General features: G+C 44.6%; 4 protein-coding genes across 10 annotated transcripts; 3 read left to right on the forward strand and 1 right to left on the reverse strand.

Moving 5' to 3' along the window:
• Positions 1–37,669: 37,669 nt before the first annotated feature.
• Positions 37,670–108,386, reverse strand: E4F1 (E4F transcription factor 1). Of its 5 annotated transcripts, XR_003943255.1 has the most exons (16): positions 108,169–108,386; positions 98,531–98,682; positions 90,528–90,624; positions 89,682–89,872; positions 81,983–82,103; positions 80,882–81,034; positions 79,728–79,891; positions 78,654–78,863; positions 78,437–78,542; positions 77,422–77,639; positions 71,510–71,708; positions 67,206–67,366; positions 66,816–66,878; positions 63,567–64,377; positions 59,237–59,241; positions 37,670–38,124 (listed from the first exon to the last, which is right to left on the reverse strand). XR_003943255.1 is itself a non-coding variant. In XM_030213621.1 (14 exons), the coding sequence occupies exons 1-14, from the start codon at positions 108,293–108,295 to the stop codon at positions 64,027–64,029; spliced, it is 2,304 nt and encodes a 767-aa protein (XP_030069481.1). In that variant the 5' UTR covers positions 108,296–108,386; the 3' UTR covers positions 63,097–64,026. The 5 variants fall into 5 exon arrangements, 4 of the variants coding, with proteins under 4 accessions (XP_030069481.1, XP_030069480.1, XP_030069483.1 ...); XM_030213621.1 differs by lacking the exons at positions 37,670–38,124; positions 59,237–59,241 and having other exon boundaries at positions 63,097–64,377; positions 98,540–98,682; XM_030213620.1 differs by lacking the exons at positions 37,670–38,124; positions 59,237–59,241 and having other exon boundaries at positions 63,097–64,377.
• LOC115476991 (pre-mRNA-splicing factor CWC22 homolog) lies at positions 38,854–41,966 on the forward strand. Its single transcript, XM_030213624.1, has one exon. It carries the CDS (start codon positions 38,854–38,856, stop codon positions 41,143–41,145), a length of 2,292 nt encoding a protein of 763 aa, XP_030069484.1. The 3' UTR covers positions 41,146–41,966.
• Positions 52,811–61,492, forward strand: ZDHHC4 (zinc finger DHHC-type containing 4). Of its 3 annotated transcripts, none has more exons than XM_030213626.1 (6): positions 52,811–53,029; positions 55,218–55,291; positions 55,372–55,550; positions 60,360–60,485; positions 60,634–60,878; positions 61,139–61,492. In XM_030213626.1, exons 1-6 carry the CDS (start codon positions 52,928–52,930, stop codon positions 61,409–61,411), a joined length of 999 nt encoding a protein of 332 aa, XP_030069486.1. In that variant the 5' UTR covers positions 52,811–52,927; the 3' UTR covers positions 61,412–61,492. The 3 variants fall into 3 exon arrangements, with proteins under 3 accessions (XP_030069486.1, XP_030069487.1, XP_030069485.1); XM_030213627.1 differs by having other exon boundaries at positions 61,203–61,383; XM_030213625.1 differs by having other exon boundaries at positions 52,813–53,029; positions 61,136–61,492.
• A 5,002-nt stretch (positions 108,387–113,388) lies between the features above and the next one.
• On the forward strand, positions 113,389–121,207 carry PGP (phosphoglycolate phosphatase). Its single transcript, XM_030212104.1, has 2 exons — positions 113,389–114,002; positions 118,512–121,207. Exons 1-2 carry the CDS (start codon positions 113,405–113,407, stop codon positions 118,835–118,837), a joined length of 924 nt encoding a protein of 307 aa, XP_030067964.1. The 5' UTR covers positions 113,389–113,404; the 3' UTR covers positions 118,838–121,207.
• Positions 121,208–121,896: the final 689 nt, after the last annotated feature.

Consider the following 121,896-nt stretch of genomic DNA (forward strand, 5'->3'; position numbering starts at 1 on the left):
CAGATGCACCAAAGTCTCGGTAAAGCACCAATCGCTATTTCCACCTCAGTAAAAATTATCGAGTTGGAAATAGCGAGCGATGCTCAAAAGAAACGGGATGCAAATGAGCTGCTTGCAGAACAGCCAATCGCTAAGCGTGGCTGCTCTGTGCATGCTACAGACATCTTCTATACATGCATACAGGCTGCGTGTAAGAAAGCAGTGTGTAGCTTTTTTCTATTTTCAAACTTTTTTTTTTTAATCATCACTACAGCTGTCTCCTTTGGCGTAAGCAGTACTCACTTTCCTGGACGTACAGCCAAACCTGTCCGATCTGCCCCTCAGCAACAGTATAGACAGGGAGCCAGTGTCGACTCTGCAAGCAGGCAGGGAGGGAAGCAAAAGAATAGTGAGATGAAGGAGACAGCGAAGGGCTGCGTGCGTGCATGTGTGCATGGTTGGCGTGGGGGGGGGGGGTGGGCGTGGGCTCAGCCTCTAGAGATGCCACAGCTCTGCTCAGCCATCCAGGCAGCTGCAGCTGAGGGTAGAATTTCAGCAGTATTGGGAAGGAAACAGCAGTACCGACAGCTCTCGACCACCCATAAAAATTTCATCTTAAAAAAGTAGGCGGTCCTTTCTGTGCATCACTTGGAATGCATATTTGAATAGCAATTAGCTCATTCAAATAGCTTTCCATACAATTCTCATTAGATGCTACCGTGACAGGAAAGGAGCCCGCAGACGCCTTGGTGCGTGTCTCGCTGAACTCCGTGCTCGCTAAACCGGCTAGAACCAGTATAAAAAGCACATTGCCGGCTCTTTGTTTTATGCATCTGGGCCTGAGTCTGATTTTAAGTTTGAGGTCCTGTTTATGTCCGTTTATTCAGGGCTCAATATACCACCTTTCAGAAGACTGGCATAAATGACATTACAATAATCCATGTACTGTAGAAAATCTTTAGCATCATATCTATGTTAGTTGAATGTTCTAATGCTTGATAGTATTATATCTCTGGTATTTGAATTCCAGTGCTCTTAAATACACAACTCCTCCACATATATTCAGTATTGCCTTATAATATCTGCTTGTTATATTATTACCATGTTTTCTTACTATAATGCTACCCAAGATCCTTCTGCAACACTAAATGTCTATTTTGTAATCTATTTCTACCATTCATGACATATTGTAAGCCACATTGAGCCTGCAAAGAAGTGGGAAAACGTGGGATACAAATGCAATAAATAAATAAATGTGTATATTTTTGATACTGTTTCACGGTAGTTCTATTGTTAGGTTTAAATTTATTGTTTTCAAGTTTACCTCTTTTATTGTACTTATGTTTATTCTTGGTTATTTTACTATTGTTATGCTGTTAACAAATTGTTTTATGTTAAACTTGTACCTGCTGAACACGGCCTTGGGTGAATCTCTTCACTCATAGAGGCGGTTAATAAATCCCAATAAATAAATAAAATAAATTAATAAATAATCCATCTTGGATGACAGAAGATTATGGAGAACAGTGACACATGAGTCATCGTCTAAATAGGGGCGAAGTGAGCAGATGAGACGCAGAGAGGCAAAACAAGATTTGACCACTGAGGTCAACCAGTTGAGGGTTGAAAGCCAGTTGGGTAATTCATATGTCTTCATCTGATTCTGTCATTAAGATATTATGTTGCCTTTTTATAATCAAATATTACGCCTACTCTTGAAAGTCTCTCTCTTCTCCCACTCAAGAATAACCTCACTCATCATCTCATTCTCTCTAGTGGAGCAGAACCAATAGTTATTCAAGGATTTATATTTAGACTTTTAAATTACCTGCAGTAAAAACTCCTAGTGATTGACAGAAAGAAATAAACACTTTGTCAATTCTTATTATAAAATAACCATCCCATTTGGTTATTGCCAGACACATAAAATAGCCACTTCCAAAAATAAAAAATTAGTTACAGAGATGCTCCTAACTGCATGTACTGAGCATTTCTACACTTTGCCTGTCAAAACCCAATGCATTGTGGTCCTTGTGCTCATTTCACGGTGAAGGAGACCAGAGAATGTAGTGGTTTGTGTGTTCCTACAATGTGCTTGACGTACCTCACACAGGGAAACCACATGTCTAAACTGGTACACAGAGGGTTCCTCCAGAAACGTAACCAGGTTTTGATGTCAGGGGGAGAAGACCTTTTGTAAAACAGGCATCAGTTTGAAGCTCAAGGGCTGATCTGTATGGGGGAGTAGCCCCTGCCCCTGCACCCCACCTACCTACACCTCTGTTTCCTTCCTTTCAGGCTGTGTGGTGGTGCAGACAGTGGTACCAGGGAAGGTCAACCTGGGGAAGCCACCAGAAATAATTTGAAGCATGCTGGAGAGGACCTTCCACCTCAGCAAGTGAACTGGGCGCCAAGGTAAAGATAAAAGCACAGAAGTGTTGGTACATTGTGGCTGTTCTGTACTGTGTGAGGAGAAAGAGAAGATCCTCAAGTACCAAATGCAACCAGAAACCAAGAAGGTGTGATAGAAAGATACAGAAATTATCCAAATTAGATTGAGGGCCATCAACTTGCCTGTGCGGCCATTACACCGTACGAACTCTCTCTGGCATAATGCAAATATCGAGAATCAGATTAACAGCAAAAGTGATGAATCAAGATTGCACGCCACATACCCTCCCTCATTCTTGTCATGGTTCGTGCAAAACAAATCCATCGGGAGACATTACCCCGAGAGAGACTGAATGCATCCGAGCTATCAGCTGATGGAAAGCAAGAATAATCTGAAAGTTGAAAAGGTGGCTACAGAGAGTGAGGCAGGAAGTAACCTTTTCTGCTCATGATAATCATTCTTTTTGTGGAAATTTCATGTTGATTGTTCCCTTGGTTGTCCTACACAAATATGCAGGTATTATCTTGTCACTACTTTTAACCCCATCATTGGGATTCTCCAATCTGTGTTTACCACGTGGAAAACCTACCGACTTGCTCTCGTTCCTGGAAGCAGCTTCCAAGTGTCCTCATGAGGAACAAGCTACCACCCAACCCGGCAACAGGGTCAAGGAGTGCACTTTTGCAGGCTAAAAAAGAAATGCAAGGCCTGCAAACCTATATGATGGGATGACTTTGACTTGTCAGTGTTCGTCTCTATCCCCTGTGTCGCACACTCTCTCTCTCTCTGTCTTATTCTGATTTCCACTTTCCTATTCATTATGTAGCTAGTTTCTGTTTCAATTTTGAGTTTTAATTTCTAAACCACAGATTGTTTCAGAAAGGTGGTATATCAAGTCCATAATAAACAAACATATACACACAAAAGCACTACCCTAAGTACTACCCGAAGCCCCTGATGTGCAAGTGCTGCAGCGTGGTATGTCTCACTCATCTGCAAGTGTCACAGCGTGGTATGTCTCATTGATCTGCAAATGCAGCATTGTGGTATGTCTCACTGATCTGCAGGTGCCACAGCGTGGTATGTCTCATTGATCTGCAAATGCAGCATTGTGGTATGTCTCACTGATCTGCAGGTGCCGCAGCGTGGTATGTATGTCTCATTCAGTGCAACAAAGTATCTTAGCCCTCCAAATAAGGTGAACCATTACTGATACCCTAAATCCACCCTATGGAACAACTCGTGTCTCCATTGAGCACCTGGTCTCCAAATACCTGTATTTATTATTCTTAAAGGGGACTTTAAAGCAAACATCATGACAAGATGAAACATCCATTAGACTGAAAATAGTGAATCAAACCATGACACTGGAATCATGACTCAAGCTTCAAGTCACAGTTCTGATGAGCTGCAACCCTAACACCGTCAGCTGTTCACAATATTTTAACACCTCCAACGCTAAAGTAGCTAATCCAGTCATCTGACGGCACCTCCCAGCTTCTACTGTTCATTTCTGCTCCAAGGGAAGACACCTCTACCATCTCGAAAACACTTGTGTTTCCAGGTGTTTCTAAATTGTAAATGAACTGGTTTATTTTTCTTGATTGTATGAAAACAAAATCAGTGTTTATCTTCTTTTTGCTGCAAAGGTACATTTTTTAGTACTTTCTGTAGTTGAATAAATCAGGAGTTGCACAGAAAGGTCAAGAACAGAGCTAATTTCCCTTTGAAAAACTGGATAAAACCTACATGAACTGTTCCAAACTTCCCCTGTGCTATTCACAGAGGCAGAAAGACAAAAACACAAAATAGGCCACAGAGAATGAAAAAGTGTCGCTTTATACTTATACATGTTCCCAGTCGCACACACCAAATACCTATCTGTCGTAACGTTAAGCAGGAGAAGTTGAAAGGAGGCCGAGCCCAAGAGAAAAGACTGCTAAAAGATCCAGAAATAATGATTGCAGGCTGACCTAGTAAGATGTTCTGATGCTGAGAAGAAAGGCTTCTGTGAATTTTACTTTCAGCTCTGTGAGAGCTCAGGGCCCAGTTCACACATTTATTCTCAAGACTTAAATGAGGAAGCCACATGTGGTAAATTAGTAGACCAGATTCTGGTTGTTGGAACAGCTAATTAAAAGCACAGTATTTGCAGTTAGGTACTTTTCTGCTGTCACTTGCTATCTGGTTTGGTTCTCTGGCGCTGGGACACAAGAGCCTAATGGTAGAAGATTCTAGTAAGACGTCTACATATCACCGTACTCAATGCAGTACATACACACAATGAACTGTGACTATGCACAACCAACCAATACAACTGGTAACATGATTATAACATACACAAAACAAGCAAGGTGCTAAAACTTTGCTTCTTTCCTCTCTGGAACCGAGTCCAAGCATTATCCACTCTTGACAGATGGATTGCTAAAGTGGTAGCTATTTCACTTTAATTTTAGCCACCATATCAACAACCAATTGGAAAGTCTGACAACGTATGAGAACACAATGACGAAAAGAGGGTACAGTCTGGGATAAGCACCTCAGGTTCTAAAATACAAGGTTTAAAGGATTAAGTCTGGGATTAGCACCAAGATCCTGAGATACGAGGACGTGAGGGTGTGACAAAACAGTGGGTTTTTAAGCCTGCAAAACTGAATTATTTCTTAAAGTATATTTCTCTAGTTGAGTCAGCAGGTGGTGCTTGTTTATGTTTAAAGCTGTTACAAGAACTGTTGTTCCTTCTGTAGTTAACACAAGAGGTAACCTGCAGTAATTTGGCCAGCTACTTTTAAAACTTGTTCTGGGCTCTGATTGGCCCAGGAGCTCAAAATCCAGCTAGGATGTTCTGGTTTTTTCTCCAGTTTTAGCCAGGGAGGAAAGAAAAATCTCTGTTTGCTGAGGCCCTGTGAACAGTTATATTTGATGGTCTATGAGCAGCTATATGTCCTGATCTCCCCAGGTAGTATACAAATGTTTAGATAGTATTATAGTCGATCCATATTTCAGTTACTTGTTATTTGCACCTTTGCTGATTGCACCTTTTCTGTTCATGACAATAAACATTTTTAGTTTATTGCCTCTGCTTGTCTGGACTGACTAAGAATCCTGGTGGTTTGTGTGTTGGGTCTGTGAGTCCTTTCCAGGAACTGTAGGACCCTGGAAGTGTAGAACCAGCAACCTGGAAATCATTGGGGAAAAACTGAAAGTGGAAGACTCACCCAGAGGGGGTGGGACCCAGTCAGTGGAAGGAAGGTGCTAATGTAGAGCATAAGCGGCAGGTGCAGGGAGACCTGAGCTGTGCTGGGGATAGACCCTCTAAGTGGCCACAGGGTAGCCCCAGGCGGTTGGCTAGGCATTTTGTTACAGAGTGTAAAGCCTGGGATTAGCACCACAGATCCCGAGATAAAAGCATAAAGAACTTGTTCAAACCTTTTTTGAACCCAGATATGTTAACCGCTGTTACCACATTCTTTGGTAGCGAGTTCCACAGCTTAACTATTCTTTGAGTGAAAAATATTTGTTTTAAAGTATTTCCATGTAAGTTCACTGAGTGTCCCCTAGTCTTTGTACTTTTTGAAAGAGTAAACAAATCAATGCCTTTCTACTCATTCTACATCACTCAGGATTTTATAGAGAAGTTTGAAGGGTGAACCTGGCACAACTCCAGCCAGGTGGTCCAGATGAAAAAGAAAAGACCACTGCTCTGAAAGAGCAGATGCCTCTGGGCAAATCTTTTTAAACACTATTGTGACCCCTGAGGCAGGCATTTTGTGATGCCGAAACATGGACTGTGTTGGGTCCCTTTGTCCAAACAGCCAATAAAGCTTCTTTTAAGCACCATCTCCTGTGCTGGATTGTCCTTCGGCCAGCATCTACTCTTTTTTGATTGTACTGTTTGACGTAGAGGTTTTTTTTCTGTTTTATAGACCTCAGCCATCTCTTTTCCCAGCTGAAGAAGCCTAACCTCTTTAGCCTTTCCTCATATGGGAGGAGTTCACCCCCTTTATCATTTTGGTTGCTCTTCTTTGAAGCTTTTCTAATTCTGCTATATCTTTTTTTTAGAAACGATGACCAGAATTGAAAGCAACACTCAAGGTAAGAAGATCACACCACGGAGCGATACAGAGGCATTATAATATTCTTGGTCTTATTTACCATCCCTTTCCTAATAAAATTCCTATTTATTTATTTATTAGGATGTATCTACCGTCTTTTTGAAAGAATTCACTCAAAGCAGTGTACAGTAGGAATAAAAACATAAGCAATAGACAATTACAGCAGTAAAAATATTCAAACAACAATGCAAAGTATGGCATAGTTACTACTTACAATGTCAACACAATACGTAATAGAACATTTTAATAGACAGCGTAGGGTAAAGCAAAGATGTAACATATAGATAGGTAAGAGAGTAAGAGGAGTTAGAGAATAAGGTGACTAATTTAAAGAAAGTTGCACATGAGGTCAGAGAGATGATTAAATGTTATCTCAGATCAGGGCTTTTTTTGAAGGGGTACTGAGTACCGGCACCTTTTCCATTGTCTGCTAAAATTGACCCATGGTCCCCAAGTTTTAATGAAAGAGCTCAGGCTCTGTACAACAATTCTGCGACTGGTTGCAGGTGATCTGGCTATTATGGGGTGGGTCCCTCAGTGATCACCCCACACCTGAAGGGTGGCCTGCTATTTGAGTACTGGCACCTTTTTTGCTAGAAAAAATACACTGTCTCAGCTAGGGTAAGAGTGGATAAATATGTCCTGCTGCAGTGTGTGTAGCCTGTGTCACTCCCTGTGTGTGTGTCAGAGACTAAGAAGTTAGTTACACCTAGCATCCTGTTTTGTTTTTTTAGCTGCTGCCGCACACAGGACAGAAGATTTCAGCGTTTGAGAATGTGAATATAAAGTCCAGGATTAGCACCACAGATGTGGAGTAAATTAGGAATAAATAGCAAAAATCAGATCAGATTCACTATAAAATGTACAAGTGGCAACTTAGAAAACAACGGTGAACACGTATGTAAGAGCTCATTCGCGTGACAGCAGCGTTGGTATGGCCTGGGTCTCCAGAAGAAGCCCTTGCGAAATGAGTCACCGTCAGGACCGAAGCCGTCTTGTCTTGACTTTCATTGCGATGAGAGCTGTGGTATTGCTGCAACGCTCCAAAGATTTGGGTAATTATGACACGGTGAGAGTCGCTTGACTGCTACAACGCAGGGAAATCCACAACATGCGGTGGATAAACATTACTACTAAGCTATGTGTGTTTCTGTTTTCTCAACACATGACTGTGAATTTTTTTGATATGTGATATTTTTTTTGGTGATATGATTAAAACAATAAGTAAGATTTTGGAGGGGTGTTTTTTAAACTTATGATTAAATTTTTACTGGTTGCAGATTTAAAAAAAAATCTTTGCACTTAAGAACTACATTATCGTAGGATTTTCTGTACCAGGTTGATGAGGTCTTTTCCTCCTTTTTTTATTTAAATAGAGGAGTGTGGTAGCCTCCTCTATAAATTTTAAATTTAAATTTTAAATTTTAAATTTTAAAAGACTGCACAAAAAGGTGATATTAAAAAACAAGTTTTTTTCAATATTATACTACATTGCTTTCTAGGTACACTAGAAATAAACTGGGGCCATAATTCAGGTACCCAGATGCCACACTGAGCAGCTGGAGCTGTTTAGCAAGTTCGAATAAACTGAAAGCTATAACTTTAGAACAGAAACTGAGCGCCAAGATTGCATTTCAGAATACTAGCATACATCGAGATCAACTTGACATGATTCCCCCCCCCCCCTCCAAGGAATGGGGTTTTCCGAAACAGAAAGAAAAAATCTTTGGTTAAAATGATTTTGGAAAGCTAGAAGACTTTCTGGCTGAGGTAAACGTTCTGAGGGTAAATGAGAGCATCTGTGCTGCCTGTGGAAACGGTTAGATACATGAACAGCACAATCTGTAAATTGCTCACTGGGAGTAAAGGCAAGGTAATGATCCACATGTACAGACTGACGGGATGATTATCCATTACAGTTAATAAATAAAGTGTGGGTTAATAATGCACAGACACTAACTAAAGTTAACTGAAGCTGTTTAGGGGCTATTGCAACTTGCTTCTCACTGGTCTCCCACTTAGCCATCTCTCTCCTCTTCAATCTGTTCAAAATTCTGTTGCACGACTAATATTCCGCCAGTGTCGTTATGCTCATATTAGCCTTCTCTTCAAGTCACTTCACTGGCTTCCTATCCGTTTCCGCATACAGTTCAAACTCCTCTTATTGACTTACAAGTGCATTCACTCTGCAGCTCCTCAGTACCTCTCCACTCTCATCTCTCCCTACACTGCTCCCTGGGGAAATCTCTCTTATCTGCACCCTTCTCCTCCACCGCTAACTCCAGACTCCGTTCCTTTTATCTTGCTGCACCATATGCCTGGAATAGACTTCCTGAGCCGGTACGTCAAGCTCCATCTCTGGCCATCTTCAAATCTAAGCTAAAAGCCCACCTTTTTGATGCAGCTTTTAACTCCTAACCCTTGTTCACTTGTTCAGAACCCTTATTTTATCATCCTCACTTTAATATTCCCTTATCTCTTGTTTGTCCTAATTAGATTGTAAGCTCTGTCGAGCAGGGACCGTCTCTTCATGTTCAAGTGTACAGCACTGCCTACGTCTAGTAGCGCTACAGAAATGATAAGTAGTAGTAGTAGTAGGGGGTCAAGGAAAGTCCTCACCAGAATAGATTTTGGACAATCTAGCTCTGACCTCCCTGGAATTCAGACCGAGAATCAATTTATCCCGGCTTCTCTCTATTGAGGAAATCCTGGAACTACAGGCCACAGGCTCTCAAGAGTTAGGAGCTGTGCAACTGGTAGGGAAGGACCCCTGGAGGCTCCTCCTGAAGACAGCAGATAGCACCCCAGGAAGAAGAGGGGGCCCAGAAGCACAACAGCCTGTGGGAGCAGGCTCAGGGCAAGGAGGCCATTGGGAGCAGGCGCCAGGTAGGGAGACCTTTGGAAGCAAGCTCAGGGTGAGAAAAGAAGGCCTCTGAAGGTACAGTTGGTACCCAAAGCCCAGTAGCAGAAAGACTCCCGTGAGCGCAGTCGGCACTCATAGCCTGGAGAAGGCAGAGGCTCCTGGGAGCACAATCGGCACTCAGAGCTCAGCAGCAGAGACTAATTCAGCTCCTCATTGGTCGTCCAGCAGTCACCGATCCAGAATGCTCCAGCAGGAGGGTGAGATCTGGAGGACCTGGTAATATAGTAACATAGTAGATGACTGCAGATAAAGACCTGTATGGTCCATCCAGTCTGCCCAACAAGATAACTCATAGGTATGATGTGATATTGCATACATATATTGCACTGGCCTTGTTCTCCAGTTACTGAAACTAAATCTGTCCAGCCATGATCAGGGCACAGACCGTAGACGTCTGCCCAGCACTGGCTTTGCTTCCCAATTAACTGGTGTTGCCTTCTAATCACTGCTAAGCTTCTTTGGTTCCAGTCCTTCTATACAGGATTCCTTTGTGTTTATCCCGTGCATTTTTGAATTCCGTTACCGTTTTCATCACCTTCCACGTGAGGGCATTCTGGGTATCTACCACCCTTCTCCACGAAAAGTACATCCTGATATTATTCCTGAGGTGCCCCCCCTTCCTGCAACCTCAATTCATGTCCTCTAGTTCTACCACCTTCCCATCTCTGGAAAACGTTTGTTTGCAAATTAATACCTTTAATATATTTGAACATCTATCATATCGCCTCTGCCTCTCCTTTCCTCCAGGATATACATGTTCAGGTCTTCAAGTCTCTCCTCAAACGTCTTGCGACACAAACCACATACCATTTTTGTCGCTTTTCTCTGTACCGTTTCAAGTCTTTATGTCCTTAGCAAAATACGGCCTCCAGAATTGAACACAATACTCCGAGTGGGGCCTCACCAATGACTTGTACAGGGGCATCAAGAATGCCTTTCTTCTGCTGGTTCTACCTCCCACTATGCAGCCTAGCATCCTTCTGGCCATGGCCACTGCCTTGTCCCATTGTTTCGTCACCTTGAGATCCTCAAATACCAAGGTCCCTCTCTTGCTGTACTTATCAATCTCTCTCCTCCTATCTGGTACATCTCCTTTGGGTTTCTGCACCCCAAGTGCATCACTTTGCACTTCTTGGCGTTAAATATTTACCTGCCAGACTGATGGGGATGGAGAAGGAGAAAATCTCAGTGAAGGAGCAAGAGGAGCCTAGATGACACTGCCACTGTAATAAAAAGATTTAATAAAGGAACAAGGAGATGGGTTTAAATCTGCCAAACTGGGAAAGAGATGGTTCCAAGAACTAGAAAAAAACTATGGACTTTTTTCTTAAGTTTATTATGTATTTCCTGGTCATTCCCAGACTTCTTTGTTTGTAATCTGCTAGTAACTGGAAGGTTTTAATGGACTATAAGCTTGGATGTTGTGTTTATGTAAGAACACTGTTTAAAAGTTATTTAGTTTGCTTATTGAACACCAGAAGGCTTAATAAGTTGATTATCACAAATACGTCACATTAGCAAATGTTTTAATGCTTTCAAATAGTTCAATAAACGGTGACATTTCAGCCAGCTTTGCTCACAGCGGGGGTTTTGAATTTGCTGGAGGAAAGAAGAGAAATCCGACCCGCTAACACCTTTCTTGCCCAGGTGGAGGAACCTGGCGCTGATCATTCCAGGGTTCAATGCAGCCTGCCCGAGGGAGAGTCCAGCCAGGTCAGCCCCAGACTGAAATGCTGTGTGAAGTTGCCATCTTTTGGCTCAGGCGGGTTTTTACCAAGGAGTTGAAGTGGCTTGTATACACCGCTTGGCTACTTTAGCCCCTGACGCAGCCCTTGCGTGGGCCAAACATGGCCAGCGTCAGGCTTTTTTTTTTATAGACCTCACGTGAATAAAGTATTTCTCAAAGGACCTTTTCCTGTCTGATCTGCTCCTTTCACACCACTGTTTTGGTTCCTGTAGATTTCTTGCCCTGTTGTTTCCTTGGCATAACTGTAGATGTCATGTTATAGAATGAGGGTGACAAGGTCCTGATATATGAGGATGTGAGGGTAAATCCAGTGATAAGCACGGAGAATCCACAGACAAGAGAATGTGAGGGTAAAGCCCAGGAAAAACACAGAACAGAGGACGTGAGAATAAAATGTGGGATAAGCACAGAAAATCCTGAGATAGGAGAATGAGGTAAAGACTGATGTAAATGCAGAAGATCTGAGACAGGAGGATATGAGGGTAAGGCCTAGAATAAGCCCAGAAGATCTTTAGACAGGAGAACGAGGTCAAGCCTGGAGTAAGCCCAGAGAATCTTTTTGAGGTCAAGCCTGGAGTAAGCCCAGAGAATCTTTTTGAGGTCAAGCCTGGAGTAAGCCCAGAGAATCTTTGGACAGGAGAATGAGATCGAGCCTGGAATAAGCCCAGAGAATCTTTAGACAGGAGAACGAGGTCAAGCCTGGAGTAAGCCCAGAGAATCTTTTGAGGTCAAGCCTGGAGTAAGCCCAGAGAATCTTTGGACAGGAGAATGAGATTGAGCCTGGAATAAGCCCAGAGAATCTTTAGACAGGAGAACGAGGTCAAGCCTGGAGTAAGCCCAGAGAATCTTTTTGAGGTCAAGCCTGGAGTAAGCCCAGAGAATCTTTAGACAGGAGAATAAGGTAAAACCTGGAGTAAGTACAGAGGATCTTAAATAACTCTAGGCCTTACCTCATTCTCCTGTCTAAAGACTGAGAATGAGGTAAGGCCTAGAGTAAGCACAGATGATCTTTAGACAGGGGGATATGAGGTAAAACTAGAGATCAAGGAAGCTCTGTGGTACTCTAGGAGAATCGGGAAGAATAAATGAGCCTCATGTTCTTATCTATCGTTGGTTTTCCTGAAATAAACATGCTATAAAAAAACAAGTATGAAAACACAGGCTGCAGGGGCTCAATCTCCTGAGAGGGAGTGCTACAGGAATAATTTCTTACCTCTAACACCAGCAAAGACAGTGTTATATAACTCTCCCTCCTTAATAGGAAGAAACTCATCGAATACATTAGGGAGCAAGTGCAATCATACCTCACACCCACACACACATTTTAATCACAGTACTGTGCTATTTCTATAATTTCAAATGAAATGTAGAGCAGCTCACAGAAATTCCTGGGACCAAAGCCTCTGAAGAGCTGTTCTGCCCCCAGGTAAGTACAAGTCCTCAGGTACGTGAAGCATTAAATACCTCTACACAAACGGGAAAAGGGGCAACATCTGGAAAGCAGTATATACTAATGCCCCAAGTATGGGAAATAAGGTTTTAGATCTTCAGGCTGTGATCAGTGGCGTAGCGAGGGCAGCTGACACCCGGGGCGGGTCGCCGCTGCGCACCCCCCCCTCCCCCGGTGCAGCACGGTGCACCCCCCCTTGGCGCACGCACCCCCTCGGAGAGCATTCTTACCACTGGTGCTCCGCCCCGAGTGCACGTCGTTGCTGGGAGCTACGTCGGCTCCGCTGGTTCCCTGCTCTCTCTGCCCCGGAACAGGAAGTAACCTGTTCCGGGGCAGAGAGAGCAGTGAACCAGCGGAGCCGACACCCTCCCAGCGGCATGCACCCGGGGCGGACCGCCCCCCCTCCTTCCTACGCCACTGGCTGTGATAGGCTGATCTGGATTTAGTGGCGATCACAGAGATGTGACTATTCAGGAAAGACAGGGTAGGAAGAAGGGGAGGGGGAGTGGCATTATAGGTTAAAGATAATATTAAAGCCACACAATTGCAGGGCCTACAGGGTAAGGAAGAGGCACTTGGGGTCAATTTAGAAAGAGAGAATGGCAAATGTATTTACATTGGTGTGATATCTACCCTTCCGGAAATCACTAAAAACCCATCTGTTCAAACAAGCCTACCCTAATGACCCAACTAATCCTATGAACGCTACTACCCAACACAAATCCAGGAGACAACGACAATGACCTAGACCACTTCTCCCACCAAAATTCCCTTGTTCATCCTGTAACCCACCCCCCACCCGCCTCCTCCACCCTTCTTCCAATGTTCACCTACCCGTGCTCACTCCTCTCCAACTCCCTTCACCATGTCCTTCTCTACCTATCTATTCTCTTTTATTATTCCGCTATACTTAACTTTATTGTCTTTATCAATATTCTGTAATCCCTATTACTACGTAAGCCGCATTGAACCTGCTTTTAGTGGGAAAGCGCGGGGTACAAGTGTAATAAATAAATAAAATATACAGGCCACCTTCACAGACAGAGGAAGTGGACAGACATTTGACTGAAGACATTCGAAATACAGCTGTGAAAGGGGATGTATTACTAATAGGTGATTTTACTATACCAGATGTTGATTGGGGTATCCCTATTGTGGGGTCTTTTAGAAGCAGGAAAATTCCTGATTCTCTAAGGGGAAACTATTCCAGAGGTTGGTAATGGAACCCACATGGGATGGGGCCATACTGGATTTAGTGCTTCCTAATGTGGGGGGGGGGAGTGTTTCTGATGTTACAGTAGGTGATTATCTGGCATCCCGTGATCACGGGATGCTGTGGTTTAATATTGATGGGTGTGGAGAGGGTTCATTCAGCAGTGAAGGTTCTAGACTTAAAAAACAGATGGGGGATTACCTCAAGGAATTGTCTGGATGGGAACATCTGTAAGAAGTTGGAAATCAGTGAACAAAACTGAAAAGGAGCTATTGAAAGGGCAACAAATCTTTCTGTAAGAGAAGTAAACGTTATGTTGTTATATCAAGTTTTCTATTCCGCCACAACCTTTTCAGTTCAGGGGAGATAACTGAACCAATAAGTTCAGGAATTACATTGTGTTGAAACTGCAAAACCACAAAACCTAATACACAAATAATAAACTGCTTACAGATATAAATATGATGGAGTCAATCCAAAGAGCAGCTATCAAAATAGTCAGTGGTAAATATGTATATTTTAGAAGAAATTCAGGAGAGGGGAGAAATAATCGAGATTTTTTAAATAGCTATGCGGTATAAATGCACAGGAGGTGAGTTTCTTTCAACTGAAAGGAAGCTCTAGAACGAGGGGGCAAAGGATGAAGGTGAAACGGAAAAGACTCAGAAGTAACCTAAGGATCTACTTCACAAAAAGCGTGGTGAATTTGTGGAACGGCCTCCTGGTGGAAATCTGAATTCAAGAGAGCTTGGGACAAGTCCATAGGATCTCTAAGGGAGAGTAGATGGCAGGAATGGCCAAATGGTCTTTATCTGCCTACAGTTTTCTAAGTTGAGCTATAAATGCATCTAGCCACTGATTCAGATGCCACAAATTGCTTGGATACAGTTCGTACATAGACTTTAATTGTATTAATACAGAAAACAAATCAAGCTCCTGCACATGGACCCAGAGCTGGGAGTTTGTGCCATTGAGAGACACAGTAAAATTACAGTTAAGCATCTCTTCAGACTCCCACGCTGCAGGTGTAGGAGAAACTGAAACTAAAGCAAAATACATATTCCATCCACCCCACAACGAAACAAGTTGTCAGTATGATTTACAATGTTTAGAGAAACAAGTGGGGAAAGCATGCGAAGCAGAGCTCATGGAATTATTTCCAACCTCTCTGTGTGTATCAGTGTCTCTGACTTGGAAGGGGAGGGGTGAACGATTTGAATGGGGTAGATCTTAATCATTATGTTGGTTTGGAAAGAACAACAACATGAAAGCAGGTGTGTCTGTTGGTGTACTTTTGTCTGTTTGTATCTGCATATGTGTGTGTATTTCTATGGCTGTATCTTCATGTATGATTGTGTGTGTGTGTACACGTATCTGTGTAACAGCGTTTACATTCCATCACTTAAAGAAACCTAAAGAAATGGGAAAAGGGTGAAAGCAGAGACCAGAACCCAAAAATCAGCTCCAGATCCCATTAGGGGAGTTGCAAAACCAGGTTTTCACCATGAAACACAAAATCAGTCTCTGTGGTGGAGGAAAGTAGGTCTTTTAACCCCTCTAAACAGGCACCAGTGCAGAGTTTAGGGGAACAGGCCACTACTCTCGCATTAATGAGGGAATGCATGCCACAGTCTCTGGTCTTTCCTCCTGAACCACCATCAATTCCACAGGGGTCCCCACTGCACAGTGGCAAGAGCCTTAATCTTACAAGCCCGGGTGGGGGTGGAGGAACTCAATTTACAAATCTGGACTTAACAGATGTGGCTACTGAAAAATGATGCTGGATCACCCAACAACAATCCAGTGTCTATTTGAGGGCTCAGCCTATGCAGGAGTCCATAGGCCCCTGAGGAAACACGGGCTGGATTCAGCGGGAAAAGCCCTCATAGATCCAATGAAGAAAGCAGGGTCTGAGCATTGGGGAACTGCAGCTGCATCTCATTCCCCCACTATGCACAGGAGGAAATGCATGTAGAGTCGGGCTTCTTGGGGTTTCAGTTCATTTTTGTCAACATATTTCTACTTTTAGTTTGTAGACCCTTATCCTGTAATTGCAGAGAGTATATCTATGTTCTGCTTGTGTGACAGAGGCCAGGTATTCTGTTAGCATTGAGTGTCTGTAGGGACCGGTGTAAAACCCAGCTTGGTCAATTTTCCCCAATAACTGTATTGATGTTCTGGGCTCACTGCAATATTTACAATGCTGCCTTTTCCTAGAAAGGTCCTTGTTGCTATTATGCAATGGTAGATTTGTACTATAGGTCCTGAGTGATTTTTGGAGTATTTTTTTGTTATTAATTCATAATATGCCTGCTACTGGAGAGGGGTTATTGTTATTGTTACTGTCACTGAGATGAAATAAGAATCAGATGTCTTTGTGTGTGAATTCTATAGGGAAATTATTATTCATTTCTTTATACTGACTGCAAGCCCTGTACATTCGGTACAGTAGGTAATTTTCAGTCCCTGGAGGGCTCACAATCAGTTTGTTCTTGAGGCAACAGTGGGTTAAGTGACTTGTCCAAGATCACAAAGATGAGTGGAGTGGAACAGGTAGATGTGAACCAACCGCTTGTTTAACTCTTTCCAAAAATACTAGGACTAGGGGGCATGCAATGAAGCTACAAAGTAGTAAATTTAAAACAAATTGGAGAAAATATTTCTTCACTCAATTTGTAATTAAACTCTGGAATTTGTGCCAGAGAATGTGGTAAAAGCAGTTAGCTTAGCGCAGTTTAAAAAAGGTTTGGCTAACTTCCTAAAAGAAAAGTCCATAAGCCATTATTAAGATGGACTTGGGGAAAATCCACTGCTTATTTCTAAGATTAACAGCATAAAATCTGTTTTATTGTTTTGGGATCTTGCCAGGTATTTGTGACCTGGATTGGCCACTGTTGGAAACAGGATTCTGGGCTTGATGGACCTTTGGTCTGTCCCAGTGTGGCAATACTTATGTACTTGGGATTCTGAATGGAATCTTGCTACTCTTTGGGGTTCTAAATGGAATGTTGCTACTCTTTGAAATTCTGCATGGAATCTTGTTATTCTTTAGAATTCTAGAATCTTGCTACTCTCTGAGGTTCTACATGGAATGTTGCCACTATTTGGGATCTTGCCAGGTATTTGTGACCTGGATTGGCCACTGTTGGAAACAGGATGCTGGGCTTGATGGACCTTCGTCTGTCCCAGTATGGCAACACTTATGTTCTTAAGAGCTGCTGTCAGATATGTTGCTTCTTGTTCCAGTGACAAAAAATTGTATCTATACCATCCAGTGGCGTAGGAAGGGGGGCGGTGGGGCGGTCCGCCCCGGGTGCATGGCACTGGGGGGGTGTCGTCTCCGTTGGTTCCTTGCTCCCTCTGCCCCGGAACAGGTTACTTCCTCGGGGGCGGATCGGCCCTCCCGCCCGCCCCTCGCTTCTAAACGAAGTAAGAATGCGCTCTGGGGGAGGGTGCGTGCCGAGGGGGGGCGCCGTGCTGCACCTGGGGGGGGTGCGCAGCGGTGACCCGCCCCGGGTGTCAGCCGCCCTCGCTACGGCACTGATACCATCACCTCGGTTAATGATTATATTAACAAAGTAGAGGTGGTGTAAAATTCATGGATTAAGCCTGAATGCTAGTGAAACTAACTATTATGGTTACAGGTTCTTTGTATAATTCAATTCCAGATTTAATCCAATTGCCAGATGGCCTTTCGTTTCCTCCTCTTAGATATTGGGTTTTATCTTGGACACAACTCTTTCTTTTGAGCCTCAAGTCCATAAGCCAAGACGTATGAGGAGAGACTTGCTGACCTGGACATGTATACCCTGGAGGAAAGGAGAAACAGGGGTGATATGATACAGACGTTCAAATATTTGAAAGGTATTAATCCGCAAATGAACCTTTTCCAGAGATGGGAAGGCGGTAGAACGAGAGGGCATGAAATGAGATTGAAGGGGGGCAGACTCAAGAAAAATGTCAGGAAGTATTTCTTCACAGAGAGAGTGGTGGATGCTTGGAATGCCCTCCCACGGGAGGTGGTGGAGAGGAAAACGGTAACGGAATTCAAACATGCGTGGGATAAACATAAAGGAATCCTGTTCAGAAGGAAGGGATCATCAGGAGCTTAGCCTTGAATGGGTGGCAGAGACGGTTGGGAGGCGGGGCTAGTGCTGGGCAGACTTATACGGTCTGTGCCAGGGCTGGTGGTTGGGAGGCGGGGATAGTGCTGGGTAGACTTATACGGTCTGTGCCAGAGCCGGTGGTGGGAGGCGGGGCTGGTGGTTGGGAGGTGGGGATAGTGCTGGGCAGACTTATATGGTCTGTGCCAGAGCCGGTGGTGGGAGGCGGGGCTGGTGGTTGGGAGGCGGGGATAGTACTGGGCGGACTTATACGGTCTGTGCCCTGAAAAAGACAGGTACAAATTAAGGTAAGGTATACACAAAAAACTAGCACATATGAGTTTATCTTGTTGGGCAGACTGGATGGACCGTGCAGGTCTTTTTCTGCCGTCATCTACTATGTTACTATGTAATTCAATTGTTGGCAAAAAAATTTTCAAACTACATCAACAATTGACTACTCTAATTCCTCTGGTATGTCAGTTAGATTAAGATCTACACTTGAATCAATGATATCGATTATACTCTTTTCAATGTTTATGCTCCAAATAAAGATACTCTGCCTTTTTTCAAATCCTGGCTTTAGAAATTAATAACTCTCACAGCACAAATGTAATCTTAGGAGGGGACTTTAATCAAATCCTGGATCCACGTTTAGATAGGAAATCAAAATGCACATATCACCAGACGAAGTCTAATCGAGCTCTTCTTTCTTTAAAAGATACTCTTGGAATGGTTGACATCTGGAGGCTATTTCACCCAACAGTTTTCCTCCTACCTCACAGCCCCACACCCCTGTGGCCTCTCACACTGCCTTCATGTGCTGGACAGGGCTACATTTACATTCGCACACTCAAGCAAGGCGCAGTGCCCCCACGGGTGAACGGAGCCGCCCATAATATGGCGCCATGCCCCGACGGGCATGCGCCCCGGGCCAGCGGGTGGAAGCGAGGCGTGATGGGCATGTTCCCGCCACCAAAGGGCACCCTGCTGAAAAGGGGGAAGAGCCACAAAGGGGTTTAAAAGCCTCTTCAGGCGTCCTGGCACCAGCATACACCCAGCCCCCCCCCCTCCCCAGTTACTCTTACTGTTCAGTAAATCCAGACTGCCCCAATTTGACGGCCCATATCGGACTGACCGTTCACTTGTCTCTTAGATTGTAAGCTCTTTGAGCAGGGACCCGTCCCTCTATGTTAAATTGTACAGCGCTGCGTAACCCTAGTAGCGCTTTAGAAATGTTAAGTAGTAGTACTGTGAATTGTACCTGTATATATCTTGTCGCAGCTTTGGCGGGGTACCCAAGCCTGATGGTATAAGCTAGGCAGCTAGGATAGCTGCGCTTACAGTTGAGCTCCCCTGCTGTGCGGCGGGGAGCAATGTTTACGATTGGTCAGTCTTGCTATACAGCGGACTCGGTTGGATAATGAGCCGAAGGCTGAATTCGGCTTGGGTATACCTAAGGTTTTAAGATGTGTTATATCTAAATAAAGCTGCGGCCAAGTTGTGCCATATTTAAGAAAATACCGTGTGTTGGGTTATTTTTATTGTGTTATTATTGTAAATATCAGATAACCTTTATGCCTGAGGGGTCTCGGTTGCCTATATTAAATGGCAACTTACTCTTCCCCCCCCCCCAGGGACGCTCCAGTGGCAGGCCCTTCCCGTCCTCCACCTACTCCATGGCAGCTTCTCTCTCCCTCCTGGTGGCTGGGAGTCACCCGGAAATCTCTCCTCTCACAGCTGGAGGGAATTATATACTGGCAATGCAGCTAAGGGACTGAGTTTCACCTCCCCTTCTCCCTCTAGTGGTGAAGGGAGTAACTGGCTCCCCTAGCACTGAACCACTGCTCCCCCTGCTGGGGTTGGAAATCCATTCCACCCTTTTGGCGCTACCCTCCTCTCTCCTGCTTGCAAGGGCTTCTGGGAACCATAGTTCAGGGATTAGCTGCTTCTTTGTAGGGCCCCGAGTGCTTTGTCACACTTGGCATTCAATTTCTGGGTTTAACACCGGCAGCAGGTCAGCAAAATACTGATCATTATCATCTGAATATCAGGTTCTTATTCTTTCATCCGTCTCTCAAGACTTTTTTCTTTAAAAACTTGTATTTACTTTAATTTTTTGTACTTCTCAGGGTTCTATATTTAGTTGCACTCTGCTTTGAACTTTAAGGGAGAGTTGGCAGAATACAAGTGTGCAGCAATGGGATTTGAACTGGGCTCCCCAAATGCAAACTGCTGATAAAGACGGCAAAGAGAGACTTTGAAAAGAACGCATTGGAGGCAAAAACAAATAGTAAATAGGTATATTAGAAGAATCAGTTGGACCACTCGATCACTGAGGGGTAAAAGGGGCACTCAGGGAACAGACGGCCATAGTGGAAAGATTAAATGAATTCTTTGCTTCACCGAATATGTGGGGGAAATACCAATACCAGAAATGGTATTCAATGCTGAAACTAAAACAACATCTCTGTAAACCGGGACAATGTAATGGGGCAATTTAACAAAGAGTAGCAAATCGCCTGGACCAGATGGTATACATCCCAGAGCACTGATAGGATTTAAAAATGAACTTGTAGAGCTATTGCTAGTAATATGTAATTTATTCAAGCATGGTACCAGAAGATTGGAAGGTGGCCAATGTAATGCCAATTTTTTAAAAGGGTTCCAGAGGTGAACCAGGAAATCATAGACTGGTGAGCCTCATGTCAGTGCCAGGCAAAATGGCAGAGGCTATTATAAAGAACAAAATTACAGCGCATATTCAAAAGCATGGATTAATGAGACAAAGCCAGCATGGATTTAGTGAAGGGAAATCTTGCCTCACCAATCTACTACATTTCTTTGAAGGGGTGAATAACCATGTGGATAAAGGTGAGCCAGTCGCTATTGTGTATCTGGATTTTCAAAAGGCATTTGGCAAAGTACCAGTCCAACAGGAAGCGGGACCAGGGCCGTGAACATTCACTCAATCATGGGCTTCATGCCAACTGGAGATACGTCACAACAGTGGTTCAAAGAGAGCATCGCTGCTTCTGCAACCCCATCCACTGATGATATGAACCCAACTCACAGTATGGGAACCAACTAGTTTATTCATTTTTTTAAATAACATTCCTCTGCTTTTTAAGAGTGAACTCTCTTTATTTTCAAATACTTGGACAGCTCTTTAGAGAAGCCTTTGATTGTTGAAGGTAGGTATTTCTTCAAGCACTACATTACCTTTCCCACAGAAATCCACCCCCTCCTCCCCAACCCTCCTGCCCAGTATAGAATTAAGCTGATCCAGCCTGGAGAAACGACTCTGCCTTTGGCCCTGGAAAAAACTCTGAAAAGGCATTAAACCATTCTCAGGAAGAAGGTGGACAGCACCACCATAATTCTCTATAGAACAGCCCCACACTCTGGACCACAAAACGCTTACCGCTCCGTGATGCTGCAAGCAGGCAGTAGATCCATCCACAGGTGAATGAAAGGAGCAGCTTCAAAGCATCTGGATCAGTTACATCCTGGTGATGTGTGTCAAGAGTTTCTATAGAACGCCCTGAAATCTAATAGTATCACTGAGGAACCTCAGTGACAACACCAGGAACAGACAGACTTTGCAAGGCTTGTGCGGCACCTTCATTCTTACACGCCTGTGCTCTGAAGCAGAAAGGCTGTCGGCACTTGGAGACTGGGTTCAAAATCCATGATCAATACACCCTCCTGACCAAACTCTTCAATACTGATAAACCTTAAACAGCAGTGGAGTGGAGTGGCCTAGTGGTTAGGGTGGTGGACTTTGGTCCTGGGGAACTGAGGAACTGAGTTGGATTCCCACTTCAGGCACAGGCAGCTCCTTGTGACTCTGGGCAAGTCACTTAACCCTCCGTTGCCCCATGTAAGCTGCATTGAGCCTGCCATGAGTGGGAAAGCGCAGGGTACAAATGTAACTAAAATAAAATAGATACTATTGGAGATTCTACATGGAATGTTGCTACTATTGGAGATTCTACATGGAATGTTGCTTCTATTTGAGATTCTACATGGAATGTTGCTATTCCACTAGCAACATTCCATGTAGAAGGCTGTGCAGGCTTCTGTGTGAGTCTGACGTACGTGCAGGACGTCAGACTGACAGAAGCAGAAGCCTGCGTGGCCACATTGGTGATCTGCAAGGGCCGACTTCTACATGGAATGTTGCTAGTGGAATAGCAACATTCCATGTAGAATCTCAAATAGTAGCAAGAGTGGAGGAGTGGCCTAGTGGTTAGGGTGGTGGACTTTGGTCCTGAGGAACTGAGCTCGATTCCCACTTCAGGCACAGGCAGCTCCTTGTGACTCTGGGCAAGTCACTTAACCCTCCGTTGCCCCATGTAAGCTGCATTGAGCCTGCCATGAGTGGGAATGCACAGGGTACAAATGTAACAAAAATAAATCCAACATTTTTCTTTCACAGCATTTTGGTTCATCATTAGCCATTTGGCATCTAACGCAGACATTTTCATATCATTTGCATGTTCAGCAGTGCTTGTGTTGAGTGCTGCTTAATATTCATGCATAACTTGAACCATCTAAGCTGCGCATTTCAAAATTATACCTTTTATTTGTCTGGACCACTGAGCTGTATAATTTATTTACTCAGTGGCTGAATATCACCACTTAGAAGTATGGGTTATATAACTAAGTGGTGCCCCACCCCAGAACACCCATTATGGGCCAGATTCAGTAAATGTGGGCGTTGTAAAAACCCTGCTTAGACCAGATTCCTGCACTCAACTTGGGAATGAGGGACTTACACCAACTGAAATCGGAAGTAAATCCTGGTGCAGGTCCCCCAAATGCTATAACGTTCACGCATCGTGCTGCGACAGCGGCTAAGAAAGCAAATAGAATGTTAGGCATTATTAGGAAAGGAATGGAAAACAAAAGTGAGGACGTTATAATGCCTTTGTATCGCTCCATGGTGTGACCTCACCTTGAATATTATGTTCAATTCTGGTCGCCGCATATAAAAAAAGATATAGTGGAATTAGAAAAGGTGCAGAGAAGGGCGACGAAAACGATAAAGGGGATGGGACGACTTCCCTATGAGGAAAGGCTAAAGTGGCTCTTCAGCTTGGAGAAAAGGCGGCTGAGGGGAGATAATCTAGAGGTCTATAAATAATGAATGGATTGGAAAGGGTAGACGTGAATCACTTGTTTACTCTTTCCAAAAATACTAGGACTAGGGGACATGCAATGAAGCTACAAAGTAGTAAATTTAAAAGGAATCAGAGAAAATATTTCTTCACTCAACGTGTAATTAAACTCTAGAATTCCTTGCCAAAGAATGTGGTAAAGGCAGTTAGCTTAGTGGGGTTTAAAAAAGGTCTGGACAGCTTCCTAAAGGAAAAGTCCATAGACCATTATTAAATTGACTTGGGGAAAATCCACTGTTTATTTCTGGGATAAGCAGCATAAAATGTATCAAACTTTTTTGGGATCTAGCCAGGTATTTGTGACCTGGATTGGCCACTGTTGGAAACAGGACGCTGGGCTTGATGGACATTTGGTCTGTCTCAGTGTGGCAATACTTATGTACTTATCTTGACTGGCTCATGCTCCCCCCATGTCCATGGCCCTTTTTGAGCGTGCAGTGTTACAAAATAGCGCACTTTTTCAATTCTCTAAAGTTTAAAAAAGCCCTTCATAAATCAAAGAAATTTGGGAACCCAAATTAAAAAAAAAAAATCTATCAATTAGCAAACCCAAATCTTTTACCTTCACCTTTTATTCTCCATTTCATTAGCAGCACCACTGTACCCGTTCCCAAAAACCTTGTCTACCCTTTATTCAAGTCTACTGCACTTGCTTCCGTCTACTGTACCAATGTCCCCATGATCTGATTTCTAACTCCCTTCCCTCAGCCTCCTTCCCCACAAATAGCAGCAGCTGCACATCACCTGCATACAGGTAACCTTCTAGCCCCCAAAACTGAGTAAGTGCACCCAGTGGCCTTAAAAATATTAAATAGTAAAGATGGGGCACTCCACAATCTACAAAAGATGGAGATAATATTTCTCTCACCTCTACGACCCAGTGCCTCTCATGCAGGTAAAATCTAATTTTAGACGACAATCCCATAATAGACCCAATAATTTGTGATGCACACATAATCAATCTGTATTAGTGGGGCAAATTTGTGGAACAATTTACCTGAATACTTGAGACTTTGTTCAAGTCAAAAGCAGTTTAAGAGAAATTTGAAGACATTATTTCATGAAAGCTTTTCTTGAGTGATGTAATGCTGGGCAATTTTCCATTGAGAATTTGTTTTTTTTAATTGATGTGGTTGTCTGTGTGTTATGATTTTATGTATGTGATTACTGTAACCTGCTTTGGTATAAAATGAACTTCTAATATATGCCGTTATCATATGTAATTCTTACTGGAAACCATGCATATACAATTCCTTCAGATTTTTTAGTCCCAGAACTATTAATCCACTACCACATTCAACAACCTATATAAGTTGTCAGCATACATTTGTTCATTTTTCTCAATTATTCGCCTCAGTGGTGCTTAATTGTCCAATAGTTACTGTTTGGCAATTTACATAGCACCAAGTTCCTCATCGGCTTCTATCAATTCATTTTAACGTATTTAAAGCACATCTTAGAGATATTCGGTCTGGGGGCTCAAAGCAGTCCGACATGCATGTTGCTAGGCTGTGTCAAGGACTTCTACTACTACTAATACTTAGCATTTCTATAGCGCTGCCAGGGTTATGCAGCGCTGTACAAGTTTAACATGGGGAAGGACAGTCCCTGCTCAAGAGAGCTTACAATCTAAAGGTTACAAACTATGTAGTCTGTGTAGGTAGCATGAATGGGGAAGGTGGTTAGGCGCCAAAAGCAAGGGAGAAGAGATGGGCCTTAAGTAAGGACTTGAAGATGGGCAGGGAGGGCGCTTGACGTATGGGCTCGGGAGGACTTCCCCCTTATGCCGTTCTAGCGCCAGCTCAACTAAAGTTTTCTCGGGATTACCCCTGGTATAAAGTGAGATATAAATATAAGAAAATCAAAGGCGCAGAACCACAACCAACAAAAACTAAGGGGCTGTTTTACTAAACTGCGGTAGTGTTTTTAGCTCACGGTAGAAATTAGCTAGCGGTAAATACCAAGACACCCATAGGAATATAATTGGACATCTCGACGTTTACTGCGATGATTTCTACCTGGAGCTAAAAATGTCCAACTCATCATTTATCTAATATCGTTAGAATTTCATCTAACAGAACCAGTAATACAGTCTCCAGAAAATGTCTTTGCTTTAGTCCAGCCTGAGTTTGATCAAAGCCCTTCATGGCTTCTAAAAACCTTTGCTATTTATTTATTTATTTCCAGCAAGTGATATACCGCAAAATGTCCATCCATGGCAACTATGCGGTGTACAACAATAAAAGATCTGAATTGAGAGGGGAGGGGAATGGTACATCAAGGGAAGGGTAAAGACAAGGGCAAGGACACGAGGGGAGAAACATCTGCAGTGGGGAGGTTGAAGGCCTCGTGGGAGAGGAAGGCTTTGAGGCCTGATTTAAACTGAGGAAGGGAAGATTCCTGGCGGAGATGAGAGGGGAGAGAATTTCACAGTTTGGTGCCCAGATAGCTGAAAGCTGTTTTGTGGGAAATTGTGAGGTGGAGAGCGGAGAGTGAGGGACTGGATAACGGATTGTTGTTGGATGAACAAAGAGCACGGTGATAGTATAAGAATAAGTAGATTATTAATATAGGCTGGGGCAGAGGGGAGGCGGCCTCTAAAAGGAGTGGAGGAGTGGCCTAGTGGTTAGAGCACCGGTCTTGCAATCCAGAGGTAGCCAGTTCAAATCCCGCTGCTGCTCCTTGTGATCTTGGGCAAGTCACTTAACCTTGAGCTACTACTGAAAAAGGTGTGAGCAAAACCCAAATAAATAAATAAAAAATAGAAATAACAAGGTTCTTGATACGAAAGATTGGGAGCCAGTGTTTAGCGAGCAGAAGGGGGTAACAGGATCGAAGCAAATTGCCCAATGAAGAAGTTTGATGGCTGTGGACTGAACGAGTTGTAAGCATTTGGTGGAATTGAGAGGAAGACAAGCATAGAGTGAATTACAATAATCAAAATGCGTGATCACTATAGCTAACAAGAGAGAACAAATTGACTTAAAGGAGAGAAAGGGACAAACTGAGCAAATAAGGTGGAGTGTGAAGAAAGCTGTGAGTGTCACGTTTGTGAATGTTTCCTTGTCGGTGCTCACCTCGCCCTCTGGTGGCCAGAACCGGTGGCTGCTATGAACTGCCATAGACTGTCTTGCTGTTCCTACCCGTTCCAGATTTCAGCCCAGTCCGGTCCGGATCTTCCAGACTGCCAGACTTGCTTGCTTGGTTTGTCCCTGAACAGCACCCGTACCTGCCTTGAGATTGCTGCAGCTCAGCCTCAGCTGATGATTGGCTTTATTAATCATCTAAGAACTTTCTGCCTTTGCCTTTGCATTGCGCCTTAGGCCCTGGTATGTTGGGGTGCTGGTGCACTTCTGCCTAGTCCAGTTTACAGTCTGTAATTCTTGCCTTGATTCTTGTCTGTTCTAGTTAGTCTGTGGGTAGTTAGATTAGGTTGTTGTTTATTTGCTAGTCTTGTCTCTGGGTTATGGTTTTGTGTTTAGTGCTTGTCTGTTTGTTTCTTTGTGGCTGCTCTGCAGCTTTCAGTTCTGTGTCTTGTTAGTCAGTGTTTTGTTCCCTGTTTTAGTGGCTGATTGCAGCTTTCAGTACTGTCCTTTAGCTTATCCTTTCCCTGCCTTGCTGTCCCTGTATATTCCTTTCCCCTCTGATCCTCAGTCCCTGTTCTGCCTAGTTGGGATCCTGTTCCTGCCCAGTCCTATAAGTCCTGCCGGCCACTCGCAGCCAGGAGCTCAACTCCTGGTGAAAGGTGGTCAGGTGCAGGTGAAGTCTCACTGTTTGTCAGAATTCTGCCTTGCCTCCGGTGTGGGGTGGTTTTGCCTACCACTGCCGCTCCTCGGCACTGGCCCAAGGGCTCACAAACTTAGTTGCAGCTTTGAAAACGTGACAGAGAGCACAACTGCATCAATTTGAGGCTTAAAGGTAAGGTGGTTGTCAAAGATGACCCCAAGAATTTTTACATTAGTGGCAAGAGAGAATGACCATCGAGAATGGGGCAATGAGGGGATGGGGTACATGGGTTGGCAAAGATGATGGATTTACATTTGCTTACATTCAAAAAGAGAAGGTTAGATTTTAGCCAAGCAGAGACAGAGGAGAGATGAGAGTTAAGCATAGAAAAGGAGAAACTGGGGTCAGAGATACTGCAGAGAATTTGAATGTTGTCAGCTGTCATATTCTCCCCTTTCAGACTGAAGTGACGTCTTGAGTTCTTCCTGACAACACTTCCCCCTATCTAGGGAAGTATGGCAGAAACTCCAATAGGCTCCTCCTCCCTTTTAACAGGTGATGACCAATAGTAGGCACTAGGGAGCCTAAACTGTTTCACAAGGAAAGAATCCATAGGAAATTTCTCTTTCAAGTGCTTTATTTCCCTTTCAAATAAAATCTTCAAGGCTCCCCTGAACTCGAGGTGAATAATCATAAGACATCTGTTATTTTGTCCAACATCCCTCCTCTGAAACTTTTCCTGGTAACAGGTCACAGCTCTGTTACCCTCCTTGCACCGCCTGGCATTCTGTCTGCAGAATACCACTTGACAAACAGGTTTCAAAGGATATAAAATTAGCCACTTTGAAGGCAAATCTTCTCTCACAGGCTATATAGATTGAAGGGGTATTTTTTTTGGGACACTTTAGCAAGTACTCTTGAACTGAGCCCTCCACTGAGAGAACATAAGTAATGCCATACTGGGAAAAGACCAAGGGTCCATCGAGCCCAGCATCCTGTCCACGACAGCGGCCAATCCAGGCCAAGGGCACCTGGCAAGCTTCCCAAACGTACGTTCCTGGAATTTTGGATTTTTCCAAGTCCGTTTAGTAGATAAGTACATAAGTATACATGTGGGTCAGTTATACAATACTGGGTTAGCCAGCTTCCCATGATATGCAAATTAACCATTCTAAATGCAAATCCACTCCAATTAGCTTCTGCTAACTACTCTGTAGGGGTTTCTCTTCTTTCAACAAACAATTCAGTACACTCTCTTCAACTGAGTCCACCACTGGGAGATGAGGGTCTCAGATAAAACAGCCACCACCCCTTGGACAGGATTTTACTTCACCTCAACTTTACAATCCTGTCCTCCACCCCTGGCTGTTGATTAATTAGAGTCTTATTTCAAGGCTCACAGTGTTCCCTCCACACTGTGGCCAAATCAAAGTTCCTAATCCTTCCCATTATTCTGGACTTCAGGTGTCTTTCTTTAGAGATTCTTTCCTTTGGTATTCAGACATCAGATAGTTGGTATCCTTCATTCTTCTTGGAGGGCTCCTTCTACTGTCTTCTTGGGAAAAGGTATTTTAAAGGGCTGGCCTCCTACCAACTCCACCCTTCCTGGGCTCCTCCTATATTCTGGAAAAGATACAGAACTTTATCCAATGCAGGGGGGTAGCTACTTGGGGCCACGGGGGCATGGGCCCCAACAGATTACGCCCTGGCCTCCTCTACATTTAACCCCCCCCCCTCCTGCTGCCCGCCCCTGCATCAGGTACCTTGTTTGCTGGCAGGGGTCCCCAATCCCCGCCAGCCGGAGTTTTCTTCAGCGCCGGTCGACTCTGGCGGCTTCGTTGTGGGATCATCTGTTACTGACGCCTTACGTCCTGCACCGTGCATGTAAGCGGGATGGGATGGGGCGGGGCGAGCAAGCGGGGGGGGGGGGGTTTACAGTTGCAGGGGTGGTCCAAAGTGGGGGGGGGGTTGTGATTGTGGCGGCGGGGGGTCCAAAGTGATGGGGGGGTCGGCGGCGGCAAGGGGGGGTTGGCAGCTAAACATTGCCCCCCACCTCGGGCTCTGGCCCCCCCTCCCGCCGAGGTCTGGCCACCTTTAAATCTAGACTGAAAGCCCACCTCTTTAACATTGCTTTTGACTCGTAACCACTTGTAACCACTCGCCTCCACCTACCCTCCTCTCCTCCTTCCTGTACACATTAATTGATTTGATTTGCTTACTTTATTTTTTGTCTATTAGATTGTAAGCTCTTTGAGCAGGGACTGTCTTTCTTCTATGTTTGTGCAGCGCTGCGTACACCTTGTAGCGTTATAGAAATGCTAAATAGTAGTAGTAGTATGCCCTTGATACAATGGGCTTGACTTCTGAAGGGAACTATTACTACCTTTGACCATAGGCCCAAATCCCTTTCCATGTAACACAGGGGTAACCTCCACCCCTCCTCCTCCCCAGCTGTGTCTGGGCTATTGTTGAGGCAGGGCTCCCCTTAGTGGCCTCTACAAAATAACACAAGTGGGCCCACCATTAGAATGCCCTCTAGTGGTCGTTACCCATCTAAGCAGGCTTCTGAGCGCACTCTAGTGGCTCCCTTCAGGTCATTACAGCAGTCTTCCACCATAAGAGTGCTCTCTGGTGGCTAGGTCCTGTCAAGGCAAGTCTTATATTTATCACACATCTACTCCCCCTGTCACTCCCTTAAAGATCCTATGTACTTGTCCCAAGCTCTCTTGAATTCAGATGTTTTCATCTCCACCACTTCCACCAGGATGTCATTCCACTCATTCCACAAATTCACCAATCTTTCCATGAAGAAGTATTTCCTCTGGTTACTTCTGAGTCTATCCCCTTTCACCTTCATCCTATGCCCCCTCATTAGAGAGCTTCCTTTCAATTGAGACTTACTTCCTCTGCAGTTATGACGCATAGGTATTTAAATGTCTGTAACATATTTCCCATCTCCTGCCTTTCTTCCAATGTATAAATATTGAGATCTTTAAGTCTGTCCCAATACGCTTTATGATGAAAACCACTGACCATTTTAGTAGCCACCCTCTGGACTGACGCCATCCTATTTATATCTTGTTGAAGGTTCAGTCTCTACACAATATTCTAAATGAGGTCTCACCAGAGTCTTATACAGGGGCATCATAACCTCCTTTTTCCTACTGGCCATTCCTCTCCTTATTCATCCAACCATCCTTCTAGCTTTCGTCATCGCTTTTTCTACCTGTTTGGTCACCTTAAAATCAACACATGTGATCACACCCAAGTCCATCTCCTCTTTTGTGCAAAAAAGTTCTTCACCCCCTAAACTGTACCTTTCCCTCAAGTTTTTGCAGGCCAAATGCATGACCCTGCATTTTTTTTTTGCATGAAGTTGCCAAGTTCCAGATCATTCCTCTAGCTTTGCCACATCCTTCCTCATGTTATCCACACCACAAAAAGGCAAACCTTACCAGACAGCCTTTCAGCAATATAGCTTTCAGCATTTTCTTACACAGAAACAGAAAAATGTAGGCAGATAAAGACCATCTGGCCTATCCAGTCTGCCCATCCATGCCATCTGTTTTCCCTATCAGTCCCTTAGAGATCCTGTGTACTTGTCCCAAGCTCTCTTGAATTCAGATGCTGTTTTCGTCTCCACCACTTCCACCAGGAGGCCGTTCCACAAATTCACCACCCTTTCTGTGAAAAGTATTTCCTCAGCTTACTTGTAAGTCTCTTCTCTTTCATCTTCATCCTACGCCCCCTCGTTCCAGAGATTCCTTTCAATTTAGACTCACCTCCTGTGCATTTATGCCGCATAAGCATTTAAATGTCTCTATCGTATCTCCCCTCTCTCGCCTTTATTCCAAAGAATACATATTGAGATCTTTGCCTCTCCCCATACACTTTATGATGAAGACCACTGGCCATCCTCTGGACCGACTCCATCCTGTTTATATCTTTTTGAAGGTTCAGTCTCCAGAATTGTACATAATCCGCTGCCGGGAAAAGTGGTTAAGGCAATTAACTTAGCGGACTTCAAAAAAAGGTTGGATGGCTTCCTGGAGGAAAAGGCCATAAAATGTTACTGAATGGATGAGGCAATAATACACTATTTCCAAGATGGGCGGGACAAATTGCTTGTTCTTTTGGCCACTGTCAGTGACAGGGTGCTGGGCTCGATGGACCCTTGGTCTGTCCCAGCATGGCGATGCTTCTGTACTTATGAGGTCTTACCAGAGTCTTACACAGGGGCATCGCCACCTCCTTTTTCCTACTGGCCATTCCTCTACCTATGCACCCAACCATCCTTCTCGCTTTCACCATTGCCTTTTCTACCTGTTTGGTCAGATAAAGATCATCACATATGATCACATCCAAGTCCCACTACTTCTTTGTGCATAAAAATTCATCACCCCCTAAATGGTACCATTCACTCGGGTTGACTGGTTGACGGACAGACGCCAGAGGGTGGTGGTTAATGGAATTCGCTCAGATGAGGGAAAGGTGAGTAGTGGAGTGCCTCAGGGATCAGTGCTGGGGTCGATTCTGTTCAATATATTTGTGAATGACATTGCCGAAGGGTTAGAAGGTAAAGTTTGCCTTTTTGCGGATGATACTAAGATCTGTAACAGAGTTGACACCCGGGAGGGAGTGGAAAACATGAAAAAGGATCTGCGGATGCTAGAAGAATGGTCTAAGGTTTGGCAATTAAAATTCAATGCGAAGAAATGCAAAGTGATGCACTTAGGGAGTAGAGATCCACGGGAGATGTAGTGTTAGGCGGTGAGAGTCTGATATGTACGGACGGGGAGAGGGATCTTGAGGTGATAGTATCTGAAGGTGACGAAACAGTGTGACAAGGCGGTGGCCATAGCTAGAAGGTTACTAGGCTGTATAGAGAGAGGTGTGACCAGTGGAAGAAAATAGTTTTTAATGCCCCTGTATAAGTCGTTGGTGAGGCCCCACCTGGAGTATTGTGTTCACTTTTGGAGGCCGTATCTTGCTAAGGATGTAAAAAGAATTGAAGCAGTGCAAAGAAAAGCTATGAGAATGGTATGGGATTTGCGTTACAAGACGTATAAGGAGAGACTTGCTGACCTGAACATGTATACCCTGGAGGAAAGGAGAAACAAGGGTGATATGATACAGACGTTCAAGTATTTGGAAGGTATTAATCCGCAAACGAACCTTTTCCGTAGATGGGAAGGCGGTAGAACTAGAGGACATGAAATGAGATTGAAGGGGGGCAGACTCAAGAAAAATGTCAGGAAGTATTTTTTCACGGGGAGAGTGCTGGATACTTGGAATGCCCTCCCATGGGAGGTGGTGGAGATGAAAACGGTAACGGAATTCAAATATGCGTGGGAAAAACATAAAGGAATCCTGTTCAGAAGGAATGGATCCTCAGAAGTTTAGCGGAGATTGGGTGGCAGAGCTGGTGGTGGGAATGGGGTAGTGCTGGGCAGGCTTCTACGGTCTGTGCCCTGAAATGGCAGATACAAATCAAGGTCAGGTATACACATAAAGTAGCACATATGAGTTTATCTTGTTGAGCAGACTGGATGAACCGTGCAGGTCTTTCTCTGCCGTCATCTACTATGTTACTATGTTTTTACAGCCCAAATGCATGACCCTGCATTTTTTAGCATTAAGTCTAAGCTGCCAAACTCCAGACCATTCCTCTAGGTTCCCTAAGTCCTTCCTCATGTTATCCACACAATCAGGGGTGTGTACCCTATTGAAGTTTTTGGTATCATCCACAAAGAGGCAAACCTTACCAGACAGCCCTTCAGCAATATCACTTACGCCCACGAATAACTTCCATTTACCACTACCCTCTGTCGCCTTCCACGCAACCAGTTCCTAACCCAGTCGGTCAGTTTAGGGCCCATACTGAGGGCACTCAGTTTATTTTGGAACCATGTCAAAGGCCTTGCTAACAACCAAATACATCATATTTAGCATTCTTCCTTGATCCAATTCTCTGGTCACCCAGTCAAAGAAATTAATCAGATTTGTCTGACAAGACCTGCCTCTAGTGAAACCATGTTGCATCCGGTCCTGTAATCCATTTTGAACGCGAAGCTGGCACAGGCAGCAGTGACGCCTGCCTTATCGTAGACTATCAGCGCATTGCTCATGTAAGTCTCAGGGAGGGACAGGGTTCTTCTAGGAGCACTATATTGTGGGGGGGGTCATTGGCAGGAGCTGATGGGAGCTTTGGGCAGAAGAGAAAGTAACACGCTTGACCCCTTGGGGGACAGGGAGACAGGAGAGAGGGAAGGAGAGGGAGTGTTGTTGGCTTTGGGGGGGGGGGCAGAAGGGAAGTTAGAGAGGGGGAGAGATGCCGGTATGGAGGGGAGGGGAAGAGATAATTAAGGACACAAAAGTTATGTTGTTACTATTTGGGTTTCTGCCAGGCACTTGTGATCTGGATTGGCCAGGATACTGGGCTAGATGGACCATGGCTATTCTTATGACAAGAAAAGAATTGGGTCAAAGAGAAGGGAGTTGATCAACATGGTGAGAGGAAGGGGCAGGGACACAGGGGCAATGCTGGGCAGGGCAGGTAAGGACATAGAGAAAAGATGGCTGGTGGACATGCAGAGAGAAGGAATGGAAAATGGACACGGAGACCCTTGCAAGATAGTTAAGACACTAGGGGCTAGATGCACTAAACCTTAACGGCCCTCTAACAACCCTTTAAGGAAGGAAATTCCTAACCGTTGCATGCATTAAAGGCCTTTTTCCTAGGAAGCAAGCAGCTAACGAAAACGGAATGCAAAGGAGAAACTACCATTGAAATGTGGACAATTCGGAATGCACTAACCATACCAATGATTGCAACGAATCATTTACCGTCAGAAATTTTACGTGTGCTCAGACCTGTCGTTAAGGCCCCCTGCACCATAAAAATCCAAGCCAGCATGTTTTAAAAGAAAAGTGAGATACAAACACAAACACGTGGCTCTCCGCTTTCCCCTGCATCATTACAAAACAAAACATACTGCTTCTCCCTGCAGCTTAAAAATCCTGTCTCTCCCCTTCTACTACTACTTCTACTTAGCATTTCTATAGCTCCAACAGCTTTGAAAATTAACACCCTAAAGCCAATTTTCCGAGTACTGTAAACAAACTGCAAAGAGGTCTTTTGTTTCAAAAGGGGATTTACAAGGGTCGGTTGTTCTTTTTAGAGTTATCTTCAACTGCACTCTTCTGCTAGATCAGACAGCTAAAAGGCTTGCAGGTCGGGATCCCCCCCTCGCATGCCCCAGTCTGACGTAAGCAACCTACGTAGGTTTAATACGTTTGTGGCTGCTCTGCGCATGCTTAAGGAGCAAATTAAGGACGGGGATAATGTACGCTTGATACATTGTACTTTTCAATACCGCACCGAACATTTCTGAGCTGTTTTTTTTGTGCATTCTTCGTTGTTTCAAATTCGTTAAGCACTTTTACGATTTAGATTTTTTAACGTTTGGTTGATGCATCTAGCCCTAGGTTGGTTAATCTATCTGCTCCGCTGGGAGAAACTTCTGCAACTCTTCCCAATTTTAGTCCCCAGTGACACTAAAAGGTTAGTTTCTGTAGCTTTTTACTCTGATTGAGAGCCTGTAGGTGGCTCTGGTCCATCTTGGAGGTAACTTAGCATTATGCTTCAAGAAGTCCTTATATCCCCTGACAGGTACACACCAAAAAATGAACACAAATATAGTGCGTAGAACCAGGGTGGTACGAAGGAGGTTGGATTAAGAACAGGAGACGGTAGGAGGCTGTCTAGCCCATTATATGGGTTGATCCAGTAGGCAGAGTCACAAGTACTTCCAAAACAATAGCAAACGAGGGCGGGAAATCAGACTTGGACAGATGCTCATTTAGGAAGCCACGCCCCGCAGCCGAGAACAGAACAGAAGACCGGGTCCGTCGCAGAGGTACGCGACGACAGCTTCGGGGAGGTTTTTGGGAGGAAAGGGTGGTGTGCAGAGGGTCGCGGCAGGGGGGGAGGGGTCTTTAATTCATATGATGGTTCAGTACCTTTTTAAAGTTTTTTTGGTTTATTTTACCGGCTGATTATCCGTATCTTATATATATATATATTTTTTTTTTTATATCATTTTTATTATTTAGCCATTTATTCTAGACACCGTCCCAAGTCATCTCTGTAAATTTCCTCAGTTACAAATGGAATCCCTCTCCGAATATAAATGACTAGACCACCTACCTTACTCCCTCGTTTGTCAAAGTGTGTTATGCACTCACTGTAAGCCCTCTGCTGTAAAAGATGAGCCTCTCTGCGCCCAATATATGTCTCCTGTAACAGGACAATATCCCAGCCACTCCTCTGTAGTTCCTGATATACTAAATTTCTTTTCCTCTGCGAATTTAATCCATTCACATTCCAAGACCCCAGCCTCAGCCCTTTCCCTCCCTGTCCCCCCTCCCCTCTTGTTGCTGAGCGGTACCACTGGCCACCAGCTTAATGCAGCGAGGAAATACCCCGTTGTCAGAGCCGACTCCCTCTTATCCCCCTTAACCCCTTCCCCCCAAATCCCTTTCCATCTCCCTCCACCCAACATTTCCCATTCACATTTTATTGCAACAGTGCTGAAAACAACCAACATTTCAACTGATAACATAATACTGCTATTGAAAGCATCCTTCCTAGACCTGTAGGTTACCAAACAACCATTAACTTTAATTAACCATAACCATCAGTCTCTCATACTTCCCTTCAGGGCACTCTGTCCTTTTCTGGCACCTGAGAGCCAGACTCTTTGCGGGATCCCACCTTTTGCCAGGACGGCCCCTTCCTCGTGGAAACTGCCCGCCCTTGGATTGCTGTATCACCCTCCGACGGCATATTTTTGCAGCCCAGCTCCTTCAACACTTTCCACGCCTCAGTCAGCATAGTTACCCGCTTCGTCTGGCCCTCCACTGTGAACTGAAGGCCAAACGGGAAAATCCAGCGGTATCTGTAATTTGACTGCTGAAGATACTTAGTTAGATCGCTGAAATCTCGTCTTCATTGCAGTGTTCCTAACGCCAAATCTTGAAACACCAGCACTTTCTGTTTATCCCAGGGGATCTCTCCCATCAAGCGTGCCTTTCTCCAAATCTGATCCTTGATCTTGTAATCCTTAAAGCATACCACTATATCTCTAGGCTGCTTATCTCTTCGGGGTCCCAAACTTCTGTGCACCCTATCAAACAATATCTCATTGCCATCTCCAGATGCTTGCTCTTCTCCTGCAGACGCCAAAATGGATGCACAGATTGCTCTAATAACCACAATCCATATTCTGATCTGTTTCTGGGACTCCCTTGAATCTTAAATTGCTCCTACGGGACCTATTCTCTAAGTCCTCAATATCCAGCTGCATTTTGTCCTTCTCTGCACGCAAAGATTTAATTTCAGTTTTCAATTCTATTATGTCTTCCTCCACGTGCTCCAGGGCTTCTTCTGCCTGTTTCACCCTGCTGCCAATTTCTCTCACCTCTTTCTAGATGTCTGCCACTGCATCTTTTATTGTTTTTCGCACTGCTGCCATTTCTGCTTTGAGCGCTTTAAACCAGCGTGTTACCTCCTGCTTAGTAAGCTCGGTGCCACTTTCCTGCTGGTCCACCGGCCCTTCTGTTTCGGAGCCCGAGTCCACATCCGCCATCTTGCCTCATGCTGGGTGCAGCCCGAATTCGCTGCTCCGTCTCGCTGGTCCGCTATGTATTTGAATTTTTCAAGGCGCTTTCGCGTCGCCATCAGATCGCGATCACTGCCACCTCAAATTCGCGCTTGCGATTTTATTGGGGGAAATCACCGCTTTCTTCTCTGCTCCGACAGAGCTCAAAGTTCAGGCATCCATCCCTGACGATGACGTCACTTCCTCCCAAGAGAGCCAAATTTTTAAATATTTATCTATATAGTACTTATAAAATATGACCTAATTCTGAAATAACATTTTTAAAGCAATTAACATTTTTGAGCTGATGACAAAGATACATATACTGCTATATAATAGCATTAAAATACATTTACAATGAAATTCATTGTCAACAAGTGCTTAATGAATTAGCAAACTGTTATTCTGACCTTGACATTTTTCTGTGGATAAATGAAGTATAAAAAGTGTGGAGCTCTGCTTCCTAAATGAAAACAAGTGATTTGGATCAAGCACAATTCTGACCTAAGACTAAGCGCAGGAGACAGCTGAGCGGTGCAGCTTTAAACAGCAGAGCAGCCCTGACAGAACACTGGGACCCTGTGATGCTGAGAACACAGTGGATGTGAGAAGCACTGAAAACTGTCATCAGGACAGTGCGACAGCACTACCCACTAAACTGTACAGGTCTGTCATATTCCTGCTTCTGAGAGCTGTTCCGCTCAAGGACAGAACGCTATCTCCACAGACAGACTGGCTCTAGCCCGGGGACCGTGGAGGGAAAAAGCTTGCATTTTTGGTGCCATCTTTGCTACAAATGATCCTGGATCCTTCTCTCCCCTAGGGGCGTAGCCAGACAACAGATTTTGGGTGGGCCTAGGCAAGAAGTGGGTGGGCACCAAGTGCCCCCCCACCCCCCACCCTCACCACAAACAAAAATATCTCAGCTGGCGGGAAAACGCTTCTTTCCACCTTGGCAGGCTGCAGCAGGCATGCGCTGAAGACTGAGCATGCCCAAGTGCCAGTATCAAGGAGAGTAGTGTTTTCATTACCATTAGGAGGAGGTCTTCAGCTGGTGGAGCTGGGGATCCCCATCAACTACCACTAAACGTGTGCTACTGTTGGGTGGGCCTGAACCCTAAGTGGGTGGGCCCTGGCCCACCCAGGCCCACCTGTGGCTACGCCACTGCTCTCCCCACCTTCATAGCATAAATGGAAAGGAAAAGATTAGCACTGCGCACAACACACACACTGCTAAAAGTGAGGCTTGGAAGGCCAATGTGAGCTCCTTCTGAGCAGCAGTGTTGGAAAGCTGGAACCTCCAATTCCAATAAAGCTACAGACCATTAGGCAGAACCTGCACGGCACAGCACTGATCCCGCCCCCCAGTATTCAACAGCCATCCTTTCAGACAGAAACTCTTGAGAATTAACACTGCTCAGTTATGTCCTTCTCCCCTCTAAGAGAAATGCTGGTTACATAGCTGTTTGCAGAGTCATTAGGTATCTTATAAAAATGAGAGATGTCGGTCATGGCTCTGGAGTCCGAAGCTGGTTTTGCTTTTTACTTTGGCAGCTTGAGGGCTGGTGTACTCCACAAGTCTGCTGCACAGATAAAGAAGCTGGTTGGGTATCCTATGCCATGCAGGGGATCTCTGACAGTACCTCAACACCAGCTGAGAGGCAAAGTTTGAAAAAGCAATGTAACTAGATTATATATATTTAAATCTGAAAAACTCTCTTCTTCATACAGGAGACCAGGTGTAGAAAATATATTCCAGATTAGAAAAGGCTCTATCCTTGACAGCATTATACAGAGCAACAACCAGAGCAGGCAACTCCATTCTTGGCTCACTTCTTCCTGTATCTTATGGCCACTTCTTCAAATGCTAAAGCTGCAGCTTGTATCACACCTTTCTGTTTAGTCGACTTCACTTCCGGTTTCGCTTTGTCCTTTGTCTGCTGGAAAAGTTTGAAGGATGCGGGTTGCTGTTCATTGGGCGGTTTTCCCGCGGCCGCGGATTCCCGCGGTAATTGGTCCGATTTGGATGAAAAAAAATAACCGTGGACCAATTAGAAGCCTCGTGGGAGGGGCGAGAGGCGGGCTGTAGGCTCCATTTAAATGCCTGCAGCAATATTTCGCCCACCCCTTCTCTGTTGCCCGTCCGCGACCTGACCGTCCCGGCGATCTGAGAGCGAGACAGAGAGACAGAGAGAGAGAGAGAGAGAGAGAGAGAGTGTGAGTGTGAGTGTGAGTGTGAGTGTGGAAAGGGGTCGGTAGGGGAGGTGCGAGGCTGTTGTGGTATCTTTTTCCAGTGCCGCTGCTGCAGTGAGAGAGAAAACACCAAACGTTGGCATCTGTGATTTTTGTAGCCAGGACAGATGAAGAACAGCCAGAGCCACATCCGGACTTCCACGTGTGAAAGAAGAGAAGGTCGTAGCTCCTGGCACCGAAGCTCCTCTCCTGAGGGTAGATATGATGAACAGGAGAGGTCCTTGTCCCCGCCGCAAAGAAATCATTCTCATCATAACAAGTATGATCTTGAGCGTTACACTGACAGAAATGAGGATACAGGGGAGAGAGAGCAAGAGAGATCTGGAAAGGGACGACTGAGAGATTCTGATGGAAGCAAGTCCAGAAGATCACCTCCTTCTCCAAACAGAAGTCAGGAGAAGATGGCACCTCCCAGATCTGCTGATTCTACTGAGCCCCCAGCAAAGAAGAAGAAAAAAGATGATTTGGACCCAATCCTCACCCGTACTGGAGGAGCTTACATCCCCCCTGCAAAGCTCAGGATGATGCAACAACAGATCACAGATAAAAGCAGTTTGGCCTATCAGAGGATGAGTTGGGAAGCGCTAAAGAAGTCAATCAATGGTCTCATCAACAAGGTCAACGTTTCAAACATAGCAAATATTATCCATGAGCTTCTTCAAGAAAATGTCGTTAGAGGAAGGGGCCAGCTGTCTAGATCAGTTCTGCAAGCACAGAGTGCCTCTCCCATCTTCACCCATGTTTATGCTGCAGTGGTGGCGATTATTAATTCAAAATTCCCAAATATTGGAGAACTGATTCTGAGGAGGCTCATTTTGAATTTTCGGAAGGGATACCGTAGGAATGATAAGACACTTTGCTTGACAGCTTCAAAGTTTATAGCCCATCTTATGAATCAGAATGTGGCTCATGAAGTTCTGGCCCTAGAGATGCTCACCTTGTTACTTGAAAGACCTACAGATGACAGTGTAGAGGTAGCAGTTGGATTTCTGAAGGAATGTGGACTTAAACTAACCCAGGTGACACCTAGAGGTGTTAATGCTATTTTTGACCGCCTTCGTAACGTTCTTCATGAATCTGAAATTGACAAGCGAGTTCAGTATATGATTGAGGTTATGTTTGCGGTGCGTAAAGATGGGTTCAAAGATCACCTGATCATTCCTGAAGGATTGGATCTAGTAGAAGAAGATGAACAGTTCACGCATATGCTACCTTTAGAAGATGAATATAATGCAGAAGACGTTTTGAACGTATTTAAGATGGATCCTAACTTTCTGGAAAATGAAGAGAAATATAAAGTCCTTAAAAAAGAGATTCTTGATGAAGGTGGCAGCGATTCAGAAAATGATGAGGCTGCTGGAAGCAGTGATGAGGATAGTGATGATGAGGAAGATGAACAAGGACAAAAAGTCACCATCCGTGATGAAACAGAAATTAACCTGGTTTCTTTTCGACGTACAATTTATCTTGCTATTCAGTCAAGTTTAGATTTCGAAGAATGTGCCCACAAATTGTTAAAGATGGAGTTTCCTGACAGCCAAACAAAAGAATTGTGTAACATGATACTTGACTGTTGTGCTCAACAAAGAACATATGAGAAGTTTTTTGGCTTGCTCGCTGGGCGTTTCTGCATGCTGAAGAAAGAGTATATGGAATCTTTTGAAGACATTTTTAAAGACCAATATGATACTATCCATCGTTTGGAAACAAACAAACTTCGAAATGTTGCCAAGATGTTTGCTCACCTTCTGTACACAGATTCAATTCCATGGAGTGTACTTGAGTGTATAATACTCAGTGAAGAAACCACCACATCATCCAGTAGAATTTTTGTCAAAATATTCTGCCAAGAGCTTTGTGAATATATGGGACTTGCAAAACTCAATACCAGACTAAAGGATGAAACGCTGCAGCCTTTCTTTGAAGGTTTGCTGCCTCGTGATAGCCCAAGAAACACTCGATTTGCCATCAATTTCTTCACATCTATTGGACTTGGTGGACTGACCGATGAATTACGTGAGCATTTGAAAAATGCACCAAAGATGATTATGACCCCAAAACAGGATGTAGAATCTTCAGATTCTTCCTCAGATTCAGATAACTCTGATTCTGATGGCTCCAGTTCATCCAGTGACAGTTCCTCCAACAGTGACAGTAAATCCAATTCAGATGCATCTAAGGGAAAAAGAAACAGATACCAAAGGAAAAAGAAAAGTAAAGAATCCCACAAAGCATCTAGCAGAAAACAGGCCAGTAAAAGGAAAGAGCCTGAAAAGAAAGAGAGGAGACAGCACAGAAGCAGCAGCCATAGCAGAAGAAAGTCAGGAAAATCAAAACGTCATTCTGACTATGGCCTGCACCCCAAGATGTCTCATTGTTCATCTCTTCTATCTCGCTGAAAGTACTTTTTTTTTAAACAAAATTTTACTGCATGTAAAAATCTGGGAGTGTACATCCTCACAAAACTATATGTGAACCATCTCACAGTGTATTTGATGGTTATTTTGCTTTGTATTACAGAGAATTGTACAGTATCCTGCAGTATAAATGCAGCTATATACAGCACAGGAAACCCATAAACCTTCCTGCAAACTTCAGTAACATATTTACAGAAATCCATTTGGGGAAGGTTTGTTTTTTTTAAAATAGAAATCCATTTTTGGTTATTTGTTACATTTTTTTAAACCCTATATATGTGTAGCTGAAAAGTATCATTTTAGATCTTGAAAAGAAAGTGTGCTCTACAGTTTCTAATAATGGACAAATAAATGAAAATTGAGTGCCTTTAACAATAACTCAGGCCTGTGAAGAAAAGAATTTCTACAGCCCCTACTATAGGGTCATACTTAGCTATATGAAAACAGACTTTACATGTATATATTTATTCAGTTGTACACTGTAGTGTTCTTTAAAAAGGTATAATGTGGCATTCATTTCAAGCAAACCTCATCCCATGCTGGTTTTGATATACATTTTTGGACTGGTCTAAACGTATTTTGGCACAGAGTGGTTACTAATTGAAAGAACGTTTTGATAATAAGATCTAAATATATGTAGCTTATAAGCATACCATTCTATAGTAGGGCTACTGTTTGATTATATGGCCACTGCTCTCCTTGATGCTAACTGTGGATAACGGAATATTATTTGTGCAATAATAGTATAAGAGTGTGTATTATGAAGGTTAGACTGAATGGAGTGAATGGATTATGGTGAAGAGTGTTTGGGTTGTAATGTTGATTTTATAGTAAATAAACAATTTCCTTCATTATCCATTTAAGTGCAATATTTGAATAAAGATTTAATAGTAAATGAACAACGGTTGTTTTGGAATGTAACATTGAGGGGCATAATCGAAAGGTCGTCCAAGTACGAATTAGGACGCTCTTGCGAAGTCGGGCAAAATCCGGTAGGTATAATCAAATAATAATGTGGGCGTCCTTAGGCATTCGATTATCGCCATTCAAAATGCCCAAATAACGACCGCACAAAGGGTAGTAAAAAGGGCGCCTTTAGACATTCGATTATCGCAGTTGAAAACGACTAAATCCGGCCCTAGGTGTTTCGCATGTACAGTGCATGCAGTTCCGGACATTCTTCATATTTTCCATATCTGGATGTCCGGAACTACATGCACTGTAGGTACGAACATGCAGCTATATGCATATTGTGCATATGTGAAAAGGTTCGCAATGTTCATATTCATCTATATAAGGCAAGCTCCGCACGCATCAAAGGCCCGCACGCATAACCATTCATGCCCGTTGTCTATGCTTATGACGCGTCCACGTACTGAGTCGGCCATATATGGGATGGTAATCCATATATGGAGCTGTGCACGAAACGACGTCCGTCACGCAAGGACGTCCATATAAGGCGCTTGTTTTCCAAGAACGCTTATTCACTGAGAACTATGGAGGAGTTCCGTAGGGAGCACAATTTTAGCCAGGTGGAGAGCCTGCTGCTGGTGCGGCTGTGCCTTAGGCACCGGCACAGTCTCTTCATCCAGCACCACCACCTGCCCCCCAGGATACAGGCAATGAGAGTCTGGACCCGGATAAGGGACAGGCTGGAAAGGTAAGTGTTTGACGTGTCCCCCCCCCCCCCCCTCACACACACACACACTGTTGTGCCTCTGTGCTATTGGATGTACAAATGAATATCTGTCCTGAAGGCAAAAAACGACCATCCCCTGACTCCTGCTGTACAAACTTATATCTTACAGACAGTTTGGCATTCACAGGGACCTAGAGTCCCTGCGCAGGAGATTCCGTCGAGTCAGGCGGGAGAGCCCTGACCTCATCAGGGCAGTGCGATGCCACCTGAGGGCTCGACGTAAGTATTCAAAACAGGACACATGCACTCATTTGTAAATGTATTTATTGAATAATGCAAATGTACTGTACAATATCACTTTCCATGTGGCTAATAGGCAACTAGTAGGTCATAACACCTCTGTCCCAGATCAAGGCCTTAGGTTGCAGATGCCCTCCCATGAGTGTGGCTGCAACCTCCAACCAACCTCCTCCGAGATGAATGAGATGACATGCCTCACTTTAGTATCCCCCTTTCTGGGGTGGGTGGATACTGGTAGTTCTGGCCGAGGTCCTACTTTTAGTGGATGTCATTGCCTTATAATAAAGTTATGTGCTAACCCCCCCCCCCCCCCCCCAAAAAAAAAAAAAAAAAAAAAAAAACAATACAAAGAACAAAACAGGTCAGTATTCACATATCATTATGCAAACATGCTGGGCACCAATGAGTGTGGTCTGCCAACATGTCCTGTGTGTTCTGTGTCAGAGCACCTTCCAGGGTTCCCTGTCATGTCATCTGACGCATCTCAGTCCCCATGGGTATAGGCCACGCCTCACCACACCTTTCCCCATCCCCCGCGTCAGGCCACCCAGCTCCTGCACTATGCAAGCCATGTTGCATGTGCTGATCTCAACCACGATCCTTTTACATATACAGGCCACCAGCAGCAGCAGGAGGAGGAGGTGGCTGAGGAGGCCGACCAGGAGGAAGAGGCAACTGAGGAGGCCCAACAGGAGGAGGAGGAGGCCGAGGAGGACCAACAGGAGGAGGAGGAGGAGGCTGAGGAGGCCCAACAGGAGGAGGAGGAGGAAGAGGAGGCCCAACAGGAGGAGGAGGAGGAGGAAGAGGAGGGCCAACAGGAGGAGGAGGAGCAAGTCTTCCTCATCGATGAGGCCATGATGGAGGAGGAGGAGGGGGTCCTCATAATCGATGAGGGAATTATGGAGGAGCTCCCACCAGCTGCAGCTCCATCGCCCTCATCCCCTGGGCCAGCTCCATCCCCTGGGCCAGCTCCATCCCCTGGGCCACCTCCATCCCCTAGGCCAGCTCCAGCCCTGCGCCTCTTGCAGCACCTGGTAGATGGCTAGAACCAGGTGCTGCAGGAGCTGAGAGCCATAAGGCAGGGTAATGAGCAGCTCCACACGCCACTGAGGGTGCTTCTGGCACTGCTCATTACCCTGCTACAAAGGGCACTACACTTGGGGCATGGCCACCGGTGAAAGACTTTGTAGGGTTTTGGGGGGAGATTTGTAGGGTTGGGGGATTTGTACATTTTGGGGGGGATTTGTAGGGTTGGGGGATTTTTAAGTTTTGGAGGGATTTGTGTCTCCATGTTTAAATAAATATATGTGTTTTCTACTGCATATAACAGGGTGTGTGTGTCTGTAGGTTGTGCATTACATATTATCAAATGCTGGTGTTGATGTGAGAGGAGCCAATATGCATTGCATTGCATGAACAGTGAAGTGTGAAAGAGAAATATGTGATAATTGTGCCCATAAAGAAGGCCACCTGTTCATTCCATCCTGCATGGCTGTATGTGCGGGGGGGGGGGGGGGGAGAGGGGTTGTGGCCATTACTCTTGAGGCACACAAATGGCCATCCAGCCTCTCTCCCTCCCTCCCCCTTACCATAGAGCCCTGCAGCACAGAGTGCTGTAAATAATAGATTTGTTGTCTGGCACTAGTGATCTGCCAAGTAGAAACTTGCAGATAACCCTAGGTAGCACATAGACGATGTTTGCTCTCTGATCACCAGACACCCTTACCCACAACCACACCACATTGGTGGTGCCACCAAGGAGCTACAAGCAGCTGGGTCATGTTTTCACATTCCAATCCTTCAACAATGGTATATAGTGCTGAGGAGAAAAGGGAAAACAATAGTCACAGTATTTGATGGATATTTATATCAGCACAATTGCAATATAATACAACAGGTACAGAAGGGCACCCAAATATATATGTGCTTATTTACATTGAGTTTGGTCACCCCTTTTTCAGTAGTAGCTCAAGGGTGTGTTACATTCAGGCACTCTGGATCTGTCTCAGTCCCAGGAGGGTGTTAAGTTTCATCAAGACACAATGGACAGTAATGTCACTTGGCCAAGTTCACACAGAGCAGCTGGGATTTGAACTGGCAACCTGTGGGTTACAAGACTGGTGCTGTAACCACTACGCCATGCTAGCCACCAGGCTGCAGGCAGCTGCAGGTAATTTGGATTAGGAACTGTAATCAAACACCCTCACCGTCACCATGACTGAAGGGCTCAGTAGGCAGGTACCTGTGGCCACCATGCAATTCGTTTGCAGACTAAAAGTTAGAAATGCTTCACTTCCATAACTATGGAGAATTATAATGTGGAAAAGGCATTCATTGCATATATTCTTCCCCTCCCCCCCCCCCTCCCAGCAACCTTCACAATGGGTGAGCACTTCATAAATGGGGACTGGGGTGCAGCACATAAAGTGTGGAACCTACCGGGGAGTCCCACAGGCCCAACATGATATGGTCCAGCAACTCCAACAGGAACACCACACAGTACAGCCGTGAAGCAGCACCAATAAGGGCCCTCAACGTCCTCCGCTGCACAGCATCCACTAGCAAACCTGGTGAAAATAGAAGTAACAGTTGAATGCAAAGCACATCCAGAGAACGAGCAGCCCTTGAACAAGTGGCTAAGAACTATTAGCTTACCTTGAACTTGTGTGGCAAGATTCTAAGCAAGCACCCACCTGCAACGGAAATGTCACTGATGCGGAAATGGAGTTCAAGGGATGTGGAACACTGCAAACAGAGGGGGCGAGGCCAACCCCCCAGCAGATGACACGAAAAATACAAACCGTACAAACAGGTGTTGAAACGCATACACCCCCCCCCCCCCAATGTAAAGAACAATCGGTAAAGTGCAAGCAAACAGCCCGTTTAAAAGGCCAGCACTAAAAGGAATGTAGGTGAGGATGCCCATACGGCTCCACCCATAATCAGAATCGTGCCCACAACACAGTGCAGCTGGGGACGCTCATAGTACTCCGCCCATAATCGTAATCACGGACGCTCAAATCGCTGGATGAGCTGGGTACGTGTAGGGATTTTGTCCATAATCAAACAATCAACGCCTATCTCAAGGCCGCCCATTCCCCCTTCAACATGGGCGTGTCTGGCGAGTATTTAGGCGTTTTTCTCCGGATTTTCGAATCGCTTTGTTACAATGGCACCGAGGCTGCCTCCGACCTGCAAGGGTAATTTTAGCGATGCCGAAATCGAGCTCCTGGTGCAGGAGATAGACAGAAGACACACATTTCTGTTTGCTCCCACAGGCCAGAGACTCGCTGCTACTACCAAGCAGCGGGAATGGCAGGCGGTCTGGGACCACCTGAATGCAGTCTTCCACAGTGGCAGAGATGTGGAAGACTGCAAACGTAAGTGGCGCAGGCTGAGACGGAAGGCTGGTGGGAACCCCCCAGCACATGACACCGCAAACCTGACACCCCTGGAGCAGATTGTTCACCGCCTGTTACCCCAGGAGGGCATTCATGGCGTCCCTGGGACCCTTGACACATCAGCACAGTCTGAGGGCACAGGTAGGTTGACCCTTATGAAGCTGGGGTATCTGTTGTGCTGCTGCACTACACTCTGTTTTACACAATTGGGGGACAGGAGGAGGGAGGTGGGGGGAGTAGTGTCAGCAATGTGTGTATCTGACTGTCTTCAAACCTAGCCTAAAAGGCCACCTTTATGATGCTGCTTTGAACTCCTAACCACTACTCACTTGCTCAAGACCCTTACTCACTATCCCCACCTTAGTAATTCCCTTCGCTCTTAGTTGCCCTGTCTGTCTGTGTGACTTAATTAGAATGTAAGCTCTATTGTGCAGGGACTGTCTCTTCATGTTCACATGTACAGTGCTGCATATGCCTCAAGGATTAGTAGTAATGTGTAGGTTGGCACTGTGTCACAGCTTTGGGGCCCTTCCCCACTCCCTCCTCTTTTACCATTTCCAAACTCTGCATATATCCTTCCCACACCTCTGTGCTGTAGCCAGCAACGTGGTTCATACACCAGTTGTAGCCAGTCTAGGAAGTCAGTAGTAAAAGAAGACATGCACATATGTCCTTCAGTTACAAAAAAACCCAACAAAAACAAAAAGGATGTGGAAGGACATCCTCAGAGTTGGTGATTGCTGTCCTTCTCTTGGGTCTTCCTCCAGCACCTCTGCCTTTCACATCAGTCTCTCCTGTCCTGGTCTCCAGCTCTGTCCCATGTACAATCACATCTGTGGCTTGCCTGCCAATCCTATTCCTCACCATCACCTTGCTGGGTCTTCAAGAGTGGGGCCATGTATACGAATGCTGAAAAACAACAGTGGGATATTTTCACCAACACACTTCCTCCCCCTTTTGCTATGCAGGTGATGACAGCCACTCAGATGAGGCTGGGCCTAGTGGGCTACAGGCCCAGCAAAGAACTGCTGCAGCAGCAGAAGACGAAGAGGCGCTACCTCCACTTCCATCACCTCCATCACTTCCATCACCTGCAGCAGCAGCAGCAGCAGCAGAGCGAATACCTGCAGCTACACCACCTGCAGCCTTTGCTGATAATGAAGAGGATGGAGAAAGGGGGTCACCTCCTCGCCAGAGGCTATCGAGCCACAGGAGGCAACTGATGCGTGTGACAACTCAGTTGCTGCGCCACAATGTGGAGCTGCATGAACACCGGCGGGAGAAGCTCCAGGTGCAGCAGGAGAAGCTCCAGGTGCAGCGGGAGGCGCTCCAGGTGCAGCGGGAGGCGGTAGAGGGCCTGCGCCGTGACCTGACACCACCTACTCCAGCCGTGCTGCAGCACCAGGAACTGGCCTCAACGTCCTCTAGTGGCCAGCAACCAGCGGCTAAACGGAGGACCTTGAGGTCATCCGCCTCCCCAGCCACTGCTGCACCACCCACCAGACCAGCTCCCATTCTGGATCCTGTGGCCAGGTTGGAGGGCAGCACTACAAGGTGGCCTGCCTTTGAAAGGGCAGCTGAGGAAGCAGGCTGCCGTCTGCATACTCAGGACAGTGAGAGCAGCTCCTCATCAGAGCACTCTGAAAAGACTTCCCCTGCAGCACCAGCTGCAACCGAACACGGTGGGAGGGGTAGGAGGGGACGGGGCAAGGGGAAGGGAAGAGCCCAGGGGAGGGGTCGTGGAAAGTGATGGGACATGGGGGGGAGAGGGGGGTGATGGTGGTGGAGGGGTGATGGTGTAGACATATGTGATTGCTATGAATAAATTTCAACTTACTCTCACACAAAACTTGTCTCTATGAGTCGTTGCCTTGCTCTGACCCCCAGCTGGTGTGCGGTCTGCTCTGCTCTGTGGGCGGGAGGTGGAGGGGGCTCCTCATCCTCTTCCTCTGGGGCCTGCTGCTCTGGTGGCTGTGGCTCCTCTGGGAGGGGCTGTCGTCTGCGCAGGGCCAAATTATGGAGCATGCAGCAGGCCACGAAGATCTTGGCCACCTTTTGGGGGCTGAAGAGGAGCTCCCCTCCAGACCGGTCCAGGCACCGGAACCTGTTCTTCAGTAGGCCAAAGGCCCGCTCTATGATGACACGGGTGGTCCGATGCCTGCTGTTGTAGGTCTCCTCCGACCCTGGTTGTGGATGCACCAGGGGGGTCATGAGCCAGCTCCGCTGCGGGTAGCCTCTGTCACCTTTGAGGAGAAGCACAATGAGAAAGATGAGTGTGTATTGTTTGGAGGTGTGTGTGTGGGTTGTGGAGGAGGTCTAGGTTGGGCAGATCCATGCTGCACTTACCTAGGAGCCATCCGCCAGTGATCTCCCCTCGGTCAAACCTGCGGAAGATGCCTGAGTGCTGTAGGATGTAGGCATCATGGGTGGAACCGGGGTACCTGGCACACACGTCTAATATCTCCCCATGGGCATCACACACAACTTGCATGTTCATTGAATGAAATGCCTTCCTGTTTCTGTAGGTGGCTTCGTGTGCCCGGGGGGGTCTGAGTGCGACGTGTGTGCAATCAATCACACTTATGACCGAGGGGAATCTAGCTACAGCATAGAAGGCAGCCATGTTGTTGTGCAGGGCCTGGGGGGGGGGGTGGGGAAGGTGATGTAGTCAGAGGTGTGGGTAAGGAAGGCATCAAGGAAGTGGGTAAGGCAGTTGGAAATGGAAGCCTGGGTGAGCCCCGTGTTGACAGCAAGCACAGACTGGAAACTCCCAGTGGCCAGAACAGAGAGAGCGACAGTGAGTTTTAGGTGCACGGGGATGGGGTTGTTCCTATGGGTCCGGGCCTGCAGGAGTGGTTGGAGCTGGTCACACAGGTGCTGAATGGCTGCCTTATCAAACCTGTACCTAGTGATACACTGGAGGTCAGTGAGGTCAAGGAAAGTGGTGCGGGGCCTGAACACCATGGGGCGTGAGTATCCCCTACGGGGGGGCATCTCTTCCTCCACCATGTGCATCGCCAGTGCATTTAGTGCGTCCATTGCCTATAAGCTCACTCCCACCACCACAACCACACTGCACTTGCAAGCACTCTCCGACCACACCCTCTAGCCACTCACTGCCAAACACACGCTGCAGCAGTACACAGGACAAACAGAGACTCCAAACAGGTAAGGGAATGACGTATGCACGTGGGAACAGTGAATGGAGAGGGATAGGATGAAAGGGTAAAACACAAAACAGGCAGATGAGGGTAAAGAGGTTCGGACTAGGGCACACACGCAAAGGTAACAGGTACTCCGCTTTCTCTCCAAACAACGATTCAGCTTTCTCTCTCAACAAATATGTCACCACTCTCCAACTACACAAAATCGCTACTTGGTCTATAGACAATTTCCCCCTTCCGCTGGTCGCTTTTATATGAGGTCTACCGAGGAACGCCCATGTTCTGGCACATACTAAACCATTTCGCAAGCCGTAATATGGTACGGACGCCCAACGCGTAACACCGCCCATAACACGCCCACGACACGCCCCCTATGTCGCCGGCCGTAGATGGGCGTTTTTGCATTAGGCGTGTCCTTACGGCCCCCTTTCGATTATTGGCTTTGGGCGTCTTTCGTCCATGGGAACGTCCATGTGCCGTTTGTGTCGCTTTTTGTGCGCTTCTAGCGTTCGAAAATAAGCCCCATTGTAACATAGTAGATGACGGCAGAAAAAGACCTGCATGGTCCATCTAGTCTGCCCAAGATAAACTCATATCTTGAATTTGTACCTGTCTTTTTCAGGGCACAGACCGTATAAGTCTGCCCAGCAGTATTTCCCGCCTCCCAACCACCAGTCCCGTCTCCCATCACCGGCTCTGGTACAGACCGTATAAGTCTGCCCTCCCCTATCCTAGCCTCCCAACCACCAACCCCTCTTCCCCCCACCTGCTCCGCCACCCAATTTCAGCTAAGCTTCTGAGGCTCCATTCCTTCTCAACAGGATTCCTCTATGCATAAGTGTACACTTATTACAAGTAATTTGTAATTTGTTTTGACCTATTTTTGGAATATTATATATACATAGGCTGTATTTTGTGCTCATTTATATAGAAGTGACTATGATTTATAACAAATTACTACTCTACCTATGAAAAGTTATTCCGCTATTACACTTCCTAAGTGTACATCAGTAAGCTGTTCAAGCTGGCATTTTTGAAAATAGAAGTGAAATTAAATAAAAATTCTACCAGCACTAAAGAACTGCAACGCAGATGCAGCAGCTCATGGGTTTATTTACTTTGTTTTGAGTGCAGCAGAACGACGGCTGCACGGGGAAGAGGAAGCATAGCCTAAGATATGAGGCTTGTGAGAAGGAAGAGGCTGTCCTACCCTGGTTAGGCCCCTAGAGGGCGCTGTTCCCCTAAAATGTCCAGGGAGAAGGGCTGGGTGAGTCGCTGAAGGGAGCCAGTAAGGGGAGGTATAGCTGGAGGTCGCTAGGACCGGGGAGAGTCCTGGAGGTGGAAACAGGTGCAGCAGGTTATGGGCTGGGTCCTGTTTGGCCATTAAACCACTTAATACCCCACCCAGTGTTGCCAGGTGGGCGGTTTTACCGCCCAATTGGGCGGTTTTCCGCGACCCGCCGCGGGAAATTTTTGCCCGCGGCGGGTTGCGGTTTTTTGGGCGGCTTTTTCGGCCGCGGGGGGCGGGGTTAGTGACATTTTTGGGCGGGGTTAGTGACGTTTTGGGCGGGGCCGATGACGGGGGAGGCGGGGCTGATGACGGGGAGGCGGGGCCGATGATGGGGAGGCGGGGCCGATGACGGCGGGGCGGGGTTTGAGTTTGGGCGGGTTTTGGGCTGTTTTTAGGCTGGATTGTGTGGGAAAAAATTTTCCACCTGGCAACAGTGACCCCACCTGAGTGTGAGGGAGGGGAGAGCTAGCAGCTGCAGAGGAGAGCTGGTAGCTGAAGCAGGAGGACCCCCATGAGAAGTACTGGCTGTGCCCTTTGGACTGGTGGTAGAACTGTGTGTTCAAACAGCAGGCTGAAAGTTCTGGGGTAAGAAGTCCCTAAAGCATTAAGAGTTTGACTATGTGTCTAGAACTGTGTGTTCAAAGAGGGACTGTGTGTCCAAGATGAAAAGACTGTATGTCTAGAACTGTGTGTTACCAAGAAGGACTGACTTAATATGGCTGGGGTAAGAAGGCCCTCAGTGATGGGCAACCTTTTGAGCTTGGTGTGTCAAAATTCACCAAAAAACCGAGCATAACTCAGGCGGTGTGTCACTTCAAGAAAAATCACTGCTACTAGGACCGCCCCCGGGCCCCCCTACCCAAGATCGCCAGGCCCCCCTCCACCCGCTACCGGGCCCGGAACTAACCTTAAAGCCTCCTTTCACATTGCAGCAAGCAGCAGCAGGGCAGACCTCTCCTCCTTCCTTCTGTGCTCCGCCCTCGCGGACGTTACGTCAGGCGAGGGCGGGACACGGAAGGAAGGAGTGGCCTGCCCTGCTGCTGCTTGCTGCGACGTGAAAGGAGGCTTTAAGGTTAGTTTCCAGGAGGGTGGACCACACTGCTGCGGCGCCGCGTGTCATCGAAAATGGCTACGTGTGTCAGTGCTGACACGCGTGTCATAGGTTCGCCATCAGGGCCCTAGAGTATTAAGGATAAGAACTGTGTGTGCAAAGAGGGCCTGTGTGTCTAGAACTGTGTGTTCAAAGAGGGACTGTGTGTCTAGAACTGTGTGTTCAAAGAGGTACTGGGTGTCCAAAGTACTGAGAGAAGCAGGCTGCAGAGCCTGGGGTTGAGAGTCCCCAAAGTATTGGTGGTGTACTGAGCCCAGAGGCCTGTGTGAGAAGGCTCAGGGGGAAGAAATCTGTTGGGTATTGAACTGTGCAAGAAAAAATGTTTAAGCTGGAAGATTGCACTGAGTAGGAAGAAATGGTTAAGCTGGAAGAACTGTTTAAGCTTGTGAAAGTGTTTTAAGGTAAAAGAAGTGTGCCCCAGAGGCTGGAATAAAGATTTGTATGAGAAAAATCCTGTTGAGGAGACCTGACTATGTTTGCCGTTTGAGAAGCAGGTCACCCTGAGCAGAAAGGGGTAGTAGACTAATTTGCAAAAAATCTGCATACTGAGAACCAGCTCACCCTGAGTGAAAGAGGGACTTGGGATCCTGAGGTGGGAGCTTCATCTGCACAATAGCCTCATCATTTTCACAGGCTTCAACATTTTGATGTCATGCCGGCAAACATCCTTGAGTGGGAGAGACTGTGGAGATTGGATGTAACCTCGCCCCCTGCCTCAGAGGTTTAAAGAGACAGCAAGTAGGACGTCTGGCTGTCTGACCCCCCCCTCCCCCCTTCCCTTCAGGTTTAAAGACTCCCCATGTGACGTGACGTGCAGCTCAGCTGGCGGGGGAGGTGGCTCCCAGGAGGGCACCATCCATGGACTTTCTGGTGCTCTTCCTGCTTTACACGCTGGTGCTGCTGCTCGTTGTTGTTTTCATTTGTCTGTGCTCAGACCACATTGTCGATGCTGTAGCTCAGGTAAAGGTGAAGAGCAAGAAGGGGCCTGGTTGTTGTTTTCATTTGTCTGTGCTCAGACCACATCATCCATGCTGTGGCTCAGGTAAAGGTGAAGAGCAAGAAGGGGCCTGGTTGTTGTTTTCATTTGTCTGTGCTCAGACCACATTGTCGATGCTGTAGCTCAGGTAAAGGTGAAGAGCAAGAAGGGGCCTGGTTGTTGTTTTCATTTGTCTGTGCTCAGACCACATCATCCATGCTGTGGCTCAGGTAAAGGTGAAGAGCAAGAAGGGGCCTGGTTGTTGTTTTCATTTGTCTGTGCTCAGACCACATCGTCCATGCTGTGGCTCAGGTAAAGGTGAAGAGCAAGAAGGGGCCTGATTGAAACCAGTGATCTGACGGAGAGACAGGACCCGAACAAGTGCCCCAGGCTCTTGCATTTTAGTCCTTTGACTTCTCATTGAGAGGTGTGGTAGCCGTGTTAATCCACTTTAAAAGGTAATCAATAGAAATAAAACATGAAAAAGAAATTAAGATGCTACCTTTTTTATTAGACATAACTGTATTATGTCCAATAAAAAAGGTATCATCTTATTTTCTTTTCCATGTTTTATTTCTATTGATTACTCTTCTCATTTAAATCGCAGTGCTTGGGTGGTAGGAGAGTGGTCTAAAATCTCCATCTTGGCACTGGGTAACTTTGAAGGGCTGAAGGCCCAGCCCAGTGCAAACGAAGACGAGCATATTTCAGACAGCAACAGTTTGGCACTTTATGCTTTTTGACCTGTGAATAAAAGCTGGAAAAGGATTACGAAAGCAGGGAGGGAGAGGTTTATTTTAGCAACTGTAATTGGATTTAGCGCTATATTAAAGCGTGTCAGTGCATGTTGTCACAAGAAGAGCCACGCATTGGTCGATCCTGCCCTGCCTTATTTAAGATTGTTTGGAGCAATGCAGTAGCTGCAGGGGGGCTCAGTGGCTTTCCAGATGGCGTGGGGTAGGTATAGCACTTCTGAGCTTTCTGTATCTGTTTTCCTGTGCATGTTTCTAGGTTATAGACCTCTACAGTAGATTTGGGACTAACATAAAAACGGACATCTTCAATTACAGGGAAGGGAAATGGGACTTGATATTGTCCTTATACCTCATACGATCACTATACAACTTTGTATTTGTTATCCACCGACTGGGCAAACGCCTTTGACGGTACTATGTAAGCCACATTGAGCCTGCAAATAGGTGGGAAAATGTGGGGTACAAATGCAACAAATAAATAAATATACCGCATTTCTGAGGTTTTTGCAACTACATTCAAAGCGGTTTACATATATTCAGGTACTTATTTTGTACCAGGGGCAATGAAGGGTTAAGTGACTTGCCCAGTCACATAGAGCTGCAGTAGGAATCAAACTCAGTTCCTCCACAATATGAAAAACTAATATCAATCATATAAATACATTAAAAAAAGTAGTACAATACAAACAGGTTAGGTCACTAAAAAGTAACTGTGCTGATGCGTTATGAATTCAGGCGTTTGATTAGGCACCCAGGTACACTGGACTAATCCTGCTTTGTCCCACAAAGGGCCTGCACAGAACAGGTCCAGTAGCAGTATAAGCAATACACCCAGAGCCCCAATGCCAGTAACAGTGTAAGCAACACAGCCTCAGCCCAGCACAAGTACAACATGAGCAAAAGTGTAAGCAACACACAGGCTCAGCAAAGAACAGGTACAGCACCAGAACAGTGTAAACAACACCCACACAAGCCTAGCACAGGCAGCGGCAGCAGAACAAGGTTGGTGGTGAACCAGACAAAGGATTTAAAGCAGACATACACATCCTTCATTCCTCCCCCCCATGTTGGCCCTTTGTAAAGCCTAAAAACATGACATTTTATGAACACTGAGTAGTTTAAAAACATTAACTTTTTATATCAATTGGTTATTTGTTAAATGCTTGTGTAGTCCACTTTAAACCTCTGCAGTGTTAACTGATCAAATCAAGTCAACCCTTTTGGGATACATTTGAAAATAGGTCTGCTGAAAGGCTTAGGCTGGGTGTGTGTATCTCTGAGCCTTCTAAGTCAGGAGTTTGTTTCCTGAACTACAATACACTTCTTTTAACTTCCATACCAGAAGAAGGGGATTTGCATGAGCTTCAGCCCTTGTCTTCATATTGGCTGCTGGAATAATTGTTGCTTATTCTTGCAGATATTTCACAATGTAGTTCCTTCATGGCTACAACATATAACACAGAATGCAGTTCACAGCCATTGCCAGTCCCGGTAGGTACAGCTTATAGAGAAAGGAGGTTCTGGGCACAACCACTTACATACACACTAAATTTTACCTCTTGTCTCCCCAGGAACATAACATTTGTGATCCTGCACTTGGTGTTGGAAGTGGCCGTGTTTGCAGAATATAGCTGGGAAATCCTTGGAGCCTGTTTGGAACTGGAGTTCCACTGGTTTTACCTTCTCCTTCCTTATGGCCTGCTCACAGTGAACACTGGCTTCTTCTTTTTCTCTTGTGTTACTGACCCCGGTAAGATCTCGTCTATGATTGATTTGTTTAAAATGAATCATGTTAATGGTCTTTGATTGAGTTCTACCAGAACTTATGGGCCCCTGCCAGCAGCTGGGGAGGTAGCTGAGCATCAACTTTACAGACCTTAAATGGGGCTGGTCCTGCCTTCTCAGCAGCTGGTCTGTGAGGGAGTCTATAGAATACTCCCTTGATGTCAGGGCCACCTTACCACCCTAGTTCTGGCCCAAGGCTGAAGTGATACAGGAGGGCCTACAGCTAGGTTCGAGGAGGCCCAGTAGGAAGGCACAAAGAACCTACCTGCACCTTGTACCTGTGAAAGAGGACCACAGCGGTCAGGTAGCCAACTTTAACTTGGACCTTGTAGTTTTGCATATTGGATCCAGCCTGAGGTAGGCTGGCTAGTGAAGTGCTAAGAATTGTACCGATAACTCTGGGAAACCAGATCCAAGCCCAACTGCGTCTGTGGGAGATGCCATTCACCCCGACTAGCACAACACAGTCCCAATATGGTGAGTCAGGATCCTTCCCCTGCACCAAGCAGAACTTGCAGCCCTTAGTCAGACTGCTTGGCCCAAGCTCACAGTCGGCACAAGGTTTACCCCAGTTGAGAAACAATCCTAAGTATTGCCATACTGGGAAGGTCCATCAAGCCCAGCATCCTGTTTCCAACAGTGGCCAATCCAGGTCACAAACACCTGGCAAGATCCCCAAAAAAGTACAAAACATTTTATGCTGCTTATCCCAGAAATAAGCAGTGGATTTTCCCCACGTCCATTTTAATAATGAACTTTTCCTTTAGGAAGCCGTCCAAACCTTTTCTTAAACCCCACTAAGCTAGCTACCTTTACCACATTGTCTGGCAACAAATTCCAGAGTTTAACTACTCGTTGAGTGAAGAAAGATTGTCTCCGATTCATTTTAAATTTACTACTTTGTAGCTTCATTGGATGCCCCCTAGTCCTAGAATTTTTGGAAAGAATAAACAGACGCTTCACGTCTACCCTTTCCACTCCACTCATTATTTTATAGACCTCTATCATATCTCCCCTCAGCTGTCTTTTTCTCCAAGCTGAAGAGCCCTAGCCACTTTAGCCTTTCCTCATAAGGAAGTCATCCTATCACCTTTATCATTTTCATCACCCTTCTCTGCACCTTTTCTAATTCCACTATATATCTTTTTTGAGTGCAGCGACCAGAATTGAACACAATATTCTAGGTGCAGGTGCACAATGGAGCAATACAAAGTCATTATAACATCCTCATTTTTGTTTTACATTCCTATCCTAATACCACCTAACATTCTATTTGCTTTCTTAGCCACCGCAGCACACTGAGCAGAAGGTTTCAACGTATCAACAATAACACCTCGATCCCTTTCTTGGTCAGTGACTCCTAACATGGAACCTTGCATTACATAGCTATAATTTGGGTTCCTCTTACCCACATGCATCACCTTGCACTTGCTCACATTAAACATCTGCCATTTAGACGCCCAGTTTCCCAGTCTCATAAGGCCCTCTTGAAATTTTTCACAATCCTCTTGCGATTTAACAACTTTGAATAACTTTGTGTCATCAGCAGAGTTAATTACCTCACTAGTTACTCCCATTTCTAGATCATTTATAAATGTTAAAAAGCAGAGGTCCCAGAACAGACCGCTAGGGAACCCCACTAACTACCCTTCTCCATTGAGAATACTGACCATTTAACCCTACTGTCTGTTTTTTATCTTTTAACCAGTTTTTAATCCACAATAGGACTCTACCTCCTATCCCATGACACTCATTTCCTCTGGAATCTTTCATGAGGTACTTTGTCAAACACCTTTTGAAAATCCAGATACACAATCAACCAGCTGAGCTTTATCCACATTTGTTCACCCCTTCAAAAAAAATGTAATAGATTGGTGAGGCATGATTTCCCTTCACTAAATCCATGCTTTAGAATATGCTCTGTAATTTTGTTCTTTATAATAGTCTCTACCATTTTGCCCAGCCCCGTCAGGCTCACCAGTCTATAATTTCCCACATCTCCTCTGGAACCTTTTTTAAATATCGGCGTTACATTGGCCACCCTCCAATCTTCTGGTACCATGCTCAATTTTAAAGATAAATTACATATTACTAACAATAGTTCATTACTCGGGAGGACTTAGTGGATATGGTGGGAACAGAGCATGTGAGTTGATATGACTATTTCCAGCTACACAGTTATATAATGCGCTTGCATAGAGGCAGGTATGATAGAGGAATATATGCCTTAATGTCGAACTTATTCTTGCCTCAGGGCAGAGAACAGACTTCGGTGTCTGTACTATATAAACAGCTGGGTATGATATCTGCGCAGCGAGAATATGGAGAGGTGGCTCGGAGGTGGTCTGCGGATATGAGGGTGGAGGTCAGTAGTGGTGACATTGCTCAGTTTCTGAAGGAGATTATATGTAAGGTGACCAGTGCTCGACATCGGGAGATACAATTTAGAATAATCTTGAGAGGCTATTTCTCCCCCATACAGGCATATTATACGGGCAATATACAAGAACCAAAGTGTATAAAGTGTAATTTCCAGAGAGCTTCCTTATATCATATGCTATGGGAATGTCCTGAAATTAGGAAGTTTTGGAGTAAAATTATGGGTTTTTGTGAGACACTGATACATAAAAAGATAAATTTGCACTCTCGGAACATAGTGTTAGGACTAAGGGGGAGCGGGAGGGATTTGAGACATAAGGAGAGATTGTTCATCTATAAGGCTATTCTGATTGGGAAACAAAGTATATTACAATACTGGACCCAGAAGGTGGGACCCTCATATTGGCTATGGAGAAACATGTTGCATTCCTTGGCAATGATGGAGGCATATAGTGTGCACAGCAGTCCAAGAAGTAGACAACACTTTTGGGAGATTTGGGAACCATACGTGCAGGCGCTCTCAAGTAGAGCTCGTAGCTTATTGGTTAATTCACTCACTCGATAGATTGGTGCTGGTTGAGGGGTGGTAGGCTCAATGAATTCACCTGTATGGGAGGGCAGGGAGGGATAGAAGGGGGGAAGTGGGGGTTTCAAAGTACTATAATGAAAGAAGCTGAATAAATGAGGGAGGAAGGAATTGGGGGGAGAGGTTGAGAAGGGGGAAGGGGGGGAATAAAGGTCATTATGATATGTATGCAATGGTTGCCAGCATTTTCAATGTTTAGGAGTATCTGCAATGAGAATGTAACTATGTTCTATCATGTTTGTGTGATATTTAATAAAAAATGATTAAACATAAAGATAAATTACATATTACTAACAATAGTTCTGCAAATTCATTTTTCAATTCTATCAGTACTCTGGGATGGATACCATCCGGTCCAGGAGATTTGCTGCTCTTCAGTTTGTAGAATTGCCCCATTACATCCTCCACTGTCATGCTCTCCCATTAAACCTCTTTCCTTCTTTTTTTTAAAGTTGTTGTGCAGGAAAAGGAGAGAGGTATAGGAAACTGGGGAGAAGTGATGGGAGGGAAGAAGTAAATTCATGGAGCACCAGAGACAGGGATCTGCAGACACCCTCCCCCCCCCCCCCCCCCAAGATATGACCTTGCAGACTCCAGCCACTCACAAAGCTGTAGAGCTTTGACTCCACTCTACAGCGCTAGTAATAATAACCCAGCGAAACGAAAGATAAGCACAAAAACAAAACCTGTGCTCTTTGGTTCGTTTTTTTTTTTTTTTTTTTTAAACAGACACACAATACAGACACCCCAAAACGTAAACAGAGCTGCCTGCTCGTTAAAACAATGGGGAAACAGAGCTTATATAGTTTAAACTGGCTGCCTCTCCCAAAGGTAAGACCTCTTTGCTAACCAAAAGAGGAACCCTTCCCTTAGAGATTACTAGAATAGAAGGGAGATGGGGAGGAAGAGGGGGAGTGACCCGGGGCACCCGAGTATACACCCCTGAGGCTTAGCTAATAAGCTGACCAAACCTAACCAGCCTCAAAGAATTCCTGTGGCACAGAGAAAGATATAATAATAAAAAACTAGAAATTTAGAAAGAGAGACTAATGGGCTCACTTCCTACCTGCTGGGAGACTGAGAAAATACTGAGGCTAGGGTCACATGACCAGGGCTCTTATTGGCTACCTAGAGTCAAAGTTTTTTTCTCAGTCTCCACCTGCTGGTAGACGTGCACAACCCATCAGTCCAATCCTGGGCCGGTCCGGAGGGATGCTAAGGAATAAGGGTTTTGTATTGTAATTCCTAGTATATTTCAATTGTTTTTCCAACAATTACAACTGCTGAATTAAATTAATCCACAGCAGCAGGGCCGCCGAGAAACTTGGCCGGGCCCGGGACAAGGCCGCCTCGCCCCCGAGGTCGCCGCTCCCCTTCCCCCTCTGAGGTCGCCGCTGCTGCTGCTCCCCGAGGGCGGGATACAGGGAGGGAAGGAGACCCGAAGGGAGGAGTTCCGCCTCACAGGGAGGTGAGAGGGAGAGTCGCATCGTGCAGTGATTTAAATACAGGGGGCTGGCCCGGTGGCAGACGGTCAGAGGGCGGGTGGGACTGGCACCAGGCCCAGGCCCTGGGGATTTTGTCCCCCCGCCCCCCGCTCGGCAGCCCTGCACAACAGGGTACCAAAATGCAGGGTTTTCAAGGATTTTTATAAAAAGGGTAGCGTGTCACAAGAAAACTGAGCCCGATAGGCAAAAACTGATTTCATTTTCGAATTCAGCACCCATGACTTAAAAACACCATTCACATTCTTTGTAACAAAAATGCCATTTACCAGTGTAATTAAAACAGTCTGTATTGTTTTATTGATAGGCACAATAACAAAGTCAAACCTTCAGCAGTGTCTTCAGGTATACAGCTATGATGAGGTGGTATTTCGGAGAAACCAGTTTTGCCCTACCTGCAGCCTGGAGAAACCTGCTCGCTCAAAGCACTGCAGTAAGGAGCCAGTAGCTGGGTGCTGGGGGTGATAAGCGTAAGATAAGCTCTGCTGTAGTCTCTGGCATCAAGGTAAAGACGAGAACAAATGTCAGGCTTCTTTAGGTATCCGCCCTTTGAAAATACAAGTCTCTCTTGTCTCCCCTAGGAGTATGTAACAGGTGTGTGCAGCGGTTTGATCATCACTGCGTATGGGTGAATAACTGCATTGGTGCACTCAATACACGCTACTTCCTGCCTTACCTTGGCACGCTGATGCTCATGGCTGCGTACCTTGCACTTCTTACAGCTGCCTTTCTCCTTCAAGTTGTCGTTTTATCTGGCTTAATGCTGGGAAGTTACCAGGATGCAGACAGACAGGAATGGGCCACAGCAATCAATTTTATTGTGCAGGTACATGTGACAATTTGGCTTCTTTTAGGAATAGTAGATGTGGACATGAAGTACTCACATTAAACCATGCACGCTGAAAGCCAGAGGCAGTAACTGGGGGTCAGTACTTTCATATTTGGGATTTAGTTCATGTGGTCACTGCCACTTTGATTCAGCAGTACAGCGCTGATGGCTCTGGCCTGTCTTAAGAGTCCTTTATTTCTGTCTGCTCTGGATTCTGATTTAAATAATTGTTTTGTTTTTTTTTCTGTTTTTAGCAGCTGTTCCTGACCTTCCCTCGCATTGTCTTGCTGCTGGGGTTCTTGCTTCTTCTCTCACTCTTAGTTGGCGGCTACACCTGTTTCATGTTGTATCTGCTGCTCACAAACCAAACGACCAACGAATGGTTTAAACAAAGATATGTGGTAAGAGCAGCCGGTACTGTGGGCACCCAACGACATTCAACTTTTAAAAATGAGTACTCGAAGGGCTTACTGGGCAACTTCATGGAAGTCTTCAAACCAAATGTATATTTTAAGGAAAAGGAAATGTAAGATAAAGATCGTTTCAGATGTTTCTCTATGTTTTATAGGACTGAGACTATTTTGTAATTTGAAATAAAAACTTTTCATGAACAGTAGCTAGTTCAAATCATTTCAGTCCTGCGATTCCTCTCCCCTAACCCAAGCATCACCATCCTGCCCTACAGCACAAAAATACACACAACACTTCCTCCTCAACACATCCCTCACCTGCTTCTCTGCCAGCAGTAAATTTACTGGCACAGGGTCATGGTGGTGTAGTAGGGGTAATAGTTTTTTTTATAGTTTTGATATGTAGTGTGCTATTTTGGGGTATGTTGTGGTTTTTTTTGGTAAGTTGCTTAGTAAAGCAAAAAAACTGAGATTAAAAAAAAAAACTGTATTGAACGAGGAATACAAGTCCGTACGATTATAAGAGTTAACACATAATGCAGCTGTCCTCAGTGGAATTAATACAGCAACCAGCAGAAAAGGGCTATGCTACTTGTTCAGGTAGCCAGACCCCAGAAGGTACTTCAAATGAACATTGCAATGTATAAATACCAGGAACAGGCTGAAATGTATCAGAGCAGCGTTTGTGAGGGCTCCAGCACTCTCAGCCCTTACACCCAACCCATCAACCTTTCTCTTTCACCCTCCAGTCAGACTGCCTCACAGACCTCCAGAGTTCTTCTAATGGCTGTCTCTGCGATGGGGCGACAGCCAGACACCATGTAGGATCTAAACACACACACTATTTGATTACCTGCCTCTCCAAAGGTCTCGCATTCAAAACAGCTTTGCTCTGGCTCTCAGCAACAAACAAGACAGCCAAATTTTTAAATATTTATCTATATAGTACTTATAAAATATGACCTAATTCTGAAATGACATTTTTAAAGCAATTAACATTTTTGAGCTGATGACAAAGATACATACACTGCTATATAATAGCATTAAAATAAATGTACAATGAAATTCATTTTCAACAAGTGCTTAATGAATTAGCAAACTGTTATTCTGACCTTGACATTTTTCTGTGGAGCTCTGCTTCCTAAATGAAAACAAGTGTTTTGGATCAAGCACAATACTGACCTAAGACTAAGCGCAGGAGACAGCTGAGCGGTGCAGCTTTAAACAGCAGAGCAGCCCTGACAGAACACTGGGACCCTGTGATGCTGAGAACGCAGTGGATGTGAGAAGCACTGAAAACTGTCATCAGGACAGTGTGACAGCACTACCCACTTAACTGTACAGGTCTGTCATATTCCTGCTTCTGAGAGCTGTTCCGCTCAAGGACAGAACGCCATCTCCACAGACAGACTGGCTCTAGCCCGGGGACCGTGGAGGGAAAGAGCTTGCATTTTTGGTGCCATCTTTGCTACAAATGATCCTGGATCCTTCTCTCCCCTAGGGGCGTAGCCAGACAACAGATTTTGGGTGGGCCTAGGCAAGAAGTGGGTGGGCACCAAGTGCCCCCCCCCCCCCCACCCTCACCACAAACAAAAATATCTCAGCTGAAGACTGAGCATGCCCAAGTGCCAGTATCAAGGAGAGTAGTGTTTTCATTACCATTAGGGGGAGGTCTTCAGCTGGTGGAGCTGGGGATCCCCATCAACTACCACTAAACGTGTGCTACTGTTGGGTGGGCCTGAACCCTAAGTGGGTGGGCCCTGGCCCACCCAGGCCCACCTGTGGCTACGCCACTGCTCTCCCCACCTTCATAGCATAAATGGAAAGGAAAAGATTAGCACTGCGCGCGCGCACACACACACACTGCTAAAAGTGAGGCTTGGAAGGCCAATGTGAGCTCCTTCTGAGCAGCAGTGTTGGAAAGCTGGAACCTCCAATACCAATAAAGCTACAGACCATTAGGCAGAACCTGCAGGCACAGCACAGCACTGATCCCGCCCCCCAGTATTCAACAGCCATCCTTTCAGACAGAAACTCTTGAGAATTAACACTGCTCAGTTATGTCTTTCTCCCCTCTAAGAGAAATGCTGGTTACATAGCTGTTTGCAGAGTCATTAGGTATCTTATAAAAATGAGAGATGTCGGTCATGGCTCTGGAGTCCGGAGCTGGTTTTGCTTTTTACTTTGGCAGCTTGAGGGCTGGTGTACTCCACAAGTCTGCTGCACAGATAAAGAAGCTGGTTGGGTATCCTATGCCATGCAGGGGATCTCTGACAGTACCTCAACACCAGCTGAGAGGCAAAGTTTGAAATCTGTTTAGGAAGCTACCAAAAAGCAATGTAACTAGATTATATATATTTAAATTTGAAAAACTCTCTTCTTCATACAGAAGACCAGGTGTAGAAAATATATTCCAGATTAGAAAAGGCTCTATCCTTGACAGCATTATACAGAGCAACAACCAGAGCAGGCTACTCGATTCTTGGCTCACTTCTTCCTGTATCTTTTTGTCTTCTAATAATGGCCACTTCTTCAAATACTAAGCTGCAGCTTGTATCACAGGAGAGCTACAAGACACAGCTTGCATCGTGCTATAAGAAGAGAGAGCTTTGTTTATCCAGCTGCAGATCGATGTGCAGGAAAGCTCCTGGGGTTAGTATGACCCATTTTGTCTGTGAAACAAGGCAGAACCCACAAAAAGGGATAGAACAGTATTTCTGTCAGCTGCAGTAACCTCACACAATGACTGTCTGTACTTCAAGTTCACCTTCCTGGGAGGCAATGACAAACTCTCTAGCGTGGTCAATCATCTCAAGATCCTCAGAGGCAACCATGGTAAGCGTGGCTTCCTGCTCTCCACCTAATGTGTCCTCTGTCGTTAGCACAGCTCCTTCACCAATTGCAGATGCCAAGGTCAGCGCAACCTGCTCCGTTAAAGACTCTGGTGTAGCAATGGTAATTGTGTCAGTGGCATCTGTGGTCACGTGGGCATTTTCAGCCACTGTAACATTCTGGACCAGGATCTGGTGACCACAGTTTGCCCGGTTCACTATCTGCTGTACGACCTTCATGATGTGACTGTCTACCTGTGTCACAGAGATGGAAAAAACTGGTTACATCTCTATACAAGAACATTAACACAATATCCACGTAGAATATTTTAGGCTGCAGGCATTTCACTTTGTCCCTGCTCAGCTTACAGAGAGATCCTCTTCCCTCCCCAACAGCTGAGCCTCTTCAACCACATATAAGTAAACCGCTTTGACTGTAACCATAGAAAGGCGGTATATCAAATCCCATCCTCTTTCCCACACCTGGTAACCCGAGACAAATCACAAAGGTAGAGAGAGACACACACACACACATTACAATGCAGTAATTGCTTACTACATGTAACCACAGGCTACAAAATCTTACCTTAGGACAGTGCACTTTTTCTAGTGAAAAAGGTGCCTGGTACTCAAATGCTAGGCCACCCTTTAGGGGTGGGGGTAATCATTGAGGGACCCTCCCCACAATAGCCAGGCCCCCGGCAACAAGTCACAGAACCTATGACAAGGCAGAATTGGTGTGTAGAGCCTGAGCTCTTTCATTAAAACTTGGGTTCCATGGGTCAATTTTAGCAGGCAGTGGAAAAGGTGCCGGTACTCAGTACCCCCCAAGTACCCCCTCAAAAAAAGCCCTGCCTTAGGGCAAATTAGATCCACTCTACAGGCTATTCTGAACCAATAATTATTATAACAAATACCACTCACTTCTGTTATTTCACAAATATCTCGCTGTCAATGCATGGAATACCATGATCAGAGTTAAATTCCAGCAAGAGGGCCCTTTAACGTTATCAGTTTTATACATGAAGTAAACCTAGAAAGCAGCAGATACATGGTAATAGTTTCCAAAATCATTCCCTCCTGCACTTTTGTTTCATTTAGGGTAAATTTCTCCCTCTCCCCCTCCCCCCCCCCCCCCCCCTCGGTTATATGAAAATTTGTAACCTAGTTCCCTTACATATCTCTCTGTTTCTGTCCTCTGCAAAGGCATATTTTGAGATTTAGATGTTGATATGTTTTTGAGAAACAGTTGAGAGCTTTGATATTTGCATATTCTGGGATTTAGATGCTGGATATTTTTATGAAGTTCATACAATAGTGTTTTTGGTTTTTTTTTAAACTATGTGATGATTATATATGAATATGTATTTTTTGTAACCTGCCTAGTTAATATGTGGGCTATAAATATTTAAATATATCGGATTTTATAAACCATTTAGATTTTTCCTGATTTGCTGCGGTATCTCTACTATAATAAAAGGCACCGTCAACGTTCTGAAGCTGACTACGTGGCTTCAAGCGAACGGTTCGTAAGGATCGTTAGGTTTGTTGCTCTGGCACCATCTCTGTCGGCCCCGCCATCGCGCCTCTGATAGGTCTGCCGCCCTCGACGTCATCGCATTTTGACATCATGACGTTTCGACGTCAAAGGCGGCGGACCTATCAGAGGCGCGAGGGCGGGGCCGATAGAGATGGTGACAGAGATGGTGACGAAACTGACGAACCCTTCACTTGAAGCTACGCAGTCAGCTTCAGAACATGGCAGGTGGGTGGCTGGAGGGGAGAGGAGGGAAAGAAAGGGGGCAACTACCCTGGAACTGGGAGGGAGGAAGAGAGGGGGGGGCAACGATCCTGGAACTGGATGGGAGGGTGGGCGGCCGGACCCTGGAACGGGGCCAGGCGCACCCAGAAAATGGGATGGATGGGGGGGGGGGGGGGGGGGTTACCCTGAAACTGGCAGGGAGGGTGGGAAAAGACCCTGGAACTGGGTGGGTGGGAGGGAGCCACAGAGGACCCTGGAACTTGGAGGGGGTCCGGAACCTGAAACTGGGAGGGGGCGCAGGCGGACCCAGACACTGGGTGGGAGGGGGCCCCTGGCACACACTCTCATTCTCACACGTTCAATCTGTGTCACACACACTCACACGTTCACTGTGTCACACACACTCACACGTTCACTCTTTCTGTCACACACACCCTTTCTGTATCACACACTCACACATTCACTTTCTCTGTATCACACACTCACTCTCACACACACTCTAAGGAACACCTTGCTAGCGCCCATTTCATTTGTGTCAGAAACGGGCCTTTTTACCTAGTATTAAATAAAGTTCAACCTTGACGTGGCAGTTGCCTGCACCTATTTAGGCAGTAAAGAACTGAAATGTGTGAGCAGCAAGGAACCTTCTGCAGCCATTGTGTGGAGCATCACTGAGCTCTTTGAGAAAGAGCATGATAGAAGTCTTTCCTTTACTAGATGCAAAGGAAGGTACCCTGAGGCTCTGCATGGAGGGGGTGGGGGAGGTAGGCTAACCGGGCAAAGCACTGCTGCTAGAGCCTGCCCAGCATCAGGTCCAAGGCCATAGAGGGTTAAGTGAATTGCCCAAGGCACCAACTGGGATAGAGGTCCAGTATTACTAGTTAAGCATGTCCGGCCCTAAACCCACTGCCAGTTCAGACCAGCATCTTACCTCATCTCTTGCCCCTTCAAGAAGTTCGGCTGCTTCATTTGTCTCCGAATCCTCAGCAGCAGCCTTTATCAAAAGCAGAAACACATCAGCCCCTTCAGACATGCAGCACAAACCAATTATTTACTATCAAACACTCAAGCTTAGTGAAAGAACAGAAAGACAGCAGTGTACTTTTCATATCTAGCATTCGAGTCTCCTGATTTTTAGGATCTTTGGATCTGTGCGATTCTCAATTACAGGTTACACTGACACCAACATGAATGGGGTGGGGAGAAATACACCGTTTTACTCAGGGGCAGCAAGGATGAAACAGCAAGTTCCTTTTTATTCTTAAGCTTGGATGTTTTTCCCGGTTGTGTCACCTTACCTAGGGGCCTAGGCAGTAATTACCTCGATAATATACTCCTGAGTGTCTGCAACCACAGATGAGAACTCGACCAGCACCGTGTGTGGATCCTCTGAGAGCAGCGTTGCTTCCACACTCTCAGTCTGCTCCTCCTCTTCCACCAAAGACCCTTCTTCAGCCTCTTTAAGGGCTAAGAGGCAGCCACCTGAGGACCATTTGAACGAACCAACAGTGTTGAGGTTTATTTATGTAGATATGCTGACTTCTCGCAAATTTAACTACTTAGCATATTTACTGCTATTTTTTTCAACTGAAATGTAAAAAGGGTTTTAAAAAATTTTTTCTGTACAAAATGTTTCTTTGTTCCTCTACATTTCACTTTATAAAAATGTTATTTTTTTCTCATCACCTTTTTTCCCCGTCTCTCACATTGCTTTCTCCATCCACTCTGCTCCTATCGACTACCCTTCCTCTCTTCCTATTCCAGTTATCTCCTTCTCTATTCCTGCCTGCCTTTCACTGTGTCTGCACTGTTTGGCTCTGCATTTAACATGTAATTTAATTACTGTCCACATTAGTGGGAGAAATTACATCTTTACCTGACAATTTTCTTTCCTTTAGTCCTACCAGACCATCCAGAACCTATGGGTTATGTCCGTCGACCAGCGCATAACGACAAAAACAAAAAGTAGTTCTGTGCAATTCACCCCTTAAGGACCCTGTGCAGTGTTAGAATACTCAGTATTTTGAAAGACCAAGCAATGGTGCTCGTGTTCACATTTCTGGCCAAATATTGTATTCACTCATTACATTTATGAAAAAGGTTCCGTTCTACTCTACTGACACACAGTTAAGTTAGAGGCATTGTAAAATACTACTACTACTTAACATTTCTAGAGCGCTACTAGGGTTACGCAGCGCTGTACAATTTAACAAAGAGAGACAGTCCCTGCTCAAAGAGCTTACAATCTAATAGACAAGTGAACGGTCGGTCCGATAGGGGCAGTCAAATTGGGGCAGTCTGGATTCACTGAACGGTAAGGGTTAGGTGCCGAACGCAGCATTGAAGAGGTGGGCTTTAAGCAAAGACTTGAAGACGGGCAGGGAGGGGGCTTGGCGTAAGGGTTCAGGAAGGTTGTTCCAAGCATAGGGTGAGGCGAGGCAGAATGAGCGGAGCCTGGAGTTGGCGGTGGTGGAGAAGGGTACTGAGAGGAGGGATTTATCCTGTGAACGGAGGTTACGGGCGGGAACGTAAGGGGAAATGAGGGTAGAGAGGTAGTGAGGGGCAGCAGACTGAGTGCATTTGTAGGTAAGAAGGAGAAGCTTGAATTGAATGCGGTATCCGATCGGAAGCCAGTGAAGTGACCTGAGGAGAGGGGTGATATGAGTATATCGGTTCTGGCGGAATATGAGACGTGCAGCAGAGTTCTGAACAGACTGAAGGGGGGATAGATGGCTAAGTGGGAGGCCGGTGAGGAGTAAGTTGCAGTAGTCCAGGCGAGAGGTAATGAGAGCGTGGACGAGAGTTCGGGTGGTGTGTTCAGAGAGGAAAGGGCGAATTTTGCTGATGTTAAAGAGGAAGAAGCGACAGGTCTTGGCTATCTGCTGGATATGCGCAGAGAAGGAGAGTATTTTGAACTGAGAAATGAGAGAAAAGGAGAACAGAATGGAAGCATGTTCATTAATATTAAAGTAGGGAGTGTTTCTGAACTGGTCTGGTAGGACCAAAGGAAAGACAATATCAGGTAAGAATTTCTCCTTCCTTAGAATCCATAGCAAACCAGTCCACAATATGTAAAATGTAGCAAAGCCATTCCCAATTAGGGTCGGACTCCAAATCCCTGTTTGAATTAAACCCAATCCAAGGGTAGGAAGGCTGGAAACATCACAGGAAACCAAACTAACCTGCGAATGAAAGTAAATCTAGAGCTCAGACTGATCATAAAAAAAAACCCCAGATAGTGTGAATGCAACCCATTTCCAAAATGATTGGTAAAAGAGAAGCAAATATTAGATGGACAGAATCTTACCAATTACACACATGTTGAAAAAAGAACCTCAACTCACTGAGAAGGAGTACATGAGGTACTTAACCTCAACTCACTGAGAAGGAGTACGAGGTACTTAACCTCAACTCACTGAGGAGTACATGAGGTACTTAACCTCACTAGAGTAAGGAAACTAGAACAGAAAAATTCAGCCGATTCCCCAGGAAGATGAAGTTCATAAAGGAGAGAAAAAGGTGCAAAGGTCTGTCTTCCATCCGAGAAGGAGAAATTAGATCTTACCTGCTAACTTTCTTTCCTTTGGTTCCTTCAGACCAGTATGTTATGCATTCCTACCAGCACATGGGGATTTAGAAACACTAGCCTCAAAGTGAGCCTATAAGATCCCTGTGCAACTCCCAGGCTGCCAGTACTTTGATAATAAAGCTAGATAAGTAAGAAGCTGCCTATCCTTTGGTAGTATGCCTTAAATGCCACCGGTATTTCATATCCACTGAGAAGATATGCCGAGGAAACAGCCTTTTTCGGACACTATACTTTTCAAGGCCACTTCCACCTTCTGATGACTGATTTATGAGGCTCATTGGTCTTCCTGAGGTACTCCTGCAGGATCCTGCAAATATCTAGACAGTACAGTATAGCACCTCTCAAAACTGGTAATACCACAGCTTGATTAATGTGGGAGGTTTGAAAAGGGCTCAAACACATTTTGAATATACTACTGACGCAGGCCATCCAGGATTTTTAATTTTAATTATTCTCAGGCTGCAGAAATTTTTCATGCATCACAAGCCTAATCTGGCCTTAAAGGAATCTAGGAAGCTTCATCTGTGTAGAAAGGCAGAGACTGCTTCTGCAGGCTGTTCCCACTATTGTCTCCTAGCTGGCAGTGAGTGGAGAGGAGAAAAGAGCTCTGAATGCAGGTGATGCCACTAAAGAAATATTAACTCAGTGGAGAACTGGAGATGCACAGGCTCTGCCATGCATGAGAGTCAATGTTGTATGTAGCTATCATGAGCTTTCCCATTTCTTTAACACAGACCAAAAAAAAAAAAAAGGGAGATATGAATTTTTACTGTCAGGTCTTACTCTGTATACAGTGCAGAGACCACAGCTCAATCTGGGGAACGTGTCCAGGTTTGCTTTTGGCTGGGTGCCAAATCTCCACAGATTACACCCACCCACCTGGCTCCTCCTTGCTCAAAGAAACCAGTGGGGGAAGACTAAGACTCTTCCGAGTTATTCCTATCCTCAGAGGCCTGCATCCAGAATTATGCCCTGAAAATTACTTCAGGTGTGGGCTGAGCCGGCAGGAAATGCTGGCGCTTCGGCCTAGTCTCTCTGAAATAAGCTCTGCTGCTGGCTCAAACATTCGACCTCGCACAAGCTCCCTCAGGACTATCTGAAAAATAGGAAAACATTCCCCTGCTTCCACTAACCAGTACTCTACCCTGGAACAAATGCTGCACAGGTTGAAACTCTTCTAATGTTCTGAGGAAAGGAAACAACGTCCCATCCAATTATTTAAACCTCTTCCAGGGGGAAAGAAGTAAATAGCAGTGAACAAGGGAAAGGAGAAGGGAGAGGAGAACTCTTGCAAGCATCATTCCCGCTCAGGTCGCCTTTTAAATTTAATGGAGTTTAACACCTGACACCCAATTCTCCAACTGAGTCAGGAGCTTCTGAGAAACATTCCAGGAACTGCATGGTCTGCTCAACACCATCTGCTGAAGACAGAAAAATACTGGGCATTCTAAGGCTACACAGTGCCTTTGAGGGGTAAATCACACAGTAGTACTTTATTTATTTGGATTTATTAACCAACTGTTTCTCTCTGTCTCAATCCACTGATCAACAGACATAACCCACAGGTTCTGGACTGATCTGGTATCGACACCAAGGAATTACTTATACTTTTAGATTTGTCCAAAACATGTATATAAGTGCAAACAAGAATGACACTGCTCACTGCCAAGTACACCTACCTAAGCTTGCATTATTGGGCATACAACGTAAGAAGTCCACTTGGGTGGGTGAGGCAGCTTTAAAATCGTCCTATGTACAAGCCAGTGGGGCCACACTCGGCAGCAGAAGCAGCAGCATTTGGCTAGCAGTGAAACAGGAAGTGAGCAGGTATTCCAGCCGTTTTCCAGAATTCTGCTGCAGAGTGTGGACCATACCACGAGAGATTATGCGACAATTGCTACAGCTGGAGAACTGAAGGAAACTGCAGCCCATATTCTGGGGTTCTGTTGATTAAACTCTAAATTTCAGCTTTGGCCAATCAAATCAGGAGGTGCATCACAAGTCAGTATCCAGAGAAACTCCACAGCCACACATACCTTTGGTTCGTAAATGTCTGTTTAGTGTCCCATGCTCTGCAAAGCCTCGGCCACACTTGTAACACCTGAAGGGTTTCTCGCCTGTGTGATGACGGATGTGCCGCACGAGGGATCCCTTTTCCCGGAAACCCCGAGAGCAAAACTGACACACGTAAGGCTTCTCCTCCAGATGTGTGCGGAAATGGACTTGCTGTGCATTCTATACAAACACAAACAGAACTACATTTGGAAACCGGCCTGATTATTCATCAATTCATATTTTTTTTATTTTATGGAAATGTATTCAAAACACTATCCCTTATCTGCAAAGTACTTTAAGGTATAGGCACAAATGAAGGGCAAACCTGTTCTTAAGTAGCAAAAACCAAGCATGATAAAAGGAACATAGGAGTTGATATTCAAAGAGATTTAACTGGCCAGAAATGGCTCCTGGATACAAATCGCTTCTTCAGAGCTAAATTGCTCATTTTCAGTGGCACTTAACCAGCTAGAGCCACTGAAAATGTCTGGTTAGCACCCTAAATGAAAACTGGCTATTTTGGGGGGCGTAGTCAGCACTGCATACATTGGACCACATAAAAGTCAATCCTATCGTTACGCAGTCACCGATAGCTGCTTAAGTGCTGAATATCGCACTTAACTGGCCGTTTTTCCTGAGCTCCGTAAACCCAGAAATTCAACGCCGAAGCCTGGACATGGTCGACCATTGAATTTCCAGGCATAACACCACCAGCTTATTGACCTCATAATGTAGCTCTTCAATCAAAAGGGCTGCATGGAAATAGGGATGGGCAGGAGGGGGGTAAACAGAGAAATAAAATCACAGTGTGCACAAGCTAAGCAAAGCCATCCTACCCTACAACTCTTGAACAGTCTCAGCAACTAAAACTAAGGGTCAGAGGATTGAAAAGAGAGACAAATCTCCAGTGGTGGATGAAAAAAATGTGATCCTTTACTACTACTACTTAACATTTCTAGAGCGCTACTAGGGTTACGCAGCGCTGTACAATTTAACAAAGATAGACAATCCCTACTAAACACAACTCCCTAGAGAGTTGATTGGGAGTTCCTAGAAACAGAGAAAAATGAAGGCAGATAAAGACCATACGGCCTATCCAGTCTGCCCATCCATGCCATCTACTCCCTTAGAGATCCTGTTTACTTGTCCCAAGTTCTCTTGAATTTCATCTCCACCACTTCTACCGGGAGGCTGTTCCACAAATTCACCACCCTTTCCGTGAAGAAGTATTTCCTCAGGTTACTCCAGAGTCCCCTCAAGTCCAATTTAGATGTGTGGGTTAAATGTTCGCCTGCCGGCAGACTGAGTCTTGAGAACTACCGATTTGATAACAACACCCTATATATAGGGTTCTGTGCAGCCCACAGCTAAGCAGTATTTATACTGTCAAGGCAGACAAAGCTAAATCCTCTCATACAAACCAAGGGTGAATTGGAATAACTGCTAATCGACTACCACAGGCCACACAGCACCGGCTGAACATCTCTGACTCAGCATTGCCCAAGTCAGCTTCTGCCCCCACTCAAGCTGGTCTCTGCTTTTCTTCCGAGTCTTTTTGTCAGCATTATTTATTGCAACTTGCATATACATCAACTCCTGGACCGCTACCAAGAATTGGGAACAGCAGACAACAAATACTACTACTACTACTACTACTACTACTTAACATTTCTAGAGCGCTACTAGGGTTACGCAGCGCTGTACAATTTAACAAAGAGAGACAGTCCCTGCTCAAAGAGCTTACAATCTAATAGACAAGTGAACGGTCGGTCCGATAGAATTGTCACTTGTCACAAAGCAGTAACTTTGGGGGGGGGGGGGGGTGGTTAGGGGTTCTGCACCCCTGAGCTTCCTGATCAATACCAGCTGATAAAAGCCCTATTTCTTTAAAGGGACATCCCAACAGCTAAACTTATGGAAGGACCAGACACCAGAACCCTCTGGGCCAGATATAGCCTTCACAGCTTTCCCTGTCCACGATCTCAAATATAGGAATCCTGAATAGATGTGATTTAATCAAAACAGTGGTTCTCGTCTCCATCTTAAATAGACCCCTGCAAATGTGGCTGTCATTCGGTTACGGTCATGCAGTACAGAAATTCCAGTACAAGTTTTGCGAGACTTCAAATGAGACTTGCACCAGATTTCATGTGCCACAAAGCTTAAAACTAACAGCTGCTGCATAGAAAAGTATGTATCAAGCACATGTTTCTTTGGCAGCAGAAACAGACAGCAATGCAAAGAGCAGGAACATGAAGCCAGCTGTATGGTTGAGAAAGAGCTGGCTTATTAAAAGGTTACAGGGAGGGAGAAAGACTGGGCGAAGGCAAGGCACAGGGAAAGAGAAACTCGTGGGGACCTGTGCCATGGTGACATGAAGCAAACAGGTAACTGCCTCACAGACAGAGGTCACCAACATTTTCTGACAGTAAAGAAGGTGGAGGAAGGCTGGGCACATTAAATCAGGCCACAACGGGACTACCGGGGGGGGGGGGGGGGGGGAGCACTGTGAGAAAGGACTCAGCAGCTGGTTTCTAGACCAAAGAAAATCTGTCAAGGCCACGGTTACAAACAGATGCAAGAAAGCAGGTAGACAGAGGATTTACAAGATCCAGCACAACATCACCAGGAAAATAAAGTTTCAAAAAATGTCCCATGTATTCACTACTAAAACCATAAATAAATAGTTAAAAACCCAAACACGGCCATGTTTTGCCCTCACAAAACGGCTGTGTCAGGGGCTTGAAATCCAACTGTTAATAAACACATAAAAGCACTCAGAACCAGAGGCTGAAAATTGTGTTCATCCACCTCCTGGAGATAGAAAATACTGAGGAGTTGGAGTGCACGACAAGACATATGTCTTAGCTCGGTTTTTAGTTCTCTACCTCCACTTGCTGGTTGATGGACACAATTATCCCACAGGTTCTAGAATAGTGCGAAGCTAGTTAATGGACGTTTTAATTTGACCAGCCAAACAACAGAATGCCAATGAAGATTTTTCAGCTGAGGGGTAATATGATCCCTGGGCGTCAGCTTGTAAGAGGTGGGTTGCTGCACATGCCTTATGGATAATTTGAAATACAAGATGTTGCAGTAGCCCAGAAACAAGGTGACACATATCACAGAAGCAAGGTGGTCTTACAAAAACAGGGTTTAAGCCTCCTGATAATGTAGAGTTGGAAAGTAGTCCAAGTTAAATTGTGCAATCTGGGGTTCAAGATTTAAACTCCTCTCCAGAAAGGCTCCCAATTTAAAAGAGGCTGCACCTCTGTTTGCAAAGAGGGCTGCAGTACATGAAAAATAACCTAAGATTTACCTGGGCTGAATCTCAACTTGTTCCTTATGGCCCATTCCCAGAGCACCTCAAGATCAACAGAAATTGCATAACAGCCTCTTGTTCCTACCCAGTTTCCAGGAATGCTCCAGAAGTAGAAAACGTATGTTTAGTTCATGCCCATTTCCTCCCTCTCTGCCTTACCTACGCCTTCCTGCTAAAGGAGGTGGGAAACCACTTAGTTACCACACTAGTCTGTTCCCCATTGAGATGCTGAATAAAATGGAATAACCTGAACAGTCAGAATAGAGTTTAGTGAAGATTCTGTAATACAAGTGCTAAAACCTAAAGGACACAAGGGCATTTGTCCAATTCTGGGGCTGGAACTTCTGCCTCAAAGTCTGGTCCTATGGATCGCCATGTTCAGCGCTCGCTTTCCTCTGTAGCGTCACCTGTATGTCGCTGGGAACGTCAATACAGCCTGAGGAAGAGGCGTCTCACTTGGCATTTGACATCTCATTGAGCCCGGGTGAAGGGCAGGCTCCTCTGAACCCGGCCGCCGGAAGATCATTCCCAGTACGGGACACGCTGAAGCTGGCAGAGAAGCAGCAAAGGGAATTTTTCTTCTGAGGAAATTCCCCGGAAGACCAATTTGCAGGGCACCCACTCAGGTCTCAGTGGAGTGTCTATAATTCATGAACAGTCTCCGTTGCTTTTAAAACCAAATAAGTACATAAGTACATAAGTAGTGCCATACTGGGAAAGACCAAAGGTCCATCTAGCCCAGCATCCTGTCACCGACAGTGGCCAATCCAGGTCAAGGGCACCTGGCACGCTCCCCAAACGTAAAAACATTCCAGACAAGTTATACCTAAAAATGCGGAATTTTTCCAAGTCCATTTAATAGCGGTCTATGGACTTGTCCTTTAGGAATCTATCTAACCCCTTTTTAAACTCCGTCAAGCTAACCGCCCGTACCACGTTCTCCGGCAACGAATTCCAGAGTCTAATTACACGTTGGGTGAAGAAAAATTTTCTCCGATTCGTTTTAAATTTACCACACTGTAGCTTCAACTCATGCCCTCTAGTCCTAGTATTTTTGGATAGCGTGAACAGACGCTTCACATCCACCCGATCCATTCCACTCATTATTTTATACACTTCTATCATATCTCCCCTCAGCCGTCTCTTCTCCAAGCTAAAAAGCCCTAGCCTTCTCAGCCTCTCTTCATAGGAAAGTCGTCCCATCCCCACTATCATTTTCGTCGCCCTTCGCTGTACCTTTTCCAATTCTACTATATCTTTTTTGAGATACGGAGACCAGTACTGAACACAATACTCCAGGTGCGGTCGCACCATGGAGCGATACAACGGCATTATAACATCCGCACACCTGGACTCCATACCCTTCCTAATAACACCCAACATTCTATTCGCTTTCCTAGCCGCAGCAGCACACTGAGCAGAAGGTTTCAGCGTATCATCGACGACGACACCCAGATCCCTTTCTTGATCCGTAACTCCAAAGAACTAGGGCAATTTAAAACGCCTTCACGGTATTATGTAAGCCACATTGAGCCTGCAAATATGTGGGATACAAATGTAACAAATAAATAAATAAAACTAGTTTGGACAATTTAGTACAATCATCTGAATTTGCTACTCAGCATAGGTCAGCTTTAATGAAGGATGAAAACCTGCTTCATAATAAAATTTAGACTCTGGAAAATATTTCTAAAAGAAGAAAATCTGCGCTTTATTAACTTTCCTAAAGTTAAAAATGTATCTGAGAAAAAGAGATGTTTAGAAAATATACAATTGAGTTGTTGAAAGTTCCATCAATAACAAAGGTTTACCATCTTCCTGTCAAAATTATAAAGCTCTGGAGGATTCTTTGGAACCTATATCGCGAGCCCAGGACACTGGTTTAACAACATTTCTTGCAACCTCAAATTGAGAAACAGGCTGTTCCGACAACTTTATTAGAGACTTTAACCTCTGAATTTGATAGATAAAATAACGCAGATGTTCTTTCCACATAGAGATTTGTCTTTTTGTGGATTGAAAGTATGGATTTTTCCTGATGTTGCCCGTCTTACACAGAAGAAGAGAACAATTTCTTGTATTGCAGCCCAAAGTGCTCCATATAGGAGCCACATTCCTGTTGAAATATCCCTGTACGTGTGATCAAGTTTAAAGGAGTGAAACATGTTTTCTTAGAAGCATCTCAATTGGCTTTTTTTTCCTTGCTGATAAATTTCCAGAGACTTCTACTCCTGCTGCTCTGTGTCACTCAGTTTTATTTTTCTTCCCTATTTAGGTAAAGATGGACGGATCTAGTCAGCTTCTCTTTTTCAAGTTATTAATTGGTTATATGTTTACTCCTCCTCTCACCTTTCTATGGGTTGCGAACCTGGCCTTCTGGGGTAGAAATGTCATAATAAATAAAATAATCGTTTCCTTTTGCTTCCTTGTATTTAATTTGTTATTGTATTCACTCCTATGTTTCTTTCCAATATGTTATGTTGTCATATTAATGCAAAATTTCATATATTAAAATAAATAAAATAAAACCCAAGACAATTCTACCCAACTCCCAGCTAGCTCCCTACCTACCTTGGTTTTGTACCTTTTGCCACATTTGGCACAAGCGTATGGCCGTTCATCAGAATGCACACGCATGTGTCCTTTCACATGTGCAATGGTCTTGTACAGCTTCCCACATTCCCCACACTTGTAGCGACGTTCATTGAAGTGCACTTCCTGGTGCTTTTTCAGGAGGTAACCTTTCATGAACTCCTTCCCACACACTTCACACTTGTACAGCTTGTAGCCTAATGAGAGAGCAGCCAGAATCAGACGGTGCTGGGGATACGACGACACTTCACAGATCAGGAGATGAAATGGGATCTGGGTACGTTCCAAGTCACAGCACATACACATAAGCACAGTGCAGTGAGCTTGTTACGGAGCAAAGCAGGAAACAGAGAGAAAGTGCTTCACATACCCATGTGATTCTTAAATCATTTCAGGGATGTCTTGGCTTTCTTTCAGCATTTGGCTATTTTTCTCACCATGGTTTTGCTATTTATTTGAAAATGACAGATACACTCGTTTACATTTTTAGACCATGAATAAATTTGGCAGAACTAGCCAATCCTGCTGCTTCAATGATTCTTTGTGATGCTGCATCACAAGAGAACACAAGTTTTGAATTACAAAGCAATATTGTCGGACATAAGAAACAGTGAAGTAGTAGCCACCTAATACATTCACTGACAGTGAATCAGAGACTAGGTTCAAATCCCACTGATGCTCTGTGCGATCTTGGGGAAGAGACGCTTAACCCTCAATTATCTCGGGTACAAACTTAAATTGTGAACCCTTTGGGTAAAGGAAAATACAATGTCTGAGACTGACTTGTTAACAATGATACTACTGAAAAGAGGTGAGCTAAATTCAAATCCCTTTCTTCCCCCTTTTGACTGCCTGAATCTCCTTATTTTCTTCTCTCTTGGTGATGCAGAGAGACGTACATGAACTCGCTTATCCTGCTAAGATGTACAGACTTCAGCCAGAATCAAGCACACAATACAGGCATTACCCCAATGGATATGACAATCCTGCTTACCCAGGTGCCCCTTGACATGTATCCTCAGGGATGCAGCTCCACAGAAAGCTTGGTTACAGTGGGAACAAATGTAGGTCTCGTCTTCCTTTGGACTCTTTCCATCTAGCTATTAAAAAGAAAAACAGCAGAAACCTAAACAATTCCTTTTTTAGATTTAAAAATAAAACCATAAAACACCAACAGGCAGTGTCTACATGTGGTGAAACAGGAGACATACAAGTTCTAGATCCATTTCTGTGCAACTGGTCCCTTCTGCCTCCACATCCTGATTTTCCACTTCCTCAGAAGCCGTGAAGCAGGAATCCTCACACTTCTGCAGGTCCTCCATTGTCACAGTCTCAATGACAATGCCAGAGTTCTTCATGGCCTGACGTAGCAGGTTCTCATTAAGCTCTACTTCAGCCTGAAGTTCCCCAGCCTCCGACATCTTAACAGAAAGCAAAACATGACTCAAGGACAGACTAGGGTCTCTTACACTGGAGAGATGCAGGAGTGAATAAGGCACACAACATACGCTCAGAATATCCAGCCCATTCAGCAATGGATCCATGAGATAACTGTGTATGGTTACTGCTCAACGCGTGTCTGACTAGTATCTCCAGCCTTTTACTGCTGCACAGTATGTTTCTTGGATACTTTAGCTTTGGTTTCATTTTAGCAATTTATTAAATATTTCAAGTCATGATATTTTGTGAACCGCTTAATATCTATAGATAGGAGATCTATGTATAATTTTGCTGAAAACATTGTTGTCCAGTAGATCTAGCGGCTATTGCAATGCAAAAACTTTTTTTTTTTAAATTTGGGCAATGATTTTTATGCAATTTTTTTTTAGAATCATTGGATAAAGAGAAATCCTCTCTATGCATTTGAAAACTTAGCTTCAATTTGTTTGTGGAAGGGCCTAGAAAAAGGTTTAGCTAGTTTTTATCAATGGCTATGTGGAGACTAAGCCCTGCCTATAAAACTGGACATGAAGAGGGTGGCACATAGGATGCTGGGTTATGTTAGAGCATAGGAAAAGTTTTACAGCCTGTCAGGGCAGAGTAGGTGCAGCTTGGAGTATTGGGATGTTCAGATCAGGGAGGGGGGGGGGGGGGGGGGGGGGAGAGAGAAAAAAATAGACACAGGGGAGTCAATAGTTTGAAAGGTTGTACGCTTTCTGCACTGTATGGAACGAGCTGCTTGAGGTGTGTGTATTTGTTAGTCCTTGGGTACTGGTGGGTTACATAAGGGGGAAATATAAGGATGGCTGAATAAGTAACGTGATTCAATGTGTGTTAATAGTCACCTCATGGGCCACAGGCTTAGGCTGCAAAGGCAGCTCCTGCATTTGCACATGGACTTCATGTAGAACATTTCCCTTCGCATCAGTCACAAGGCTGATGACAGGAGACCCCTCGATACTTTCACGAATGAGAGATGCGACGGTGTCTGTGTTAGACTCACTGGAGCCTAAGGAGAAAAGAAATGCCCTCCATTAAATTCAAAGTGAAGACAATCTCCTGTAAAACAAAGGACATCCATAGTGTCATTGTGGATTAGCAAACCTTTATTTAATTAAAAAAACAATTGCATCTTCTAAATCAGAAAAGAGGAAAGCAGGAGTAGCCCAGTGGTTAGTGCAGCAGACTTTGATCCTGGGGAACCGAGTTCAATTCCCACTGCAGCTCCTTGTGACTCTGGGTAAGTCACTTAACCCTCCATTGCCCATGGTACAAAAAGAAGTACCTGAATATATGTAAACCGCTTTGAATGTAGTTGCAAAATACCTCAGAAAGGCGGTATATCAAGTCCCATTTCCCTTATGACATCACAATATGAGAAGTGAGCCAAGTATCGGGCAATCAAGCCATTGTGACATCACTGATGAGGTTGGCTCTTATTGGTGGAATGAGTGGAGGCGTAGCCTAGTGGTTAGTGTAACGGACTCTGATTCTGGAGAACTGGGTTCAAATCCCACTGCAGCTCCTTGTGACTCTGGGCAAGTCACTTAACCCTCCATTGCCCCGGGTACAAAATAAGTACCTGTATATATTATGTAAACTGCTTTGATTGTAATCACAGAACACAGTATATCAAATCCCAAAAAGTAGCTGCGTGTGTCAAAGGTATTCTGGGGCATATAAAGCATCTCCTCATACTTCAGAGGCAGCTAGCAGTGCAAACAAAAGGCCCCAAGGTCATATGTGATCCAAAAGAGAGCATTAAAAGTTTAAGCTTTCTCTTCCCCCTCTGCTTCAGAAGGGTTCTGGACCACCCACCATTCCCACATTAAAAGAAATGACATATTTAGGGTCAGATCTGGGTTCAAAGGTCATGCAAATAATGCAAACACTGCTACCTTAAACTAACTAGCCCAAGGCTGCTGTCAACACTGCTCCAAGGTGGTAGGATACATCTGCTCACAGGTGCGAGACTGGGGGGGTAACATGCTGGACTTACCTGCAGGTAAAACCTCCTTACTGACCACAATTTCCTTATTGATACCGAATCGGATTTTTTCTGTGCACGGTGTCAAAGACTTCAAGTGACGAGTTAAGGCCCCAGACTCACGGAAACTCTTCCCACATTTCTTGCATTTGTACGGACGCTCATCTTTAGCAAAAGGAAATGGTAAAACAGAGTCCATCAGTTCAACAAGGAATTAAATCAGCAGGGGTCATTCAACAATCACTCACCCCAAAAAAATCCAACTGCTCTAATGATCTCTGCCTCCCAGTGTCTTTTAGAAAGAAAGACAAGTGTCTTCCCGGAACATGGTCTATTGGCATTTTTAGCAAGATACACAACAGTAGCCAGCAGTGCAGGGAAACTATGATGAAGAAAAAATAACAGGATGAGAAAGAAAACCAATTCCTTCCCAACCCCAAACATGTGAATCTACTACTAATTTTTTTTTCTTACAACAGCAAAAATATATGCTGGTCTATATACAGACATGTTAGAGACCATCCCTACTCAGTTTACAATTTACTTGAGAGATCAACAGTAAAACCAGGAGATTAGGGGGTTTCAACACGGGTATAACAAGTGAATAACTGATTTCAATTTAAAAGCATCCTAAAAAGGTGGAAACTTCTTGAGACATACTGAGTTTAGTAACTGAAATGTCAATTTTGAGATTTGCTATCTATATATCACACAGACGGCAGAGGGTGGTGGTGAATGGAATTCGTTCCAAGGAAAAAGAGGAGAGTAGGGTTCGGTACTGGGACTAATGCTATTAAATATATTTGTGAGTGACGCTGCCGGAGAGTTAGAAGGAAAAGTTTGCCTTTTTGCGGATGACGAAGATCTGCAGCACAGTGGAAACATTGGAGGGAACGGTCAACATGAGAAGTGATCTAAAAAACAGATTACACCGCTGGCACTAATGATTGCTGCACAGGAGAAGAAATGACCTGAACACGCACTCAGTTTGGCTTAATTTAGACAGCTTGATATTCCACCTGGCAAACGGTGAAGGAAAGCTGTTTACAACCTTAAACGTTAGGTGCCCTCGATGCTTCTTATTCCAAGAGCTGGACGTAGCTGAGTACCCACCTGTGTGTCGCCTGTTATGTCGGATTAAGGATCCCTTTGTTCTGAAAGCTGTTCCACATAATTTGCACTCGTAATCTTTCCTGGTGCTGTGTGTAACCATGTGTGCTTTCAAGATACTCGCCTAAGAAAGGAAAGAAAAGGTTAGTTATCCAGTCAGCCATCCTAAATCTTTGTATTAAGCATCAGCCATCCACAGGACTCACTGCACCAGCTTCCATTAAGCACATCTGGAAGGCGCACAGCATAATTAAGCCAGAAATTTATAAACCTACCTTTTCAATTTAACTGAATGCACATGGCAGATTACAAAACACAGTATCAATAGGCTATATTTAAAAAATACTATATTACAAGAAAAAACACAGAGACAAATATCCTGGACATAGAACTAGAACAAGGGGAACAAAACCTAATAAAAAAAAAAATACCTGACAGATCACATTCAGTAAGGCAAAGTCCAAAGATCACTGTAATTAACCACAGGAAAAATACAAAGTAATGCACATTTAGGGATTTTTACACACTTGTATTTTACGACACTAATTTAATCTTTGGAGCCTCAATATTTCCTTTATTTCAATTTTGTTTAATTAACTCAAATGCAGAAGATACAAAAAATATTGTTTCTTGGAATGTAATACAGAACAATTAGTTCCCTCCTCCCTCCCCCCCCCCCCCATTATTTTCTCTACAAAATGTAGATTCCCAACAGAGATAACCAGCAATTAAAACTCTCATTGCTTACCACATGGCCTTGAGTCTTATAGCCACATGGATTACCAATATTCACATACTCTATTAACCTAGCCAAATCCCTCCCTATTTCAAAGTGGTTGGGCCAAAAGAGGTGCACAGGTATGGTAACATCACCCTGATCATTCAAAACAAAACTACAAGCTCTATTGGGCCGGGTCAATTAGACGGGGCATACTTGGAATGGGAAGAGCGAGGCTTGTGTGAACTGGGACAAATGTGGGAACAAGGGGTAGTGGCCTCATACACAGAATTATGCCAAGAGCATGGACTCTCCCCCCTGCAAGCTTTCCAATTTTACCAAGTTCGTGACTTTATAAAGAAGAGAGTGGCAGAAGAGCTTAGCCTAACGGAGACACTACTGGAACAAAGTCTGACAAAGGGGGGTAGTAAAGGGGGGATAACTAGAATCTATGGGGCCCTTCTTTGTAGGGATAATCCGATAGAACATTACACTACAAAATGGGAGACAGCAATGGGTTCCACCTATGACCCCTCTCAATGGGCGCAGGCCTTTCGATCACTACTAAGGGTATCAATCTCTAGTGCCCTGATAGAAAACGGGCATAAGATGCTATATTGGTGGTACTACACCCCTCATCGGCTAGCCACAATGTATAAAAAGGGCTCTGGTAACTGTTGGAGGCAATGTGAGATAAAAGGGGATATGTTTCACGTGTGGTGGGCCTGTAAACATGCTCAAAAGTTTTGGACCGAGGTGGTGGGTTTCCTGTGTGAAGTGACGAATCAGATATATCCCATGGGGGTGGAAAGCTGTCTGCTACACTTTAAACCTCCAGGGATTAAAAAATTACGCACAGCTTTGCCACTCAGCTTTTTGTGGCAGGCAAATTGGTCATTGCCTCAGCTTGGAAGAAACCCACGATTCCGGGGGTACACACAGTCCGGGAAAGATTGGATAGAATACAACTAATGTCAAAACTTACAGCCATGAGAAACGGTCGAATCATACATTACCATAAAATATGGGATCCATATATTAAATGGAAAGCAACTACTGCAATATAAGACTTGTTGCACACCCAATATGACAAGGGGTGGGAGGGTTTAAAAGGAGGGGGACATGGTTAATCTAAGCAGAGGTGTATAACAGTTCAGTTGATGTTTTTAGATGATGTTTGAAATCTTTATGCTGTTTTTTGAAGCCATGTATCTACAGAACTAATATATAGCTGTGTACTGTGTTTCCAAATGTTAAAACTATAAATAAATATTTTAAAAAAAAACAAAAACTACAAGCTCTTGAGGACAGCTTCTATATGAGAGAGTCCCATATTTATAAAAATACTTTCCTTTGCTTGAATACTCAGCTTGCTGCAGTTCCCACAATGTCAATGTAGTGCTTTTAAACCACTGTTTCCACAAAAATAAGGTTCACCGCGGTGTACAACAGTAGAACAAAACACAAAATCCATTATCAATAAGACAGTATAAAATATCTTATTTCCAAGTAGCAATTTTACATTTCAGATCACCCAAACAAGTACGTTTTTAACATTTTTCAAAATTTCAAGTAATTTCACTCTAACCAAATACGTAATGGAAATGAATTCCATAAGGGAACAACAGCAGACAACTAACCTCAGAAAACACATTTTTCTAGAAACAGGTGGGCATAAAATTAATTATGTAAGCAAGAAGAATAACCCAACAATGATTCTGAAACCATATCAAAAGCAGAGAAGTAGAACCATGAACAATTTGAAACAGTAAACAAGCTGCCTTAAATAATATACATGTAATTAATTTCAACAGTACCAACAGGATGGTGGAAACGGATCCATCCAATGAATATTAAGAACATCCTATTCCCTTTACCCTGAATCCCCAAATATGTCCATTTTGCCAAACTGTAACCCATCGGGGTTGGTGGAAAAAATGAAAGACCTCTGCCAGATATGTTTGTATTGTGGAGCATAAGAGTAGCCATGTTGGATCAGACCAATGGTCCATCTAAGCCCAGTATCCTGGTTTCCAAAGAATGCTCAAGCCAAGTCACAAGTACCTGGCAGAAACCCAAATCGTGGCAACATTCCATACTACAAAGCAGTTGCTTCCCCTGTCTGTCTTAATAAGCAGACTGTGGATTTTTCCTCCAGGAACTTGTCCAAACCTTTTTTAAATTTTTTTATTTATAGTGTTGAAAAACACAGTTAACAATATAAAACACAAGGGGGGGGGGGAAGACCACTGATGGTGATAATATAATACAAATATGTAAAAAATGTCATAAAGACTCTTGCTAGAGAAAAGAAAGAAAAAGAAAGGGCTTAACTATTCATTGACTGAAAAAATATTTCCTCCTATTTGTTTTGAAAGTATTTCATGTAACTTCCTTGAGTGTCCCCTGGTCTTTGTACTTTTGGAATGAATAAAAAATTGAATTATTTCTAATTGTTCTACACCACTCAGGATCTTGTAGACCTCAATCATATCTCCCCTCATCTGTCTCTTTTTCAAACTGAAGAGCCCTAATCTCTTTAGCCTTTCCTCATACGAGAGGAGTTCTATCCCTTTTATCATTTTGGTCTCTCTTCATTGAATCTTTTCCAATTGCGCTATATCTTTTTTGAGATACGGCGACCAGAACTGCCGCAATACTCAAGGTGCGGACGCACCATGGAGCGATACAAAGGCATTATAGTATTTTCGGTCTTATTCACCATCTAATTCCTAGCATCCCATTTGCTTTTTTGGCCACAGCCACACAATGAGCATAAGATTTCAGCGCATTATCTACAATGACACCCAGATCTTTTTCTTGAGCGCTGACCCCCAAGGTAGACATAGTAACATATAGTAACATAGTAGATGACGGCAGAAAAAGACCTGCACGATCCATCCAGTCTGCCCAACAAGACAAACTCATATGTGCTACTTTTTGTGTATATCTTACCTTGATTTGTAACTGTCATTTTCAGGGCACAGACCATACAAGTCTGCCCAGCACTATCCCCGCCTCCCACCACCAGCTCTGGCACAGACCGTATAAGTCTGTCCAGTACTATCCCCGCCTCCCAACCACCAGCCCCGCCTCCCACCACCGGCTGTGGCACAGACTGTGTAAGTCTGCCCAGCACTATCCCTGCCTCCCAACCACCACCACCCCTAGCATCAAGTAACTACGATTTGCATTATTCTTTCCAAATAACGCCATGTAAGAAGGTGTTATCTATTACCTATCAATTGGGACACTGCAGTGTAGTACACACCCCACCCAAAATGCCAGTCTGCATAAAATAGGCCCTATTAAAACAGACAGAACTGACACTCTTGCAATTCTGCACTGTGAACTATTTTGGGTATTTGTGCTACTGATCCAAAGCCTAACTTCCCTCCCCCAGCCTCTCAACATTTCCTTTAAACAGGTTTTGTAAAACTAGGAGAAAAATAAACTCCATGAACCAGGAAACCCAATACTTTACAAGCTAGCCATTAGAAGTGACAGACTATAAAACAAGCCAAACTGGTCAGACCAAACATCCATCTGGCCCAGCATCTTGCCTCTGACAATGGCCAATCCAAGTAATAAGTACCCAGTAAGATCCCAAGACTTGCATCCATTTCTTATAGCTCCAACACAAGGTAAGCAGTGGCTAATAATGGTTTCCGGACTTTCCTCCCACAATTTATCTAAACCCTTTTTAATGCCGCTGTATCGCTCCATGTACGCCTTGAGTATTGTGTTCAGTTCTGGTTGCTGTAAGAATAACGACCAAAATGATAAAGGGGATGGAACTCCTCTCGTATGAGGAAAAGCCAAAGAGGTCAGGGCTCCTCAGCCTGGAAAAGAGACGGCTGAAGGGGGGATACAATTAAGGTCTACAAAATGGTAACATTTTTAAAACAAATAGGAGGAAAGTTTTTCACTCAAAGAATAGTTAAGCTTTGGAACTCATTGCCAGGGGATGTGGTAACAGTGGTTAGCATATCTGGGTCTAAAAACAAAAACAAAATTAAAAAAGAAAGGTTTGAACAATTTCCTGGAGGTAAAGTCCATAGTCTGTTATTGAGATGAACATGGAGAAGCTACTGCTTGCCCTGCGATCAGCAGCATGAATCTTGCTACTGTTTTGAGTTTCTGCCAGGTACTTGTGACCTGGATTGGCCACCGTTGGAAACAGGAGCCAGAGAAACTGCTACCACGTCCAAGGAATGCAGCAGGCACACAATTTACCCACTCCCAACTCAGAGAGGTAGTGACAAAACAATACAGGACTTTCAAGACCCTGTAACTGGAATGAGTACTGTTTAAATTCTTTAACAAGGATCCACTGGAGGGCAAGTCTGGTGCCAGCAGCCGCGGTAATTCCAGCTCCAATAGCGTATATTAAAGTTGCTTCACTTAAAAAGCTCCTTAGTTGGATCTTGGGATTCAGCTGGCAGTCTGCCACAAAGCAAGCTACCGCCTGTCCCAGCCCCTGCCTCTCCTCGCCGCCTCGATGCTCTTGACAGTGTGTCCTGGGGTTCCAAAGTGTTTATTCTGGGGCTAGATAGACCATTGGTTTGACCCAGTATGGTTATTCTTATGTAATCCTGACATGCTAACTAGAGGTGCTTCATTTGAAACAATATTTCCCATGACATTTCATTTTTTTCCTACCATTTTGGCCTAAACAAAAAAAAAATGTGGGGTTCTTTCCTATGTCACAAAGAGTGCAAGCTTTTTTTCTAACAGTGAGCACTCTTTCCAAAATTGCTCCCATAACCACCACGGGCATATGCATTCTCAAAACTGCCTTCACAACAGTATTCCCTTTACCTGTTCCAATCCCCTCAGGATTGCTTTTTTGATCGCCATCACAAACTGACCTGAACATTTCAACTGATTATTCACAACTCCACAATCTTTTTCATGGGTGGTGCCTCCTAACTCAGGACCCAGAATGTTGTCCCTATAGTCGAGTCCCCCCATCTCACACCCAGGTGCATCACTTTGTACTTGCCTACATTAAATTTTGTCTGCCATTTGGATGCCTAGTCCCGCCAGCTCCCCCTGAAACTCTTTCCGAATCCACTCATGATTTAACAATTTTGAATAAATGTCGTATCTTCTGCAAACGTAATCCACCTCACCTGCCGTTGTTTTCCAGATCATTTATAAAATGTTAAATATCACAAATCTCTATGGCACTCCACAGAGAAAACTGACCATTTATCAGGTTTTACTCCGTTTTCTATTTTTAACACGTTCACAGACCACAACAGAACATTGCTTTCTATCCCATGACTTTTTAATTTCCTCAGGAATCTCATGAAGGATTTTATCAAACGATTTCTAAAAATCCAGATACAGTATGCAAGTCAGCTGACTTAATCTAGTAGATTTTTGATAAGGTTAGTAAACATGTGGATAAGTCATGTGGATAAGAAATTCCTTTTGCCAAACACCTGTTGGCTCTGCTCCATTAAGCCATATCTATTCAAATGGTCAGTAATTTTCTTTTTCTGAACAGGTTTACCAGTTATTAGACCCACTTCTCTCTAGTTTCCTATGGTACCCCCAGAAACTTAAAAGACTAGTGTTATATTACCATTCTTCCTCAGGTGTTGTAGCTAATTTTAATGATAGCTTGCAGATTACAAGCAAAGCATCCACAGTTTCATTTTTGAATTCTTTCAAAACTGCACCAGCTGGTCCTGGTGATTTGTTATTATTTAGTTCGTTATAGATAAGTAGATAAGTACATAAGTGTTGCCATACTGGGAAAGACCAAGGGTCCATCAAGCCCAGCATCCTGCTTCCAACAGTGGCCAATCCAGGTCACAGATACCCGGCAAGATCCCAAAACATTTTATACTGCTTATCCCAGAAACAGTGGATTTTCCCCAAGTCCATTTAATAACGGTCTAGGGGCTTTTCCTTTAGGAAGCTATCCAAACCTTTTTAAACCCCGCTAACCTAACTGCTTTTACCACATTCTGTGGCAATGAATTCCAGAGAGTTTAATTACACGTTGAGTGAAGAAATCTTTTTTCCAAATTGTTTTAAATGTACTATTTTGTAGCTTCATTGCGTGCCCCCCCTAGTCCTAATATTTTTGGAAAGAGTAAACAAGCGATTCACATCTACCTGTTCCACTTCACTCATTATTTTATAGACCTCTATCATATTTCCCCTCAGTTGTCTCTTATCCAAGCTGAAGAGCCCTAGCCACTTTAGCCTTTTCTCATACAGAAGTCATCTCATCCCCTTTATCATTTTCATTGCCCTTCTCTGTACCTTTTCTTTAATTCCACTATATCTTTTTTGAGATGCGGTGACCAGAATTATTGTTGTTTTCCATTCCTTTCCTAATAATCCAACATTCTATTTACTGCACACTGAGCAGAGGGTTTCAATACATCATCAACGATGACACCTAGATCCTTGTCCTGGTCGGTGACTCCTAATGTGGAACCTTGCATCATGTAGCTACAGTTCGGGTTCCTTTTTCCCCACATGCACCACTTGCACTTGCTCACATTAAATGACATCTGCCATTTGGATGCTCAGTCTCGTAAGGTCCTCTTGTAATTTTTCATAATCCTCTTGCGATTTGACAACTTTAATAACTCTGTGTTTTCAGCAAATTTAATTACCTCACTAGCTACTCCCATCTCTAGGTCATTTATAAATATGTTAAAAAGCAGCGGTTCCAGCACAGACCCCTGGGGAACCCCACTATTTACCCTCCATGGCATTTGCCAGGTTTTACCATGATGCATTGGGAATGCAAGCGTTTTTGTGGAAAGAGCCAGGTACTAGCATTCACTTCTGAGATCAAGTCCTTTTTCTGTTGTAGACTCTGGCTTCATGCTTGTTAAACAGTTGCTTGCTTGTTTAACGTGTCATAGCTATCTGAATGCGCACTCAGAATGAATCTGCTGCCCCTTTCACTGAGCGTACAAGCAACCTGAATACTGGACTGGATTAATATCTTACCGTTTTAAATGTCTTCTGACAGAGCTGGCATACATATCTCCCACCCTCATTAACCACAAGTTTCACACTCAACAGGTCTGTAGAGCCCTCTGCTTCCAGCTCTTGCAAAATATCCTGCCCTTCACTGCTTCCCTCATTCAGTTCCTTGCTTTGGTCTTCAGAGGCACTTTCATCTTTGGAATACTGCTGATCTAAAAAAAGTTATACTGGATTTTAATACTTGTTTCTTTCCCCCCACAAACACATGCTTTAAAGATTTTAAATACTACAAAGGAAGAAGCCCAGGATTTTGCTGAATTTTGAGAAGTCCAGAATATCCATGACGGCATTTTTATTAAACCCAAATTAGAAAATGCATCACCAAATCAAACAAAAAGCAGCATAATGTTATACTTCTGCCACAACAGGAGCAAAAGCAATGTAACTATTATGTAAGCTGTACATGATGGTCCCCTGACGACAGCTGGGAAAGATAAGAACTGCATTTTAGAAACATTTTGCACCAATGAATGTAATGGGAACCTACATCTTTGTTATGCTATTTACAACTATTTTTGGCAAGAACATCAGCATGAAAAACACAAGTACTTGCACTCATTATAAAGCAAGAAGCAGAATGCCATTCCCTTCCACTTCCCAGCGTTACCCGAGTTCTGACACTATCCCTGCAAGTATGGCTGTAAAATGATTCTCTAACTTGAAAAAGAGCTCATTTTTCAATTCATAATGCAATAACAGAACTGCAGGAAATGACAGTTCCTAGCACAGAAACAAGACTCAGTCAAGCTATCCTTCGAAACAACCTGCTTCCCCTTTGGACCAGGCCACAGTCCAGCAGTGACTCACCTAGCTCAGGTCCACTGCTGAGTTCTTCTGACAGAGAAGAAGGTTCAACAAGTATATGAGCAACTGTTAACGACTCTTCAAGGGAAGGTACAACCTGCTGTAAGGGACATGGTAGAGAGAGGAAGTCAGGAGAAGGGATTTCCTTGGTGCTCTTTCATTCCCTCCAGTATTAAGCAAAAAGTCTCTCTGCAGTGCCGCCATGTCACTGAACACTTCATGCAGCATGACAAAAGCAGTTGTGTATTCTCACAGACATATCATGAACATGTCATCAGATATGCAAAATGTGAGATCAGCTCAAGAGTATTGCTACAACCTTCAGACCTTAGTGAAAGCTGCAAATTACTTTAAGAATTATACCAAATACTCTGTCCACATCCAAATAAACATATGCACATGCTGAGCAAGGATAAAAATACGTATTTACAGCAGAGGAATATATGCTGTCTACTGCTGGCCCTAGAGAAAGCCTTGCAGGCTTGCCCTCAGAATTATACACAATGACTACTCATGTGTCTTTGTATACAACTGATTTGACCAGATTAATTGGCGCAATGTGGTTTTGTCTTTTTGAATGCTACTACTACTACTTAACATTTCTAGAGTGCTACTAGGGTTACGCAGCGCTGTACAATTTAACAAAGAGAGACAGTCCCTGCTCAAAGAGCTTACAATCTAATAGACAAGTGAACGGTCGGTCCGATAGGGGCAGTCAAATTGGGGCATTCTGGATTCACTGAACGGTAAGGGTTAGGTGCCGAACGCAGCATTGAAGAGGTGGGCTTTAAGCAAAGACTTGAAGATGGGCAGGGAGGGGTTTTCATGTCTAGATTTGAAGTTGATGCTTTATAGAGCAAACCATACATACAGCAGAGCGTTATAACTTGGCAACAGGTCTCTTAGGGTGGAAGTTCAAGTGTCCTGAAGATTAGACAGACACTCCTTGAACAGATGATCCCTTCTTATTTTTCCTAATCACATTCTCTGGAAACAGCAGGTGAGGAAAGAAAGAATGTGGGGGGTCATGTCCTGCAGTAAGTGATGAGCATGGTTTCATGGCCTAGCGGGTACAGCACCGGGCTGACGACCAAGGAAGCCCACCCTAAATCCTACTGTTGCACCTTTGGCCAAGTCCTTTGACTCTCTATGTGCCATAATGAAACTCGCCTTGAGCTACTACTGAAAAAATGTGTGAGCTCAATCCAAGTAAATAAAGAAATAAAATACAAACAAGGCTTCCCTCCTAGCTGGGCATGTTAAAGATGACATTGGTGGGGGAGGGGCCAACATATACAGAAATTTTGTCATAAAATATTGTCTTGTACGTGATGCCTTATTTTCTGGTGCTGGTTAAAGGGATAACACCCTCCCAACAATTTCAATAAAACCACAATTTGGTTTTTTTTACATTAAAACAGGAAATCTCAGATTTCTGAAGGCGAATCATCACCTCTCTAATTATCTACATTCATCTTCAAACTGAAAAGCCATAAAAACATTAAAAGCCAAGATTTTTACATAATTCCGTGAATCAATAAAGACAGCCTAGCAGTCTGCAGAGAAGAGAAACCCAAGATTCTTTTATCTAAAAAGGTGAAAGAAAACAAGTTACTCAAATTTCCCTCAGAAGGACAGACAGAAAAAGGGTGGAAGGGCTACAGCAGCTAACACTTTTAAGGGATGTTAAACCAAGGACCCGTTCACTCTGTGGATTTTAAAAGATCTTAAGATGTGCTTCACGTGTACAAGCTGCTCATGGCAGTATCCTTTAAAAAACAGTAGCTTGTACTACATTCCACTGTACAGACAGCTTTAACGTGCCAAGACCGGTGAGCCTGACGTTGGTGCCGGGCAAAATGGTAGAGACTATTATTAAGAACAAAATTACAGAGCATATTCAAAAGCATGAATTAATGAGACAAAGTCAACATGGATTTAGTGAAGGGAAATCTTGCCTCACCAATCTACTACATTTCTTTGAAGGGGTGAACAAACGTGGATAAAGGTGAGCCGGTTGATATTGTGTATCTGGATTTTCAAAAGGCATTTGACAAAGTACCTCATGAAAGACTCCAGAGGAAATTGGAGAGTTATGGGATAGGCGGTAGTGTTCTATTGGGGGATTAAAAACTGGTTAAAAGATAGAAAACAGAGAGTAGGGTTAAATGGTCAGTATTCTAAATGGATAAGGTTAGTTAGTGAGGTTCCCCAGGGGTCTGTGCTGGGACTGCTGCTTTTTAACATATTTATAAATGACCTAGAGATGGGAGTAACTAGTGAGGTAATTAAATTTGCTGATGACACAAAGAGATTCAAAGAAGGTCAAAATTCTTCTGAATATTGTGAAGATTTGAGCTCAAAAAACCTGTAATTTTCCAGAACTGATTTCCTCGTGTGTACGCCGTCTAAACAAGACGTGTACCTCCTCAGTCATCAATCATTGATGACTCTGAGGAGGTACATGTAACTTTTGCTGTGAACTTTATTAGTCCAGTAGAAGTTCTTGAGCATCATCTTCTCGGTCTCCTCCACTGTGACTTTGTGCTTTGGGTTTCCAAGTGTGGAGGCTAGCCTTCTTCTGTGGTCACGAGCTGGAGTGAATGCCTAGAGGTATGCCCAGTGGTGTGCTGGAGCAGGCTCTCAAGAGCCGTTTGTTAAGTTTTTAAGAATTTTGGGAGCCGGTTCTCCATGGCTACTTTAACAAATGGATCCCAAAATGTGGGCTTGGGCCCCTCCTGAATTCTCTTTTACTTTGCTGGCGAGAGAGAGCCCACTGTTAACAATTTACCAGCACACCCCTGGGTATGCCCCATCTAAGTTTTCAGTTCTCTATCTCCACCTGCTGGTTGATAGATACAACTATCCCTCCCAGAATAGTGGGAAGCTAAGTAATGGAAGTACTTTTTCAAAGAGAGAGTGGTGAATGCTTGAACGCCCTCCCGCGGGAGGTAATGAAGATAAAAACAGTAATGGAATTCAAACATGAATGGAATAAACAAAAAGGATTCCTATATGGAAAGAGAATGGAAGCAAAACAAACTTAACGGTGCTTAGACGGCAACTCCAGGAACTGGAAAATAAGGCCAGACTTCTATGGTCTGTGCCCCAATTATGCCTAGACAGTTCTGGATGGGAAGGAGTGGGGCTTCAATGGCCACTCCTGTAGTTGGGGAATAAGACTAGTGCCAGGCAGACTTCTACAGACTGTGCCCTGAAAATGCCAAGGACAGATCAACAAGTATGTTTAGGTTATATTGCATCATATCATATGCTATGGGTTTATCTTGTTGGGCAGACTGGATGGATCATGCAGGTCTTTATCTGTCATAATTTATTACGTTACCGCACTTCCTGAGGCCTTAAAATATAAGGCAAATGAATTTCACTATAAGTTGTTAAATGGTCAATGCCTGGCAAAGGCCTAATGGTATTTTCCATACTGGAAAAACAGCTCCGTGAATGAGGCCTAAGCACCAGACTCACATCTAAGAGGACAACAGTTCAAAGTTTTACCCAGGTTTAAAAGCATTTTGATTACAGTGCTTTCTTAGTGCAAGTATGCATCATGTGGCATTTACCCAGGGATAAAAAGAGCCTGAAATGGACTGGGGGAAGAAATTATGAATGGAGAGCTCCTTTTCAAAATCACAATCCATACTTTCTAATAACAGCTCTTGGCTATTAATGCCTGTTTTGAGGTCCAAGGCATTACTTTCAAGTCTTGCATTGTAGCACATCAGTTTTTGTCAGTTAAGTATTTTATTTTCATGTATCGGGAAAGCATATTTTATGAGGATTTTCATAATAAGATGATGAGTTGGAGATGAATACAAAAATCACACGTGGCTTTAACACTTCTGACGTCTCCTCCACCTTTAAAAATATTCTTTAAAATATTTTCAGAAAGTTTCATCAACAATAGAGTTCCATCTGTTCGACTTTTACAAAAAAAGCAAGTTTTTTTGGAAATTTCACATACAAGCCCCGTTATAAAACCAGGACCACAAATATTGCTAAAAAACAAAATTATTCTACTAGAAAGACTGTTCTACTGAATATCTTAGTTCATCACATTTACTATATTGTCTACATACAAAATTTACATAAAGAGTTTTTTTGGACCAGCGATTATAAAGCATGGTATATTGTAGTGCTTTAAGCAACAAGTTAAATCACTGGTCCAAAACAATTCCTTTATATACAATTACACTTTATGTCTACTTATAGATACAAAATTCAATAAACCTTTGTGCATAAAAAATCTTTTCAAAATTAACATCAATACGCTTATCTTTATCCCAACGAAGGCCCTCGTCTCACTATACCTGCATCAGGGGATTCCAGTCACTGAATTATTTCATGTCCATTACTTGCTTCACCTTAACTTCAAGTTATGCACACGAATACACACACACAATATCTAACCATACACTAGCTCCTCCCAAATACACCCTATCCAGTCAGCATGATTATTATTGCTGGTCACTTGTCCATTTATAGAACTCACTCAGTTCAAACACAGATTGGCAAATGTTCTGTTAACAATTTTGTACAACCTGTGCTCAAATAAACCTGCCAGTTCAGTTGAATGAAACTGCAGATCCACTTCTGAATAGGCAGCCACTGCAACTTTAACAAATCACCCCTGTTTGTAGTCTATACCCAATCAATTACCAAGCCACAACTCGCTAAGTGTGGGTGTTTACTATACAATGGGCCACGATGAGGGATTCTACTTTATTTGTGTATTTAAAACTTTAGTGGTCTTACCAACAAACTTTCAGACATGGACAATGAGACATAAACCTTTCCCAATGTCAATTAAGTAGTGTTTTAAGTTCCACCACTGTTTCACATTCCAACATGTTATCACACATACTGCAAACTACTGCATTTAAAATGACCAATCGGGTGGTCTGTTTTTGCCAGGTACTTGTGACCTGGATTGACCACTGCTGGAACAGGATACGGGGCTAGATGGACCACTGGCCTGACCCAGTAAAGCTATTCTTATGTCCTTATGTCATTCTGCAACTTAGCTGGTCACAAAGGGGCCCTTTTACTAAACGACAGTAAGTCCACTGCGGGCCAATCTGGAGCTACTACTGGCCCAACACGGGCGAAGGCAGTAGTCCCACCCCCATCCCCACAATGTGGCATTTCCGGAGCTAGCAGAAATATTCAAAAGAGGGTTACCCAGCAGTAATCGGGCAGCTCTGCGAGGTACCCGGTTACTACGGAAGTCTTTAAAGCCACCGCTATGGGTGGTGGCAAGTGCTCCCCCAACACAGCTGTGCGGCAAGACCAATCTTACTGCGTGCCCTTGTCTTTTTTTCAGCCTTTTTACCTGCTGAGGGAAAAAGGGCCTCAGTGTGCAGCAAAAACAGCCCCTGCTGCTAACACAGGGCCCTTTTTACAGCAGCTTAGTAAAAGGGCCCCAAAAGTTCTTTTAAATTTTCATCTCTGCTGTATGCTACCATCAACCTACTATCTTCAAAACAACGATGAACCAACCAAAACAAGTAAATTCTCTTAATTACTGAGGCTGTTCTTGCCAACAGAGGAATAATGCAGCAGACAAGTAGGTCTCAACTGTGCACAGCTTGAAGTTAAGCTGGAGCGGACGAATTAGATCAGCAATTAGAATTCACAACGCAGCAACTGCGAAATGGGGGCTTTTATTAGGATAAGGATAAACACACTGATGTTAATTTTGAAAAGATTATAGATACAAAATGCAACAAACTTTTGTGCATGGTATAATCTAATATAATAAAACGCACCGTGAACGTTCTGAAGACAACGTTCTGTGAAGCCGGAAGTTTGAAGCCGGAAGCTTCAAGCTGAAGCCTTGAAGCCTTGAAGCCATCTGACGTCACTCCCAGTGAAGCCTTCAAGCCAGCCAGCCGTCTCTGCCCCGCCCTCGCCTCAAACCAAACAAATCGGGAAGCGAAGCGTCAGGGAAGGAGGCGGCGCTCCCGACGTAAAGCTAGACGTCGGGAGCGCCGCCTCCTTCCCTGACGCTTCGCTGCACGAACCGCCACGGAGGTAAAGTTAAAACGAAGAAGAAAAAAAAAAAAAAGGAAGCATGGATGCGAACGGGGGGGGGGATGCATGGATGCGAAGGGGGGGCATGGATGCGAGGCATGGATGCGAAGGGGGGGGGGGGGAGAAGAGGGCGGGCCAGGCTGGGACATGGGAGAGAGAGTAGCATGGATGCGAGGGGGGGGGTCATGGAAGGGCAAGAGGGGACTTGCTGGAAAAGGATGAATGGAGGCGGCAGGGGACAGAGGAGCATGGATGGGCATGGATTGGGAGGGCACGACTCAGGGACAGAGGGGAATTGCTGGAAAAGGATGAATGGAGGCGGCAGGGGACAGAGGAGCATGGATGGGTATGGATTAGGAGGGCAGGGCACAGGGAGAGAGGGGAATTACTAGAAATGGATGAATGGAGGGGGCAGGGGAAAGAGGGGCATGGATTGGGAGGGCAGGACTCAGGGAGAGAGGGAAATTGCTGGATAGGGAAAAATGGAGGGGCCAGGTGACAGATGAGCATGGATGGGCATGGATTGGAAGGGGCAGGACACAGGGAGAGGGGAATTGCTGGATAGGGATGAATGGATGGGACAGATGGGCATGGATGGATATGGATTGCACAGCAGGCCTCAGGCATAGAGGGGAAATGCAGGATAGGGAAAAATGGAGGGGCCAGGTGACAGAGGAGCATGGATGGGCATGGATTGGAAGGGCAGGACTCAGGGAGAGGGGAATTGCTGGATAGGGATGAATGGAGGGGACAGATGGGCATGGATGGATATGGATTGCACAGCAGGCCTCAGGCAGAGAGGGGAAATGCTGGATAGGAAAAAATGGAGGGGCCAGGTGACAGATGAGCATGGATGGGCATGGATTGGAAGGGCAGGACTCAGGGAGAAGGGAATTGCTGGATAGGGATGAATGGAGGGAACAGATGGGCATGGATGGATATGGATTGCAGAGCAGGACTCAGGCAGAGAGGGGAAATGCTGGATAGGGAAAAATGGAGGGGCCAAGTGACAGAGGAGCATGGATGGGCATGGATTGGAAGGGCAGGACTCAGGGAGAGGGGAATTGCTGCATAGGGATGAATGGAGGGCACAGATGGGCATGGATGGATATGGATTGCAGGGCAGGCCTCAGGCAGAGAGGGGAAATGCTGGATAGGGATGAATGGAGGGGGCAGGTGACAGACAAACATGGATGGCCATGGATTGGGAGGGCACGACTCAGGGACAGAGGGGAATTGCTGGAAAAGGATGAATGGAGGGGGCAGGGGACAGATGGCCATGGATTGGGAGGGCACGGCTCACACACACACTCGCTTGGTGTCATACACTCACTCTCACAGAGAATCTGTGTCTCACACACACACTCTCTCTCTTGCCCACACACACACACTCTCTCACACTGTGTCTCACATACAGACTTGCACACACTCTCATTCTCACACACACTCTCTCACAAACACACTCACACCCAGACTCACTCTCTCACACACTCACACTTTCACTCTGACTCTCAAACAGTCACTCTCACATACACTCTCCCAAACATACACACTCCAAGGAAAACCTTGCTAGCGCCCGTTTCATTTGTGTCAGAAACGGGCCTTTTTTACTAGTTGTACATAAAGGTTTTTTGGATCAGTGATTATAACTCATGGCTCAAAGCACTACAATACAGTAAACACAAAGTGCCATTAATGTTCAGAGAATCGTTTCCTCCTTTCAGTAGAATAATCTGTTTTGGGGCAATATTATTGTCATTATTGCTGCACTTTAGTCTTGAGTTCAAGGGGAAAAAAAAAAATCAAGCCCTATATGTTCAGAGACATTACTGGCAGATTTCACTTCCAGGCTCTGTTAAATACCTTTATGGTTTAATATGTCAGACAGAATCAGGCCACAATATTTTCAATTCTGTATCAGCTTGATTACAGCACAGACATGAAACTCGAGTCACCTTTTGTACCTCTTCACTGAGCAGACTGGCAGTAGAGAGAGTCACAGACTCTTGAACTCGCTGACACAGCTTTTGTATCTTGTGCTGGACAAACTCTTCCAAGCTCGTGAATTCTGCTTGACAACGACCACACTTGTGCACATCATCCTCATCTGCAGTGGAAGACAGGAGAGAACTGAGAATGAAACATGCAGCACAAAATTTTCAAAACTGTAGGGCAGACTCCACAATCATATTTAGCAAATACCTCATACAGTATATTTATGGATATCCCGACTGAAAAGCTTACAACTGACTGGGCTAAATGTAACTGAGTGAAAAGCATTTTTTTTAGGAGTACTGAAAACACTTTCAACAGTATTTACTTTCTGACATACAATGGAATGTGCTTTCCAATTAAAATCAGTAGATTAGGTAGTAGTGGGAGATTGTGTTCCGCTTCCTCTATAGGTCAATGCATAAATAATTTTGATTGGTACAAAAGTGGGAGTGGGTGAGTAAAAAAAAAAAAAAAGTTTGACAAGCAGTAAAGAGTATCGCAGAACGGTGAAAATGGCAAAGAAAAGTTTCATGGCGAGTCCTAGGCCTAGAATAATTTTGCCACAGACCTACTTTAATTGTCCAAATAAATGTGAATTTTGTGTGATTTTTTGGTAGTTTAACAATTACTTAGCACTGAAATATACCGGCGGCTCCTGACAAGTGAAACGAAAGCTACGTACTTATTCTGCAGCCATTATGTTTAAGAGTTTAAATGATATTTAATATAAATAGATTTAAAAAAAACAAAAAAGACAAGAAGTGAAAATTAGATAATAAAAGGAAGGTGAAGGATTTTAGACTTATGATGGAAACACCCGTTGGCTATTTAATTTAGCAACGGTAAATCTGAAGACTTTTCCACCTCCAATATCCAGTTAGGATCTCAGTTGTTGATACAAAGACTTAGACATGTATGTACCCCTGCCCCAACTCAATGCTGGCCCTGACAATAGGTTATGGATAGTCCTAGTGGAAGGCAAAGAATGTCATCTTCAAAGGTGAGAGGGGAGGAAGAAAATAAGGATGGACATCAGGACAGATGTTTTTGAGAAGTGTGAGTGAAGCAACTTGGTGAGGTGATAATTAGGTTGATTTGCATGCTGTTTTGGTTTTCTCTAGCAGAGTCTGGGTGTAGTAGTGAGCCTAAAACTGGGGCAGTGCTGTTGGTGTTCTCTCTACAGGAATAGGAGCCAGCTGTGTGGGTGCTGAGCACCCCCAATATTGAGCAAGCTTGGTTTCTTTTATTGGGTGACCAAGCAGACTTGGGAGGTGTGCTAGATGTGGTGTACTTGGTTTTTAGCAAAGCCTTTGACACGGTTCCACACAAGCGACTGATAAATAAACTGAGTGCCTTTGGTATGGGATCTAACGTGACTAACTGGATTACAAACTGGTTAAATGGCCCAGAAATGAGTATAGTGGAATGAAACTTAGGGAAGGAAAAAAGTAAGCATGAGTGATGAGGCCGTGATTGGGGGAGGGGGGGGGGGACAGGGTCTGGGGCTGGAGAGAGAGAAAACAAGAATGGTGAACAGAAGAACAGGAGATCTGTTGAGAGGGAGAGGCTACTAGGGTTCAGAAGAGACAGAGATTGTCTCTTGGATTTGGGTTGGTGTTGGTAACTGGAAGGAGAGACATCCAGATGACTTAGCAGGGATAAGACAAGCTCAGAGGCCCATCCAGTGAATTTCATTCATCGATTAAGTGTACATTTGTTAACCAAATAATAATCTAGTAAAAGAATTAAAGGGTAGCCTAATGGTTAATGCAATGGGCTGAAAACCTGGGGACCTTGATTTAATAAATCTTTAAGAGGAAAGTAGGATAACTTGATATATCAGACAGAATATACTTCTACTCACAAGCCTACATTATAGAAGATAACAGTGCAAGGAACAGACTTTTAAAGTACTAATTAAAAGAGGAAAAAAGCCTCAGAACCCAGTTCAAAGAGATCTTCAACTCAGAACAATAAATGGGTAATTAACTAATTGGCTACCTTCCCCTCCCCCCCCCCCACCACTAATGCAATCATACAATGTCCAGTAATTAGAAAGTTGTTCTTAATGTTTATCTGAAATTTGCCCAGAAGAAAGCTGCGCACTGCCAGGTCCCCCAACTAACAATGGCCAGTGTTTCACCAAAGGGTTACATAAGTATTGCCACACTGGGACACACCAAAGGTCTATCAAGCCCAGCATCCTGTTTCCAACAGTGGCCAATCCAGGTCACAAATACCTGGCAAGATCACAAAAAAGTACAAAACATTTTATACTGTGTATCCCAGAAATAGTGGATTTTCCCCAAGTCCATTTAATAATCATCTATGGAGTTTTCCTTTAGGAAGCTGCCCAAACCTTTTTTAAACTCCACTAAGCTAACCACCTTCACCATATTGTCTGGCAACGAATTCCAGAATTTAATTACACGCTCAGTGAAGAAAATTTTTCTCCGATTTGTACTACATTGTAGCTTCATGGAATGCCCCCGAGTCCTAGTATTTTTGGAAAGCGTAAACAGACGCTTCACATCTACCCGTTCAACTCCACTCATTATTTTAGAGACCTCTATCATATTTCTTCTCAGTCGCCTTTTTTCCAAGCTGAAGAGCCCTAGCTGCTTTAGCCTTTCCTCATTGGGAAATTGTCCCATCCCATTTATCATTTTCGTCGCCCTTCTCTGCACCTTTTCTAATGCCACTATATCTTTTTTGAGCAGCAAACTGAGCAGAAGGTTTCAATGTAACATCAACGACGACACCTAGATCCCTTTCTTGGTTTGTGACTCTTAATGTGGAACCTTGCATGACGTAGCTATAATTCGGGCTCCTCTTTCCCCATTACTACTACTATTTAACATTTCTAAAGTGCTGCCAGGGTTGCGCAGCGCTGTACAATTAACAAAGAAGGACAGTTCCTGCTCAAAGGAGCTTACACTCTAAAGGACAAAAAGTGCAGTCAATCAAGATTTAGGCAGTCTAGATTTCCTGGATAGAGGTACAATGGTTAGGTGCCGAAAGTGACAAGAAGGGATGGGAATGGGACTTATATACCGCATCACTTTGCACTTGCTCACATCGAACGTCATCTGCTGCTACTACTACTATTCAGCATTTCTATAGCGCTGCAAGGCATACGCAGAACTGCACAAACATAAAAGAAAGACAGTCCCTGCTCAAAGAGCTTACAATCTAATAGACAAAAAATAAAGTAAGCAAATCAAATCAATTAATGTGTACAGGAAGGAGGAGAGGAGGGTAGGTGGAGGCGAGTGGTTACGAGTCAAAAGCAATGTTAAAGAGGTGGGCTTTCAGTCTAGATTTAAAGGTGGCCAGACCTCGGCGGAAGGGGGGGCCAGAGCCCGAGGTGGGGGGCAATGTTTAGCCGCCTCCCCCAGCCGCCAACCCCCCCTTGCCACTGCCGACCCCCCCATCACTTTGGACCCCCCGCCACAGCAATCACAACCCCCCCCCCCCCACACTTTGGACCACCCCTGCAACTGTGTACGGGAAGGAAGAGAGGAGGGTAGGTGGAGGCGAGTGGTTACAAGTGGTTACGAGTCAAAAGCAATTCAGACGCCCAGTCTCGTAAGGTCCTCTTGTAATTTTTCACAATCCTCCCAGCGATTTAACGACTTTGAATAACTTTGTGTCATCAGCAAATTTAATTACCTCACTAGTTAATCCCATCTCTAGGTCATTTATAAATATGTTAAAAAGCAGCGGTCCCAGCACAGACCCCTGGGGAACCCCACTATCTACCCTTCTCCATTGAGAATACTGACCATTTAACCCTACTCTCTGTTTTCTATCTTTTAACCAGTTTTTAATCCACAATAGAACACTACCTCCTATCCCATGACTCTCCAATTTCCTCTGGAGTCTTTCATGAGGTACTTTGTCAAACGCCCAATAACAATTGGCTCACCTTTATCCACATGTTTGTTCACTCCTTCAAAGAAATGCAGTAGACTGGTGAGGTAAGATTTCCCTTCACTAAATCCATGTTGGCTTTCAGGCTTATTTTCGAAAGAGAAGGGCACCCATCTTCAGACACAAATTCTATCTTTTAACCAGTTTTTAATCCTATCCCATGACTCTCCTCTGGAGTCTTTCATGAGGTTGTTTCAGGCTAATTGTCAGTTGGGGGGACCAAGGCTGCAGCTCTCTCCTGGACAAAGTAACTGTTTGGGGTGGGGGGAGGGTAACTAAGCTACAGATCTGTCTGAACTGGGTTCTGAGCCCCCCCCTCCCCCTCCCTTAATAAACATTGTAAAAGTCTACTCCTGGCACCACTGTCTGAACTTGATTCCATTCCTGGCCCAGTCACTAGAGTCCCTCGTCGGAGCTCAGCCTCCTTCTTCCCTTTTTACCCTCCTCAGCCACGCGTCAGGGAAGCGCCTGCGACGCCCCCCCCCATCACTTTGGACCCCCCGCCGCCGCAATCACAACCCCCCCCCCCACTTTGGACCACCCCTGCAACTGTGTACAGGAAGGAAGAGAGGAGGGTAGGTGGAGGCGAGTGGTTACAAGTGGTTACGAGTCAAAAGCAATTTAGACGCCCTGTCTCGTAAGGTCCTCTTGTAATTTTTCACAATCCTCCCGTGATTTAACGACTGAATAACTTTGTGTCATCAGCAAATTTAATTACCTCACTAGTTAATCCCATCTCTACATCATTTATAAATATGTTAAAAAGCAGCGGTCCCAGCACAGACCCCTGGGGAATCTCACTATCTACCCTTCTCCATTGAGAATACTGACCATTTAACCCTACTCTCTGTTTTCTATCTTTTAACCAGTTTTTAATCCTATCCCATGACTCTCCTCTGGAGTCTTTCATGAGGTTGTTTCAGGCTAATTGTCAGTTGGGGGGACCAAGGCTGCAGCTCTCTCCTGGACAAAGTAACTGTTTGGGGTGGGGGGAGGGTAACTAAGCTAAAGATCTGTCTGAACTGGGTTCTGAGCCCCCCCCTCCCCCTCCCTTAATAAACATTGTAAAAGTCTACTCCTGGCACCACTGTCTGAACTTGATTCCATTCCTGGGCCAGTCACTAGAGTCCCTCGTCGTCTCCCGCTTTAGAAACCAGCAAAGTCGGAGCTCAGCCTCCTTCTTCCCTTTTTACCCTCCTCAGCCACGCGTCAGGGAAGCGCCTGCGACGCCCCCCCCCATCCCTTTGGCCCCCCCGCCGCCGCAATCACAACCCCCCCCCCCCCCCACTTTGGACCACCCCTGCAACTGTGTACAGGAAGGAAGAGAGGAGGGTAGGTGGAGGCGAGTGGTTACAAGTGATTACGAGTCAAAAGCAATTTAGACGCCCAGTCTCGTAAGGTCCTCTTGTAATTTTTCACAATCCTCCCGTGATTTAACGACTTTGAATAACTTTGTGTCATCAGCAAATTTAATTACCTCGCTAGTTACTCCCATCTCTAATCATTTATAAATATGTTAAAAAGCAGCAGTCCTAGCACAGACCCCTGGGGAACCCACTATCTACCCTTCTCCATTGAGAATACTGACCATTTAACCCTACTGTCTGTTTTCTATCTTTTAACCAGTTTTTAATCCTATCCCATGACTCTCCTCTGGAGTCTTTCACATGAGGTTGTTTCAGGCTAATTGTCAGTTGGGGGGACCAAGGCTGCAGCTCTCTCCTGGACAAAGTAACTGTTTTTTTTTGGGGGGGGGAGGGTAACTAAGCTACAGATCTGTCTGAACTGGGTTCTGAGCCCCCCCTCCCCCTCCCTTAATAAACATAGTAAAAGTCTACTCCTGGCACCACTGTCTGAACTTGATTCCATTCCTGGCCCAGTCACTAGAGTCCCTCGTCGGAGCTCAGCCTCCTTCTTCCCTTTTTACCCTCCTCAGCCACGCGTCAGGGAAGCGCCTGCGCCGCGCCCCCCCCCATCACTTTGGACCCCCCGCCGCCGCAATCACAACCCCCCCCCCCCCACTTTGGACCACCCCTGCAACTGTGTACAGGAAGGAAGAGAGGAGGGTAGGTGGAGGCGAGTGGTTACAAGTGGTTACGAGTCAAAAGCAATTTAGACGCCCAGTCTCGTAAGGTCCTCTTGTAATTTTTCACAATCCTCCCGTGATTTAACGACTTTGAATAACTTTGTGTCATCAGCAAATTTAATTACCTCGCTAGTTACTCCCATCTCTAAATCATTTATAAATATGTTAAAAAGCAGCAGTCCTAGCACAGACCCCTGGGGAACCCACTATCTACCCTTCTCCATTGAGAATACTGACCATTTAACCCTACTGTCTGTTTTCTATCTTTTAACCAGTTTTTAATCCTATCCCATGACTCTCCTCTGGAGTCTTTCACATGAGGTTGTTTCAGGCTACTTGTCAGTTGGGGGGACCAAGGCTGCAGCTCTCTCCTGGACAAAGTAACTGTTTTTTTTTGGGGGGGGAGGGTAACTAAGCTACAGATCTGTCTGAACTGGGTTCTGAGCCCCCCCCTCCCCCTCCCTTAATAAACATAGTAAAAGTCTACTCCTGGCACCACTGTCTGAACTTGATTCCATTCCTGGCCCAGTCACTAGAGTCCCTCGTCGGAGCTCAGCCTCCTTCTTCCCTTTTTACCCTCCTCAGCCACGCGTCAGGGAAGCGCCTGCGCCGCGCCCCCCCCCCATCACTTTGGACCCCCCGCCGCCGCAATCACAACCCCCCCCCCCCCACTTTGGACCACCCCTGCAACTGTGTACAGGAAGGAAGAGAGGAGGGTAGGTGGAGGCGAGTGGTTACAAGTGGTTACGAGTCAAAAGCAATTTAGACGCCCAGTCTCGTAAGGTCCTCTTGTAATTTTTCACAATCCTCCCGCGATTTAACGACTTTGAATAACTTTGTGTCATCAGCAAATTTAATTACCTCGCTAGTTACTCCCATCTCTACATCATTTATAAATATGTTAAAAAGCAGCAGTCCTAGCACAGACCCCTGGGGAACCCCACTATCTACCCTTCTCCATTGAGAATACTGACCATTTAACCCTACTGTCTGTTTTCTATCTTTTAACCAGTTTTTAATCCTATCCCATGACTCTCCTCTGGAGTCTTTCATGAGGTTGTTTCAGGCTAATTGTCAGTTGGGGGGACCAAGGCTGCAGCTCTCTCCTGGACAAAGTAACTGTTTGGGGTGGGGGGAGGGTAACTAAGCTAAAGATCTGTCTGAACTGGGTTCTGAGCCCCCCCCCCTCCCCCTCCCTTAATAAACATTGTAAAAGTCTACTCCTGGCACCACTGTCTGAACTTGATTCCATTCCTGGCCCAGTCACTAGAGTCCCTCGTCGGAGCTCAGCCTCCTTCTTCCCTTTTTACCCTCCTCAGCCACGCGTCAGGGAAGCGCCTGCGCCGCCCCCCCCCCATCACTTTGGACCCCCCGCCGCCGCAATCACAACCCCCCCCCCCCCCCCCCACTTTGGACCACCCCTGCAACTGTGTACAGGAAGGAAGAGAGGAGGGTAGGTGGAGGCGAGTGGTTACAAGTGGTTACGAGTCAAAAGCAATTTAGACGCCCAGTCTCGTAAGGTCCTCTTGTAATTTTTCACAATCCTCCCGCGATTTAACGACTTTGAATAACTTTGTGTCATCAGCAAATTTAATTACCTCGCTAGTTACTCCCATCTCTACATCATTTATAAATATGTTAAAAAGCAGCAGTCCTAGCACAGACCCCTGGGGAACCCCACTATCTACCCTTCTCCATTGAGAATACTGACCATTTAACCCTACTGTCTGTTTTCTATCTTTTAACCAGTTTTTAATCCTATCCCATGACTCTCCTCTGGAGTCTTTCATGAGGTTGTTTCAGGCTAATTGTCAGTTGGGGGGACCAAGGCTGCAGCTCTCTCCTGGACAAAGTAACTGTTTGGGGTGGGGGGAGGGTAACTAAGCTAAAGATCTGTCTGAACTGGGTTCTGAGCCCCCCCCTCCCCCTCCCTTAATAAACATTGTAAAAGTCTACTCCTGGCACCACTGTCTGAACTTGATTCCATTCCTGGGCCAGTCACTAGAGTCCCTCGTCGTCTCCCGCTTTAGAAACCAGCAAAGTCGGAGCTCAGCCTCCTTCTTCCCTTTTTACCCTCCTCAGCCACGCGTCAGGGAAGCGCCTGCGACGCCCCCCCCCATCACTTTGGACCCCCCGCCGCCGCAATCACAACCCCCCCCCCCCCCACTTTGGACCACCCCTGCAACTGTGTACAGGAAGGAAGAGAGGAGGGTAGGTGGAGGCGAGTGGTTACAAGTGATTACGAGTCAAAAGCAATTTAGACGCCCAGTCTCGTAAGGTCCTCTTGTAATTTTTCACAATCCTCCCGTGATTTAACGACTTTGAATAACTTTGTGTCATCAGCAAATTTAATTACCTCGCTAGTTACTCCCATCTCTAAATCATTTATAAATATGTTAAAAAGCAGCAGTCCTAGCACAGACCCCTGGGGAACCCACTATCTACCCTTCTCCATTGAGAATACTGACCATTTAACCCTACTGTCTGTTTTCTATCTTTTAACCAGTTTTTAATCCTATCCCATGACTCTCCTCTGGAGTCTTTCACATGAGGTTGTTTCAGGCTAATTGTCAGTTGGGGGGACCAAGGCTGCAGCTCTCTCCTGGACAAAGTAACTGTTTTTTTTTTGGGGGGGGAGGGTAACTAAGCTACAGATCTGTCTGAACTGGGTTCTGAGCCCCCCCTCCCCCTCCCTTAATAAACATAGTAAAAGTCTACTCCTGGCACCACTGTCTGAACTTGATTCCATTCCTGGCCCAGTCACTAGAGTCCCTCGTCGGAGCTCAGCCTCCTTCTTCCCTTTTTACCCTCCTCAGCCACGCGTCAGGGAAGCGCCTGCGCCGCGCCCCCCCCCATCACTTTGGACCCCCCGCCGCCGCAATCACAACCCCCCCCCCCCACTTTGGACCACCCCTGCAACTGTGTACAGGAAGGAAGAGAGGAGGGTAGGTGGAGGCGAGTGGTTACAAGTGGTTACGAGTCAAAAGCAATTTAGACGCCCAGTCTCGTAAGGTCCTCTTGTAATTTTTCACAATCCTCCCGTGATTTAACGACTTTGAATAACTTTGTGTCATCAGCAAATTTAATTACCTCGCTAGTTACTCCCATCTCTAAATCATTTATAAATATGTTAAAAAGCAGCAGTCCTAGCACAGACCCCTGGGGAACCCACTATCTACCCTTCTCCATTGAGAATACTGACCATTTAACCCTACTGTCTGTTTTCTATCTTTTAACCAGTTTTTAATCCTATCCCATGACTCTCCTCTGGAGTCTTTCACATGAGGTTGTTTCAGGCTAATTGTCAGTTGGGGGGACCAAGGCTGCAGCTCTCTCCTGGACAAAGTAACTAAGCTACAGATCTGTCTGAACTGGGTTCTGAGCCCCCCCTCCCCCTCCCTTAATAAACATAGTAAAAGTCTACTCCTGGCACCACTGTCTGAACTTGATTCCATTCCTGGCCCAGTCACTAGAGTCCCTCGTCGGAGCTCAGCCTCCTTCTTCCCTTTTTACCCTCCTCAGCCACGCGTCAGGGAAGCGCCTGCGACGCCCCCACCCCCCACCCACCCCGGGCCTTACCTTGGCCGCTGAAGAGGCCTTGGGACTCCGCGGGGCCGCCCGAGCCCCGGCCTGCCAGTGAGCTCAGCCCCAGCCCGCCGCAGCTCTGCGCCGCCACCGCTGCCGTAAGGTTGGTTCCCGCGTTCATCGCCCGCCGGCCAGACGCGCCTCTCCCCTGTCGCAACGCACTGCAGGAAAAATGGCGGATTTACGACCGTGTCGTCATAACAACGAACCGTTCCAACAGGGGGGAGGCGCAGTCAGCGCGTCAGGTGACTTATCAGAGACGCCGCGCCGCCATCTTTAATGTGGGCAGCCAATGCCATTCCTCGCCTTCCTCAGACACCTGCCCCCTTTAGTAGAGGAGGGGGAGGGGAGGGGTCCTTTTACTACTACTACTTAGCATTTCTATAGCGCTGCCAGGGTTACGCAGTGCTGTACAAGTTTAAACACGGGGAGGGACAGTCCCTGCTCAAGAGAGCTTACAATTTTACTAAAGCTTAGTGGGATGCCAAAACTTGCCCAATTTTTCACTTATTTGTCCTGTCTGTCTGTCCTGATTTAGATTGTAAGCTCTTTTGAGCAGGGACTGTCTTTTCTTCAAAATGATTGGTAGTAGTACAGCCATAGGGATCCTTTTACTAAGCCGCACTAAAAAAATGAGCAGCAGTGACTAATACGGAAGTCTCGCGAGGCTGCCGCTTGAACTGTCTGCAGCCATACTGAAGCGGCGCTGGCAGCAAGACAGGTCTGCAGCTAGACCACCAGGGTACGATAATAAGGTAAAGGAGGCAAGGGAAGAATAGGACACCCTGAGGCCCACCATATGTTTTCGAGATACGGCAACCAGAACTGAATTTAATACTCAAGATGAGGTCGCACTATGAAGCGATACAGAGGCATTACAATATTCTTGGTTTTATTTTGCATCCCTTTCCTAGTATTTCCTAGCATCCTGTTTGCTTTTTTGGCCACCGACACATACTGGACAGAAGATTTCAGCATATTGTCTACAATTGCACCTAGATCTTTTTCTTGAGTGCTGCTGACTTCTAAGGTGAACCCTAGCATCAGGTAACTATGATTTGGATTATTCTTCCCCAATGTGCATCACTTTGCATTTGTCCATGTTAAATTTCATCTGCCATTTAGATGCCCAGTCTTTCAGTTTCCTAAGGTCTTCCTGCAATTTCACAATCCACATCTGTTTTGACAACTTTGAATAGTTTTCTGTCAACTGCAAACATAATCACCTCTCTCGTTGTTCCTTTTTCCAGATCATTTATAAATATGTTAAATAGCACCGGCCCCAGTACAGATCCCTACAGTTTTCCACTATTCACCCTCCTCCATTCAGAACAATGTCTATTTAACCCTACCCTCTGTATTCTGTCTAATAACCAGTTCCTAATCCACAGAAGGATCTTTACATTCAAAGCCCTTAAGGAGGTTGTATCCACTGGCAATTGTAACCTCAGATAACAAAAAGAAGCCTCTGCCCATCTCAAAGGGAAAGATGTTCCCCAAGTCTCCTGGAGATCATCAGTAGTGAGGTTGTAAGCATACTCAGGAGCACTCAAGCCAGTCTGTTAGGTAAAATCTTTGCCATCAACTTGGCTTCCACATTCAACAACGAAATAAGATGATAAGAGCCTGGCTCAAGGGGTCCTTGCCTGGTCTAGGCAAAACTACAATTTGTGCCAAGGCCAAAGTAGCAGGCAAGTCATTCTGGTCTACAATAGCATTAAACTGACTAGTTAAAGGGGAGAATGTGGAACTTCCTAACATCTTATACATTTTACTTCTAAACCCATCAGGGCCCAGGGTCTTACATAATGCACTACTCTGAATATCCCAACTCACCTCATCTGGCGAGATGGGGCATTGAAACAAAGGCCATCGTCCGGAGCAATCTGAGGCAAAGCTAGACTAGTCAAGTAACTAATACTATCCAATCCCTCCCCCGAAGTCTAAGAATAAAACTGACAATAATATTCCTGAAACAATTAACAAATCTCATCAGTAGGAACCTCCTGTCCTTGTGTATTTCTCAATTTTAACACCTTTTTAGGACCCTTAGAATTGTGAATCAGATGTGTTAAGTGTCTCCCATTCTTATTACTATGCTTACACTGTTGATATTTAAAATATTGGACAGTTTTGGGGGGGGGGGGGGTTGCCTTCTAATGTAAAAGTAAATTTAAAGCCACCTGCATAGTCAACAAATGGGTCTTATTACGAGGGGTGAGACTCAACCCAAAGTGACGGTGTACCAATTGCAATTCCTTTTTCCAGACAAAAATTCCTTATCTAGTCACCTTTTGTGACAGGCGTAAATAATTGTTTCACCATAGAGAACCGTTTTAGTGGCCTCCCAATATATCTTCATAGAGGGCATTGAAATGAGCATACTACTGCCATTTAGTCAATGTATGGTATTGTTTTTTAAACCCAAAGGTGAATCCTAAGGGTGGTTGAACAATTAGGTATAAACTGTGTTGTTGTTTGTTTGTTTTTTGGGGGATTTTTTTTTGTTGTACTTGTTTTGGACTGCTTTGGGTTCTGTTGATCTGTACATCTGCTGTTTAGAATTTGGGAAGATGGAAATGAGAAAACAAAATGTAAGTTTTGGATGTACTCTATAGAAGTAGTTGTTTACTTTTGCAACGTATGTATGGATGCCTGTTCTGGTGTGCATGTGATGTCTATACTAATGGGTATGATTTCTGAACATGTGGCATCATTAAAGAACAGAGTTTTAAATGCCCATTTGGGTATATATGCTAATGTCAACTTTCTTAAATGTTTCAAACATATCCATCTATTTCCTCCCATGATATAACTGAATTCTATTATTCTGTCTCACTGTATTTTCAAATGTAAGCCACATTGAACCTGACTTTGCTTGGGATAATGTGTGATATAAATGTAAAAAAAAAAAACCTTTATCCTCCACCTTTTAAGACACTGCCTATCCAGCTGGATGGTGATGGCACAAGGAAAGCAAGTTTGGTCCAGTGAAGACTAACTCAAAATAACCTGTTCCTTAGCTGAGCCCTAGTATTACCACATTGAAAATGTGACCATACCATGCCTCTGTGGTTATGTTCCACTAATAAATTAAATGATTAACTGGCTTTCTTGAAAGGATTACATAAACTTTGAATGCATGACTAGGGACACAAACATACACTTATTTATTCGATATTACAATTCCTCATGTTCAGCCACAAAACAACCTTTTAGGATGGATAGTGTTCACAATGAGCTCCTTTTATTATTGACCAGATAAGAGTTTTCAGTTTTGGCACAGTATAAGTCATCACAAGAACAAAATATAAGAAAACCAATGGACTGCTTTGGGGGCTTTAATTATGTTTAAACAGAGATCTTCATGAAACAAAATATTTATTTTTATTTTGACTTGCCCCTGAAACATGTTTCAAACATTTCATTTCAATATATTCCATCATCTTTATAACACCAGGCTTCCCAAGGCAGATTACAACAAGTTAAGATGAATCCATCAGAAAGGAGGGACCCCCTCACTGAAATGTGGCCATCTGTATTGTATAGAACAGTGTAGAAAAATGTACAAATAAAGTTTATGTGCTGTTTCCACCGACTACAATTATTTTAAGCTATGTTAGTGATATAAAATTTTCATTTCATAATATTTATATTTAGATATGGGAAGCTGTTAAATAAGTAAAAAAAAATTGTTGTCCACCTGTTAAGGCACTGCCTATCCAACTGGAACTGCTTTTCACTTTTTGATGGACCAGGCATAGCCAGTCCCTTATTTCTAACAATCTTTGGCTATTGTTTTACATAGTAACATAGTAAATGATGGCAGATAAAGACCTGAACGGTCCATCCAGTCTGCCCAACAAGATAAACTCATTTTACATGGTATGTAATACTTTATATGTATATCCGAGTTTGATTTGTCCCTGCCTTTCTCAGGGCACAGACTGTAGAAGTCTACCCTGCACCGGTTTTATTCTCCAAATACCGGTGTCGCCACCCAATATCCGCTAACATTCCATAGATCCATTCCACAGGATTCCTTAGTGTTTATCCCACGCATGTTTGAATTCCATTACCGTTTTGATATCCACCACCCTCTCCGTGAAAAAATACTTTGACATTACTCCTGAGTTTGCCCCCCTGCAACATCAATTCATGTCCTCTAGTTCTACCACCGGTTCGTATGCGGATTAATAGCTTTCAAATATTTGAATGTCTGTATCACATCACCCCTGCTCCTCCTTTCCTTCAAGGTATTCCTCCAAGGAGTAGCCTAGTGGTTAGAGCACCAGTCTTACAATCTAGAGATGGCCGGTTCAAATCCTGCTGCTGCTCCTTGTGATCTTGGGCAAGTCACTTAACCCTCTATTGCCTCAGGTACAAGCTTAGATTATGAGCCCTCCTGGGACAGAGAAATATTCAGAGTACCTGAATGCAACTCACCTTGAGCTACTACTGAAAAAGGTTTGAGAAAAATCTAAATATATGGAATGTTGCTACTATTTGAGATTCAAGATAGAATGTTGCTAGTGGAGGAGTGGCCTAGTGGTTAGAGCACCGGTCTTGCAATCCAGAGGTGGCCGGTTCAAATCCCACTGCTGCTCCTTGTGATCTTGAGCAAGTCACTTAACCCTCCATTGCCTCAGGTACAAACTTAGATTGTGAGCCCTCCTGGGACAGAGAAATATCCAGAGTACCTGAATGTAACTCACCTTGAGCTACTACTGAAAAGGTGGGAGCAAAATCTAAATAAATATACATGTTCAGGTGGGCAAGTCTCTCCTCGTACCATTTCTTTGCACTACTTCCAGTCTTTTTTACATCTTTAGCCAGATACGGCCTCCAAAACTGAACAAGTGGGGCCTCATCAACACATCCTTCCTTCTGCTGGTTATACCTCTCTCTATGCATCCTTGTAGCCACGGCCGTTTTGGGTGTACTAAAACGGCAGCAAGCTCCGCCTACTGGCTTCAGTCCGCATAATAGACTAAATAGGCTTACCCCGTCTCCTGTTTTCATCCAATCACCTCGTCCTGTCTCGCTCAGTCCAACCTCCTGGCTCGGGACAGCCGAAGGTCAAACCTGAAACGGCAGTTGGTGGCGGTGAGGAAACCTGCTAGCTGGGCGATCCAGCCAATCCGGTGAAGCGCTACGTTGCCGTCCACCAATCCTCGCTCGCTTTATTAAGCTGTGCTGTTAGCGCGCGCGGGGCGCGTCTTAGTCCATCATGGCCGCCGCTGCTCGCTGTTTGCCTCTGGCGGGCTCCTGTGCCGCCGAGCTGCTGTCCTCGGTGGACACGCTGCTCTTTGACTGCGACGGGGTGATCTGGCGCGGGGAGCAGGCGGTGCCCGGGGCCGCCGAGGTGTTGTCGGCGTTGAGGCGCTCGGGGAAGCGCGTTTTCTTCTTGACCAACAACAGCACCAAGACCCGCGCCATGTACGCGGCCAAGCTGGGCCGCCTGGGCCTGGGCGCCGACGAGCGCGAGGTGTTCGGCACGGCCTACTGCACGGCGCTGTACCTGCGGAAGGTGGCCGGGCTCCGGGGCAAAGTGTACCTGATCGGGGGCCAGGCCTTGAGCCAGGAGCTGCAGGCGGCCGGCATCCCGCACCTGGGCTCCGGGCCTGACCCTGTGCGAGGCGGCGTGAGCGACTGGGCCGCCCAGGCCTTGGATCCCGACGTCCGGGCCGTGGTGGTGGGCTTCGATGAGCACTTCAGCTACATGAAGTTAAACAAGGCTTTGGGTTACCTGCGGGACTCCAGCTGCCTCTTCCTGGCCACCAACACCGACACCAGGTTGCCCCTGGAAGGTGGCTTAGCTATCCCAGGTATCCCTACTGGGTCTCGGATTGGTTGCAAATAATAAAGGAAAAGGTTAGGGGCGTGCAGTGAAGACGGATCGACGTCAATCGCTCCTTTAGTCTTTGCAAAAATACAAGGACTAGGGTGCATGCAAGGAAACTTAAACGGGAGAAAAGATGTCTTCACAGTGGGTAATAACACAGAGAATGTGGTAAAAGGAGTTACTTTAGCAGGGTTAAAAAAAAAAACTTTAGTGCAGTGAACTTTGATCCTGGGGAACTGGGTTCAATTCCCACTGCAGCTCCTTGTGACTCTGGGCAAGTCACTTAACCCTCCATCACCCCTGGTACAAAATAAGTACCTGAATATATGTAAACCGCTTTGAATGTAGTTGCAAAAACCTCAGAAAGGCAGTATATCAAGTCTTATTTCCATTTCCCTTATGACATCACAATATCAGAAGTGAGCCAAGTATCAGGCAATCAAGCCATTGTGACATCACTGATGAGGTTGGCTCTTATTGGTGGAATGAGTGGAGGAGTAGCCTAGTGGTTAGTGCAGTGGACTTTGATCCTGGGGAACTGAGTTCAATTCCCACTGCAGCTCCTTGTGACTCTGGGCAAGTCACTTAACCCTCCATTGCCCCTGGTACAAAATAAGTACCTGAATATATGTAAACCGCTTTGAATGTAGTTGCAAAAAGCTCAGAAAGGCGGAATATCAAGTCCCATTTCCCTTTCCCTCTTTCCCTTATGACATCACAATATCAGAAGTGAGCCAAGTATCGGGCAATCAAGCCATTGTGACATCACTGATGAGGTTGGCTCTTATTGGTGGAATGAGTGGAGACGTAGCCTAGTGGTCAGTGCAGTGGACTTTGATTCCCACTGCAGATCCTTGTGTCTCTGGGCAAGTCACTTAACCCTCCATTGCCCCAGGTACAAATAAGTAACCTGTATATGCAATGTAAATTACTTTGAATGTAGTTGTAAAAACCACAGAAAGGCGGTATATCAAGTCCCATTTCTGTTTCCCTTGCCTTTCCCCTCGTTGCTCCATACCAAGAGAAGCAGTGGCGCTCCTGATTCTGCCTGGCTAATAATGACATAGTCCAAATCTCTTAATTGTGCTAAACTACTGTATTTTCATGTGTATAACCTGTGGATTATACATGATTTTACACACCAAACAGGGAACAGTTGCCTGTATAGCTTGCAAGGCAAAACCATGACCACCATCATCAGTCATAAAAACTTCTACTTCCTTAAATCTATTTATTCAATTGTTGCTTTTGAAAACTGGCTTAAAAAGTAGAGGACTTGAATTATTGAAAATTGAATAAATAGATTTAAAGAGGTGCATAAGTACATAAGTAGTGCCATACTGGGAAAGACCAAAGGTCCATCTAGCCCAGCATCCTGTCACCGACAGTGGCCAATCCAGGTCAAGGGCACCTGGCACGCTCCCCAAACGTAAAAACATTCCAGACAAGTTATACCTAAAAATGCGGAATTTTTCCAAGTCCATTTAATAGCGGTCTATGGACTTGTCCTTTAGGAATCTATCTAACCCCTTTTTAAACTCCGTCAAGCTAACCGCCCGTACCACGTTCTCCGGAAACGAATTCCAGAGTCTAATTACACGTTGGGTGAAGAAAAATTTTCTCCGATTCGTTTTAAATTTACCACACTGTAGCTTCAACTCATGCCCTCTAGTCCTAGTATTTTTGGATAGCGTGAACAGTCGCTTCACATCCACCCGATCCATTCCACTCATTATTTTATACACTTCTATCATATCTCCCCTCAGCCGTCTCTTCTCCAAGCTGAAAAGCCCTAGCCTTCTCAGCCTCTCTTCGTAGGAAAGTCGTCCCATCCCCACTATCATTTTCGTCGCCCTTCGCTGTACCTTTTCCAATTCTACTATATCTTTTTTGAGATACGGAGACCAGTACTGAACACAATACTCCAGGTGCGGTCGCACCATGGAGCAATACAACAGCATTATAACATCACACCTGGACTCCATACCCTTCCTAATAACACCCAACATTCTATTCGCTTTCCTAGCCGCAGCAGCACACTGAGCAGAAGGTTTCAGCGTATCATCGACGACGACACCCAGATCCCTTTCTTGATCCGTAACTCCTAACGTGGAACCTTGCAAGACGTAGCTATAATTCGGGTTCCTCTTACCCACATGCATCACTTTGCACTTGTCAACATTGAACTTCATCTGCCACTTGCACGCCCATTCTCCCAGTCTCGCAAGGTCCTCCTGTAATCGTTCACATTCCTCCTGCGACTTGACGACCCTGAATAATTTTGTGTCATCGGCGAATTTAATTACCTCACTAGTTATTCCCATCTCTAGGTCATTTATAAATACATTAAAAAGCAACGGACCCAGCACAGACCCCTGCGGGACCCCACTAACTACCCTCCTCCACTGAGAATACTGGCCACGCAATCCTACTCTCTGCTTCCTATCTTTCAACCAGTTCTTAATCCATAATAATACCCTACCTCCGATTCCATGACTCTGCAATTTCTTCAGGAGTCTTTCGTGCGGCACTTTGTCAAACGCCTTCTGAAAATCCAGATATACAATATCAACCGGCTCCCCATTGTCCACATGTTTGCTTACCCCCTCAAAAAAATGCATTAGATTGGTGAGGCAAGACTTCCCTTCACTAAATCCGTGCTGACTTTGTCTCATCAGTCCATGTTTTTGTATATGCTCTGCAATCTGGAGGTTTTCTTGATGATGGTGGTTATGGTTTTGCCTTGCATGCCATACAGGCAGTTGTGTTACTGAAATCTTTTCCTCCATAGTCCAATATTGTCAAAGATCTAATTAGATACAATAATCTTAATGAGAATTGGAAATTTGAAGACCTATATTTCTGAGTTGATTGTCTAATGAATTACAAAATGTTACAACAAAAACAGTTTTCTTCTTGGTATAGACATGAAAATATGGTGCCTTCCTCTGGCAACAAATTCTACAGCTAAATGGTGTATGAAGTGAGAAAACTTTCTGAAATTTGTTGCAAGTATGCTTATTTATTTTCCAAACTTGTATACTACTTAAAACTAAGTGCTTTATAAAATACGAACTACTGGACAGTAAAATTCTGCACTTCTGAAATATCACAATAAAAAGTGCAACTTCTCTTAGATATTTCACAGATAACAGAAACGCTGCCCTACTGCATTCTACAAACAAGTGGGTTTTTTAAGAACTGCTTAAATTGCACTATACTGACATAGGTGCAATTATGAGCAAAACTGGGGGACAAACTATGAAAATGAAATGATGGTAAAGATCTGTTTCCTACTTATCCCTTCCACCCCACTCCTGATATTTATTATAGAACCCTATCTATCTTACCTTAGCAGCAGATGAATCAAGAAACATGTGTTGTGTCCATCTACCAGCAGGTGGAGGTAGAGGATCACTGAACTGAACACAGCCTTATAGGAAAGCCAGTTCCTCCCTCATTCAGTATATCTCTATCTCCAGCAGGCAATGGATGGCTTCACATCAGCTCCTGGACTGGATTCTTCAGTCCTAACTTGGCTATCTGTTGAGCCTAGGGTGATTGGTTGGGCAGTGCCATCTTTGGGGCATATCTGGTGGTATCAGGTTCCTTACCCCACCCTGTGTTCCCCTTTCCCCAGTGTCCATTGCCTGTTTTGTGTCAGGCTCTTCCTCACAGATTGGAAAGAGAAGGCCGAGGACAAAAAAAATCCAAGAAACAGGCCAATTGGAGCAGTTTGACCAATAGTTGGGTGGGGCAGTGTTCTGACCCAGTATGGCTATTCTTATGTTCTAAAGATCTGTTCCCAGGGTCTTCACAGTGATTACACATGAGATTAGCATTTATTGGATCACCAGTATATGCAAATGTATCTTAAGCATATTTATTATGGATATTCTGAGAATATGACCAGCCGTGCAGTCAAAAGGCAGGAAACATTTAGAGGTTGATTGGTTGTCTCATCTTTATACCACAAAATGTTAACAAAATTACATTAGTACCTTACTTTAGATGTGGTATTTATATACTGCAAATACCTTGCAATCATGGTTCACTGCAGTTTGTATAAGCAAAGTGATGGAACAGTCATCCTGAATTATGTCATTAAAATTACATTATTCGTGAAATTAAAATCACAATGTTCTTAAGATAAAAACTTCACTTTAGTTATTTAGCACAGATTTCTGGAATAGGTATGTTTTCAAAGATATCCTAAACTGCCTGTCAAATCAAGACAATTTCCAATTAAAAACATGTAAAATCAAAGAATAAACCACTTTACCCATCGGAGTGACCTCTGTGACTAATGAATGTTTACATTTCCTTATAGATTCGTCCTGCTTGCCTCCTGCCTGTTACTGATTTTGTGTGTTTCAATTGTTTGCATGCGTAAGATTAGAATCACATTCTCCTCTTGTTGTTCTGTACTGGTGCAACTTGGTATTGTAAGATATGGGCCCAGGTTAACTCATGGTTATTACTGTACCCACAGGCACTGGCTGTCTGGTGAAAGCAGTAGAGACTGCTGCTCATCGCCAAGCACAGATCATTGGCAAGCCCAGTCGATTCCTCTACGAATGTGTAGCTGCTGAGAATGAGGTGGATCCTACCCGTACTGTAATGGTGGGTGACCGACTAGACACAGACATTCTGATGGGCTTCAACTGTGGCCTGAAAACCATCCTGACTCTCACTGGCTTCTCTAGCTTGGAAGAGGCAAAGTCCTACCAGGGCAGTGATTGTCCCACAAAGCGAAGCATGGTTCCTGATTACTATGTGCAGAGCATTGCTGATCTTCTTCCAGCTCTACAGGCTTAGAATGCTTATCGTGTCCGGATAACCAGAACCTCTCATCCCTGCTGAAAAGCCATATCATTTTTAAACAGTTCAAGTGTTGCTTTCACTGTGTGTTATGTCCTTTTACATGGCCACAGAAAAAGATCTGTGCCTGGTGCTTTCTTAATTCTCTGAAGAAAGTGAACTTGGATAGATTTACAGGAACAATATAAATCTTTTGTATTAATGGAGAACAGGGTGATACGTCACTTAAAGTGAAGTAAAGGAATTTTCTTGTACACTTAAGGACTCCAGAGTAAACCAGCTCTTTAAATGTGGCACACACGTTTTGCATTTGATTTGCACACAAAGGATGGGATAAAGAAATGTATGATCAGTAAAAGAACATCTATCTATGTTAAATAATATTTTTCTGGCGCACTGACCAGAACTTGCTCAAGGTCTCAGTGTTTGTGATAGAAGCAGGATTCAGATCTTGGGTTCCCTGCTTCTTGTCCCAGTGGTCTAACCAGAGGGCCGCTTTTGCTCCTTCTTTCCAGAACAAGCATTTGCTATCAGAATTAAACAATTACCTCGCCTCAACGTGAAGCTACGTATCTTTCTGACAGATTGAACTTTGGTGCTTCCCTGTCATCAGTGAACGTCACCCAGGCCATGCTGGGCTTTCTACCACTCAGTTCTGGTACTGGTGCCACAGCCTCATAGGAATTTACTTAACAGGGAGCTTTGTGGTCGGATTGATGGTCACTGTATGTGGCAGCACCTCAGGACTGTTTGGCCTGCCCAGATGCCGTTGCCTTCATTAGTCTAGCTAAGGCTGTCTTCATCTGTCCTTTGTGTGAGTTTGATATGCCATTACTCCTGCTTACCCTCTTCTAGCAGTTGGGCTGAGGATATCTCCCAGCTGACCTCCATATAAGAGTCTCTGCCTATGAGAGATCGTTCCTTCTCAAGTTTATTTACTGTTCCACCTATCAGCAGTGCTAGCTAAGCAGCTTACAGGCTAAGTAAAAATAAGACAGAGTAGAAGGGTAAGGAGGGAGAGCCACAGTAATCTTGACAGGAAAGCAAGGGGGTAAAGAAAACACCTTGTCCTTAGCTGGATGTGTCCCAAGTTGGCTCTACCACTGTTTCATATTGGTTGGCTTTACCTTCTTGGGAGTCTGGTGCAACTGTGAAAATCAGCTTTTCTCTTTACCTCTTTTTGGCCCAATGTAGGATTATATGCACAGGTTTACATAACTGGTCCAGCACTTACTGTACATTCACACATGTCTGTTTGACCTACCAGTACTTTATATATAATTATACCAAATGCATATGTAGCTTCATGTTTACATCTTTTGTAGTCGTGCGGAAAGTATTACATGTACAGATTTTCCATGGGGATGTTACAGGAAGGCTCCCTGCTCTATGGTTGTGGAGGACTTCCACCCCCCCCCCCCCCCCACACACACACTTCAGCACTGGGATTCTAGCTAACAAAATTTGTAGGAACTGTACGTGTACTTTTCCCTCCAATTTAAAAAGTCATCTTATTTTAGGAAGAATCTGTACCACATAAATACTGAGATCCATTGTGGAAAGTTAATCTGCAGCAATAATTCTGGAGATGCATTTAAATACAACTTTCTTCCAGAATATTTCATAGTTAGATAGGGCCACATCTCCATCATTGCTCTTTCTGGAGGCAGAAGAAAGTGCGTAGCCTGCTCTTGGTGAAATGTGAGCATATCTATCGTTTAGCGTAATGCAGAATTACTTTAAAAAGGGCATTAAAAATATTATGCAAACTTAAGAGTAGTATTAAATTCTGAGAGCAATTTTTGTTTTAAATAAATTACTGTATCTCTCTTAGGTGAGACTAAGATGTTTGTTACTGTGGTATTTTCATAACTTGCTTTGAAAGCATTAAACACAAGCAGTAGTTTAGTAAAAAGCTGGTTCTACAGTTTAAGAACAAAGATACTGCTCAGAAGCAGGTATTTCTTGACGTGTCCTGGTGCTTTGCAAAGAAGAAAAGTAACTGCCTTTTCTCCGTGATGTGGCTGGTTGCTCTCCTCTTTGCCACTTTTCAGCGCAGTTCGGCATGGTCCCATTCTCTGCTTACTGCTCGCTACTTAATTTGCAGGGAAGGTGGCAGACATCTGATCTTTAGAAGTTTAACACAATACTGTAAAAGGGTTGTTCTGTATATGTCAGGAGCTCCTAGAGCTGTGTACCATTGCACTATTGGCAAGCTTTACATAATTTACAGCCTGTTTGTATCGTAAATAGGAATAAACAATGATTCATGCCAATAGGTTGTGTGAAGAAAATGTCATATTACATGTATTATGTTACTAATATTTTGCTGCAAAACTTAAGCTGGTATGTATAATAAATCCATAATACACTATTTTTCCAGGAGGATTTTGCTCATTATATTTCTAACAGTTTGGCTTCTGTTCTACAGGATCATTTCACTGCTACTGGGGCAAGATAGAGCTGTTAGGACACGGATTGCATAGTTTTGAACTCTTTCAGGATGCAGTTCCTGCTTGCATTTACCCAGCGCTGTTGCCCTTATTCCTGCTGGTGTTGAACTGCTTGCTTTGCTGGACTCCTGAGAGGGCAGCAGGTGTGTTTCTTCTTATCTCTCCCAGCATACCTTTCATCTTATCTCTCCCAGTGTACCTTTAGCGTATACTCTAGTGGATCCTCCTCTACTTCTATCCCACTGTCAGTTGGTGTACCTCAGGGATCTGTCCTGGGACCTCTTCTTTTCTCCATCTGTACTTCTTCCCTTGGTACTCTGGTCTCATCCTATGGTTTTCAGTATCATCTTTATGCTAATGTCTCCCAGATCTACCTCTCCACACCAGAAATCTCAGCAGGAATCCAGGCCAAAGTATCAGCCTGTCTGGATGTCTCAGTGTCATTTGAAACTAAACATGACCAAGACTGAGCTTCTTATCTTTCCCCCTAAACCAACCTCTCCTCCCCCATTCTCTATTTCTGTGGATAACACTCTTCATCGTTCCTGACTCATCAGCTTGTAAGCATGGGGTCATCTTCGACTCCTCCCTCTCCTTCTCTGC

Source organism: Microcaecilia unicolor, chromosome 8 (genome assembly GCF_901765095.1).
Source record: "Microcaecilia unicolor chromosome 8, aMicUni1.1, whole genome shotgun sequence".
Lineage (NCBI taxonomy): Eukaryota > Metazoa > Chordata > Amphibia > Gymnophiona > Siphonopidae > Microcaecilia > Microcaecilia unicolor.

Bases quoted from the DNA above. Each gene is read 5' to 3' on its own strand.
- PGP (XM_030212104.1), top strand. From the start codon at position 113,405: ATGGCCGCCGCTGCTCGCTGTTTGCCTCTGGCGGGCTCCTGTGCCGCC. The intron at 114,003-118,511 runs GTATCCCTACTG...CTGTACCCACAG, and splicing joins AGGTGGCTTAGCTATCCCAG to GCACTGGCTGTCTGGTGAAA.
- ZDHHC4 (XM_030213625.1), top strand. From the start codon at position 52,928: ATGGACTTTCTGGTGCTCTTCCTGCTTTACACGCTGGTGCTGCTGCTC. The intron at 55,551-60,359 runs GTAAGATCTCGT...TTTTATTGATAG, and splicing joins CTCTTGTGTTACTGACCCCG to GCACAATAACAAAGTCAAAC. The intron at 60,879-61,135 runs GTACATGTGACA...TTCTGTTTTTAG, and splicing joins CAATCAATTTTATTGTGCAG to CAGCTGTTCCTGACCTTCCC.
- E4F1 (XM_030213620.1), bottom strand. From the start codon at position 108,295: ATGAACGCGGGAACCAACCTTACGGCAGCGGTGGCGGCGCAGAGCTGC. The intron at 79,892-80,881 runs GTAAGTCCAGCA...TTTTCTCCTTAG, and splicing joins TAAGGAGGTTTTACCTGCAG to GCTCCAGTGAGTCTAACACA. The intron at 78,543-78,653 runs GTATGTCTCCTG...TCTTTTTAATAG, and splicing joins CAGAAATGGATCTAGAACTT to CTAGATGGAAAGAGTCCAAA.
- LOC115476991 (XM_030213624.1), top strand. From the start codon at position 38,854: ATGAAGAACAGCCAGAGCCACATCCGGACTTCCACGTGTGAAAGAAGA.